Here is a 117,560-nt window from a genome sequence, read left to right on the forward strand (position 1 = left end):
TTGTACCACGAGATACCAACATTCCACTGACAGAAATTCCTTAAGCTTTGGCTAGGTACTAGGTACCGAAGCGTAACTTTTAGCGGAACTTATAGAAAATCATTATCCCCAAGATCACCACATTGACAGTGCAATATTAGATTTATCAAAAGCCTTTGATAGAACCTGGCGACATTCAATTCTTAAATAAATAATTATGTGGGATTTTGGAGGACACATTACAGAATATCTTCAAAGCTTGCTTCAGATGGCACATTTAAAGTTCTAATTGGAAGTCTATCTTCTTGCCTGCATGTCCAAGTGAATGGTGTTCTCCATTCTGTCTGTTCCAGGGAGCCATTTTCACCCCACTCTTTTTCTGATTAGTGTAGATTCTCTCTTTCACCCCTTACCTAGTGACATTAAATGTTTTATGATGGCTGATGATATTGTTCTTGTCTCTACATCTAACATTACTACTAATTCTATGAGAGAGATTTAATATAGTGCAAAAATGGTCACAGGTTGGGCAGGTTACTCAATTTTACACTCCAAATACAAAATTCTTCGCATCTGCAATATCAAAATTCATATTCAAACATACTTTAACTCAGTAATAACACATGTACCACCGAACAGTGAAAACAGCCCATACAAACACCTGGATTTAATTATGTTGTTAGTAAATTTGAATATTTTCTATTGAACAAGGCATATTCTATTTGGCCGTAAACATTTTTAAAATTTCACATGATTAGCTATATTTTAAAAGATCAACGCGTTTCTAACATTTTCCTTGTGCTTGATACAGTAAATTAGCTGTACTATATGTACATTACAATGTAAATTATATAGTACATTACAACATCAATTTAACAAAAAATCATAATAGAGTGAATTTATATTGTTATTTACATGTTGTAAGACCATGTAAAGACTAATATTTCTTTAAAATTAGTTGCAAAAAATTCATAAGCCAAATCAAACAACAAAAAAAAACAAAGTCATATTACTGTAAAAACGAACGAAGTTACTAAAATCAAAGTGGTAGCACTAGTATTGTGACTAGGTTGTGATAGGTCGTGCTTTACTTACGTTTAATCGTAGTCTTAAGTATTATCTACGAATATATTAATGTATAAATATTTACATCTATGAAAAAGCTTCAAAATAATGTTAACATTCCAGCTGTGATTTATACTTAATACTTATAAACCTATTCTTGAAAATTTGCTCAAGTTAATTGTTTACCGTCTTATAAATATGATTACAATTCTTATAACTCTTATAATTCAAAAGCCTACTATTTTAACTAACTTTGTTCTTTATTATGCCTTTCAACATAATAATATTAGAAGAAGTAATATGGTCAAATTAATTACAAAACATGATACTGTTAATTACAAAATATGATGTAACTTCTAAAGTTGCGAAAAAAGCATCTTGATTTTTGGACACAAGCTTTATAATAAGACATTCTTTAATGTATAATACTAGGGAACACATGAATATAATAAACTCTTTTATTTTTGCCACGTTGAAGACAATTTTTTTATATTTTAAGCTTTTTGTTGTAGTTATCCCCACTACTTCCATGAAATTAATTAATAATTAATAATTTAAGTAAATAAGGCATTTAATCATCAGTAAGGTTATTAATCTTCCTAAACTCTATCAACTTTCAAAATCAAAGCAGTATTTTTTGAAATATTGCAGTTGAAAGATGCTCCTTTCATTTGCCAAAATATATAGTTTTTTTTTTTCGTACAATCGACGGGGTTTAGAAGTCTAATTTTTTACCTTTCTTAGTGTGGTAGTAACTACTTTCAAGCAAAAATGCTCCCGGCATTGAAATCTAAAAATTAAAAAAAATATTTTCACCAAATAGCTCTTCTGCATCTTCCACTTCTACCAAAAGTACTCTTCTGCATCAAAATAGTTTCCCGGCAACGGGAAAACTTTCGATAAACAAACAGCACCACTCTACCGTACCGACTTCCGTTGTACTACTGGTGCTTTCTTTACAAGCCCTATAGCATCACATCTGTGTGATCCGACAATATAGTAGCAGTTGCAGGACGAATGATGGAGTAAAACATCAAGACCAATGCCCTTATTCATAAGACAACCGCCGATTTTACCACGCTGACACAACAAACTATCCCTTCAGCCTCCAAAATCATCTAAATTGGTAGTCCCGTCTGGTACAAATCAATTGAAACATCAAAAATCAGCTTCGGCTTGCAATAGTATCATCCTCAACACCATTTTATTGAAGGAAAAATACAACAATCACCAGCTGATCTACACCGACGGATCAGTACAAAACTGTTCCACTGGCTGTGGAATTTTCTTCACCATCGACAATAGTACCATCCAGCTACCACACCATATCTCAATCTTCACAGCAGAAGCAATAACTTTGATTTTTGGAGCTGATGATGGTCTACGCAGAGATAAATCAAACGTGATCTTCACTGACAGTGCATGTATTCGTCAGGCACTTGAATTTCGAACCACCTCAACATCCTCACACGAACATCCAACAGCTCAGCCATATGCCGAATTGACCCCATGTCATTTTGACTGGATTCCTGGCCAACGCAGGAAGTAATAATCTGGCTTGCTACTACAATACCCTTCCGCGCCATGACTTCAGTCAAAAACCATTATCGCCAATAGTTGGAACGGTTATTGGCTCTATCCTGAGCACCATTAAGACCACAACATCACCATAGAGAGATCATCGATCAAACCAAGACGCAGAGAGTGCTATCACGATTTCGGATCGGATACACCCGGCTCACTCATACCTTTTTATTGCAAAAGTCCAACCCACTACTATGTACTTTCTGTGGCGTTGATATCACCGTCAGTCACAGCTTAACCGAATGCCATGGACATACTGCACCACGCAACACCTGCAAACTGGATTCCAGCATCAACACTATGATTTCATCAGACAGCGATTACCAGCGATAACTTTTAAAATCTCATCCATATGACTAACCTTTATAAAGAACTAAAACCAAAACCAAATGTATACATAATAAAATCAACTGCATTAAGTTTACCGATATTAGCCGGTATATAGTAATTGAAAGCCACAAATGACATGCAAAGAAAAATGGTAAATTTTAAGATTTTTAGAATTAATATAATAATTTAAATAAGCGAATGAGGCCAATCGGCGCACAGTTTCAGTAAAAATAAATATATTTAAACCAAAACGTAGCGAAAAGTGATCGTAACTTGAGTGGATCCTCTGTATTGGAAAAAAAAATCAGCTAAAATATCAATGAAGCAGGAAGTTTGTAGAAGGGAGATTTTTGCACAATTGACAAAATTTAATTAACTAATATATACAGTCACTTTCCCAAACTCGACGAAGCGGGAACGATCGTAGTGATTGTTAATAATATTACTAAACAGAAACAACGTGTCCGGAAATTAATGCTCCTTTTCAACAAAATACACATTTTAGGATTATTGTTATTTTTTGTTGTATGATTGAAACAATTTCTATTCTATGTATTTTTATCATTTTATGCTTATGCTTGTCGGTCTCGTTGTACAGTTGTCAACTCGTACGAGAAAGGTAAGGTAATCTATGTACACCAGTATTTAACTCACGAATGAGAAACTTTTGGGTATCAGGTTGATTACTATATTCATCAAAATATATCAATTTAACGTTAACTTAGCGATGATTTTACATTAACTTCAATTGTCTCATATTATCGGTTATAACATTCCAAACATTTACGCTGTGCAGCTCAGTTACTTAAAATCCAAATTAGGCCTCGTGATAATTAAATCGATGCAATCACATACATGTCGACTTAACTGCTTACTCAAGAGTCTAGACAAAGAGTTTGTTCAACTTTTGAGCTTATATGAAAAACAGTGCCAGTTGCCGGTCATTTTAGTGCATTGTCCTTAAAAGGGGCTCATTTTTCAGGCACGGTCATAAAACATTGCTTAAAAATGCTATCAAATAGAAAAGAGCGCACATAGTGGACACATGTACGAACACAGCAGGCTCCTGTACAGTGGTCATGCCATGAACTGGTTTTATCCAACAAAAAATACTTTTTCGGACATTTTGGTCTCAAGAATGGGAGACGTTTTGACGCCGAATATTTTTAAAGTTGTGCCTGTCCGCAAATATGAGCACGCCGAATGGTTTAAAGTTGCTTGGTTCAGCATTTCACTGATAGCAACAAAGTTAAACAACGTTAATTCATTATTGGTGAAGTATATTATTAAATTATATTATAATACTAGCTATCCTTTGTTTTGGTGTTTTTGAAACTCGGAAAATAATGTTTAAATCATAAGATTTAAATCAGCTTTTAATTACTTCAAATATATAATTCAATTTTTCTGTCAACTTTATAGGTGTACTGGACTGATTTATAAATTACTGTTTGGCTCATATTATTGCCATGAACTGTTTTATTTGTACTGTTTTATATATTTAAAACTACATTTTTGTAGGTTTAGAAACTACCATCTAACCTACATTGTGATGTCAGGCGAATAAAACAACAGGCTAGTAGTTTTCGCATACATAAGATTACATCTCTTTCCAGGTTTACGTAAAACATGTGAGTTTTATTTAATTGCTGGCTTCATGCTTCGATCATTTTAAGTAGAAACCGTATCGAACGGAATAATTCAATTACTCGCGGTGTCAATATCACGATGGTACCTCATGACTCTTTGATTATTCTCTCTATATAAAGTGAGACAACACCTTCCAAACAGTTACACCAAACATTCCGAAAGAGTTTTTGCCACTATGAAGGCAACGATTGCACTATTAATCCTTGGAGCGTTGGTCCTGCTGGTAAGTTGGACTTTCCAATCTAGTTACATGTTAGTTTGATTAATGGTTGATCCTGAAAATCTTACTGGCCGGACTGCCTTTCATTGATGTTTTTTTGTATTTATTTTATTGTTCCTTGCCACACATCCATCCACAACAGGCGGCAGCGGAGAATAATGTCCAGCACAAGGAAAAGCGAGCAGCCAATAACCAGGCAAGTGCAATCGTGGAGAAAATTGCGGAAAAGGGCATGGTTTTTGCTGGTTCTGTCGTTGAAAAACTGAAAAATAGTGAAGGTCAGTTAATCACTTTTTTATTGATATTTCACTTACATTTTTATGCTACCGAATGTAAAACTGGCACCTCGTAAACAATTGATCAGTACATTGTATCATTTATTGTATTTCCATTTAACAAAATATTTTGCTAACTATCTATCGTGTTGCAGTGGCTCGAAAATTGCTAGGAAAAGTTCTAGGCGCAATGGGAACCCAAAGGGGAAAGCGCTCAATTCAAACCAATGCCACGGTCACAAACTACAATTCGGCCCATTACCAAAAGCTGGTACTACATCAAACTCTTGCTACCGACCCCAGCCCAAATAGAGTTTCATCCTGCCCAATCGCACAAAATGAGCTGAACTGGATTGAAACCATATTTATTGCTGTACAACTTGCACTGGGAGAGGTTAACAAAGTTATAAACGGCCAAAAAGTAGGGTTTACAGTACCCAAACCAACGCCATACAAGGTTCACAACTAAATAAAAATGAGTGGTTAAAAATTACTTGAAATTTTGCGAACAAATAAAACTTTATGCTATAAAACAACTCATGAGCAATATCTTTGAATTTATTTAGGAATGTCACAAGGAAGTTAAGCAATCCTTGAATTTTACATGACCGCTGCAGAAAAAGTGTGAGTCGATTGACAACATTTAAATCAATTTTGATAGAATGTCTCTGGTTGCACGATATATTTAAAAGAAATTGGTGACATTAGAGATAAAAAGATATGAAAATGTTGACAGCCTAAGAAGAGCCTGCCTTCTTCTATTTGGCGTAACGTTCTACAGCGGGCATGCTGGCCTGTACAGGATTTCGAGATTTATTCAGTACCTGTACGCTGATGCATAGTCAGTCCTTGCTACGGAGGAACGGTCCTTTCTAGACTTGAGCCCTCAACGGGCATTTTGTTGAGTTGTTCTTTTCAATTGGACTTTACCAGAACGATGGTACATAATTGTAAGACATGAAGAACAAAAGTTAGACTGTGTAAAGGGTGTCCTGGTGCTATCGGTGTTCCAAAATTAGACAACGTGGTTTAATAGAAGATTTTGCAATTGAGCTGTCCGATTTTGCAATATTGGTTTCCTTCTTTTATGCGTGGATTCTAAAAGCATTATCGTAACAATTAAAGATATACAAATCTTCTAATAATTTATATTTTCTACATGATTCTATATGTCTTTTTTAAGCGATACGGCAAAGCCGTTCCTTTCTGAATAAAAAAAAAATATGTTTAATTTTTATTAATATCTAATAGTTTTTGTTTTTGGAAGTTGAATTTTTAGAAGTTGTTTTTTTTATTTAGAGAGAACGATCTGGCAATAAATATTTCCTTTTCAAAAATACTCAAACGTTGTCGGTCTAGGCCTGCCTGTGCCACTAATGGACTTGGCTCGCAATTACTTTATTTATGTTATTATTATTATTATTATTAATATTATTATTATTATTCTATTATTTATATTATTATACTGTGTTCTACAGAACTCATTATACTATGTTTCAGATGCACTGGTCGTTTGATGACTTTCATAAAGAGAAAATATTAATACACAACAAATACATGAGTGTGGATTTTTTAAAGATCATATATGTCGTAAGAATCTAAAATAGCTCTTGCGATTATTATAGAGTTTCAATGATTTGATTCGATACGTTGGTCTTTCGTACACTGTAGGAATAATAACAAGCTTTAAATGAACCGTAATCGAAACCATTTTTATATTGTTAGATCAGACACGATACATTCATGCATCTCTAGGGATTCAAAAACAACAATCAGGCAAAACATAATTATGCACATTGGGAATTACATGATACGAGATTCAATATATCCATACCACGTTTCTTACGAAAACTGTAATGATGAAATGCACCTAACTAGCGTCTACCCATGCGACAGTCGCTACTAATGACGCAAGCATTTTACAGTGATACTTATTTATTAACAATATACTTGTTCTTCTTCTTTTTCTTCTTCTTCTTCTTCTTCTTCTTCTTTTTAGCCCCACATGAAAAATTGTATATTGCGAATTTGTTCCTATCCAGTTATATTTCAAACAGATTATAAGCCGTTGATTCTTTCAGTGTGTTTGTATCTTCTACATCTAATCTATTAGATATATATAATTTATACTAGACATTAAACATGTTTCTAATAACAAAGATCAGAACATATTTCCACCAGTTTTTATTCCCTCACATTCAATTTTTTCAGCATTAAGGAGTTTCTCTTATTCAGATTATAATTAATCGATTAAATATTTCATATACATTTTTATGCATCCTATAACCACAATTAAAATGAACTTGTAGCGACACATGCAACACAAAATTTATGCATAATGCTACAACTTATATTTTCCATTCATATTTTTGGCAGATGCTCCATTTGAACTTTTATTATCCACTGGGTATCACGTACACATTTGCAATCATACAAAAAGTGAGTGTAGTAAATAACTAACGCGGTTCTTAATTTAAAAATAAAGCACAACAACAACCACATGTACAACAAGCCAACGTGTTCTTTCACTTTGCTTCGTCGGTTCTGGATGTTAAATGTAAGTATGTGAAGGGCTACGTAAACACTATCACTAACTCGTGCCCGATATCCAACATCAGCTTGTCGCGCGAGTAGATGTGGTAACAAGCACTTTGAAACAGCTGTCCGAATATCTGGTATGCGTAGCTATCACACAAAAACATTATCAGTGTGCTATCGTCGACGTAACAGAACGACATAACTGTTCCTAGCATGCATCGTGTCGAGTCGAATGGTTTGCGCGATTTGCAGCCGAAGTCATTTGTGGTTTAGTGTTCACCGCATAAACAATACACGATCTACACAAAGTATTCAATTCACCATTTTTCCCGTTTCGTGATGGATGACAAACTCCTCAAAGCTCGTAAAGCGCGAATAAGATCTATCATTCGTTCGGCATTCAAATTTCTCTATCCGCTCAGATATTTGCTATTGATCGCTGCCACTGTGTTATTAGTTTTATTGCTTCGTCATAGAAAGCAGCAAATTTTGTTTGGGCATTTTGAGGAGCATTTTGCTGATGTGACACACAAAAGTCGCGAGTTTAAGAAAATTGATTACCACAACTACGAGCAAATTCAGAACGATTTGAATCGTGTTGGCCCAGGTGAGCAAGGCAAGCCGGCTACTCTCAGCCCAGAAGAAGCCACTAGCGAACTTCGGAAAGAGCTATACTACAAGAATGGCTTTAACGCTCTACTCAGCGATAAGATCAGCATTAATCGTTCGATAGCCGATTTAAGACATCCGAGGTAGGTAGTATCTTTGATTTCAACATTCCACGCTTATCAATGCAACAAGTTCAGCACTCAAGACCCATACCGACAAAAACTGTTTACGTGGACAATCGATCATTGGTACTTTAAACGTGTCATTTTGCTGCAAAAATACATTTTTCAACGGTTTTTTTTTTGTAACATAAAACACCATTCTATTTACTTCGATAGAGCTAACGATCGCACGAAGGCGAACAATTGATTTCATTCAAGTGCAGTACTACTTTCAATCGTGTTTATTCAAGTCCATGCAGTATTAGAAGACATCCCAGTTTTCCGAACAAACAACCTGTGTAATGTGTAAAAAAATTAAGAAATGAGTGTGTTATTAATATAAATGTAGAAGTAACCCCATTCAATTTAATATTTTAATTGTGCTCTAATAGAAGCTTTTGTTCATAGGATCAATCTAGTTGCATACAAAACATATAAAGAAATCACTTGAACTGTTAGATTGAATTCAATTGAATTAAAAAAAAAACTTCATTCTTTGATTTTACACGACTTTATTATTATTATTATTGTTAACGATTCCTAGCGGATAAAGAGACAGCCTAAAATTCTTTTAAATGTTTATAAACGTAGTATCAGATTGATCGTTTATTGATTGAGTGTCTAGGTTTAACCTATTCAAACATGCATAACTGCTGTAATATTGTATTATTCACAAAACCACAACAAAACACCTCGTAACGACGACCGTGGACTACATACAAACATGTATATATATAAATAAATAAGTAAATACGTAAGTGTTGATTACAGATGGTTTCATTGTAGGTAACAAATTTTATTATCGAATATTTTATTTTAGCTGTAAATTGAAATCTTACCGGAGTCACCTTCCAATCGCCAGTGTTGTGGTGCCTTTCTATGAAGAACACTGGAGTACCTTACTTAGAACTATATACAGCGTGCTTAACAGATCGCCGCCCCATCTACTGAAGGAAATTATTATCGTGGACGATGGTAGCACGAAGGAGTTCCTGCACAACAAACTCGAAGATTACGTTAAGCAAAACCTACCAAAGGTGAAGCTTGTTCGGCAGCCCGAACGTACCGGTTTGATCAAGGCACGGCTTGCCGGGGCGAAGATTGCTTCTGGCGATGTGCTTATCTTTCTCGACTCTCACACCGAAGCTGGATACAATTGGTTGCCCCCGCTGTTAGAACCAATTGCTGAAAACCCCAAAACATGCGTCTGCCCGTTGATCGACGTCATCGATGACCAAACGTTCGACGTACATCCTCAGGATGAAGGAGGCCGGGGACTATTTGACTGGACGTTTCATTATAAGCGCGTTGTGATCAAGAACGAAGACAGAATCTCACCGACGGAACCATTCCCAAGCCCCGTCATGGCTGGTGGGCTGTTCGCAATTGGAGCTGATTTCTTCTGGGAACTTGGTGGTTACGATGAGGAACTTGACATCTGGGGTGCGGAGCAGTATGAGATTAGTTTTAAAATATGGCAGTGTGGTGGCCGTATGCTTGATGCGCCCTGTTCTCGTTTCGGTCATATCTACAGAACGTATAGCCCATTTCCAAACTCTAGAAAATACGATTTTATCACAAGAAATCACAAGCGGGTCGCTGAAATATGGATGGATGAATACAAGCAATACATTTACGATCGTGATCCAGAACGCTATGCTAAAACAGATGCCGGAGACATGAGCAAGATGAAAACGATTCGGGAAAAGCTTATGTGCAAACCCTTCAAATGGTTTCTGCAGGAAGTGGCCCCAGAAATCATTGAGCTGTATCCTCCTGTTGAACCGGAACCATATGCTTCTGGGTCCATCCAAAGTGTGGCGGACTCTAGCCTGTGCATCGACACGATGCAAAGAGGTCGTGGTGAGCCTATTGGATTGTATCCTTGTTCCAATAGCTTGATTGAACCTACCAATCATAATCAGTATTTTGTACATAGCTGGCATCGTGATATCCAGCATAAATATGGTGAAGGCTGCTTCGATGTACCACAAAGTAAACCAGGTTCGCCGGTAACCATTTTTACGTGCCACATGCACCAAGGAAACCAATTTTTCCAATACGATCATGTAAGTTTGTTGGTTGGAAATAATTTACCTTGTAATTAATCCATAAAATATTTCATTGCAGAAAACTCAGCAAATCAAGCGAAACGGTGTGTGCATCGATAGTGATCCCCACGCTAAAGAAGTGTATGTGAATCCTTGTGACACGAGCAGTATCACACAGCGATGGAGGTTTGGCTCAATTAATTTGAAACTGTTAAAGCAATGGAAAACTTACGGGGCGAAATTTATGTGATAAATATAAAACAGTATTACCAATAAAATTTGTAAATTATTCTGTATGTCTCGTTTGATATATGTAGGCTTAAATAATTTCCTGCCGATGATTGGGCACACAATGCGACAACATTTCACAGCTTTTTATGCCATAATTATTATAATACATCGTTCTAGAACTACAATCATTTCATTAATGAATCATTTCTTTTATGTTACAGGTGTCATCGCATTAACTACTCAAAACAATTGCCACAGACAAGTATTATAGTACCATTTTTCGACGAACATTGGTCCACACTACTGCGTACCGTGTACAGTGTCTTACGCCAGACACCACCAGTTTTGCTTAAAGAAATTATTCTTGTTGACGATGGTAGTACGAAACCTTTTCTCAAACAGCCTCTGGACGATTACATTGCAAAACACCTTCATTCCTTGGTTCGCGTCATTCATCTGCCGCAACGCAACGGACTCATCACAGCGCGACTATCGGGAGCAAAAGTGGCCAAAGGAGAAGTGTTGCTGTTCCTGGATTCACATGTCGAAGTCGGTATCAACTGGCTACCACCGTTACTTGAACCTATCGCTGAAAGCTATCGAACCTGCGTATGTCCCTTCATAGATGTTATTAAAGACGATACATTTGAGTTCATAGCACAGGACGAAGGAGCCCGCGGTGCGTTCGACTGGAACATGTTGTACAAACGATTGCCGTTACGGCCGGAAGATAAGAAAGATCCAACCCAACCATTCCCAAGCCCTGTTATGGCCGGGGGGCTCTTTGCAATCAGTGCACGATTTTTCTGGGAGTTAGGAGGGTATGATGACATGCTCGAAATATGGGGTGCCGAACAGTATGAGCTAAGCTTTAAGATTTGGATGTGCGGTGGTCGCATGGTGGATGCCCCTTGCTCCAGAGTCGGGCATATTTATCGCAGCTATTCGCCGTTTCCTAGCGCGAAAACGTACGATTTTGTGGCTAAAAATCATAAACGAGTCGCCGAAGTATGGATGGATGAATATAAACAATATGTGTATGCTAAAAATCCTATCCGGTACGCCATAGATGCAGGAGATCTCTCAAAGATGAAACAATTGCGCAGAAAGCTGCATTGTAAGCCTTTTCGGTGGTTCATGCAGGAAGTCGTTCCTGATTTGGTTGATCACTACCCTCCAGTAGAACCGGACGATTTCGCCTCCGGTGCTATACAAAATGTAGCTTTTATGAACCTTTGCGTTGAGGAAAGTAATAGTTTAAACAGTGTCAATTTAGCATTATGTGTCACAAATAAGACAATGCCAGAGCGAACTGAACAGCACTTTCGATTCACGTGGCGCCGTGACATCAAAGCCATGGGATCGTCGAACTGTGTTGATGCTTCTAATCATTCAGTTGGCGCCGAATTGCAGTTATTTCAATGCCATAATCTCCAAGGCAATCAATTATTTCAGTATGACGTGGTAAGAACATTGTGCACACTGCTTGCACTTAAACAAAAACAATTTGCTTCGCTGATACTTATACCTAACAAAAAAAAACAATTTTCATTATGATAACCATATTCGCATTAACATTGTTATAAATCATTCCCACTGTGCAACGCTGCACTATTCTAATATTTTTACGTTTCTCACAAAACAGGACACACGACAAATCTATGCTGGAAAAGACAAAAGCTTTTGTTTTGATGCCGATGGGATGAATGGCAAGCTTATTCTTTATCGCTGCAACCGTAAACAAGAATCTCAACGATGGCGTATGGGTCAAATGAACGTAGAACGTCTTAGAAACTGGGCAAAGTATGGTGCCAAATTTCAAGTTTAAAATCCTTTATTTCCCTCTTGATTTTTGTATACATTCTATTATCTCCTTTGTATACATTTCTATTATTCTCTGACTCCTTTTAAACCCAATTAAACCTGTTCTGTTCAACTAAACCAACTGAAGTGATAAAAAAAATCTGCCGCGCCTAGCAAAACGAATCTGTTCGGCTAATTTAGGTCACATAAAATAGTAGATTAAATACATCGAGATTGGTTCAGTCCCAATAAAAAAATCAACCACCTAGTAACCCTCTCCCACTCGCTATCTAACCACTTTCATCATTCACAATTTTTCCCATCAGTACCCACCAGTTAATAATAGTCCCCAACACCAACGATTAACATATGCCACATGTTCACTCTTTCCCTGATTAAAGCTTCGATTCTGTAAGCCACTTAAAATCTTGCGGTTTGCGGTCCGCTTGCGGACTGATTGCAATATTGATAATATGTGGACGGTCTGTTGCCGTTAGTGCATCCTTGACAACAGCCTGCAGCTCTACAATGGTGCGTACGAAATTACCTTTCATGCCAAACATACTCATCATGTTTTCGTAACGTGTTTCATGCGTCAATGCTGATGCTGGAGTTCTAAATTTGAAAAAGAATTGGTTTAATATCTCTTTACTTCCTACATCTAATATAAGATATATACTGTTTACTGTAGATACTCACACTTGCGTCAAATCTCCTCCGGAACGCATATCATCATATGTTTGCTTATCAAATCCCGTGTATATTCCTCCGTTGTTCACTATTACTATCACTATTGGAAGCTGATAGCGTACCATCGTTTCAATTTCCATTCCTGAAAATCCGAAAGCAGAATCTCCTTCCACACAAATCACTTTCTTCTCTGGGCAATGATCCCTGCAGTAAAGAGCTGCAGCAATTGCAAAACCAGGTCCTACGCCCATTGTGCCAAAGGTACCAGCGTCCAGACGATGCCGGGCGAACTTGTTGTGCAAAAGGGTTCGGCCAATATCCATCGTGTTGGCACCCTCGCTAACTATGATGGCATCCTTGGGAATGTACTGCTGCAAATGATGAAATACTGCGTAGTAATTCAGAGGAGTTTCCACATTTAGTGCCATTGCATCGACTACTTTCCGGTTAGTCTCACACTTTGCCTTCAGATCCTTCCACCATGCATTTTCGTAACCAAAACGGAAATGATTTTTGGCAAGTGCGTCAATTAATTGCTCAGTAAAAGGTGTGATGTGTGATTGAATCGCTACTTTGCTCGGTACGCTATTATGCATTTCTTCTGCATTTACATCTACTTGAATAATTTTTACATCCGAACTATAACGCGGTGGTCTACCGAAATGCAATATCCAGTTCAAACGCGCGCCTAGCAATAGCACGACGTCGGCTTTCTGCAATGCTAAGGTACGAGCAGGTGCAATGCACTGTGGATCAAGATCTGGCACGACTCCTTTTCCCATGGGTGTGGGAAGGAAGGGAAGATTAGTTTGGTGTATTAATTGACGAACTTGTAGCTCTGAGCGCGCATATGCAGCCCCTTTCCCTACGATCACTAATGGACGCTTTGCGGTACATAGAAGATGTGCTGCTTCTGCAACAAGCTTTGGGTCTGGAAATGGTACTGGTGGAGGTGGGTGGGTGTACTGCACCGGTAACACTTCATCCATTATCTTTGCCGTTAACAGATTGCCGGGAAAATCTAGGTAAGAGGCGCCGGGTCTTCCATAACAGGCCAATCGTACGGCCTTTTCGACGTGCATCGGTATTAAGGCCACACTTGGTGGTCTTGCCGCATATTTACAGTATGGTCGACTCAATTCCACTTGAGGACACTCTTGGAATCCACCTATACCTTCGTGGTCTTGCGAGGTCGATCCCCCGATTACCAATAGAGGCCAACAGTTTACCTGCGCGTTCGCCATCCCACCAGTTACATGCAACAAACCAGGTCCGGATACAACAAGGCACACTCCCGGTTTACCGGTCAAATAACCAATAGCCTGCAAAGTAAATTTAACAGTTATTGAATCCTTTTTTTTATTCGGGTCCATCACATACTTGTGCCGCATAACATGCTGCCTGTTCGTTCCGCATTCCGATATATTTCAACCCTTCCGCCTGCATCGCCATTGACAGCTCCACAACTGGAATTCCGACAATCCCGAACACATATTCAATGCCCTAAATTGTCAAACAATTGTAAATCAATCAGAACATTTAATGCAAATTAATGCAAGTAAAGTAAATAAAAGTTAACAATTAGTGATACGGCCAACAAATCCGTTCTTACGAAAAAATAAAAACAAAACCAAAACCAAAAAAGTACAATTTATGACAGTGCCTTTAACAATTTTGTTGTCTACACACAAACGTAGCACATTTTACGTTATCAGAAAGATTAGCATGCATACCGTAAGGGAGCCGTTACTGTCCGATAACGGGTTTACGTTTCGTGCGGTATTATTGTACGATAGACTTACAATTTTAAATCATTCGTTCATTCTCTGGATATCGTAACTTACCTGTTCCCGTAGTGACTTAGCCAACACTGCGTTTCCGTCTAATTCCATTTCCTCGGAAAATTCAAAGCAAACTTTAAAATACTTCAAATATATTCTACACAATTTTTTGTAGAATTATTCAATCTTTCAATTCTTAAATGGTCTGCGTGCAAAGAGCTTTACCATACAACTGAAAGATTAAACCGGACAGTAATGAAGTAAAATAAGATCCCTTATCTGTTTTCCTGAGATTGACCTAGCCTCATACGGGCGGAGATATGACAAGGCGAATATTCAACCAACTACAGCTTTATTCGAAGCAGTACACAAATTATCACAAACCCAGCACCTCACACAAACGAACAGCAATTCGCTGTAGCCCTGTGTTTTTGTAGATTACCTAAAGGCGTAAATAACTAAAGACAAATTTCTTGTTTTGATTCCACCCCAACCAGCAGCTGTCAAATCGTTGCTAACTTCATAAAGAGCTAGATCAATGTGGCCAGATCATTTTGGCGGTTTTCGGTAGGAACACTAAAATTGTATCGGTAGTTTTCGGTAGGAGTTTCAGATGATTTCGGTAAGTTTACAGATCCGGGGGAGGAGGGGTGCTAATCTACCAAACCAAAGTTCCATACCACGAGAAAATACAGGCGGTCGTCAAGATGTTAATGGAAACCGAAAACGGTCGCAAAATACCGCGTATCTCGAATTTTCGTATTTCTGGATTTCGTTCCTCTCCCGTGAATTTCCGTTAAATGCCATCTAATCGCCTTGTAATCGCCGGCGAATTGAAGGCGATTAGCAGAGCATTTAGCAGTAATTAAATACCTTTTAAATATTTCCGTGAAAAATTTCGTTTTAAATTTGAAATTTGAATTTGCAACTGCTAAAATAAAAACTTACAAGCGCCTTCAACAATGCACTGCTGTAGTGATTCCCACAGATGAGTGTGAGATTCGATAGCACGATTTACGTGTTGCTTTTAACTCTGAGCTATTTCAATTTATTAACGATGGTCTACATTACCCAATCGCCACAGATTAGGCTTAAAAGACTGGAAAATCAAATATCCATAGAAAAAAATGGAAGCTCCATAGGTTTGCTCAATAGAAGGCGTATTATAACTCATCATTACATTGCTGTCCTTTTCTTGCAATGTGTTTCGACAAGCTTCATCTAATCATGACCTATATAGCCTTTTAACTTTCCAAGCAAAAATCCATAAGATTGGTCGGTCCTGTGATCAGGACCGCCTATATTTTCCTTCATCTTCTTCTTCTTCTTTGGCACAACAACCGCTGTCAGTCCAGGCCTGCCTATAACACTAGTGGGCTCGGCTTTCAGTGACTTATTGGTACCATAGCAGGATAGTCACTCCTACGTATGGGGACACGGTTTATTCGGGGCTTGAACCCATGACGGACATGTTGTTAAGTCGTACGAGTTGACGACTGTACCACCAGACCGGAAAAATTTCTCCGTCTAATAAGGCCTTAATTGATCGTCCACCATAAACTGCACATGTTTCTCAGCTTCATCGTTCTTTGCATGCCGAGGAGATTTCTCTCACCGAAAATGCTGTCATTCGCTGTCAAAGCATGCAGTCAGTCAAATTTAGAAACACTTCCATCTCCAAATCCGCTTGTAATTGGTTCGCGTACTACTTGTTGTGGTAAACCTATGGGTAAACCAATCATGTCACTGATAGCCATGCGCAGGCAAACTTTGCAATGAAAAGATCGATGCTTGTTAACACTGTGTCAGCGGTAGTGATGGGACATTTTTAACCACAAAGTAGGGACGAAACTAGTTGTTTTTAAAAACGGAACGGAACGGGTAGGTTTCGTACGTTAGGTTCACGGTCTATATCACGAGTATCGAATGCAAAGAGTGGCACAAAACTAACGTTTCCGTGTGCAATACTGGTTCCAACCGATCTTATCGCTCCAACCATTTTGACTGGACCTACCGTTCCTACCGAACCTGCTTAACGTTCAAAAATTTGTTTAAGGAACGTAACGAATACACTAGGTTCGCTTCCAATCGCGCATGATTTGTCAGTGGGTAATTATAAATTGCTACAGCTGCTATCACCGACGAGTTAGTTCTATCCAAATTTTGTTTTTATTAAAACATTATTTATCTTCCAAATCACATTTAAGTTTCTTCAATAATTAATTGCTTGTTAATTAATTATTATCTGCTTGTATTGCATAATATCTTAAAAATAACTATCTTTACTCGAATGCTAAATATGTGATATTCTATCATACAATATTCTCTTATTCAAACAAATTAGTAAATCAATACAAGTTACAATTATGGCACGTAATGAAATAGAATTTGATAAACTTATTTTTAAATGAAACTTTAAACCCTGATTTTTTCGTAAAAACTTTCTTTCGAAAATAAAGCATGGAAGGGTAGGAAGCTAGTGTTATTTTTTAAAAATCTCACTCCACGCTGTGCGATCATTCGATCGTCCTATGTGTGTATGACAACTCCACAGACTAGGTCCGTAGCCAGTTTTGCGAAGAAAAAAATAAACATTCGCTCACGGCGATATCGGTTAGCACATTCAGTGCCACAACGACAGCAACCAGCGAAGATCGCACACGTGAAAGCTTTTTCGCCAATATAACTGTCTGGTGGCAAATTTTCGCTATCAGTCTGTTTGTGATCAGCACGCTACATTGTACGATCGTTGCGATCCGTTAGTGAGGTTGTTAGAGTGACAATTGTGTTAACATTAAGTGTGCGTTTGAAGTGTTTCAGATTTTGTAGGGCAATAAGTTTTTTCCATAACTAATCATTCAGCAGCTTTGAGGTAATGTTATCTAAATAAACCTTTGTGAATCATTATGTTATTTATAAACCAAAATTAGTGAGCTTGTTTACCAAACATGATTACTGAACGATAAGATATTTCCTTCTGCAAACAAAAAAAATGGAAACATTATTTTCATACCGTACAATTTGTTTGTGATTTCTGCGTGAATAGTTTTTGAAGCAAAACATTTCAGTGTATATCACGTTCACCATTGTAGTTAAATTTACCGAACGATCACGATCGCGGAAAACACAAAGCTGGGAAAGCACTCTAAAAGTTGTTTGCAACGGTCAAAAGATTATCATCGACCATAGCTGCGATTATCTACTGCTACTGATTCACTCATCTTCCTGTTCGGGAGTCATTCAAGCTTGTGATACCGATAATTTAATTAGCAACTAGGGTGGTCTTCCGGCATACTACTAACATTCAGTCGCATTTGACCCATTCATTAAACAGAAAAGCTGTTATTTGCAACCTCATCACTCAGTATAAATAAACTCCCAGTCCTACATAGTTTACTAAATCATTCATTACAAACCAAACACACGTATTTACAATGTTTTTGCCTTGTCCGTTACAAATTTTTCGTAATAGTTTACAGTGTATGACAAATTTGCTTGATAAGTTGACTATTATATTAAACTGGCCTTCGTATTGTTGAACGTTTACTGTCTCGTTGTCCTTAACATGAATCTTTGGTTGATCACGGATGGTTTGGTACTCTGTGGTAATCTCGTTAGTGTCTATCTTTTATGACCATAATGCTGTTTGTTTATTCAGCTTTATGGAAATGTCTAGTAACGCAAGCCACATAGTGCACAGTGTAATCTTTGTATACTTGCACGTATTAATGTAGGTGACGAAATATGTGTTATCGTCGTTAAATACCCTAATTAAAAGTAAAATGGTTGTACATGATACAATAAGTTTGTGGTAATCGCTTGGCGTGAAATGTTGAAAATTAGTTATAACATTATACCAGTGTTCTTAATGAACGATACATTCACCACTTCATACTTTTGAGTGTCTACGGAACCATTCATCTGGTGCGTGAAACCATGAAGCCCATTGCTCCAAAGTAATTGCTACACACATGCTCGAATTACCACTCGTTATCATACGATTGTCGCATCGGGACCGTACGCATCTAAATAATCTGCTCTGCAATGCCACACACAATAACAAGGCTGTAATAAGGTTTTACCTAACCTGCAAGGTTAACATTGCAAAGATGCGTTGTGCCTACGGGTAACAGCAAAAACCTTCGTTTCTAATGACATTTTTACGCTTCTTTGCTAGCTTCCTGTATTACCTGTTCGCTTATCTACCCTGGCTACGATGGCATCGCTATATACCATTGCATTCAGCCTCGTAAATGTAGTAACAAAGCTTGTGCCCTACAGTAACGTCAAATTTTTGTTACCTTTGCCAGAAATCCAAGCCAACGGTTGGACCTGTTAGTAGGTAGCGTGCTTTTAGCTTCCTTCAGATGCAATGATGATCGTTTGATTGAGAAACAGTTTATTAGCATAGCCTAAGGAAAACAACATTCATCAAACGCAGACAACATGAAACCGCAAGGTGCTAAGTGTTGCTAATATTTCCTTGTCCTATGTTTTCTTTTTTTTACAGAAACTTCCACTACCTACGCCTTGTCACAGTAGAGTGCACCAGCCAAGTACTTTGCGACAATCTGCCAACATCTACTAGTTCATGCTATGATCGAGGCAACTGACCTCAACTGTGCGAATTGCCGGTAAAGCGTGAGGAGCCATGGGCAGCTGGTTCGGAACCGAACGCGCGTTCGTTTAATATCAATTCTAAACGCGTTTGAATTGAATGGTTCGCAAAATAAAATAATATAACGCACGTGATGGTGAATCTTCCGTCAGTTCATGGTTGAGAGAGGTATATAAACAGCGTTCAAGTGTGACACGTTCCGTGCGTGACTGATCAATCGTAGTTCGTTAAAAGTGTGAAAAAATTGTGTCAAACAAGTGAACGCATACATACAAAAAAAGGTGTAAATACTCTTTTTAGTAAAAAATTTAGCGTTAATCTTATTTTTTCAAACTTCAATCATCTGTAAAGCAACAACACCTTAAGCATGTACGGGCCGCTAATCCATTTCATTAAAGCGATAGGTAAGCTAAAATTATTTTTTTTATGTTTTAATTTATTATTATTTAAATTTTATATTTTAAACATATATTGAAACTGAAACAACATATTTTGCATTTTCGAATGCGTTATTAAACTATTCACGATACAATTTCCATATTCGTACTACATTCAGAACATTGACCATACAATTTATTGAATTATATAATTGTTTTGTTTGTAACTCCGTGGTGTACTATATCCAGGACAATTCTTCAAACTCTTTTATCATGTTCTTGCTTCGATGCTGAAAGTTCAGCGTGCTGCACTACGACATGGTCTGGGTTGTACGAACTGGCGGGAAACCATACGGAAAGGATTGGTTTCAAATATATATCACGATCCTTGGATTGGCTGACACTAGACTCGCGCACTAGTTTGAACGGAGTTGTTTCTTGCTCCGGAACAACAGACGGCAGTGTGGTTGGCACTTCTGTTGTTGTTAAAGCATCGACAACAACATCTTTTAATGGCACAGGCAGGTTAGATGCTTCCACCACAAACCCATCCACGTCATTTACCGTGTAGTTTACTTTCTGGGTTATGTTGTTGGCATCGATATAATGATAGGCACCGTATACCGTGCCATCTGCGTTCTTCAATTCCACCTTAGCCGATGATCCAGCATTGTAGCCATACGCGTACTGTCTGCAATCCTGCCCAAATACCAAATACTGGCTGCCAACTTCCGATAAGCTTGGCAATTCACACGGACCGGGTGCAGCGTGGACTAGCACCGCAAACGGTAGAAGAGTACCTAAAATCAAGTGCATGATGTACTGATTCAACTTATTGACTGATGCTATGAGTTGCTCAACACTCAACATTTATACTTTTGCTTAATGCTTAGTTTGGAAGAAATTATGGCCAATTGCATTCATTTGTCCCAATAACGAAACATAGCTTAAGCATTAACCGAACATTATCCCAAAGGCAACAGCTTATGATCGTTGTAAGTGATTAGAATAGGGTCAATCAACCGTGCCAACACAAATAGAAGTACAAACAAAGAATGCGCTGAATCGATAAAGCTTATTATTACTCTCATCATGGGAGAGCTCTTACATCAACAACGACAAGACTGTGTAAACTACGGTTACATTTTTCTACTAAGTTTAATTTAGTAATCATCTTATACTCGCATTCCTCTCATTTTGACTATTGTAAATCTTATTGAGTGCTGCAGTACATTTCTGCAACCAGTGCTTGCTTGACTTAAGTCACATTACATATCGTTCTTACGACATTCCAGACATCGCCAACTTTGGCTTCAGCTTCCTGTTTTCTTTAGCAAAACTAGCTCGCCGAAGCTCAAACTAGCCTTCACTTTAACTGGCTATTCAAACATACACATGCTATTCAAAGTTCGTGTTATTTCGATTTGAGCAATCAAATTGATAGCACACCAGTGACCGTAAACTTGTCATCCGGAGGCAATGATCGGCTAAACAAGCTTACGCAACGAAGAATCACTTATGTATACCGGTATGAATGTAGACACATACTTGCAACATCCCGTGAGACGCGCACGAGCCCGGTTTTATTTAGGCTTTGCGCGGCTTGAAAAATATCGACATTTTTTTAAGTGCGTGATAAACTTGTGCAGCAACAAAATTCAGGATGTATTTGTGTTTATTTAGTAAATACAGGTCGTATTGGTAATTCAAGTTGCAGTTGTATCGTTCTTTGAAATCAAATTATGGCAACAACACAGCTCATACAAAGAACGTGTTACGTTATATGATGCAGAAATAGTCGCATTTGGCATTTTAAGTTTACACTTCCATTCCCCAATAATGTGTCCGTATTACCAAACATCAAAACTAGTAATTAATTTTTATAAAAGTCCTCAAAAATATAAAAAAAGTATAATATAAAACTCATAGTACATTTAATTACGTTATAAAAAGCTATGCAGACATATTTTCACTATTTGTACAAGTATTGTATACAGTCAATACTTGTTATTTGTTACTATATCGTGTTTGCTGTTTTAAATCGTGACTGTTACTGATTGCTAGGGTTTTTTATAGTTGGCACGTGTATTGACACAAATTTATATCGCTTTAGATGAGGGAGAACAGTAGCTAAGGTTGCCATAACCATACAATACAACGAAATAAAGCCATTAAATGCACAAATCTCCTTCTCCACCATCCACATTCATAATCTCCAAAAGCTCGCTTTAAAGCACACAATTACGTATATTCTACCCCGATCATGATTTTGCATCATGCAGAAATCGTTAAAAAAAATCATGCTTATCTTTTAAATTAATCCATTCCGTGTATTTTCTTTTATAAATTCGCAGATCGCATACCGACCCGGTTCAACGTGTCTATTATGTTGTTTATGGCATGTCTCATCAGCTATATGTTACGAGTAAACATGTCTGTCAATATATTGGCAATGGTGCAGCCAATTCAAAGCAATATCAAACAATCTGCACCCTTGGACCATAACAACATATCTGATGGAACAACTAATCAAACAATGATCGAAAATTCAAAAGTCCCAGATGTAGGTGATTTCTTCATCTTGTATATGATTGCTACGAAATTTCATTATTCTCTACAAAGCGAGTGGTTGTTTGTGTGTGTATGTGTGTGATTTTATTCAATAACTTTTTCTTTCTCTATTATTTTAGTATGGTCCACGATATAATTGGAGCTCTCACGATCAAAGCATCATCTTGGGCGCCTATTTCTACGGTTATCTGATATCGTCGTTGCCGGCCGGTATTTTTGCGGAACGCTTTGGCGGACGTAATATGGTTGGACTGTCGTTGGCATTTAGCGCACTCCTAACCGCATTAACTCCCCTAGCCGCTGACAATGGCATGTGGGCCACTATTGCCAATCGCGTGGCGCTAGGAATTTTGGGTGTAAGTAAACATGGTTTCCATCTATCTGAATGCTCGATATTATTTCCAAACAAATATGGATCATAACTCTCTTTGGTGGCATCGATAGCAAATATATTTAACCAATTCAAATCGCAGCGGGTTTGATCAGCAATGCACAGCGACAATATAAGTGAAAGTAAAAATTACCTAACTAACTCAATATTATAGCATCAATGTTTTACATTTTTGTTTCAAATTTGATTGTTTAATTTTATCTCCATATATCAGTAGTTTTCAACCTTTTTGCAGCTTTACCCCCCATGTAGGGTGCATGTAGAATTGCATTCCCCCGTTACGAGTTCATGAGCGGGGGAGAGCGTGGTCATGCATGGCAACAGTTCAATATGCTCGCATTCACATGCATGTTTCTTTGTATGCGTTATTAGACAGCTATTCCAGAGTAAAGTGAATTGTGAATGTTTGTGAAAGTGAGATTGGCCCAAAGCGAAATTAGCTCCTATTTTTTTCTTGGCCTCAAGAGTTTACAGTGTTTAGTTCTAATCGCAGCTATATCAAATACGAGTAGAACAGCTGTGCTTGCATTGTTGCTATTTTTGCATTCACATAACTTTTACTTATGATCTGATTTTAATTTGTTTTGTTTTCATTGTAAATTATATTATATCAGGGCTTTTTGTATCCGGCATTACACAACCTCATCTCTAAATGGGCACCCCCAGACGAGAAGGGAAAGTTCGTATCGGCTCTCATGGGTGGAACATTTGGCACGGTTATCACGTGGCCCCTGGTCGGCGTTCTAATTGAGACGCTCGGATGGTCCTTTGCCTTCTACATTCCAGCAGTAATCTCTGCCATCGTAGCAGTCCTGTGGTACATTATTGTAGCCGACAGTCCATCAACCCATCCTCGCATAAAAGCGGAAGAGAAAGACTATATAGAAAAGTCACTCGGCGACACAATCTCGAAATCGAAGCTCTTACCACCAATTGCATCACTTGCTACATCGCCACCATTTTTGGCCTTGCTAGTGTTGCATTTTGGCAACCTGTGGGGCTTGTACTTCTTGATAACTGCAGCACCTAAATTTATGAGTGAGGTAAGCCCTCTAAACATCTACGGGTTTAGTAATTTGTTCACTGTCCTAATGATTTCTACATTCAACAGGTACTTGGATTTAAGCTTGCCAAAGCAGGATTCCTAGCGGCACTACCATATCTAGCAAGATCATTGGCCGCATTTTTATTCGGAACAGTGGGTGATTTGCTTCGTAAAAAATCGATTATGAGCGTCACTGCAATACGCAAGTCCTTCTGCTTATTCTGTAAGTATCTTATAACTTTAACGTTTATTGATCATTTCATAATAACAGAACAGTTACACTTTATTTTCGGACCAGTTGTTAAATCGTGCGAGTTGACGACTGTCTCACGCCGCTACAACACTATATACATAAATTGAAATATCAACAAAAAACAAATTAATGTTTCATATATCCATGATTATTAATTAGCAAATTTGGTTGATTACGCATATCATTTCATATCACCAAATACATCACATAGCTTGTTGTCTCGCTTTTGTCTGAAAGATATACTTTATCAACATCATTAGGTCATTCATAGCTCATTTACATTTTAAAATCCACGCCATCCTAGCCAACTTGTAAACGAACCATACGGCAAAAAAATACCATACTGTTGCCATGCCGTGTTACGATCGTGGTTTCGACCTGTCAATGAAAATGTTGTATGAGGTGAAGCACCTTGAACCAGTTCAGGTTCAAGTGCTTTTTCCAGAAAACTCCCTCAAACTGACGCTCGACAACAAGTTCAAGTTATTTTACAAACATTTCGGTTGTTTTGTATACAATAACAACGGAACGAGGCTGTAGAATTTCCATGCCATAATATAAGCTAACATTTGCACAAATGTACAATGTTTCTTGACATAGTTGATGTCTTGTTTTCCGGGAAAAAACCCATCGTTTTAATACTCATATAGTTCGTGCCGATGCATTTCGATCGGTATCTTAAGCAATACTTTCAAACAAATTCATATGCAGTGAGCTGCGGATATCGTTATGGAATAGTAAATTCATTCACCACTCATCTTTCCCCTTGCACTCATAATTGGTGCCAATTTTCGCAAGGAAATTGCCAACAGTGTATTCCAGTGTACAGCTTTTAGTTGCTTTGACGACCTATAAATAGCCCCATGTTTAGTGCAGCGATATAGGCGATCGATCGGTCATAGTGCGCCTTTCGCATACACCTCATTCGTACACTCCATCGTGCGTTTCTGACTGACTGAGCAACTACTGATTCCATTTTAATTGCAGCTCACATAATACCCGGCCTGTTTCTCGTTGGGCTAATCTACATTGGCTTCGATCCATACGTTTGTGTCGCCATCATTACACTCTCGCTCGGGTTTAACGGTGCATCTACGATGACCAATCTCCAAAACTCCCAGGACCTGGCGCCCAACTTTGCCGGAACGCTGTACGGTATCATTAACTTTGTCGGAACGTCTAGCGGCTTCATCTCGCCCATCCTCGTAGCTCACTTTACCGTTCAGCAGAGTACTATGGAAGAATGGCAATATGTTTTCATGATTGGTGCGGCAGCTTACATCGTTCCTGCGCTCATATTTATCGTCTTTGGTTCAGGACAGGTACAGAAGTGGAACGAACCGAAACAAACGCAAGCGAATGGAGAGTTCCAACACACCTAAGTTTACGACAAAACCTCCCGAAGCTACATTCCCACACAACTCTTTCACTTGCCACACTCTTCCCTTTCCTTCTTCTATCGAATCTCAGGACAATTTACTGTCGATAAATCGAACCCTACCGTCATACGGTAACACTCCCAACCATACTAACAAACGAAAAAAGTATTATTAGCTACGAAAGGCAAGCGGTGCTCATGAATTAAATTTAGCTATATGACTTATATTAGATTCATTTATATATGCATTCAAACCAGTCCCCCGAGTCTTGGTTATTTGTATATTTGTATCAAACGTATGTCAGTTATCTTATGCGTCGAGACATAATAACATAACAATACAAAAAATAGTTCAAAAACTTCGCATTTTTGCCGTCGTTTGAGAATCCCGTGATACTTTTGGTGAATCCCATCTTCTTTGTTCCAACCGAACTAAACTGGTTTAACATGGAATAATAGAATTAGGTCAATCTAATATATGGAGAAATTCACTTTCGTACAAAACAAAATTTAGAATTTACAAGTATCTCATGATAACAATATTTTTTTATGCAAATAAATTGTCCAATAAAGTATTTTACAAAAAAATACTGGGATAATTATTTATTTATTTTATGAAAATAATTTACGATCGTCTGCTGATTGCGTAACTTGTGTTTAAACAAAGTACAATAAAAAATATTCAAAGTGGCTCATTTGAGAAAAAAAAATCTTTAAAAATGCAAAATTGCTCTAAATTAATAAAAACGATTTGGAAATAACAACAGTAGAACATCCCATAGAAAATGTGTAGGCAAAATAAAAATGAAATACCTGTAAGAATGGTTCCGAGAAATAAAAAGGGCATCATAAATTAGGCCACCAAATATATAATTGAGAAAATTTTTAAAAGATAACTAACTTTTACAAAAAGTACCAAAACTCCTTAAAATAAGTCTAAATATGTCCAAATACGCTGACTCCTCCAACAATATCGGCAATTTGTTCAAAGTATCTGTCTACTCAGCGTAGAAACCTACATAGTCAAAAGAGTTTCTACACTTATTTGTGGCACCATGCAGACGGGTTTTCACTGCTATTCTTATTCTTGCTTCGGTGGAACGGTGTGAATGGCAGTCGAACCCTAGCTGACCATATACAGCACAGCGTGAACATTCAATTAAGCCTCGACTTTTTTAAAATATAACCACTGCAAATATTATGCTAAGTTAAGCCAAATTGTAGTTATTGGAAATACACAGAACAGTCAGAACAAATTTTAGCAAAGTTTTTAAAATTTAGGAATGGAACCGAAGCAGTTAAATTTGAAAAAGGAACGGAACGGAGCCGATTCGATTGATGTATGGGATATCTTTTCTTTATGTAAAATATAATATAATGTTATCTTGTTTTATTTCAAAAATTATGAAACATTCATATCAAAAAAAGAAAAAAGAGAGAGGTCTTAATCTATTGCGTAATTTTTGAGGTGGGGTTTAGTGATGGGCGTTTCGGAGCGCACCAACTGCTCTGTAGCCGGCTCGAGGAGCGGAGTCGTTGGAGTGGATCCGGCTTCGAAATTGTTTGAAGCCGGTCTGAGCCGGATCTGCCTTCGGAGCCGTTTTGCCCATCACTAGTGGGGTTTCTTCCACGTTACAGTTTGTTGCACTAACGGCAGAGGGGGTCGAAAATTTGAAAATTTTGCGTTACGCAATGAATGAATGGGCGCCTTACACATGAGACATTACATTCCATAGCATTATCTTTGTATCTGTCTTGTCTAATCAAATTCGTAATATTACCAAAGTTGTTTTACTTGGTTTTAAATTTTGTTTAAACTAATTTTTCATGGGTCATGGGTCATGGGACAATATTGTTTCCTCTTGAGTGCTTGATACACACTAGCTATTAGTACATGTGTGTACGCTTGTGATGCGCGGGTCGACCCGAACCTACCGACAATACAAATGCAACCCGGAACGCTACAGGTAGTAACTTTGGTTCCAGTAGGTTCAACAGCTCCTACTGCATATGAGCATATGATATCCCGGTCAGTGGATGCAACGAGTTCAATAGGTTCATACGAGGCCGGTTGGTTCATAAGACTTCAGTAGGTTTAGTAGGTTTGGTGTTATCATACTAGTTCGATAAGTGCATTCGAATTCAGTAGGCTGCGTGTTTAACAAACGGCGAATGTAATGAATAAAAAAGAAAAAAATCTATTTTAATCAAATTCGCCGTCTAGTATTCCCAACAAATAAAAAAAAATCAATTAAATTTATGGTTCTCCAATCCATATCCATTGGTATCCGTACATCGAATATAGTATCGATGGATGTGGATATTCCCATCAGGCACAAGTCTAATCCTAGAGTTTTGTTGTATTGCTCTGTGAGCGTGTCAACTTATCAAATGAAGGTAAATTATACATATATGTACAGTACGCCGTTAACGTTTACCAGTCATATCACTTTCGCTCTAATCAAGCAATACATCCGGTCTATTATATTTCCAGGCACCATTGTTGGAGTACTGTTTGTTATACTGTGAAAGCCACATGTTTCACACGAAAAGCACGTTTGAAACTTTTTTGGTAAAAAGTATTGCTACGTGACCAGAGCATTGATAACACGGAAGAAAATCATATCACTTTATGGTTTGTTTAGTGATTGTGAAACAATGCATGTTAGGAAGTGCAGCTTATTTCAAAGACGATGCAGGATGTTTAATATTTGGAAAACTATTTATTATCTACAGCTATCTTTACACATTACTTGCAAACGCTCACCTAAACAGACCGACACAATCACTGGATTGTTTAAGCAGCACGCAAGCTTTTTTCCGCAAACGTAGGAAGGTGACATAAACAGACTCTGGTAAGCAATTATAAACGTAAGAAAATCAGCGATGCAGCTATTTCGACAATCCTTCCGGTACACATTTTTTACTCATTTCGTTAAATATGTAACCGTGTGCGCAGCTGAACTTATTTTCATCACACATGGGCCTGCAATATAAACGTTAACAGAAAAGATTATTTGTATTTTGTTTGTTTGTAAAGTTGGTTGTACATCATAGCATATCTTAACCATGTATACTCACAAGCCACGTTTGCAAAGATAATATGAGCGTCGATCATGCGGATCGTGAAGGATTCCATCGCGAGGACAAATCTTCACTCCGAAAGGTGCAGATGGAACAATTGGTTGCGCTCCAACAGCTTGTGCTTGAATTTTTACTCCAGCAGTTTTGGCTCCCGGCACGCATGAATGCTCTGAGTATAACTGAGCATTCAGATGTTGCCCAGGCGTTGTACAAGGGCAATGTACAGGATGTACTACCTCTTTCGGAGCCTCGGCATTACCGGTCGCCATAATTTTGACACACTTTTCACACCCCTGGCAACATGTAGGTGGCTTCATTGTTGGTGGCATCATCGGGAAAAAGTGAATGACAGGTGGCGCCATTGTAGTTGTCGTCGTTGTAGTTGTAGTAGTTGTAGTTGTCGGTGCATTTCCTGTAGCGACTATTTTAATTCCTGACAACTTGCACGGACAGCATGCTCGGTGATGCTCGACTGGCGTAGAGGAGCAATGCGTACATGGCTTGGAAGTACCAAACCCTTTGCACCCAGTGCAGGCAGTGTGTCCCGTAGGATGATTATTGGTATGTTCTGAAAACAATTTGCATGCCCGTGAGTTGTCTACGGGAACATTTTCCGAGAACAGTTGTACAGTGGGCGATACGGGGTTTGGTTCGCTAAACACCATAGAAGGCGTATTGCTTGTAGATAATTGGGGAGGAGCCATATCTACACTCTGACCAACTTCCATTAAACCGTAAATCGTATCCATAAAATCTTCATGATACTCATCAGATCCTGAGTCTGTGGCACCATAAAACGCTTCAAACCCATCTGTAGAAAATTGATCATTCATTTCTCTGGTTAACGACGTCTTATTCATGCTGTAATTCAGCGGACCCGATTTGTGTTGAACATTGCTAGATGGAAAATACGTTCCAGTGCTTGGTTTGGAGGGCAATACTGTCTTTCCATATGGGTTCTCTTCTTCTACATAAACAACCAGTGGGTCTTTGCTGTTAACCTCACTGTATTGGTGGTAGTCTAGCTGTGATAGTGGCGTTAACGATGGTGAATCGTAATGGTAGATCTGTGAATCAGTAATCACTGAAGGCGGATGGTACTGTGAATTCATTGCCGCTACCACTATCGCTGTAAGAGGATACTGCCCATCTCCACATATATTGATCGGATCATCTTCATCGTAATAGAACACAGCCAACCCGCCAAGACCCTGCTGCACTACGAAACACACCTTTTCTTTAACGGACTTTTCATTTTCGTATGAGTACCAGGATAAATCACGGAATGCATAAGGGCTTCGAACATTGCTGTCCCAAATCTCTAGCGACCCACTGTACAGTTTCCGACAGATTTTATAGTACGGACGAATCTTTAGCTGCAGAGCTGGTGTACCCACCCGATACTCATTCTGAATGTACAGCTTGTACGTTAATGTCATTGTTTGAATTACAATGACAATTTTCCCGCAGCTCAGACCAGCCATCTTCCATCGATCCACGTGGTAATCCTGTAATAATAAGAATGTGCTTATACGTTGCAATTGATTTCAATGGTCAATAATAAGTTAATGCTCACAATGCTATTGGAAGACCCTGGACTGCATGAGTACAACGGTGCTATGAATGATGTTTTGCGTAGTTTTCTAAATTCCGTCGTACTCAAGATAACGTAATCTGCATACTTATCCAGTTTTTCCACCGGATAGTTCACCTCAATCACGGACGGTCGGCTAGGAACAGTCACCGTTAACACCAATCCATTCAGATCGCAAGCAAGTCTCAAATCCCTTAACAATCGGACGTACTGATCCTGTAAAGAAAAGTTCGTAAGCATACTGACGGAACCGATTTTGTAGTGTACTGCCATACCCTTTCCTGTGGTGCTGGATAGAGCCAGCCCAAATCGATTCCATGGAATCCATGAGCTAGTGTAAACTCGACCAAATTATTCACAAATGCAGCTCGCCGTTGATCATCACACGTTAGAAAAGCAAACAGCTCAGAAGGCACTACTGACCCCCCAAAGGACGCAATTATCTTCAGACCGGACTTCTTGATATTGATTCCTTTTGAAACGGAGAGAGAATGATTTTGAATGTCGTACTTTTACAGAACACTGTTATTATAATAAATGAAAAAAAAAACTCACTGTTATCGTGGAAAAATGGTAGCGGCACTCCATCAGGGCTTATTAAAATGTCTGTCACAATCAAATAACCACACTTCAAATGATCGACTTTCGTCATACCAAAGTTGCAACTTTTCACAGTAAGAAACAAAACCGGCGCCGTTTGAGCACTATTCACCCCAATGTCACCAAGAACCAAGCAGGCAGCTATTACGCCTGCCAATAGAGCTGAGCACGTAGAATATTGTTTCGCACCCATCATCGTTGTCTTGTTGCAGCACACCGAATAATTTCTATCGCACTGTCTGCAGTTACGCACCGTGCCGGCCAGTTGCACCGTGTAGGCCAAACCATGCGACTTCAAACTAAAATGTACACGCTGGATTGCAAGGGCTTTTATAAACCACAAGCTATCTCGCTGTGCGAAGGGTCAAACCTGAGTGTTTTAACTGCAAGCTTTTGCAGCGATGAAAGCCCGTATGACACTTTTCTCGACTTTTTTGTTTTGTTTTCAAACTGTCTGTCGTGTGTTGTATGCATGCAATGCGACGTGCAAAACGATACACACTGTTCTCACCCGTATAAAGAAAACAAACAACGTGCCTTGAACTGCGTGCGGAACGTGCAATTCGGATTTTTCGGACGATTCGCACCCGTTTCCTTGAAACCCCCAGGAGATCCCGTTTACTAGAAGGAAAGGTGCAAAGCTCTTCCGAAAACTACCGACCTTTTTTTGCTACTCTACTTCAATTACGCATAGAATGTGATGCACCTAAACATTTGTTTCTTCTGTATGAACTATACACCGATAACACTCCGGTAAATGGTGTACAGCGAAAACAAATGAAACGTCATATCTAGTTAACAATAATCGTTATAAGAGGTTTTGTACCGCTGAACAGATCAACCACTTTCCAACGTGGTTAACAATTATCATGTTGCTCTACCAACTAAAAAAAACTGCAGTTTACGCACGTCTTAATGTGGCATATTTGAGCGTATGTTTAATGTCGATAACACTCGTTGGAATTCCGTTGGTCGAGTTTTTGGGAGATAATTTTGGGCAAGCTATAACAACTCCGCAATATACTGTAGCAGCTTTGTGTTCAAATGTATATTTGATAACTTTTTCTATTCTACTGCAGTAAGCACTTTTTTACATATTTTTTAAACTTTATATGGTTCTTCATTTTTCTTCAATGCGTATGTACACTATTTGTTCTGGGTTGCAATTAGTGCTACCCAAGTTTAACCCATCTTGTTAATTTGTTAATTAGACTTCTATTCAGGGAAACATGTTATTCCTTGTTATACACCACGTACATGGTAAGCCAAATTTTCGTTTAACAACTGTTGCAATTTTATTTTAAAGTTTTATTGCAAACGTGCTTAGGTTCTATTTAACATTAATATTTACAATGAACAACGCAGAACTTCTATGTCAATCACAGCATCATTGTTTCCAATGATGTGGATGACATAGTTCGCAAACAAACTTAGGATATGGCTGCGTTTATCTAATGCCATTTAGTACAGGCAAACGCAACAAACCGAACAATGACGTTGACGAAGACGGACACTCTGAAATTACAACGCTAATTCGCTGGTGCAGAATCTGCCCAGCATCAGCAAATCTTCTGCTGCCAGCGAATTTATGTTCCAGTTTGTCTATTGCAGGACAAAACGAACATGACGGAGATGGGACGCGGTTCATTCGATGCAGCAGCTCTCCATGGCTGATCTTGCCGTTTACCAGCAAGAAGAGCGTGCTGCGTTGAAGGGACGATAAACAGGAGCGATGAATCAATTAAATGTTAATTTATTATGTTTCTATGTTGTTTATTGTAACAGTTTGTAACATTTTTCTTTAAATGATGAAAAAATGATTCCTTTTTTTCAAATTAAGCTATCTTAGCCGTTCTTGGCCTGCCTAAGCCATCAACGAGGTTAGATGGCCATACTCATAGAAGGATAGTCAGTGCAGCTCGCTCCCTACGGTGCTTAAATCTATGACGCATATGTTGGTTGTTAAGACGTGCGATTTGACGATCAAACCAATCCTGTGTAACTGTTGTTACCAAACTAAAATAATGGATAGCACAATCCAATCAGCACGTTCATATCTAATACATGCTTCACATTCAAAATGACGGTGCTTTGGAGATAGTTTTTGAGATTTAGTCTAATAATTCAATTATCAAGCACTCCCCAACCTTCTGATTGCAGCAAATTCATATTTTATTATAAATGTTCATTGGCATCAAGAATTAACGATCTGTTTCCGTTTGATATTTGAAAATGTTCTGATCTAATCTTTTTCCACAATATGTTTAGAAAGTTTTGGTGCCATATCCTAGTTTACAAACTGTTCTTCAGATCATTAAGTGCCTGTTACAATCTATCATCGAAGTACACACCTCATCTTCCACACGTCTGTCACGAACATCACAAGTTAAACTTATCCAGCGTAACAGAGGAGATTACAATTTAAAACGCCATTTATCCGGGCTCATTGGGACTTGACCTCACCGGGATACTCAGATTACAAGGACAATAGGTACAAGTGTCAACACAATACTAACTTACTTACTTATCACCTATTGTCAACACAATAAGTCCTTTAATTTTGACTATCATATCTGACCAGCACGGATATACGGACATCCGGATGAAAGGTAACCGCATAAACGGCGCTCCACTGTATAAGGATATTTAAAATATGTCACTATTATTTCGTTTTAGGCGATTTGCGGCAAACATGCGGAGAGATAGTTAAGAACAGTAAATGTATAAATTGTGCGAAATGTTTTTTTTCATTTTCGTAAATTTTTTCAAAATTTTAGGACTGTTATTACATGACTTATTAAAACAAAAAATTTAGGGTGGTACCATAAAAAATAAACACACGTCGAAAAATAGGTATTTTGTACTAACTAATGCACTAATGCAAAATTGTCCATTTAAAAATATATTTAAAAAAATATATTTTGGGAAGGTTTTACAGAAATATTTTTTTTTACGATTTTTAAAAGTGTTTTTATAACTTTTTTTAGATTTTATGAGTTTTATTAGGATAATATATGATATTTTTGATGATATTTTTTAAATAAAAAAAATAAAAATAAGTCTGTTTAATGATTTAATGATTGTTTTTGAAATTCAAACTAAAGTATGTAAAACGATTTTCAAAACATAATTAAAAATTGCCATGAGAGGCTTTTCAGTTTAGTGACTAACAGTCAAAAACTGATCCGATGAAACAAAAGCAACACAAAAACCTCAACAACGATTTTTTAACTCAAATCAAATGTTTCCTATTGTTGCACACCAGTAATGTAATCAAACCCTGATTTTTTTCCTCCCACCACCCACTCTACTATCGATGTTCTCTTCGACCGCTACAAAGACAACTTTTTTTCATGAATATTGTAAACGTTGATGAGGTTCTGATTTTTAGCATTCAATGCAATACCACTCACGGCATGTAATTATGTAATAATAAATAGAATTTTAGTTTGTTTCAATTCTAGATAGTATGTTAATGTTCCAGAGTCGGAAGGGCCCGCCTTTTCCCATCCTTTTACATTTTGTAACACAAATAAGAATGCCAAGACCGGGAGAAAGATTACCTTTACCAAGCTTTTTCGAACGTAAGCCGGCGTCGAAGCTTCAAGAAACCGCGCCATCTATTGGCCATTTTACACACCGTTACCGCTTTCGCAACAATACGTGGTATGTAAATTATAATGGATAAATCAGCTAAATTAAAAATTAATTAAAAAACGATACTTTTCAAGTGGAGTTCCTAAGAACAACGTAGAAGTGAGATTTTTTAAGACAAAATTCAAGTACCTCTTCTAAATAGTGAAATTTCAGAAATTGCATAACTTTCAGGAGCGTAGCATTTCACTTCGTAATCAGTCAAAACATATTTCATCCGCAATAACTACCGGTGCGTATCTGCCTCCTGATAACCTGAGGTCCTCGAATATAATTTTAAAACTAAACATAACTAATCAGTATTATTTAAGTATTTGTGTAACTAGAAGGTAGACAAATAAAAATGAATATAAATATGAATATGAATATAATGAGGTTTATAGGCTCAAATATTTTACGAAAGGAAATGAAAAATAGCTCTATTAGTTCATAGATCAATACAAAGAAATATTAAAATTTTAATTTATTTATATTATGAATCAAAGAAATGTTATCGTTGAGTTAATTGATCCAATACATCCGGCCAAGACCTGTCTCTGAACATCACTAGTAGACTTGGCTTTCAGTCAAAAAAAAAAAATTCAAAATTCAAAATTCCTACACATATGGGTGCATGGTCCATTCGGGGCTTGAACCCAAGACGGCAATGTCGTTAAGTCGTACGAGTCGTACCAGACCGGTCCAAGCAAGCTATCGTCTACGGGGCCAAATCGACTCAGTCCACCTACGGTTAAACACCCAATTAATTGTTAAAGTGACAATTAATACCCACTTAATTGATGGCTTGATTATTGTATATTTTAAATTCAGAATACTATAAGTTACACTTTACATTGCCCTCCACTCTCAAAAACTCTCGGATTCATAATTCAATAGAAGGAAAAAACTATTCCTATGCATATTTATGTATCCCAAAGCATAATGCCACGAGCTTTGAATTTTTTTTTTTTACTTTATAGTTGCCGATCGTAATGGTGAAATGGTCTCTACTGAGTCTAGATCTCAACCACATTAGATAATGGTGGGGTATTTGCCTTCTTGTTCTGTTAAATTTTTGATAAATTTCATACATTGTAGCTTCAACATCACATGTACAAGAGAAAAACCAAACATCGAGTAATGTTGAAAAACAAAACAATTTTCGGTATATAAAAATATAATTTATATACTTGAGCCAAGGCAACTTGAGCAATACACAAAATGATTCGCAAACCAACAGTTCGGATACATTCGCACACTATATCTAGAGATACTGGCGTAAAATCTTGTATTCACTAATACCCACGATAATGCAGTGATGGAAGATCTACAATATTCACTAGAACTTCAACTGAATAGCCTGTAAAAGCGATTCACCCTGGTTATTATTGAAACTTACGACGCACGAAACCGTTTGTTAGCGCATTCGGCAGAACGCTGAATTCACAACATGAGCTTTTTTCCAATCCAATTCCAATTGATATTCTCTCAATCGACTAGTAATACTCTCTTCTCTCTTTTTGCCGTATATATTCAGTGCGAACAGTGGGAAAATGTTCAATCAAGAAAGATGCCATTTTTTATATTTAGCATTACGTTGAACATTACGTTATAAAATATCACAAAGTTTACTTACAAAAACAGCATCAAAATTTATCTGGATCCGATTTGTGCCTATAGTTTTATGTAAAAATGTATAATTGCAAAAAAGGTATTAACTAAAAGTGGCATATTAATAATAGTAAAATCCCTAAGCGGTCACACTCAGTGAATAGGCCCAACTGCAGACTAAAGCTTTGATAAACAGATTTTCAACCGGAGAGATATTGTAAAAACCAAATTTTGCTTCCGAGCGAAGGTAAAAACTAAAACTAAACTAATCTGTCTAAAATATTTGACATACACAATAATATAATCGCTTCTAGCATTCCGTAGCAACGAGTTAAAATTTTCAAATAATTTTAACTTTTAAGTTAACTTTTAATAACGCTGCTCAGTGTACCATGTACATCACACCAGAGAGAAGAGAGAAGCGCGTATCAACAGTCGAACGAGAGAGTAGCAAATCATTGGAAAATGATCATGTTGCGGATTGCGATGCGTGCCTGATCAATTGCTCTACCGAACGCGCCAACAAACGGTTCCGTGCGTCGTACGTTTCAGTAATAACCAGGGTGAATCGCTTTTACACGCCATTCACAGTTGATTTCAAGTACATATTGTGGATCTTCGATCACTGCAAAACGGTGGGAAATAGTGAATACAATGCTTCTATGGTAGTGTCGCTTAATGTAGTGTGTGAATACACCCGGACTGTTGGATAAGTGAATTAGGAATCACTTCGTGTAAGCTCATAAAACCATGTTGTATTGTTTGTTTTTAACGTTTTTAATGTATTGTGTTTCGTCTTGTGAGATGTTCCCCAACAGTTATTTGTGTTCTTCTCTGCTATCTTCGCCTAAACATGAACAATATACGAAACCTTCAACTGAAATTTGCAAACGGTTAAGTTATATTATAGACATTCACTTAGAGATATCAGCGGTTGTTGACAACGTAACCAAAATGAATGGAGGTCAAGCTAACTGCCACGGGCTAGTGAAGCGAAAGGCCTTACCCTTTAAAAATTCTGCACCGGAACTGGAATTAAATGTCGACGTATTCACTGGTCATTAACAGCATGCCATTGAATACAATCTCAGACTGGAAACAACATTTTAGTACAGTGTATTTTTTAAATAAAATCTGCTACTACATTTGTTCTTCTAGAAAAAGTAAAAACAAATCATTAAACAAGATTGACCTCCATCGTCCAACGAACTTCAAGGATGAGGTTGCGTAAGTCTTTGCAGGATCCAGTTTTTTTAGTGACCATATATGCATGTTATGTTAGTTTAACCGGTTACATACGTCCATTGAACCTACATTGTTGCATTGGATAGTGCTGATAAAGATGATTGAATAAAATGTGATAATCTAAAAAAAATATCAGAGATAATAAATAAATGTGATATTTTAGAAGAATATCAGAGAGAAAAACATTGTAAAATAAAACAAATGCACGATACAGTCCTACCGATAACATGATATAAAAGCGCCCTGCCCTGTTTCAATGACCGTTTCTCCTTTTACTTAAGTACCATATTTAAGTACGCATATTTCCCAATTCTGTCATATTTGGAATGAGTTACTGATGGGCATTTCAACATATGAAACTACTTGTTGGTTTAAGGTGTGATGTATAATGATTAAACAAAACGTTCATAAATTTTGCCATCAAATTGTTGGTTCGTGAATCTTGGAAGGTGCTAATTACTAATTATATATGTATCGTACATTGTTATCATACCAGGTACATTAATTTCAGCACCGGCAGACTGTGAATCACAAAAATTTCTATCTCCTACAATCCTTTCGCCTTGACTACAGTGAGACATTTGAATATATACTACAATAAAAGTTACTGTACCGTTGTTGATACAAACCAGGCGCTGCATCCATGGGTAATCATAAAAAAGAACTCACAGCAATCCCCTTACGTTTTCATAAAATTATCCCAGAAAACAGCAGCCTATTGTATATTTTTTTAAAAATAATATTAGAATGGTTTCGGCCATATTGTATTGCTGAACAGTAATAGTACACGTCATTAGAATGTTATAACTCAGCATAAAATGCTACAACAATTAATACACCAGCAAGCACCAAATCGTGCAATAAATCGTGCTATGCATCGAAATCATGTCATTAGGTATCATATAAATCCATTTTTAGAGGAGAGATTTAATACAGCCTGTACAGATTTTTACAGTCCGGGCCCGAGTTACGTGGTTCACGACATAAGCGGATTCGATGATACACGCTTTCGCAGATCAATTGTCAAATCAATAAAAATTTGCTCCAACAATTGTAAAATTGTAAAAGCCAGAAATATCCTTTTTTCCTGCACGAATCGTGTTAAATAATTTATAAAATGTATAAAAATAGTAGCATAAACAAAGATAGCCATTCTTTAAATGTATTTTAGCTTAAAAACGTGATATTTGACTTACGCAGATATTCATGATAAGCGGGAACATCGGGGAACATCCAATGAAACATCGTATACGTTCACCGTATATCTCGGGAGCATACTGTACGCTAGAGGTTTCTACACTATACCATCGTTTATGTCGAACGTTGTTTGGTCATGCTTCATCCGTTAGTGGCTATGACAAATTTCACCGCAACTAACAATCAAATTTGAGCAATCACTTGATTGATCTATTCAATATTTTGCACTTAGTTATTAAATACGACAATGACATTAAAAATGGCAGTACATTGATATATTAATACTGCCAATGTTCAATATGTATTGGAAAATTGATCAACCTTTTTTTAAAACGCGCTGCATTCCACACTACGCTAAATTAACAGTTTTTAAAAGTTTCAGAATCGTTCTTACGATTATTAAATTTTTTGTTAACTACAATTATACATTATACGAGCTTATAAAATACTGATAAGAACTGTACAAACAATCATTGAAAAGCATCAAGTACCTGTCATTTGATGCATAAAATAAGAAGATACTGAAACGTATTTTTTTCTCTCGGCATTTTAACGCTCTGTAATCACTGCATTTAGTTATGCAATTTTGTGTTTTCTGTTGTGATTATGTATCTCTTTTTTTAAATATATTATGTATCAGGGACCAAAAATACGGCCAAACCCGTAAAAATGTTAATTTAAACAAATAAAAGATGCCAAATGAAAGGATATTCAATTATCCAACTTTTTACAACACATGCAATAATACTTCTTCTTTTATTTGGCGTTACGTCCTACGCGGACATGCCGGCCTATACAGGCTTTCGAGACTTAATTCATTACCACGTAGCCGGATAGTCAATCCTTGCTACGGGGGGACGGTCCATTCTGGGCTTGAACTCATGGCGGATCATTTTATTTAGTCGGTCGAGTTGAAGACTGTACCACGGGACCGCCCCAATAATGCAATAATAATATATTTCAAATAACATCACCGTGAATGCATCGCGAGCATTTGTTTATAGCGAATTGTATAAATTTAAATGTGAATTGGACATTGGCTTGTCAAGAGTTCTTTTGTCCCAAAATAAGCAAATTTACTAACAAGATAATAATAGTAATAATAATAATAATAATAATAAATAAATGAACATAAAATAAATAATGAATATAATGAAAGTAATAGTGATATAAATAAAAATAAAAAATAATGAATATAATAAAATTAATAGTAATATAAATATCAATAATAATAACATTCAATGTAATAATAATAATGATTACTATTATTCGTATAATAATAATAATAATAATAATAATAATAATAATAATAATAATAATAATAATAATAATAATAATAATAATAATAATAATAATTATAAAAATAATAATAATAATAATAATAATAATAATAATAATAATAATAATAATAATAATAATAATAATAATAATAATAATAATAATAATAATAATAATAATAATAATAATAATAATAATAATAATAACACTGTAAGTAGATTCCGAATCACCTTAACTAACATACTATGCAAACTCATAAAGAATAAAGAAAACTGGTGAATGAGATCCAAAGTGCCTAATCCCTGTTTGGCATTTGAATAGCACGATATACGTTGAATTCCCCAGCTGAGAAGTGACAAAATTCCGATAATAATAATAATTATAATAATAATGATTAAGACGAAGACGAAGCAGAAGAAGAAAACTGATTACAATGAGGAACACATCTTTACATCTGTTGATCACCTGTATAAACATCATCACGAATGCTATATTAACATTGCACTTCCCCTTTGCAGGAATGTATTGTAAAGTTTTTATTTTACACCTTTAATCACATTCAATCGAGGCGAACATGATACTTACTACCAATGTTTTCAAGGGTATGTACCATAAATACAGCATTATATTACATTTGACTAATAAATTCTCTTTTACTCTTTAATCCCGTTTGATGAAGGATCGTTCCCGAAACGAATGATAGTAACAGTAATGATATTTGTTGCATGTACGGCATCGTTCATGCTACGTGTGCATATGTCGATAAATCTTCTGGCAATGATACAACCAACCGTATCAAACAACAGTTTCATAATAACGAACAGTACAGTCGCGATCTCCTCAAATCAGGAACACTCCAATGAAACATTCACCAAAGATGATAATCATATCGTACCTACTCTAGCCGTGCCCGACTACGGTCCTCGTTACGATTGGAAACAAAACATACAAAGCCACATCCTTGGAGCCTACTTCTATGGCTACCTGTTGACTTCTCTTCCTGCTGGACCACTTGCAGAGCGATATGGTCCTCAGCGCTTGATTGGATATTCGTTCCTTCTCTGTGCGATTGTTACCGCATTGTTTCCTCTACTTGCCGCCATCGATGTGTGGTGTGTCATAGCTGGACGTTTTATGATTGGTTTCCTCAGCGGATTTGTGTATCCCACGCTGCACAACGTTATCTCGCGCTGGATTCCACCGAATGAGAAAAGCAAAGCTGTGGCTTGTATTGCAGGAGGAAGCACCTTTGGTACTGTCATTACATGGCCGTTTGCTGGCCTGCTAACAGAACACTTCGGTTGGGTTTACGCATTTTACGTTCCTGCTCTGTTGTCTGCCTTGGTTGGAGTTATTTGGTTTTGGCTGATTGCTGACTCGCCAAGCGATCATAAAACAATCACAAAGGAGGAACGAGATCTAATAGAAGCATCGTTTGGTAGTACAGTATCGAAAGCTAAGGCAAAGCCACCGCTGGGAAAAGTTGTCAAATCTATACCATTCGCAGCACTTGTTCTATCGCATTACAGTAGTTTTTGGGGGCTTAACTTTTTCGTTACACAGGCACCCAAGTTTATTAACGAAGTACTTGGCTTTAACCTAACCAACGCTGGATTCCTCTCAAGCTTACCCTATTTGGCACGCATGTTTTCGGGATTTTTCTTCGGAATCATAGGCGATGGTTTGCGACGGAATGAAACAATGACTGTCACTGCTCTACGAAAATCATTCATCGTGTTTTGTAAGTCATCTTAAACTGTTTACATTGATCATGACATTGATCATTACACTTAATCATGGCTTGTCTTTTACAGCACATTTCCTGCCAGGAGCATTCCTGATCGCACTTCCTTTTATCGCACAGAATCCAATCGTCACCGTGTCATGCATTATAGCTTGTCTCGGTTTTAACGGTGCTTCAACGATTACTAATTTAGTGAATGCACAGGATTTGGCACCGAACTTTGCTGCCACTTTGTATGGCATGATGAACTTTCTTGCAACGACGGCAGGTTTCCTAGCACCCATGACAGTAGCTTTCTTCACATCGGAAAAGGTAATACCTGCATTTACATACCTTGTTGTTCGTTTAGTAGATCATATTTATAATCTATATCTGTATTTTTAGAATACAATGGATGAATGGAAGTATGTGTTTCTGCTTACCGCTGGGTTTTACATCGTTTCCGGTATCTTTTTTATTGCATTTGGCTCTGGAAAAGTTCAGAAATGGAACGAAATTAAACAGCAACCAGCTGCAGTATCTGCAGAGCCTGAAGTCCTAAGTGTAAAGTTATAGACAAAACTTTGTTAATTACCCCTTTTTTGTGTAATATTATGTAATAATATATGATATTCAACTACGTTGCCTACCAAAAATCATAAGAATTGTGTTCATAATTCGTTTCATGTCATCACAATTGCAACAACATTTAGCAATAAAAAATGCTCAATTCAGTAAACATTCCATTTAGGTTTTATTTGAAATTCAACACACTTTAAGGAACAGCTAATGCAAGCAATGCAGTTTTCATCATTCTTCGGTGTCATGCACATTTCTATACCCTATAAAGCATCATTTTCTTTGCGCAACTTTTTCCCACCAGGCGAGCATATTCAAACAATATAGGCAATTCCTTGCCCACGACCGTCTGTAATGATAAACATTAAATGAAATACTCAACTGAAACACATAATTAAAGCACGTAAATTACCAGATACTGAGTATAAGTCATGCAGGATCTACCAAAAATTAGGAGCACATCGTTTACGTCCTGCTCGGTAGCTTTGTTTGTATCTTGCGCTGTAGGATCATCGTTAAGCCGGCTATACTTGCTGGCATCTAGCTTCGCTACAACTGTTCTATCAAGCAAATGCCATGTGTATGCTTCCGGACAAAGTAAATACGAAGGCTGCAGATTGCTTTTGTAACGCATCTTAGGACAAGAGTGAATATAGAACCCCATGTAATAGTTTGAAATGCTAGGATATTCTTTATAGAGCGAGCGTGTATACGCTAGTTCACTGGAAACCCGGGGAAGGTAGTGTTACAAGTTAGTTTGCATATGACACTTTGATAGTATGTTACCAAAACTTACCGCAATGATCCATAAGTACCAAGCGATAGAAATTTATATTCAGGATCGTAGAAGAAATACACCGAGCTTACGCAATTGGGTAGCACATCAATTACTCCAACAGCTATCAAACGATCGTCCAGCCAATACTGTTGATGAAAAGTCCCGAATCCTTGGAAAGGCTACGAATTAGAGAAGGGGGGGAGAGGTATATAATTTTACATCGTGTTTTAAATAATGTTGCTGTTTTCAGTATACAAAGGTACTGCTTTTACTGGTGCTGATTTAACAAGATAAATACTACTAAAACAGCTTATATTAAAGTAAATTGCTGCCACAGTGGTTTTTTTTAACAATCAGTGTTTAAAATTTTATTTTTAAGAGATGTTTTTTTTACGTAGTCTTACCCTGAAAGCATCTGTTCAGTTCAAATGGAACCATTTTGTTTTGAATTTAACTCACACAATCTTATCAAAGGCACCTTTCTAGATTAAACCAAACGTCAGTAGGAAGGGTCTATGACATTGATCTGCAAAGTACGGGTCGTTAATCTTTTTACTATCACGTGGCTTTTTGGCTCTTGCGTGGCACCCAACGCGTTTAATTTACAGATTTTGGGTCTTTTTCGAACAAAGTTTGCTGACCACTGGTCTCATATATAATACTATGATCATATATAATGCAACGTACATGTAGTAAAATAGTCAATGAAATGGAATGTTACCCTGTTCCTGTGAGATTAGGACTATAACCGAAATATAGGCTTGGCTAGACTATCCAATGAGCAAAATCGTAAGCGATTTTTGACACTCTTGCAAAAGACCAATAACGCGGTTTTTGCATCTGATAGCTAAGTAAGTATAACCATTCACGAAACTGTTACCAGGTGAAACTAATTGACTACGCATTTGAATATGCATACTAATTGAATACGCAAAAAAGAAAATAATATCACAAATCGAAGATCAAATTGCACGACTCTAACAAATATTAGCCGTTAAAGAATACTTTCACTTAATATTTATGACAACATAGACAGAAGGAATGTTAAATAACTGGTATTGTTAATGTTTTATATTTAACATGGAATCCATTAACAAAAAAAAACAAATGCATTTAGCATGAACGTGATTGACTACGTTTGGGCATCTCGACACAAAGTATAACCCATATTTACATTTTACAACAACGATCAATGAGAAGAGTTACAAGACTCGATGAATATACAGAGACATTAGAGACATTAGAAAGAAAAACAATATATACCCATTGAATGTTTGCAAAAGAATACCCCATTAAAAATAGAATTTAAAAGCAGTTCCGAAAACTTCCGTCTGTCCCTTAGCTACGCAATTTATACGTTTCCGAGGTATTCGTGTAGCTCAAATATCCGCGTAAATCAAGGAAATCCTTTACGTTCTTTTATAAATATAACAACGCACTGAAACTTTATGAATATTTGAAACTATGAACTATGACGAATTATTACGACAACGAGATCAGGGATAACCCCATTCCACATGGTATCTAATGTTATTCGATGGTTAAAATCTCGTTTCGATAAGAAATTACTAACTGTATATGTCTAATTTCTACAGCTGTCTTTTATTGAAGCTTGATCCTTAAAGCTTTGTTCTTAAAAAGTTAGAAAAAGTTAAAGTTAAAAGTTAAAAAGTCCTTAAAGCCATATATGTCAACCATGAAAAAGTTAGAAATAGAGCATATTAGGAAAACTATTTTTCTACAAACTGACACACGTCGGAAACAGACATGGATGTGCAGTATTACTGCTCGACTAAAAGTTTAGCATGTTATTTTCTTTTTTTTTTTGTTATTTCAAAGTGACGTAATAGTGGTCAAAGGCATAAACTGTCACTAATGAACGCAATATGCTCCTAGTCTAGTCATATTTAAGCCATATGGATTGTTTGCGGCACCTAAAATCTGACTTGTGGTTGTGATCCTATTTGGCAGAATAACTCTCAATATATTGTTCGATTACGATCCACATGGTGTTCATTATTGAAAACCAACATTATAAAACAGCATTATAAAACCAGATTCACATACAATCTAGAATAATTTAAAATCGCATTCGAAAATTTAGAAACAATGATGTAATGATGGAAAGCATCAAACATAGAGCATTGAATTACAAACAAAAGAGTGCAAATAAACCAAATAGTACCTTTAATGGCGATTTCACCAAAAAGTCCAGATAGTCTTCAATCGCACCGGGTGGGTCATTGTGAATGGCCGTCTGATACTTTTTATACAGATTAAAAGAAACATGCAAGCTCTCTTGGAATTTTGCTCCCGAAGTAAGAAGCGTCACGATCTATGCAACATTAGGCGATTGTTTTTCAAAGAAAAGAAGAAAACAAAACAAATATTCTAAATTAAAACACATCATACTACCACAAATTACCTTCAGGGGAGACTTTACAAGAAACCGCTTAAAGCGATCCATGCTCAATTTGGATGCTGGATCATTGTGGATGCTTTGTTGGTATAAACTATAAAGTTTAAATGTTGCGGCGGTAGCACCATCATTTGCATTTACTTGTTTTACCTGGAAATAATAAAAAAAATATTAAAAACAAATAAAAGTTAAGAAGTTAGAACTACCAACAGCTATTTCATACAACAAATCAATGAGCACTATTAAGATCATCAGCAAATGAAATAAGAGTAGCTCAACGATGACGTTGCACTTTATCTACTAATTTGTGCCTACCTTTAAACGATGCGCTGGACTGTCATTATCCTGCGGGGATTCAGAAAGAAACTCCTCTAAGGATTTTTCGGCACTTTTTCGGTTATTGGATTGCATCAGCTGTTCAATGTCTGGGCCAGATAGTCCTTTTTTCTGCAATTTTTCACGCTTGCGTTCAATGCGCCTTAGTTTTGCTTTCTTTGGCTGATTGCTTATGCTTGAATCGCTCGTATGCGTTGATGTATTTACCACCCCACTTAAGGGAGGGATAGGTAATGCGCTCGTTTTGTCATCAGCAGAAGGAGATCGCTTTTCGCTGTTAACGTGTGTAAGCGTATTCAACAGATCCGGATCCAGTACGCGCGGTTGCATGCTAGGAACTTCTGTATGCTCTTGATCACATGCACTCCCATCATGGGTAGCTATTTCGTCGATGTTCGATTGGGCATCCTGCTCGGACGTTTCCTTTAATCCGTCTCGCAAAAACTTGTTCATTCGTTTTATGATTTTTTTATGAGACTTGTTCAACCGAAAATTAATCGCATCACATTTTATTGTGTACGAGGGACAGCATGTTACGTCCATCATGGGTTTGTAACAGTAACATCCAGACCGGCGCCAACCCCGGTCAATAAGTTCCTGGTAGTCTTGACAACTAAGCTTATGAGCCCACATCCCTACGGAATAGATACATAGTAAATGCCAGTGAACTTCGTGTGCTGTTCCATGTAAGAGAACATGACTGTTTTACCGTAAGATGAGCACGAACTCGACTGCTTACAATATCCACACTGATACTTTGAATTTTCGCCATAGTATTCTACTACGGAATACGACATTTTTGTTGCTATTTTCCTCCTATTCCTTCTAGTTCATATATTCTTTGTGTATAAAGAAAACATCTGTTCTTTTCCAACAACACAAAAACGAAGGCGAAGATGACAAAAATTTACTGCTGGCTCAGTGAGCACAGCTGTCTGATTTCCATGTAACAGGAACGCATTGCTTCCTTTTCATTTGACCAAACCTATAGCCATTCGCTATAATTTGCTATCTTTTGGTAATGATGAATTTACTGCCATACACGCAAGGATTTCTATTTTCTTGCAACTTGCAACTATGAATAGCTTGTAAAAGCTTCAGAAAATCTCATTTCAATGACGCCGCTTCGTAACTAGGTATGCTGCCAACTCGCAAACAAACAGGATTTCACTACAGCGATAAAGAGTTTGTCACTACCGATTGCAAGTCTAAGTTAATACATTGTTCTTTAGTCTCCAAATGTACGCATCGAATATCAGGATTAACAACAACAACGTGAATTTATTTTTACAGCAGAAAGATCGCTGCAGAAAGGGAAGAAAGATGTTGAATAGAAAGGAATGGATCATATAGCACTTTTTGACAGCCCGCTGAACACATTCAATACCTCGCACATGACAATGTGTATAGGTGCAAGGCCACGGTAGCGATAAATTACGGAAAAAAATCCCAAGGACCAAGGAATTTTATTTCATAATTATCAAAACTACATTCATTTTTCCATTCATTAGATTTTAAGGCTCAACTTAGAACAGGCGGTCCCTGAGATACACGGCTAATGGAGACCGTTGCAAACCACCGCGTACCTCGTATTTCTGCGTAAGTCGGATCTCATGATTTTCAGTCAAAATAGCCACTGAATTAGTTAATTTATATAATTCTGACTGAATTTAACAGTAATATCGAATGTTAAAAATTATGTCAAAACGGAAATTAGATGGCATTTTACAATGGGTGTGTCAAATCAGTATAATTTTCTCAAAGAAGGTTCTGTCACCTTTCACATTTATTATTTAACCAATTTAAGAGGGCAACCGGATACCAGGGTATTTTTTCAACTTTCAACTGCAATAACTTTTGAATCATTGCTTTTATTGGCCTGAAATTTTCAGTAACTTCCCAAATTTTTATTTCCGATTTTTTTGTGCATAAATTTTAATTTTCAACCAGCTGTAAGTATTTTATTTTGACCTTTTTGACCACGTAAGTTGGCAACCAGCATACCCGGGTATTCCATACATTTTGTATGGAGAATGACGTTTCTCTTCTTCTTCTCTTTGTATTGTGCTATTTTTGAGTCAAATTCAAACGATTTAAAATTTCAAATATATCGTTAGTTTTATCATATAATACTCATAAAATCATAAAAAAAAACTTGATGAATAAATGGAATAGAAGAGAATTAAATAATAAACACGATTTCACAGATTCCGACTCTTCTCATATCTTGGGGAACACCTGTACCGATAAATAAACAATTGTCATCCATGCGATTAACATCGGTCTGATTGCAAATGATTAATAAAACGCACACATCAAATTAAGCAAACGCAGACCTGTCAAAGTAACGTCTTTTCGCCGGAAGTAGCGATGGTCCTTCATACTCTTGTTCGCTCGTTCCCTCTCTTTTCCGGTGTATCAGCCATTTGTAAGCAGGCACATTCTGCATCGCTGGACAAATTCGATTGAAAATGGTAATTGTCTCCGATTTTAAATGAATTGAAGTGTTTCAAAAGATTGTGAACTATTTTAAAACATACATATTTTGTTGGTTTGAGTTCTACGTCAACTAAATTTGTCTTTCCGAACGGTTGTTACCGATGTGGCAACGCTTGTTGACATGAATGCAACGATGTGTGAGGAAAGATAATCTTTTGTGAATTGTTGCTGTCTATGTAGAAACTCATGGTAATTTTGTTGTATCTTTTCAGTCGCTCGTGATTCCAGAGAAGTTCCAGCACATTCTCCGTGTGCTGAGCACCAACATCGACGGAAAGCGTACCGTACCGATTGCGCTGACTGCGATCAAGGGTGTCGGTCGCCGCTATGCCCACGTCGTCCTGAAGAAGGCCGATGTCGACCCTTTCAAACGTGCCGGCGAGTGTTCGGATGAGGAGGTAGAGAAGATTATCACGATCATCTCGAACCCGCGTCACTACAAAATCCCGGACTGGTTCCTCAACAGACAGAAGGACATCGTCGATGGAAAGTACATGCAACTGACCTCGTCGAACATCGACTCCAAGCTTCGTGAAGATCTGGAGCGACTGAAGCGAATTCACGCTCATCGCGGTATGCGCCACTACTGGGGTCTGCGTGTCCGTGGTCAGCACACGAAAACTACCGGTCGCCGCGGTCGTACCGTCGGTGTATCCAAGAAGAAGTAAGCAGCAACTAAGAGAACGATCGGTAATCTTCCGCTCATTCGCCGTGTTCGTTGTATAAGGCCGGTAAATTAAACAACTGTGGAGAGTGTCGGAATGTGTTGAAGGCGACGTTGTGATGTGTGCGATAAGAATTAAGAATCATTTGAGTGTCGGTGTGTCGATTCGTCGCGTATTACAGTGATGTGAGATGCATTTTGCTTTCCAATAAATGGTTCTTATCGAAAAGGTATTCTGGAGCGTGTCGCAGTGTTTTCATTATTGTTAGTGGTGCTCATTGTTCGTTCAAGAAGCGTATATGCGAAAGGATTTCAAAATATCCGAAAAATTGGCGCTCCAATCGGGACGAGCAAATGATTCTAGCCATCTCGACATTCGCATATCGCCTGATTTGGGATGAAAAGTCTCTCGAGTGAAAGGATACAATCATCAACGAAATAGAATATTAAACGAAAGTTCGTTTGTGTGTGTAGTTGTGGACTGTTTTATTGTTCATTTAGTAACTTGGTGTAATTTATGGGCAGTCTTGCCACAAAAACGAGTATTTACCTAATACTTCAACAATAATATCGTCAATCTCATTCTGATGAAATTGACTTCATTAATATATTCACGTTGTATTTATGTAAAGCGCTTTTTGAACTTCGCAAAACGTGTTTCATTTCAGCAACAGCTTTAGTTTCGTTTGAATAGTTGCGATAAATTTAACGCTCTTTGTTTACCTCTTAGCACTATATTCCATCTCAAGTAGCAACATTTTTATTTGCATTAGATTATATAGTAAATTGGTTTTATGAAGCGTCCACACGTACGATGGATTACGTTTATAGAGGGAAGAAACAGTTAGGATGTTTAATGGAGTATTATAGGTTTTAAGCACTGCACATCTTTTTGGTTCGTTTAAGATTTGTTTGCATTACACACCTCCCCTAAACCACTATCAGCCACAATTGAGATTAATTGGACCGAGATCGGCCTAAACACGCGGTCAAAATTGTTGAAATGGCTGAGATCCACTGGAAGCATTGGAGGGATTTAAAGGAATGTTTGGATTAGGCTAACTCTCGTCTTGCAAGATACTCGACTAAAACATAGGTTACATTACAGGCTGATAATCTTAGTCGGACTTTAGTATTTTAATAGTAATATTTTGCTTCTTTTGTGTAGTAAAACTCTGTCTAATAATTGACCATATGCACGAGTTCAAACACACGCTATCAATTGATTAGTAAATGTATGTAAGATAAGATAATAAGGCGTAAACGACACGAGACGTTTGAACTTCAAAAGCTGAACACGATTTGGAAAACCACACATAATGTACAGTTTTCTTTTTAATTTTTGAATCAGTACGTGCAATAGTGTTTGAAGAAATTAGAAGTATTTTTTACTACATGCAGAAATAGATTTAAAAGCAAATCACATAACATGAACACTTCCTATTCAACGGAACAAACCTCAAACAAGTGGGGAACAACCTTAAACCAAGCTACAATTCAGGGTTTCTTGTCCAATCTATGCGCAGCATAAATTATTGCTTAAAAGAAGTTTTTAACAAATTATCACACATTGCAAATCCGCCAAAAAAATTGTATTCCACATGCATGATTTTGTCTTTCCAGCACATATCCATAGCAGTGCACTACAATGGGAATGTGAAACAATAACATATTTTGACGGAGTTACAATGTGAGACGGATGTTTGCAAACATCTCGTATTTAATGAAATATGCTATCCACATTGGAAAGTGTTTTGGAAACCCTGTTAGAAACTTGCAATTATAGAATTCATATTCACTCTTATTCATATATCTCCACCGAGGCGTAGCCTATCATGTCGATTCTCGTTGCAAAGTAATCGTAAATGAGCTCTATTTTCACAAATTACATTGTGAAGCTTTTATCTCCATCTCTCTTCTCTTTCTATCTCTCTCTCTCTCTCTCTCTCTCTCTCTCTCTCTCTCTCTCTCTCTCTCTCTCTCTCTCTCTCTCTCTCTAACTTTCTCTCTATTCGTTCTTGCTAAATAAATCTAAACGCTTAATAAAGTGGCAATTTCAACAACAATCTTTCGGCTTCCCAAAGGAACATGGCAGCAACCTGCTCAATCGTCATCCAGCATCTCGAGGAATGCCTTTGGTACAAGCCCTTTGAGTAACCCTTGCTTTCCATTCATGTAATCGCTGTGTGGTGGATTGCATTCGCAAATAAATATAACCTAAAATGAAAAATTAAGAAATATTAACAATGTACTGCTATTCTGACCAACGCTACTGCACTGCCTTGCCTCGTTCGAAGATAGGTTCAGTTCGGTACCATCCTTGGCGTCATATGAGCATAGAACGCGAGCCCGCCGGTACCCCGAATTAGCGCCCAATTCGATGTTATTAACTCGTTCCGAAAGAGCATCCTCATCTTCGTATCCAGACACCGGTACATACGGTTGCGGGCCACCGAGACTAATTTTATGCGAATTAGTCGTTTATATGGTTATGTACATCAGTTAATCCGTAAACAAAAATCGTCCCACCAAAGCATGTATTCACCATAAGAGAAAAACAGAGAGGTAGAGGATAAGGACAAAAGACAGCTACACAAACATCCACAAACAGATAATCCAAATATAATGTAATGTGATCGATTTTTTAAAATTAATTTTGTTATGGAGACTTTGCAAGGATCACCAAACCGTGTATAAAACTAACGTAACCCCTTTTAAATATTAAATGGCCTATTCACAAAAGAACTTCTAAACCATATATGAAAAGAAGAATTATAATACCAAACAGTAAACGAGAGCAACCGAAAAAACACATAGCACGGATATAATTGTTTTTCGTGATGTTAAATCTTATATTCTACGTGTATGGCATAGTGATGTTTTTAGCTATTTCCATGTAAATCCCTCATTTGTTTATTCGTTCATTTCACATACATAAATTTAAAACATAACTTCATGCCTAGCTAATGAGAAAGTTTAACACTTGAATCGCCGATGCATACGGATTATTATAATCGATTTTATACAATCCTCTAATTTAATCACTTACTATAAAAGAAAAGTTTATCATAAAAGAGGATTTAACTGAAGAAAGAAATGATGATACAGGAATTGACCCAAAAATAGTAATTCGGAATCATTCCAATGATAACATAATTTTGCCACATAAATTTTGTACAACCTACCAGAGAGAAAATGGCAGAGAGAGCAAAGCATAGATCGCCGTGTAGTTTAGAGCAATTACTAAAGTACTGATTTGTATAATTCTTGGAGAGTATTACGAATTAATTTAAATAACATTCGGAAATCTATAGCACGGAAATGTCACTTGGATCACTGTTGGCTACAAGAGCCGCTATAATACTGTCTTCCACGATAGGAAATGCTGCAGGAGATATACTAAGAGGAGGCTGCCCGGATGTCATCGGGATTGCGGGATGTAATGTTATGGTCTGTTGGTAGTGTTGTGAGCTGTCTTGTGATTGAAATTTGCTTAAATAGGGCGGGCCACAGGTAAGATCTACATCTTCACTGTTTACTCTTAATCGTGGCGTTGGAGGACGCATGCTAGGCCAGTCGGACAGGTAGTAAAAGTTTTGAGTATTTCAGGTGTTACGTGTGATCCGATAATCGTGCAAAGTAGACAGAGGGAACAAGATAAGAAGAGAAAGAGATAGATAATAGAAGGATAATCGGAAAAAAAAACAATAAATGGTAGTAGGTGGCAATAATGTACGCATATGTGTAATTTTTTCGAATGCATACGCCTCTTTTTACATAAAAAATAAATCGAATCAATTCTTGGTGTTTACACGAATAGTTACTCAATATAACTTTTCAAACATTTTTCTAACCATATTGCACAATCTATCGATCAAGAGGGGAGTGTCATAAACGCAGGAAATATGATATTTGAAGCAAGCTCTTTGGGTAAACATCAATGCGTTTATAAAGCTTGCCGCACGAAAGATCGCAATGTAGGCAAAAACACAAAAAACAACATCATACATGTTATCATGGTTGTCGCTAAAGCATATTTTATCGGTACCCCATTCACTTACCTAACTAGCTCTCGTTGTAAGTCCGACATAATTTTATTGCATTGGCCGTAGTAACGGACTTGAGCTTCCACTAAGGAGTGCAGGTAGCGCAAATGGGTGGCTTGCGTCGTGCTAATTCCTTCTAGCAGCAATTTCGTTATTTCAGCCTGTCGGTCAAATTCAGATTGTGCCACTCGTAAATCTCTTTCGGCCTAAAAACAGAAAAAATAAATGTCATATTCATATTCAATATTTATAATGTACTCAATCATTAAATAAATTATAGTTGAACGGGAAAATAATCAATGGAAGCGCTACATCATTTCATTCTATCTACTTATTCTTGACACTGGACACTCTACAAGTCCTGTTACCTGTTCTAATGTCACCTCTGGCGATATTCCATCCTTCTGAATGTGTTAGCAATCAAAAAAAGTGGGAAGGTAGTTAACGACTTAAAATAATTAGCCTGTACGAATTATTCTTCTTTTGACTGTCCATCGCATGGTACGATATCAGAAAATTGGTATTATAAAGCAATTTTTCATCATATTGGAATATACCTTCAGATTCCCGCATATCATATCATTTGAAAATACTGATTGATTTAACAAATTTCTTACCGCTTGCTGGCCAATCATACTGCGCGCTTTACGGACCCGATTCTTGCATGCATCCAAATCCAAACTGTAAACAGACAAATTCCACACCGATCCAGTGTTTAAAATCTATTCTTTGTATGTGATGACCGTACATCTTTCTTACCGTTTACTCTCGAGCACACCTTTCTCTTTAGTGATAGTTTTCATTTCTCCTTCCAAGAATTTTTTCAGTGGCTGAATAAAACACATGCCAGCAGAACCGATGAAATCACGTTCACAAGAACCGAGCTTTTGCTCAGCCTGCCCCACTTTGATCAAAGCACTGCCGTACGGTCCGTCCTGTCCGAATTCTCCACCCCCTTCTATCATGTCCAATCCAAGGTATTCCAGATTACTCAAACGTTTAGGCTTCTGTTTTTCGATTTTCTCAAATATAAAGTCCTCCACTCGATTTGCCGGATTCGGTATAAGTGCTGCCTCCGTGTCACGCATGATTTTTTCCGTCCACAATTTAGCCGAGTCGGAACGTTCACTCAAATGCTCGAAACGGGCATCCATCTCTGTTTTTTCCGATGTCCCTAGCTTCTCTTCTGTAAGCTATAGCGGATGAAAAGGAACGGTCAGAATTTGTATTCGTTTTTGTTAAGGTCAGTGATTATTGATTTTCTCACCTGCACCACACGCGATAGTGTAGAGCCAGCCCCTTTTACAAACTTCTTCACATCAAAGTCCGGCATTTTGATATTCATATTAAGATCGGTATTCACACGTTACTGTGTACGGGATTTTAACTAGAGTACCACAAGTGTGTATAGAAATATTCCTTTAGGTATTCTGTCCGAACTAACGCCGATATAAACATAAAATATGAATATAACAACTTGTTTTCACAACAGATACAGCGAATGGTACGAAAGAATAGTTCGATTTTCCTTTGTTGTTCTGCAATGAAAAGTTGTGACATTTGTTATTGATTTTTACAACATATATAGAAGAAAGGTAGCCTAGTGGTAGTGATGGTCCAACGGCACATAAAACGATTTTTTAGCACACCCGTGGACACGCTCTGTAAGGCCGAAAACCCACGACGCGCGTTTCTGCGGTAGCGTGTTTGAATGACTTTTTTTTATTTCCATGCCAGGATTGCTTCGAGGATTTAGGGTCTAAATTTTTGAGGAAAAGTAAGTAATTATGGTTGAGTGTTTAGATTAGCACCATCGACCGTCATTCGATTTTCACATGCTTCTTTGCTGATAGAGTTGCATTGAATTTTAGTATTTAAATAATTGTATCGCAGTTCCAGCGATACATAAATTCGTGAAAGCTATCCCATATAACCAAGATACCGAAACGCCAATTTCTTGTACTAAAAATCCAGTTCCATCAAACAAAGCTAAAAAACTATCAGTTTGGTGGGTTAAGCCACACGGCCACAGAAGCAGCCAGTACAATGTTGTTGAAGTCAGTTATTATGCTCGGGCAATTTAATTGTAAAAGCATAGCGAAGGAATATGTGATATGCGGAGCAAAGTAAATACACGTGCGTTCGGTTCAGTTAACAAAAGCAAAGAGAGCAAACGCCACAGATTAAGCTTAAACGACTGGAAAATGAAAGCTCCATAGGTTCACTGGTTTGCTCAACAGATGGCGTATTCCCAACTGCCACAATTCCACTAAACGACCACTAAACGTGTTCTAAACGACCCAAGCTCTCTACCTAAACGGATTATAGAAAAACTTCGTTTAGCAGACGGTGAACGACTTCTAAAAATAGCAAAAAAAAGGTAGCGCCATCTGTTAGTGGGGTACCCAACCAGTGGAGCGCTTTCCCCGCTTCAGAACGGTGATACGATTGTTTATAAATACGAAACTACAATAGAAACCACCAGCACTGAAGCAAGTGAGATTTGAGTAATGGTCGTTGGTGTCGGTACCCACGTATCTGATCACACGACCATTCATATAGATTTTTGCTCAGAAAGTTAGAAGGCTTTATAGGTCATGATAAGATGAAGCTTGTCGAAACACGTTGCAAGAAAAGGAAAGCAATATAATCATGAGTTATAATTGTCGTAACCACAGCCCTTGTCATCGTTGCTTCTAAACATTTTCAATACTTTATTTGCAATTTTCTGGAATATTATTTATTGTGACTTTCCTTCACTACGTCTGTCCAAAAACTGATCGTCTTTTCGCGTTTCGTTTCCATCCTGCCGCTCTCACATGCGATCTCACCGAGTCGCTCCTCTCTTGAAATCGCGCTTCTCTGTTGATCTCTTCTCACCGTGTGGTATCTCACCGTGCAATCTCTAACGTTCGCTTTTCGGCAAGCTGCGAGTCTCTCAATTGTCGATAGGCTTCTCGTTCTATCGCTATTTCTCTCTTTATCTTTCCCTCTCGCGACCATTTCTATGCTACGCTTTAGTGCTAATAATTCTTTTATTTTAAATTTAAGTTCTAAATTCTTATTATTATTATTGTTGTTGTTACTATTGTTCTTATTATTCTTATTATTATTGTTATTATTATTATTATTATTACTATTATTCTCTACAATAATACCACCGACAAACCGACGTGACACTTCGAACAAAATGAGCTTCAAAAGTTGTCTCCTTATTTCAAATGAAAATACGTTAAACACTAGCGCCATCTCTATAATGATTCGCTTACTACACTGGCACAGAGAAGAAACTGCTAAACCCCCTTTTTGTTTTTCTTTGCAAATTCCAATGCGTATTGTTTTTTGTACTTCTCACATCTTCTGCATTGATTTGAAAACTTATAAAATGATTTTCCTGTGTGTTTTGTCCAATTATTCTCACAAAATCTTGCCTCACACTTCCTTCGCCATTTGTATTTAGAAAAGTTGTTTACATCGAAGCAGCAGTGAACAGAGCTTACTTTGACAGGAGTGTTCGCCTCACTGGTAAATGACAGTACTTTCGTGTGGGACACTTTTGTAACGCCAGTGTCACGTCGGTTTGTCAGTGATAATACGTCATCTATTGAGCAAACCAGTGAAGCTGTTGAGCTTTTTTTCTATATTCTACCCAAATAACCAAATCGGCCTTAACCCACTGTAAAGCCCCAAATAACCAAATCGGCCTTAACCCACTGTAAAGCCACTTCAAACCCACGTGGGTTTGTGGTGGTCGATTCAGTCGTTAACCCACCAAATTTTAGAACAATCGGAGCTGCCAGTTCCGATCCGATGTATTTATCTTGCCCACCCTGAACCCACCTTTTCCAAAAATGCTTTGAGGAAAAGTTTGGTCAAGGGTTGGCTAAGGTAAATATGCAGAACAGGATTTTAACTCTTCGATTGATTATATTCATTCACTTACATCACTGCACTTAAACTTCCGCAATATTATTAGTCTATAAACTGTGCACTGACCAGCGAAATGGATGAGTCCATTTGCAAGTAAACAAACACACGCATCCACATCTTACACAAATATGTTTCACAACAAATGAACTTAAACATTCAAGTTTTATTGCTTCCTTTGCACAATTAAACACATTTTTGGGTGATACATGTTGAGTAAATGAATTATCCGGCATAAAAAACTAACGTAAACAAACTTTGAAGTGACCACTTCTGTAGATGTGTGGTTTAACCCACCAAACCGACAGTTTTTTGGCTTTGTTCGATGCAACTGGATTTTTAGTACAGGAAATTGGTGGCGTTTTCGGTATCTTGGTTATTTGGCGCCACTTCAAACCCAAGTGGGTTAGTGAAGGTCGATTCAGTCGTTAACCCACCAAATTTTAGAACAATCGGAGCTGTCAGTTCCGATCATATGTATTGACCTTGCCCGCACTTGGCCCACCTTTTCCAAACATGTTGACGAGGAAAAGATGGATCAAGGGCAGGCTAGGGTCAATATGATTAACAGGATTTTAACACGTCGATTACTTTAACTCATTCACTTACATCACTGCATAACTTCGGCAATATTATTGATCTATAAACTGTGCACTGACCCGCGAAATGGATGAGTCCATTTGCAAGTAAACAAACACATACAAATATGTTTTACAACAAACGAAATTAGGCCCGCACGTTTAATCGCTTCCTTTGCATAATTCATCACATTTTGGGGTGATACATGTTGAGCAAAAAACTTACTTTAACAACATTGAAGTGGCCGCTTCTGTGGCCGTGTGGTTTAGGGCGGTGGCAACGCTCATCCGATGCGATTTTATAGAACGAGATTTAGATGGGATATGACAGATAACGTCGGACGTGCGATTTCGTCGTCCGGCGTTATCGGTCATATCCCATACAAAAATTTGATAGGCCGTCCGATAAAATCGCATCCGATGGAGCACAGACACGGGCCTTAACCCACCAAACTGACAGTGCTTTTGCTTTGTCTGATGCAACTGGATTTTTAGTACAGGAAAATGGTGGCGTTTTCGGTATCTTGGTTAGGCGGCGCTCTAGCAGCAATCGAACACGACATCCGACACGAACAAACCCAAATAATCATATGGAGGTGCACTGTCAGACACAAACAAACAAACAAGACAAACGTCGAGTCGAACATGTCAGTTGATTCTGTCTGTGATGTTCGATACCCACCTGTGCTGTGAGTACCTTGGCTGTCAAACGCTTCACAGCTACAGTAGATAGAATTCAATTCGGGACATTTTTAAGTTTGTTTACGTAGTTTGTCTCTTTTTCTTCTTAAAATTGCGTGCAAAATATTTAAAATAGCTATCAATAATTATGTTAAAGCTTTACAATCAATTATAACATCAAATATAAAGGATTGAAACGTATTAAACTGTAGTGTGTACATAATCCATGTGTATGCACTGTATGTGTTTTGGCATGGACGTTTGTTTACATTTTTCAATATTAAATTTGAATGATTTCTATGTTATTATACATGTGAATAACTAGTAAATTATGAGTTGAATGTTCCCCCTGTAGGTGGATATTCATTTAAACTATGAAAATGCTTCATTTTCGAGACGAAAAGAAAGGCGTATTGCAGTGCATTATGACAGGTCTATAAGACATCGAACAGCTGACAGAGCACCTATCGAACAGAGTCGTGTTTGTTTGTCTCGTTCGATTGGTCCCAGAGCGCCGCCTTATTTGGGTATTTTCTATTTTTGTCATATTTTGTTTACATACTGTTGTACTTATTTACATTGCACGCACTGTACAGGAATATACAAACCTTGGTCCAATCGTAATGACGTTCATTTGTTTACATTTTATTTTGTTCCGTAGGTCGGAAGCGTCGTAGGCAAACAAATTCTAAAATCTGCGGTGCATGTTTTGAACACAATCTTAACGTTGTAATTCTTTCACTTCAAATTATATGGTAAGCATAATATAATATAATCTCATAGCATACATAAAGCTTTTTTCGGTCCAACGGAATGATAAAAGTAAAGGAATCGGTAAATATGCTTCAAAAACCAAATGCGTTGGTTTACAGTTTTATTTGAATCATTTTTGTGATTTGAATTATCAGTACTAGCGTATCAAATGCGACCATCTAGTGGAGATTAGCTACTTTGCGGAGAATTCACTTGTAAAGGTTGCAAACTATGCCATTGAGTATGCTGCCGGAATTTTGCAGATACATATTTTCACTAAAATTCACCATTAGCTGCTTGCACTTGCCGTACGCAGAAAGGATAGAGCGAGGATATTCGTAGCCTAGACTATCTGGGTCCCATTTAATACGGATAATGTATATCACATCCGGAAAGAAGACAATTTGTTCGGTCAAGCTCAGTTGCAGGCTATCATTGAATGCAACATCACAGATAAGGTGTTCCTTATGATAGATCTTCTTCCGATCATTGCTATGTTTAGAAGAAATTTCAACAGTTAGTTTTTCTGTGTACGTCTCCTGTCGCACTTCCGATACTTTTAGCTGCGGAAGAAGCCGACTGTTCAGGCTTAACGATTTTATCACGATAAATCGGTTCGTACTAATATTGGCTTCGAAGTCCATCTCATCCCCGATAATCAGTGGACTAACTGCTTTATAATGGATGCGATGTACAGGTATCCAACCTGTATTGTCGCCTGCAATAGGTGTAAAGTTGGTAAAACTGCATCCAACAATCGTGTCTTTCAATGTATCGGGTAATTCAATATCTTGCAGAACTGTTTTCATACTATCACTGTTGATTTCTAACCGATTTTGTTCGCACTCCGTAATACACCAGGCACGTATCATACATATTATATTATCCTTAACTTCAAAGTTATCTTCCAGTATCAGATCGACACAATTTTTCGATAGATGATGGCTTCTTTCCAGGATGATGTTACTCAAGCTCATTCCCGATGAAAAAAAGTGTTTCAACACACACATACATGAGTATATAATATCGTCCAAGTTCATCCTGTACGCTATGTCTAATATTTTCAGCACGTTGTTTGGTTTGATGTTTTTTCCGAAGTAATTGACGCATTTTTCGTGCAAGCTATCAATCATGTACTTTTCTGCGCAATAATACAGTTCCAACAGCTCCTCAATGTTTTGTATGCCATCAAAATCGACTGCTCCAACGTAGATGTAATCCAGCATGCGCTCAAAAACTCTGGAATTGATATCCGCTATTTGTACCGTCTGCATTTCGGCGAGTGCCCCGTAGAACATGGCTTCGAAAACTGGGCTCGCGGCTGACAGGATAAGCTTGTGGCAATGATAAACATCTTCATCTACGCTGAATGAACAATCGACTAGGTGTTTCTTTTTCCGCATCTCGTTGAACCGTTGCCCAAAATCAGTGTGTTGATTTTCCAACACTCCCTGTACGGATGCAGCCTGTAGGAACGAGATATCAAAAACAAAATCATTACCTAACAAACACTCATTTGTGGTTCATGTTCAACTCCTCATAACATCCCGCATGGGCAACCATCAATTGAAACGATAAATTCAGTATGCATTGATATAAAGTAATCGCAAGGCTTTAACTAATCATTCCCACCGTAAAACTGAAGTGGTTGAAAATCCGTGCCCCGCGTTCATGTAGACAAAAGGATCAGCGAAGATTAAACACCATTTCTGATTGTTGTCAACCCTTGAGCAGTGTTGCAAGTAGAAGAACCTCTGAGCACAAGTAAATATTTGCTTTATTATGAGCTCGCCTTCAACTCTATTCCAAATTAAACCTTTTGCAGTCCCAAGATTTTTAGAAGAGTCAAATACCCTTAATGAATTAATCGACATAAAAGTAAGCAAGGGAAGATAATTGAGGCCCGTTGGGTCGGCCTGGGTCTAATTACTGAATGGGTTAAGATTGTTATAACTATTCGCAATAGTAACGTACTAGCTAGCTGGAATAATCTATTAATTTATGGACATTTTTTGTATTTTGCATTATAAATACAAATTAACAGGGAAAAATAATTTATATATATTTATTATTGCTTGCCGTTAGGTGAATAAAAACTTTAACAAACAAAAAAAAATGATTGTCAAACTGGGAACGGGTTCGCCCATTGGCTACGTCCAAATAATGGATAAGCGTAGAACATATGAACGTGTATAAGCGAAACAACGAAGAATAGCTTTGGCAGGTCAATGTCCAATGATACCTAAGCGTAATCTACTTCTTTTTCTTGCTGCAGAGCAGATCAGGTTTAGTCGGTGTGCAGGTATTCGAACTGCCGTGCCTCCCATGTGCACGCGACCATTTCCAGAAGGTGATACAGTTCTTTTTTTTCTGTACGCAAACCCATCATCATTTGTTGTTGAAGGCACATGTACCCAGCCATATGCAGCCGTTCTCGTTATGGAAGTTATGTATTCAATATCTGTATCCACGAGCGGTAGCCATAACCTTGCCTTGATACACAGCAAAAAGCAAACACAGACACGCTGTGTAACGTATTCACGCAATCATGGACGAAGCGAGAGGAACCAAAACCTGTACAACTTGAACTTGAACTCCATTCCATCCAACGCTGATGCTCTGCACGTTGCGATCATCGCTAGTTTGTTCATTGATCCGGCGTCGCTTTTCGACGGGGGGAGCTTTACAGCTTCAAGGAGCCTGTGCTGGTTGTTTTAATTTTTTTACTGAACGGAAAACGTCTAGGTTTATACTTGGCTTTGAAATGATTGTTCTTCGTTTTTTCTTAACTTATTCTATAGGTTTTGTTGTTGTCGTTGTGTGGCAAGGCTTACCTGGGAACACATGTTGTCACGATGTTCAAGATGCTAAATGAATGGAGACAGTAGAACCCTTTGCTTACAACTTAACACAAACTTTTCGTTACGGCCGACGCTTCAATCTCCACCGCCATGCAAGCAGCAGCTACGCAGACAGAACGAGAAAAATCAATTGTTGTTCACAAACTTGGATTATGTAAGATTGTTACACCGCCAATAAGAACCTTGCCTCGTTAACACACCGTAGCACACTTATGTTACGATTTATATATTATAGCCAAGCCATAGCTTGGAAAACACAAACACAGCTTTGTTTAAGAATGAATGACCGCTGATAAACTGGGATGGGTAATTGTGGTTGTCTGATTCGTTTCGATTCTTGTTTTGTGTACGATAGAAAAATGCGACTCGCGAAGATGTTACATAGGATTCGTTCAACTCAATGTTGAAAGATTAAACTGTAGCGGATAGCACGTAATAACACAATTTTTGTTTTGCACACATCAAATAATCGACGGAACTGTATCCTACCCACGGCAGCAAACCAGCACAGACGCTTTGCAGCGCCGGGGATGCAGTGAAAATGATTTTATGTTTCTGCTTTCTGCTTGTACCGCGCTGACGACGCAAATACGACGTCGGCGCACTCTGCTGCCACGGTTGTTGGGGCTACTCTAAACAGAAATAATTCTACAGCACGCGCGTTAGAACCGCTGTGTGTGTTGGTAGGATTGCCGATGGTTTGATAGAACGAAGCGATATACCCGTGCATCGAGCCTACGCACACTAATAAAACCGAACGCACGCATACGTATAAGAGAATAACAGTGTAAAAGATATGTAACAGAGGTGTTGTAATATTGGATTGGAATAGTGGCAAAGTTGTGGCAAAATGCGTAATCACCAGCTGGTGAGCAATAAACTACGAGAATATTATTTGTCTCGCTAGTTGATGGTATCAAATCTGAATACGAACTGTAGCTCTTGTTTTGATCATGTTGCTATTTGCCACACTACTACATCTGGCTGATGTTTACGTTTTCGTTGCTGACCTACAAAGAGATTCAGACCGAAAATATGTAAATGTGTGTATAAATATTAACAGTGCTACTAATAGCATCAGCTAAAGCCATACAATCAAGGCATCACAAACACTCAAATGTAAAATTAAGCTCGAATCGTTTCTGATGGTGCAATTTAAATTATCTTTATTTTGGTTGCGCGCGTTTAAACGTCACGTGTAACGTAGTATGTGTGAAATCAGTACTATTGTTATCAGCTGTTTCTGCGACTATGTTTGCATTTGTGGATGTTACATTGCATAGAAAAAAAGTAAACAATTAAACAGTAACAATGTGCGTTTTTCATGACATCAACGTCTATCGAAAGCTATTGCACGATTAACGAAATTGATGAATAAGACAACATGTGGATGCAACAAATAAGTACATATTGGGTACAAGTGTTGGTTTAAAATAATTGTTTTGTTAAATTAAGAATTTAATATTTTTTCAAGAGAACTTTGGAGCTGGGTTCACAAACGAACTCATTTACCTACAGTAAAGAGACGAAAGAGGTTCTCACCAGATCCAAAGCCTTTATAACACTTACATTTGTGTTATTTATTTTTATATTTATATTATTCAACAGCAACATTCATAAAATAGAAAATAGCTATTTTAGCTATTTAGATAATCGTCAAACAATATTGAACGCATATATCGACTTGAAAGTTGGCTTCTGCCAACAATACAAGAAACTGGACATTTATTACAACAAAATGAATATGTAATTCAAATAGCCAAAACGAATATAAAGAGGGATACCACGTGTGATTCAAGTTATGAATCTGTAGCGGTTTTTCTATTGGCCTTATAATTTACAACAGTAGAACGTCGATTATCCGGGACGAATTAACCGGCGGGCGGCTTAACTGTTCGAATAAATCTGACAGCTGTTCAATCGAGGCGAACTTTAGCAGCGATAGTCAAGTTAGTAAACACATTCATAATATTATATTATTTATAATATAATTTGTGCAGCTTTCTAGTGTCTAGTGATATTTTAGAGTTTCATTTTCTGTTCTTGAACAGTTGTTAAATCTATAGTTATTGATTGGAATACTATTCTACTAATGAATTGTTGATTAATTCAAAATGAATTGTTAGTAAAATCAGTGCAATTTATATTGTTTATATGAGTTTGACATATCTTCGATCATTATCTGTGGAAATCGCTTAACCATGCAACTGTCCGGTCCCGAGCTGCCCGGATAATCGACGTTCTACTTTATATGAAAACATCAAAGCATAAGGGTGGTTGCAACGTTTATCCGATGCGATTTTATCAGATGAAATTTATATGAAATTTGACAGATAACGTCAGGCGTGCGATTTCGTCGTACGACGGAATCACTTTTTTTATTCCGTTGGATCGTCGCATTCGATTTTATCTGTCAATGTAATTATGTGATTAATCCCTTAGGCCGCTGCCAGACACAACGCAAAACCTTTGTAACGAAAAAATTGACAGATGAAATATAACACATTGTAACGCTCCTTTTTTCCGTCGACCGATTTCGATCCACCCATCTGCGAGTGAAATCCTCACGAAATTGTGGTTTTGTAGTAGCAAAAATCCAATTAAAAAATGAAATTAAACAAATCAAACTCAAGTATTCATGTTATACGCATCAAAGAAAACTCTTATTGAGGAATTATTTAGGAAAATAAAACTCACTTTTTGTTTGTCTACAAAAATAAAGGTTACTTTTCGGTTGTCAAACTTTTTCATTACGGTGGTTTTTTCGGTGTCTCTGGCAGCGGCATTAAAATTATTCAAATAATCGCAATATGAACTGAAATAACGTTTGACAGCAGCGTCCGATAAAATTGCATTGGATAAGCGCTTCCACCAGCCTAATCTCCCAGAACCATTGATCTGGTGGGAGTATCGATTGTAGGGGAGTGGTCGGTGTATCGAGAATGTGAGTTTCGGTTAGGTGGAAAATATACCGTCAGGATTTTTTGAGCAGGTTTGAGTTATAGGAATTAAGAGTAACAATCAAAAGGAATACGCGATTTTTAACCAACCTGTAAGGCAGAGGTGCCCAACCTGTAATCTGTGGTACAAATAGACATGGACCGCAACAGTTTTGATTTTTAGAGGTTGGTTAGAAGATATATTGATAATAGTATTTTGCTAACAAATTTTTCACACATTATAAATTTGTTCTTCTTTTGCTTATCAACCGTTGTCAGACCCTGTATTACTAAGGCTTCATCCATCGATTACGTAACACTAAAATTGCAAATTTTCAACCTAGTCTCCCTTAAGGTGCTGTCAGACACACCGAAAACCCACCGTAACGAAACAGTTGGACAACCGAAAAGTAATGCTTGTTATTGTAAACAAACAAAAAGTGAGTTTTGTTGTTCTCAATTTGGTAGAGAATAGCATGAATAGTTAAGCTTGATTTGTGTTAAATTGATGTTTGGCATTGCAGCAATTTCGTTAGGATTTTGCCCGCCGACGCGTGGACCAAAATCGTAGCGTTACAATGCGTTAAGGATACTAACATAGTAGCAACGCAATCAGCAATGTAACCGTTTAGAACAGTTTTTAGCCTGTGTGTATGCAATCCACAACGCATTGTGTTCTACATTGATTGCATTGCTTCAAATTGGTTGCCCATCTAGAACGGGAGACCAATGCAACATTACAATATTTTCAATGAAATTGGTGTACATTTCAACGCGTATGAGTGTTTAAACGCGTCAATTTGGCAAGTAATGTGGATCCTGTACATTAACGAAAAAAAACTACTTTAATTGTTAAATTATCAATGCGTTCTGATCAGTTACATTGCTATCGATTGGACACAGATCGGAGAAGCGTTATCAAAATTACATACATTCAGGGGCTGCAATTCGGCGTTGCTGATTGCATTGCTGATTGCGTTGCTACCGTCTAAAGGGCCTTTTACATTTCATCTGTTGATTTTTTCGTTACGATGGTTTTTTGGTGTGTCTGGCAGCGGTATAACCGTTGTCTGAATGACCAAATTTACATCTTTATCTCTACGACCGGCATACCCGGGTATCCCATACATTTCGTACGGTAAGTTATATTGTTTCATATGAGCACTTCAATAACTTTGACTGCATTGAGAATTGAAAATATGATACAATACAGCGCCTATCACAACTATATGGACAGTCGTTTTTCGCGATTTCCGGAAAATCCATAGGAGACAGATAAAAACAGTTGTACGAGTTGTGCAGAATACTATTTCACATCTTCGTATAATTTTTAAAAAATTTTAAACACATTTTTACACGACTTATGACGAAAAATGTTATGGTCGTACCATAACTATAAAGACACTTTGAAAAACAGGTTTTATGTGCTAACTAACGCATTTAAAAATCCTTCAAAAATATAAATAACATGTTCTAGAAAGGTTTAAAAGAAATACAGTTTTGAACGATTTCAAAAAGTGTTTTTATTGCTTATTTTAAGGTTTTATAAGTTTTATAAGAGTAATTATCAAAACAAAACAATATAAAAAAAATTAACAAAAATACATTTTCGCCTGTAATAATTGTTTTGAAAATGCGAACCGAAGTATGTATAAAGATTTTCAAAAAATTATTTTGAAATTGCCATGAGAACCTTATCAATTTTGTGAACAACGGCTCAAAACTGATCCGATCAAACAAAAGCGGCATAAAAACCTCAACAACGATATTTTAGCAGAATCTAAATAACTGCTGTTGTTACATACATAGTTAAGGAACATAATGCTAGCCTGTTATATTTTTCCTCCCACCACCAACTTCACCATCGATAGTGTTGTGTACAGAAACAGTGCAGTGTAACCGATGCTCGATGCTGTCGTGGAACTGACAATTCGCGAGAGAGAGAGAGAGAGAGAGAGAGAGAGAGAGAGGGAGAGAGAGAGAGAGAGAGAAAGAGAGAGAGAGAGAGAGATAGAGATAGAGAGAGATAGAGAGAGAGAGTTGTAGAGAGTTAAGACGTTAAGACGTTAAGACCCAGAAATTGCGGCTTTGGAAGATTTCTTGTACTGAAGACTAATAAAAATGTTACTGTTTGTGCATTGAAAGGAATTATGGAAGCATTTATTATGTATACATCACATTGCGAACAAATTTAGCACTGTTACTAGGAATTTGGGTTTCATTTCTTATATATCCCTCAAACTACGATCAAACATCAGCAATGTCGATAAAATGGCTCAGATTTTTTGAAACGGATCGGGTTTGAGAGGAATTGGATTAGAATTAATCCTAGTATTAAACCTGGTTGATAATCGTGCTTCGCTTTGAATTGCATGCCGTCTTCTGTGAATCGTATGCCATAACGATGAGTACCGCTAGATTGATTGAATTGTTTCCCGCTACTGCGGTGATCTCCTGGATGCGCTGGTATGATAATCTGCTTAAATGCTGCTACTTTATTCCTCTTACTTAGTACTGAATTTTGCTTCAACAGAGCGTATAGGCTCATCAGCGTGATCATTCATAGTCATCATTTAGTGTCGTTGGTAAAGGAGCTTGTGACTCCTCAGTCGATGCCAGAATGTCATGGCTTGTGTCTTTACTTTGTTTACGCCTATCTTCTACCCAGTAGCGTAATGTGGCAAGATGTTCAAAGATCGCTGGGTGCTACATCTTAGCTGTATTCAGCACTTCGTACTATACTGTAGGAGGACTATAGGAGCTTGTGGACGTGCCATTACCGTCATATTCTGGTTAACCTAAGTACGACGAAGGAGTACTGTGACGTAGTAGGAAAGCTGTTCATGAGAGGTGACTGTCTCAGCTACTAATTCCGGTCGACATCCGGAATACTGGAAGAAGGTGCACCGATCTTGGAGGTGCTTGAGGGTGCCTAACAGTTGCCTTGTTCTTTTGTCAGCTGGTGGATACGGAAGCGTGGAGAGGCATTTTGGGCTTGCTAAGTTCTCAGCTATCGCGGATCGACCTATCGCTGCTGGTTGGTTTCTTCTTCTTTGGCACAACTACCGTTGTCGGTCAAGGCCTGACTGTCCCCCTGGTGAAGTGAGCTTGGCTTTCGTTGACTTATTGTTACCATATTAGGTTAGTCAGTCCTACGTATGGAAGCACGGTCTATTCGGGGCTTGAACCCATTTTTGTCAAGTCGTACGAGTTGGCGACTGTACCACCAGACCGGTCCTAAATCTAGGACTATATTAATGTAACGACCATGAAAATGTGCATACATTATCTTAAACTTATGTTTTATCAGAAAATGTACTAAATCTTTTAAGTTTTTATCTATTTTTATGTTTTTTCATGAAATAAATACATGGTTATTCTCGTGCAATTTTAAAATGTTCGGGTAAGACGGACACCTGATATGGGAAAGATAGATACCATGAAGGGTAACATGGACACCTTTAGAAAACGTTAGAAATTGAAGAGGTGTATAGTATTTTAATATATTTCATTGATTTCTACGTCCAGGTACGTACATAAACCAATTCTGGGCCAGTTGCAACGACGGTTCATTCAGTCGTTAAATTAGGAATTGTAAGCGCCGCTTCTAACACCTCGAAGAATGCAGAATCTAAAGCATTATTGAAATATCGGGCACTAACAGCTGACGTTGCACCAGCTTACAGAACAACAGTCTAAAACTTTCCTTTAGGAAATTATTCCGCGGAAAGTCCATGACAAAAGCATGTTTGAGGGACATGTTAGTAGGTGAAGCCATTTTTTCCATTTAAGATTGAACTTTTTGATACTTGTAATACCATAGAATCTCTCATCTATTCCTGAACGATTTGATATAAATGCTTTCACCTTTTGTTTATTAAAATTGTCCAATTAGTGACTATAGATATCAGGTTTCGTGAAGATCCTCGCCAGCGTCGAGCGAGTAATATAATAACGAATGGCTACTATTTTGATCAGTGTTTCATTTCTCGCTTATTTCAATATTTTCTCTAGTTGCTGGATGGTTTATATCTTCGAAATACCCGTATTTAAGATGTTTAATGAGTTCTGCAAAATAAAAAAAATTGGTGTCCTTCATTCCCTACGACATAGTGTCCGTCTTTCCCGCTTTAGTGTCAGGATGTTTAAACCACCAGCAAGCGAGATTATTTTTTGTTTCATTCTCTCTTATTTCGCCGGTTTTTTGCTAAATAATCACGACATCTCATCCATGTAATAAAATTTCCGAAAATATAAACAATCCAAGTTACATAGCTTAAGATTGGCAGTATTCAAATTAGATCCACAAGGATGAGCACGATTGAAAATTTATTTATATAACCAATTTTCTATATATTATGAAAAAAAATGTTCTCAAATGTGTTGTTTTGCTTGCAGTTTGAATTGTTGAATTATTCGAAAATTACCTTTTTCATGCATTTATAAGAAGTGTCCATCTTACCCGCAGTGTCCGTCTTTACCTACCTTCCTCTAGAGATAAGACATTTAAGATACCAACTTAATACTAATATTCCATTTTTTATTTCATTTTGTAGGTTTTTCCACACTAAAATATGCAATCTTCCCGCCTTCCTTATTTCGTAACTCTTTTCATAGCAGTCGTTTTGCAATATTTACCAAATGAAAAAAGTACCTCAAAAAGACCATTGGAAAATGTATGTGACTACGACCGTAACATACTTTGTCCGGAATGCGTCTCAAGTGGCTTGGAGTGTAATAAATTTGATGATTTATTTACACTGCAGGATGATAATGTATTCAACATTATCAATAACATTTTCAATTCACACACTACTAGAATTGGTACAATTGTTCAGGAAAATAAATTAGCAGTGATGAAACATTTAAACCGTGATAACACTATCGAAAAATTGTTACAAGAATACTGTGACGCTTATTCGCTGACAAAACAAAACTGCCGTTGGGCACAGCACGATGGAAGTGTAGATCGAGCAAAAGAATTTATTACGACATCAATCCTTGATAGTGCAAGGGTTGAAGGATGCATCTTTTGTCCAGCCACAAACAATCGGCAAAGTTTGCAACGTTTTCTAAGCTTATTCGACTCGACTGATAATGAGCTGTGGAATTTGCTTGCTGTACGCACAAATGTAGAGCCGCTGCTCATCAAACTGTTAACTGTTAATTATCACGATGAGCCGCCGTTATATGTTCCAAAACTTTTGCACACATTTGGCTTCTCCATTATTGAAACCTATGAAGGAAAAACGTTGGAACATTATTACGATTTCCCGTTCGTGACTCGTATGCGCATTGCTGCTGAGCTCATCAGGGCAGCATTTAAGTTCACGGAAGGAATACACGGATTTCGGTAAGTGCAATCATTAGCCAAACTCAAACGAATTGGAATGTACGGCAGGAAATTAATGTATGTTTGGTACCAGTGTTTTTTTAACAGATATAAATCCAGATAACGTGGTAGTAAATCTTAAAAACGATAACAAGCAAGTGTACGTATCCATCGTCGATTTAGATAATGTCATTTTACTGGATAGCTGGGCGGAAGTATTTCTTACAAAAAATACGCATCACGTGCACAGTAAAATCGAATGCAACGGATGCTTTGCTTACGTCCAGGAAGATGTTTGCCGCTATCAAAATAGTGATTTGAATTTGTTTGCCACATGTCAGGTAAGTGTAAAAGACCCTTTTACTGCCAGCTACATTTTCGCTTATTATATTAGTGAAAGATAAATAAAAAGTCAGAACAAATTGAGTGATAAATATGTATCTTATATTTTTATAAAACAATCCCTTCTTTATTTAATTGGAATTAACGCACGTGCAGCCGGTTCAATTAGGCGTTATCCATCAATTACGTAACGCAAAAATTGTAAAATTTGGACCCCCTCTCCCTCTAGTGTAACAAACTGTAATTTGGCCCCCTCTCCCCCAAATTACGTAACGTAATCTACGTAAATTGCGTAGATAGACCCCCCTGATATAGCTTAATTTATTCAACAAAATCTGTTTTTTAATGAGTTTTTTTACTTTATTCTGGGATAATCACAATCTTTTAAATTAACCAAACAAAAAATAACATTATATTTTATGTAACGGAAAGTTGTCCCATGCAGCAATCAAATTCAAAAAGATTCTGATAATCGTACGCTCAACATCACGGTTTGCAATGTACTTGCATCACCATTAAATATTGTATCATCATCAAATTGATTATTCTATTTCACATAACAAGTGATGTTTAATAAGTTACGCATGTTCTACAAATTACGAACAAAATCGGTAATGTTAGCAAGAGTTTCGGCTGCATTTTCGATGTATTTATAAAATTACGACGATCATTGGCGAAAACAAAGTGTGGTCGTCGCAGTAACGGAATGCAACGTTCGTGATCGTGCAACGATCTTGTGTTAAGTTTTTCCGCTATGAAGTCACCAAGAAGAATTCTCATTTTAACTCATTTGTTTTTGAAAAAAAAAAATCATAAATTTTATTTTGCTTTGCGTAACAAAAGTTAAACTCCTCCTCTCCTCCGTGTAACAAATCGTAACGTTTGACGACATCTCTCCCCCCCCCCCTATTAGCGTTACATAATTGATGGATGACGCCTTAGATACTTCTCATGTTTGCTAATTTTTATGTTCATGTAATTATATTCTATTTTCTATTACATTTTTCATCTGTTTCAATTTTGTTTAATCATCCTTCATTTTTCTCTTTGATGTTCTCCGCCGTGGGTTTACCATACCAAAGAAGACGAATCTATTATGCAATGAAAAAAAAAGATTCCGCTCGATAAAAAGATTAAAAAATCATAATTAAAATATGTTATTTTTTTCCAACACAGTACTTACATTATATATTTGTTTTATGAATATTCTTTCCCAAGTGATTACCGCAGGTAAAAGAGGCTTTAATCCCTAGAAAGTTTGTTTTTTCGCAAAATAGCTTTGATTCGAAAAATAGCTTTTTTATTACTGTAATTAAAACACTCACGTTGAAAGGTTTTGTCAGACTGGGCTATCGGTTGAGTGACACTGAGTGTACTGGTGGTAAAACATACGATTCATTTCACGATCCGACCCTGTGTCCGGTACAAGACAACCGGAATTCGATTCCGACCCGTGGGTGGTGCAGTGATTTCGGTTCGATCCGAAAGAGCAGCAGATGAAAGCAAGAAAGCATAGGCGATTCTGACCCGTTGGTGCAGTGCATTGGGGTTGGCCCTTGAATCTACTTTGGACTGACTCGACCCGAAAGGCTCGGCTGCACCAACGAGTCGGAATCGCGTTTGCATTCTTGAACACCTACTGAACCTACTAGCACTTTACCGGTCGACCCGAACGACTCCGGTACGCTTACGGAAGACTCTGACTCGCACCAACATATTGCGCATACCCAATGCTGCGTAAGCAACAATGAGTCCGACTAAGCGCACCCGTTGCACTCACTGATTCATATTGTCTTGCATCCGTCTCCGAGTGAAATGAATCGTATGTCAAACCTCTACTAGAGTATACCACTGGACTTCTAAGATTTGTCTCGTCACTTTCCAATGTAAACACCATTAAACGTAGCGTTTTGAGTCAATATAACATCTCGCAAGCGATGAATAATGCTGTTTACTTTGGAAAATGACTCGGAAACCCCAGTATAGGTTTCTAAGTTTACTGACTGCTAAGGTAAAACTGCAGGTGTCTCCGCATTGTCACGTTACTGTTAAATGTTGTACGAATAATCTATTTTTTATGCATCATTTTTTATTTCAGTTACTGCTAGAAAATTTAAATGGACACTATGCTAAAGGATTGCTTCATTACGATCGTGATGCTGAAGCATTCCCAGTGCTTGGTGAAGCTTCAAAGATGCTACAAAATCTTCTGTCAGAGTGTGTTTACTGTCAACCACCGGATTGCCAAAACAGATCGCACATTTTGAAAGATATGCTTCACATCATAGATCAAACAATAATTCAATCGTAGCCGCTACACTGTGCTGTTATTTTTTACACTTTCCTACATTAATGTTACATTTTCCTCTAACTTGCCGATCTGTACGTTCGTCTTCTTCCATAGCTTGTACTTTTTGTATATATTCGCGAAGTTCTTTTAGCTCACACATGGCCTTTTTTGTTAGTTGACCTTCTGGCGTCGTACGATGCTCAAATACTAACATACCTATAGCTTCCTTTAAAGCAGCTTCTGACAGTTTCAGGCGTTCCTGCAGTAAAATAAGCAATGTATACATATTTAGAAGAGAATATTGAAACATTACAATAAAAACCCGAACACCCGATCATACCAGCAGTTCAGGAGTTTTGATCTCTCCTATGTCGTGGTTGCGGCGTGATAAATCAACTAATGCTGCATGATATTCATACAAAGCAATCCCCGTTAATCTTGATACACCCGGATCCAGTACGCGTAATATTTGCAGCATCTCTTCGCATAGTTCTAGCTTGCGTTTCAAGGCTTGACGAGGTACGTTGTGTATATCATAAGACATGCACATGTTCCGTAGCTCACCAGCAAGGCTTTGCTTTGCTTCTAGTACAAGAGAATGGTGTGGATTGAGCGTTTTTGAATGTTTTCCTATTACTTTCTCCAGGTTACGACTATCAAGAGCTGAAAGTATAGAAAATATATTATTATATTGTAATTCGCAAATAGGTCAATATCTTCTGTAGCTCATACCACAGCTGGAAATATCGTCTCTGGCCTCGCACATGATCTGATTGACATACTCCCTAGGCAGTTGATGGCCACACGTAAGACATTCCCATTTTGGTCTGGTTGGATAGCGTACGATAGGATGGTATAGCAATAAAAGCATAGAAAACCATTGAAAGTAAGCAACTACGCAGGATATTCACAATTAACTTACGTTTCTGTATGGAAAACACATAACCCATCGTCACAGGCCGTACATTTTAGTGAGCTTAAATGGGTGCCCAATTCGGTTGGATCGCTGCAGCGTGCACAATTACATATAAAGTATTTTCCTTTTCTAAGATGCGTTTGTCTTTCAAATGTGCTCTACAAAACATGGAAAACAAAAGAAAAAGGGATGCTTTAGTTTCTGTTGCCGATGCCCATTATCCGATCCAACTTACAAATAATACCCGAGTGTAGTTATAATATAACAATTCTCCTGCTTTGATGCCGATGGACGAATATAATCGCAGCTTAGACATTCCGTCAACGGCAATCAATGTGTTCGTTTGGCAATTGTGTGTCATGAGTGATGTTTTCGGATACAGCCCTCGAGCTAAATTATTCATCTGCACTCCCTGGCTGTCCATATTTCCGCGTATCTCGAACGTATTTACATCCAAAATGCCACATATACGCTGCAGTAGCTCTCCCGTAACTGTGAGATCGTCGATCTGTTGGAAATCCTTTTCATTCAACATCGGCTCAACCACGTACTGATTGTGGATGTGCCAAATTTCTGTATCCCTGCGACTTTCGAAATGCGATTCCATGGCCATCATCTCGTTATACTTGTCTCGATCACTACGATACAGCAGGAGACAGCGAAGTGGAGTAATGATATTGAAGTGATCGAAGAGAAAATTTTTGTTCAATTTTGAGGCTTGTTCATAAAAACTGCACTCCACTGGATCGTGTCGCGAACAGTCGCGGCATAGCGGCCCCTTTAAACACACTCTAGCATATACAAGAACAATAAGACGTGTGGATTTAATATTAGCTTTTCTCTCTACACACACTGTGTAGTATGCTTACCTGCATGTTCTCGACGCAGGCCCAAGGCATCCCAGGCAGCTAATATCAGCATCCCAGTAGGGTCCTACAACGATTGGATCTTCGGCCAATATAAGCTCACCTGGTTTGATATCCCGATTGGCGACCAGAAACCTACGAACGAAAATCTACCCTAGAACATAAACATTTACATGTGTGAGAAAAAAAGCATTTACTTGCCTGCCTAACTGATCACTTTTTCGTATTTCGCATATGTCCTCAAAATTGTTCGCCATGCTTGCCCGTGAAACAAGAAATACGTATTTTCACCCAAAAAAAACAAAGGTATGTAATGCGGTTTTTTTGCTACACGCTGCGGTAAAAAATGTTTCGTTCATATGTTTCGTTGCTGTTACTATTGCTCTACGCTTCAGGCGTAATAAGAAAACGCAACAGTAGGCCGTGATCGCGATTCACACGTGCTGCGACTGCGCATATTGTATGTTCTACAACCCAGCAGGTATTTATAGCTGACAGAAGGCACAAACATGCTATGACAAGATAGCAACCGCATTTGTCTTAACGGTCTCAATGTGACGATCTTAAAATTACCTGTATTTAAATTAAACAAACTGATCGAATAATTTTACAAGTAAATCAATAAAATGCATTGAGATGCCGAAAACAACTACAATGCAAAACTGACCATTGTACCAGAAAGTCACAAGAATTATACTTAAGTGTTAATAACCAGTGGTGGAAGGCCAAAAATCGGCTACCGGCAGGTAACAATAGCAAATTAAAGACAAATCAACGGAAATAAACGGAAATTACAATGACAGTTCCGCAAAGATCTACCCAGATACTCAAATCATCAACAAAAGTAGCATAGGTTTTCAAATATATTAATTTTTTTTTATTCTATTCATTCTCTCTGTTTGCGTGCTAATTTGCTCAGAATTTCTCATTTGTCTTTTTATGGTTGCGCAAGTTAAGCTTCAATCGATTTTTTGTAACAATAAAATTAAAGCAGAATACGCCTTGTTTTATCCTGTCGCGCTTGGTACTTGCAGTATGTTAAAATCGTTTAACCGTTTGTTGTAAAATTTAGTTTTTAAAACGTTTATCTTCAAGGAACACGAATTTCTTAATCGGTTGAAGTAATCCGGCTTACGTAATTATTTAATAAAATGTTGTGTAATTGTGGAATTTTGGGTCTCATACTTTTTTGTTTGTTTCGTTTGTTTATGTTCATTATGCGCTTACATGGTTATTTTCTATTGTTGCTGTATTTTTGTTTGTTAACTTCCGCCAGAGCAGATGCCCAAAACCTATTGTTTAAATCCAGGGTTTATGTTTTGTATGTTATTTAGACATGAATAAACATAGATTACAGTTATATTGAGAGTGCTCTCCTTTCGGAACTTGCATAACAAAGCAAGAAGAAAGTAACTACAATGCAAGGAAAAAAAGAACAAACTTTAAAATTACAACCCTGTTTACACTCGCTAATGTCATAGAATTTAGCGTTTGGTTTTTCCTATTTTTTTAACATTAAACATGCACATTAGTTTTCTCTACGTATTAGTTTTAAAATTTAAGAGACATCATTTGGCAGGACACTCTTGGCAACCTTCGGTATGCGTCTATGGTTGTGGTCTAATTTCAATCAAATAGCTTCAAATCTTCGTGATTGTTAAATTTCGGTTCAATAAATGAATAATAATGATTCATACGGCAAATGGATTCGTCGCGTTTCGTAGTTTTCATAATATGTCTTCCAATTCCAAATTTCTGATCATGTCACAATAGTACACCAACCGGCAATGTTTTTTTGTTTGGAGATATGGCATACGTACTTTTAAGTGAAATATAACAATAGCTGTGTTTATTAGGACTTTTTCCATACTATTGGATTTTTCCTTTAAAAAAAAACATAAATTATCTCGGGTTTTTCAATTATGCATATTGTTTGCAGTTGCTAATGTTTCCAGTTTTACTTTAATTATTCAGTAAACATAATATTTGACGTGCTAAACATTGTTTCCTCAAATGATGTCATTTTCTTACAAAACTAGCATCCGATACAACAACTTTAACTAATCACCGGTTATGTTTACTCTGGTACATATTTTGTCATGAGATGTTCTTAACAAAAATGTGTGGTATAAGGTTTTAGTGCTTTTATGAATGTTTACATTTGAAAGGATGGATCGTATTGTTGAAAACATGTTTTTATTTTTATTTTATTTCTCACATTTACATACTGTTTTACAATCAGTGGGTTGCTAAACGCATACAATGCGACTATGAATGAACGGATTATACCATTCTTGGGTTGAAATAAATCAATTCACAAATATTATTTCGTTATTGACTAATTTTGTTTGCGCAATCGTTTTTCACTTTCAAATTGACCAATTGTGCCACTTGTAGCGGAGTAAAGACCACGTTCATGTTTATCACACATAAATAATCATATCGCGCTATGTTTGCCGGTTACAAACTATCAAAAATAATGTGCTTGGTAATAAAAAAAAGTTTATTCGAACGTTACGGTAGAAACTGATACAAATACAAAATATTAAATATTTTCGGTGGGTTTTTCTCACGATGTCCCACAATTTCCCAAAATATAAACTGGGAATATTCATATTTGCAGAAATCAATATATTAATTTCAACGCACGATCGACACACTGGGAGTTAATTTTTGAAAATTCTATTTCAACATTCATTGTCTTAGTGGAGTTTGCGACAAAGATAAGATGGAACTGAACTGAAATCTAGATGATAGTCACGATGTTTTTTTTCAGAATTTCATAAAAAGGAATAATTATTATTAATAATAATTACTAGGCGATCAATGAAATTAATCGAAAATTTAATGAATTAAAACCAAGATTTGCATGAATATTTAAAAAAAAAAACAATGAAAAGGCACAAATGAGATGTAAAATATCTGAAAATAGTAATTAAGATTATGAAACATAATAAGACTTGAGTTACGCTGTTTGTTACATTTATTGGTGCTAACAAACAGTTTGGAATATGTTTATTGATACTGTAAATAATTCAAATAGTAGAACCATTATAAAATGTGTGTCAAGCAGTCACGAATGTTGGGGATTGTTTGTACAATACATAATTTTGTGCTTCTGCATGTTAAAATATTTTTTTGCGATCTAAATCAATTTTAGAGAAACGTTAATCAATGCTATAGTTGCTCAAAATAATTGATAATTCTTTCGAAATGTAAATTGTAACATTTACAATTACACCAATTTTCAAATCAAATAAAAAATCAAATAATCAATGGAACAGTGCGATTTCAAAATTATGCTTACGTATTTGAAATTATGCTAACTTGAAGTTGGGACTTACACAGCCAACAAAAAAAATAGATGTGTTGATACTATAATTTAAAGTACAAAACCACAACTTATCGCTGCTGATTGTATGATTTGATGTTAAACCGATTGCGTTACAGAAAACAAAACAAAACATCTCCTTGAAGAAATACCACTTTCATTTAAAATAAAAAAAGTATGAACTATCATGCCATAAAAGAAGCCAATGAAGAAATACTTCCAATATATAATAACGGTCCCCACTATCTCGTCTGATTCAGTAAGCCTCGTATTGAATTGATGAGAAAAGAAAAAAAAACTTGTTGCGGTGAATCTATTATCATACCCTATTGTTTATAATTGTGTTGTCTTTACATAACTCTCGAAAACATCAAAAGTTACTCACTTCAATAGGCTAATTGAGTGTAGTGACAATTCTACAATATATTACGATAGGAGGCTAGTTGAAAAATTGTTCTCCTATCTCACATTACAAAACCACACATCATCACTAATTTCCGGTTTGTTTGTCCAACTGTTTGCTTCTAGTTGTTTTCGTATGCGTGTTTATTGTAGCGCTATGATTGGTATGTTTATTATAACTTTGTGATCTAGCTTTGTTTTGTACTCTTCGTATTTTTTTCATATGATAATTTGTGTTACTATCGTTACTAGAGCTATCATTTTTGCTATCAACGTTACTACTAAAGCTACTGCTATTGTTTTTGCTATCACTATTCTGAATCAAAGTTTCATTATTATTAGATTGGTGAATGGCTTTTGTGTTACTAAAAAACGGATTTTCAGAGGCGATGGGTAAGCTTGTTCCATTAGAACCAACGTCATGGTTTGTGCTAGAACAACTTTGCATTTCACTCATCTGATCCACTCCCTCTGCACTACTATACAATAATCCAACATTGCCGGACTTTTCAGTAGTACTAATTCCGCTTTTGTCCTTAAGTTGGTTTGTAGTCGATATAAGCAAATTTCCATCAGTTGATTGAGATGGCGTTACCAATGCATGCATTGCTGATGGCAACGATGATGATGAATATGACGCTGTAAGTGATGCGGATGCAAACGGAGGATTAAGACAAGCTAGTCCGTCTAGTTGGACTGGTTCATTACCGCAAGCACCATCACTATTGCTGCTATCTGTCCCCACAGTTATGCATTCTAATTTTCTCTTCAGCACTGGCTTTGTCAAGATTGCAGGAGGAGAATCGGCAGATTCTATTAGCACCGAAGAATCTCCGGCTAATTTAACCAATTGCAAATTGTGTTCTACTTTTTCCTTGCTGTGTCCGGAATCGTCCTTTTTCCTAGTTTCCTCTGTATTTGCGTTACGAGTAATTCCCATGGATAACAATTCAATGTCATACGGTACCGTACTTTGATTTCCCAGATTCTGTCCCAGATCATACGAAGACACAATTTGACCGTATGGACTGCAGATCGTTGTTGCTGGACTTTTAGAACGCCAATATTGTAGTTCTGTTTTACATTTATTCAATTCCTGTGGGTTTAAAAAACGATCAAATTAATTTCAAAGAGGAAAGTATTAAACGATTTCTACGCTCTAACATTCTAAATCCCAATGCAAATTCAATGAGAAGTGAAGTACTTTTTGAATGACTCACAAAGCAAGTAAAAACAAAGGGTTTGGATTTAGCTATAAATTATGTTTTAATATTGCTATACACATAATAGTTGTAGATTACAGTGTGTTAAGAATAGTTAAGATAACAGTAATTAATTGCTTTATTACGTCTTCAATATTGAATTGAAACAGAGACTCTATAAATACAACATTCATCTATAATACATTACCTGTAGAACAGTAGAAAATTTTCTAGATAGTTCATCATTCTTTTTATCCGTTTCATCAAGGCGATTAGCAAATTCAAGTGTCTGTTTTTGTTGCTCTGCCAAAAGCTTTTGTTGTTCCGTTATTGTTTTGGCCTGCTCGGTCGCCTTCCGTTTAAATGTTCGCAATTCACTACGTAAAACAGTTAGTTGATTATTGTACCTAGAATGACAAAATAATTTTACAATATCAGTTAAACTACAATTCTAGTTTCAATACGTTTGCAGTCTTACCGTTTCATGCCTTGCTTTATTTTACGTATGCCCTTACGCAGCACCATATTGCTTTGAGGGGGAGACGAAGAAGAAGAATGTGATGTATCGCGGGAAAGGATAGACGATGATGTTTCCAGGGCCGCAAATGACTTTGTACTGTTAGCTGAAATTTCGAATATAATGTTTAGATTTCCGATTTATACTGAATTAACAAAAACTTACTAAAATACGCAATATCAGGTAAATTAGGTTCTATATGTTCCTTGAAATATTCCATAGCCATTGTAGACAGATCAAATAACTCGTCGGTCACTTTGAAGGGTCGATCCAAGGACGGTGACGTGCGGATATAGTTTAACACTGAATATACCTCATCCAGGATCTATAATATTGCAAAAACGATTATGTTCAGTGTGATATTATACATAACAACATAAATGAAAGACATGATTAACTTACCCCTCCTGGAAAAAAACAGCAGTGTTTCCTTTCGATATGTTTGCCAAATGTCATCTGTAATAATGATAGGCGCATGTAACACGTCTCTAGGATATCACATTCACAAGCTAAAGGATGATTCCGGCGGGCAGATTCTCTGTAAAAAAGAATTTAAAATTTGTATTGCAGTGAAAGAAAACGAATCAATAACATTTACACCATTTTGTTCTTTTTTGAAAATCGTTAAAATATACATGGAGTATTATCTAATTCAGTGCTCTCCAACAGGACCACGGACCACTCTTGTTTGAAAATACATTTCCCACGGCCCAGCGCATATATATTTTTAGACTAAATTCAAAGCTTTTTGACAAAAATATGTTTTAATATTATTTTAGATATTTTTTGTAAATTTAATCAGGATTGTGAAAAAAATTTCAATATACGTGTTGTAATAAGCTTTACTTTAAAAAAAAAAATCTTTCGAGAACTACGCCTGTCCACACCACGGATTTGAGACCACTGATATAATTCAATAAGCATCCATGAATCCTGCGTATTATACACATCCCACAAAAATACTATGGCGACCCGATGAATTGGGACTCGGTGGCAGTCATAAGAAGGACGTTTGTGAGTGTTAGGCCTGGGTCTATGTACATGTTGCGGCAACATTCGTTCAATGGCAACATTTCCCGCCGAACTGCAGTGGGCCGTAATGACCCCCTTCTTCGTGCAATTCGTCGATTTAACTGTGTATATTCTATGTTTGATTTCAACCTTCCCTTATCCTCTTTCCGATCCCGCATCAGAACCCTCCATAATCCCGTGCTGCCTTAATTTTTAATTTTTAAATTTTAAATTCTAATTTTCTAAAAAAAAAATTATTCTCAAATTTTTGATAATTTGTGTTAATTTTTGTTAGGTTAGGAACATAGGTAATAAGTATTATTTAAGCATTTGTGTAACCAAAAGGTAGACAAATAAATATGATTATGAATATGAATATGAATATGAATATTTCTGGATTTTCCTATTTACAGTAGGTGACCGCTAACTGCATGTGTTTTAACTGGAGTGCTTTTTAACTGGAGGTTCGCTAACTGGATTGATTTTCAGTTAACGAACACTTAAACGTAAAAACATGAAACATCCGGAATCTCATGAAGAGAAATTTGTCGCAAATGTGCATTTTTCAAACAAATTTAGGGTCTTCTGCCTACGTTTGCTATTAATTTATGTTATTACACGAATTACTATACTTTATATCAACATAAATGAAAAAAAATTTGGTATGTTTATTCCAGTCAACGCCAATCAAAACAATCAATCCATAGAAACGTCACTCCAGTTAGAGAACATTGTTCGTTAACTGGAGCTTGTTTACCTCTCAGTTAGCGGTCACCTACTGTATTTAAAAAAACAGTGCACATATTCACTCACAAAAAAACATTTTAAAATTAAGTTTCAATTATTTTTTATCCGTTTTGGTGTACAAACAAGTCCAAAAATGTTCATGCAATGTACATGCAACAAACCGATTTGTTTCTCTTGCAACAAAAATGTTCCCGCAACATGAGTTTGACAGTTTGTCCATACGATTTGGCAACAAATGTTCCGGCAACATTTTCATAGACCCGGGCTTTAGGCATGTTGCTCCGTATTTTACGGTTTGTTCATATTGTCAGTGGATGCTCTCAAGTTCAGTACCACAAAATGCAACCTACTCTTTAACCAATTTTTCAGCATATCTGGCAATAGCTCCTACTGGTTAACAAAGACAGCTAGCCACAGATAGACCAAAATATGATACTCTGACCTTTCCATATATCTGGCCTTTCCAAGGCTGTTACATGCCAAGTTATGAATATCCGGAGAGGAGGAGGCTATATTATGGTGCGCATTCAGAGAAAAAGATGATTATGAGAATAATTTTCAACACGTTCCGTTACGCATGAGCTGGCTGTTTTTGTCATGGGAATTGTAAGTTAAGTGATAACGTTTTCCATTTTTCAGAGTTGGTCAATGTTCCATATCCATGCGTTAATTCTCCAAAAGTATAATTATAAAACTTCGTTACAAATGCACGATTGGTCTTCTCACCTGCGGGGCATTTTAGCTTTTACAGTTTGAAACCTTGAGTGCATCTGATTTTGTAGTTTTTGAAAAGTTGAGTTTAGTATAGAAGAGCACACTTTATTCATTTGACGAGATATCTGAAATTTAAAAATATATATCAGAATATAATAATTCAATAACGCTTCTACACCGCTAGACTAATGTTTATACTTTCAATATAACATTTGCGATGCGATACTTACCACCCTCATATGGGCAATTTTTTTATAGCCTACATAGGAAAATATGTGCCCCAATAGCTCAGTTGGCAGATCCATAAGGTTTATTTCTTGATGCAGATGTTCCTGCTGATCACTCATCACCATTCCCAAAGAGATGTCATCCGTTCTTAATACAAAATTACTTGAAACATTTCCAGATAACGCTGGTAGCGATCCACCGGGCGATGATGCAGAATGTAATCCAGTCGCTGTTTTAGTGCTGATAGATGACGAAATGGATACAACGTTCGAGGATGTGTAAGAAGACGTAGATGACGAAGTTGGTACGGCACGGCAAACGTTTAGATTTGCTTCTTCGGACGTAGCACCAGTCATCTGACGAGTCGACACCATTTTACAGTGTTGTCTGTCATTAAAAAGAAATTAAAGAACATGTTAGTTAAGAAAATTAGTTAAAATGGATTGCTATTAAATTTATAAATAAAACAGAATATATATTCTGACTAAAAAGACTGAATAAACATGACACTGTACTACTGTTTGCCGTTCCGGTTCGAACCTGGTAAAATAGTTTCAATAACAGAGCCAATTTGATTCTTTTTTTTTCAAATTTTCTCCGTTTCTATACCATCGCTCCGATCGGATTAAATTCTTCGGACCCGTTACTTTAACAGATTTGATCCGATCCGATCAGTTTCGTTTGGTATTCTTTTGTTCCGATGGTAAAAGTAAGGCTCAGCCCTCTACGTTACGCTAGCGTTACGCGTAACGTCTGTTTATCGCAAACCCAAGCAGCTTATTTGAACGCCTGTTTTTACTGCCGTGGGTGAGCAAATTGATAGATAATCATGCCTTAATATTGATTATCTTTACATGATAATTATAAAAGACATAATTTTTGAATAATTATATAAAAAGTACAGCAATCGCAAATAAACATAAAATTTATTGATAATTCATGAGTATAAAACAGTTATAATATTATTATTACGCTATTATTTTTAACAGCAATCAGAGTTGTAACTACTTGAAGAATTACTGTTATAACAATTTTAAACATAAAAAAGGATTAATAATAAAAAAAAGATTATTTTTTTACCCAGCTATTGGTAAAACAGGATTATGAAATGTATAAAAGTATTTATTAACCTCATTAATCGCTTAAAAACAGAACCATGAACCTAAACTAATTTCTATTCATAATGGCCGAAAACATATATTGAATAAGTAATAATTATATTTCATATATTTCATTTATTTATATTTTTTTTCAATATTTTATGTTTACACATATTGGAAATGTTACTCTAATTGAATGCTTTAAGGGTGTTTAAGAACGTCATACTTTCAGACAATTTTTCATAAACCATAGTGCAAAAATGACAAATATTAAATTAATATGCTGTTTGGGAATATTTTAAGAAATGTAACGCTTCTCCAATGTAACGTAGAGGGCTGAGCCTTATTTTTATCGAACTGTAAACAGCTATCTAGTGTTTAGCGATATTTTCGATCTTCATTTTTGTCCATGTACAGTTGTTAAACCTATAGCTATTAATTAAAATAAGTTACTACTAGTGATTTGTTAGTAAAACTAGTGATTTTTTTTAGTTTTATATGAAAATGTCATTTCTTGGTCCAAATCTGTGGAAGTCGATTAACTGGCAACCGTCCGGTTCCAACTTTCCCTGATAATCGACGTTTTACTGTATGCGTAAACACGGTTGTTGCCCCAAAGTAGAAGAAGCATAACAAACTAATATTGCAATGATTTAATAAACCAAACAGATGTCTGACCAAATATATACTAACAAATTTGGAAGAAATACACCCATCAGTGGATATGGTGTACACCTACATGGTGTACCAAGATTGACCTGGGTAAGTTTTGCATGTTTATTTCGTAATAACTTAGCGTGAAGATGTCGTCCACTTCAAAACTTGAATGCCTCAGAAAATTATCTTGAAAAACTTGAATGTGTTTTTTAATGAGTGAGTGGATAATTGTGTCATTTTCAATTGTTTTACGCACTTATTTTCCCTCAAATGTTGTATGGCAGTAAAATTGTATTGATATGTGTATACAACTTAACAACATGCCCGTTATGGGTTCAAGCCCCGAATGGACCATGCCCCCCCACCCTCTATACGTAGGACTGACTATACTGCTATTAATAATCAATAAGTCACTGATAGGTAAGCCCATTGCACTATGGGGTGGCCTCGAACAAACCGCGGTCATAAGTCATTTTTGTACTATTTACAATACAGCAATTATCCGCAGTACGCGATACTCGATATACGCGAATTCGCAGTACGCGATTGCTCTAAAATTGACAGCTCCATGTGTTTTTTGCAAATATTTTAATACTTTGAAATATTTTATGCTCTTTTTGAATTTCCTTAATGTTCTTTTTGCATTTTGCATTGAATTTGTGCAAAAGATACCTGTTTTACAACAAAAAACTTTAATGCAAAACTCTGTGGCGATATTTTTCAACCCTCGAACTGGTAGTGTTAACTATTTTTCCATACAAATCCGCTATACGCGAAAACTCGAGATACGCTATTGCGCTCGGTCCCGTACGATAGCGTATATTGGATAATGACTGTATATATCACATCGATTCTTGTCTAAAATGGTAAATTTACTTGTAAAACATTATTTTAGGCGTTGGAAATCCAGATGGCGCCAGTGTACAGCGTTTTTACAGGGATTTTCACATGTTAGAAATACTTTGGCACACAATATATAGACATTTGGCCCAATAACGAGAGTAAGCAAGGGGGTTATTGCTTCATACTCTTGAGAAAGTCTTTATATTGGGTGCCAAAGTCTTTCTAACGAGTGAAAACCGTGTATCGCTTTGCTGTACATAGCCACAGACACATATTTCAATCGATGACTACAATCGTCACCAACATAGTTTTATATTTGAGAATAATTGTATTGGGTTTAATAATAAAACATTCAAAATAACCAACACCAAATTTTAAAAATATAAACCAGATAATTTAAAATAAATTGGTATTATCTATTTTCTAAGTGCTCATAGTACCCTACATAAGACAATTCATTATGTAAAAAATAAAAGAAAATAATGATTTAGGCAACTAGTTGATCTTGGTCGGTATTTTTAAAGAAAATAAAATATTAGAAGTACCTGCTTTATTTTACATTAAAGCATAATTTTCCGAGATCTATTTGTAGTCTGTTCTCGAGATAATCCGCACTTTTGACAATCAAATTCATGAGGTAAACAGTGTTCGGTCAAAAGTAGTGAACTATGCTTAGAATCCCTAGTGCAATTTTCAGATCGACACTTGAGAAAGTCCTACATTCGTGTGACCGCTATGAACCCAATCTTAAACTATTAAAACAGTGGTTTTGATTAAAACCTTTTGCTGCTTTTACGTCCATGTAATGTGTATGTAGGAATTCATTCCTCACTCACAAGTTCAAGAGCGGGGGAGAGCGTGGCATCCCATGGTATTTAGCGAAAATTTTATTAAAATTTTCCCCTTAAAAAGTCAAAGTTCTCCTGGGGGAAGGGAATTCCCTACCGGTTGAAACCCGCTGCATTATACAAATAAAGGAAGCATTTTCTCGTGATATGGGGCTTTCGACACTAGATTTCAACAATTTACCAGAAAAGACACTTAATTGAATTAAATTTGAATTAAATTTAATTATTTTCAAACACTTGAAATTCATAAAATCCTGCTTGATTGTTCATAAACACAATGCAAATTTTTAAAACAATATAAACTAATAATTACTTAAATAAACAAATAAACCTAGTATCACACAATTTTATTATAACATGCTCGTCCTGGGTTTAAACCTTGTATGCCCCCTCCCCCCCCCCCCCTCGACACCATAGCACGAGCACCTATTACTCGTGTTATCAGAATATTCGTTCAAGGGTTTCTAAATTCATGTATTTATTTCTGTTCATGTTTTCTTGCTGCCTGACATACCGAACTATTGCGAGATGTCAATTAGAAAGTAACCCAACCAAACAATGCGGTCCGACTGTAATTTCCCATTTTAAGAATGCTTTCAATGCTTAGCAAAATTATCTATCGAGTGACATGAGTGGCTGTATTAAGCAGAGAAAATCAAAGGGTCGAAAATCAAAGGAACCTGCTGTACCATCAATTTCGTGAGCCACTGTATACACACATGTATGGTACAGCAATTATCCGATATACGCAATTGAATCGGATCACAGAGTATTTAGTTTTAATACGCGTCAGTGAGTATTTTAAAATACAAAATAAATTATTAAAATACAGCAACAATAGCACATGTTTTTAAATGTTACTCGTTAAAGTTGTGCACTGCTATCACTATGAGCAAGATTGTCTGTAGACGCTATTACGTATTGATTCACTATTCATGAAAAAAATTAAAAAAAACATAATAAGTGTCTGAAAATACACCCCAAGAACAGCAATTACTACAGCGATTGAAGAAAATAACAACGGTAATGGTGTATCAAGAGCCATTATAATTCGTTTGAATTTGTTTGTTATGAGAAATAAGAAAAACAATCACAGAGCTGAAGCAGTTTCGCTACGCTTTTTTCAACTGAGCAAGTGAAAAATATTTAATTTAAAATATAGCAGTAATAACAGTAAACAAAAGAAACAGACAAAATGAAGTAAAACCTGCGGACAACAAACACCACACACAGTTCTTCCTGTAGTTGAAATTTAGATGAGTTAGACTAGCACGAGCTATAACTAATTGTAAGAATTGTACGTTTTGTAAGAAACAGGCACAATCTAACTGGCTTGGTGTGTTGCAATTGATCGTTCTCTGCAACTAGTTTCCCTCTCTCCTCTAATGTGTAATTTCTCCTGGACATCTTATCCATTCCTTTGCAAAGTATGCCTTGCTGAATGAAGTGAGATACAATGCTGGGATATTTTTTTATTCCTAAAACGATGATCCAGTAATGCTACAAGCGTTCATTTCACAAAGTTTTCTTGAATTGTAAGACCACTTTGAAGAACACTTTAAAACGGAACAAAGTTCTATCGTTCCATCGCGTTAATATTGGTTGCGTTCAGTTGCTGCTAAATGCACCGAAGATAGTAGCACTTACTTTCAATTTGCACTGTATTTTCTTTAATAAGTTGCTCAAACAACAACTGAAGAATCCAACAAAAAACACATTGTTAATTCAGCAGTAATTGGAATGGACTTGGGCAAGATACCTATCGTTGGCGAGTGTGGGTAACACTTTTGGTACACGTACGATGAGCGTGTAAAGAATGCATGTAAAGGGGATAACTACAATTATTAATTCACTTCCGCATTTCGCAGATCGTTCTGTTAACATTAGACAAAAAAACTTTTCTATCTGTGAAACTATTACCAAACAAACAACCATTGCTTAACTTGACTATTGTATGGCTCTTTGTGGTCGTCACGGAAAATAAACGATAGCAAAACTTACAGCAAAGCGAACCTTGGCGATATCTGCTGCAAAGGGGCACCGTCCGGGAAGGAGTTGGTAATGATTTGGCAAACCCGTAGCTGGATTGGAAAACCGATGTACGGATGCCCAGCAATTGTAGCAATGAATTTTCCGGATTTCACGCACGGCGATTAGATCCACTGCAAATTGGTTGCCACACGTATGGAAAAATTGTCCCGATCCAAAATTTTGTTTCTTGTCTATTTCCCCGTTCAATCGCGTAAGAAAAAAAAAGAACTCAACAGTTTGACAGTTCCATCTGCCAAATACACTGAAGGCTGCAGAAATGAAAATGACATTCGATTCGACTGGCTTTCTCAGTTTGCTTTCAGTTTGAAATTTTTTAGCTAGCACATTTTTATTTCAATAAGTTTTGAAGTACTACAGTTTTATTGAAATTCCATTAGATTATGCAAAAGAGAAACTAATTCATTAGCCTTTTTCGCTGCTTGTCTTCTTGCGGATTTCTGTCGTTGATATGGATATTAACTTAACATCAAAATGTGTAGCATAATTCCATTTTTCTTATTATATTTTGATGTTTTATCCGAAAAAAGTACTTATTACGTTCCAGCGATATAATAGAAAACTTTTGAGCGTTGCTTTTGACTTGAGGTGACAGCAATGCTTCTCCAAGATTCAAACTGAAGTCTTTCAAAATCAATCAACCAATATGGAGTTTGAACACAAAAGTACACACGTCCCTCATTTTTATGCAAAATTTGTACGTTTCGCCACGCTAATTTTAAGTCAAAACGAAATGTAATTTATATTAACGTCCGAGTTTTATTAGGCCCAACATTGCGGCCAAATAACAAGGGGACAGTCCCGTGGTACAGTCGTCAACTCGTACGACTTAATAACATGCCCATTAATGGGTTCAAGCCTAGAATCGACCGTCCCCCCGTAGCAAGGATTGACTATTATCTGGCTGCGTGGTAAGGAATTAAGTCTCGAAACCCTGTATAAGCAGGGCATGTCCGCGTAGGACGTTACGCCAAATAAAAGAAGAAAAAAACAGATGAGTAGATATATTTTGTGTTACACATAATTTTATTTACTATAATTTCACATACGCAAGCATGCAAAGCGATCTTTACAACTCAAATTTACTTTAAGCTAAACTCTAATATGGTTTTGTTTCAATTAAAGACTAATCAAATGTTTCTCCCTTTGCTTATTAGTTTAACCTAGGTACCGCTGCATGAACGTTCCTACAACTCGCACGACAATGGCACTATCGCACATTCACTGTTGAAGGATATTTTTTTTTGTCTAAACTACTTCAATTTGTAAACTACTATTTTACACTGAGAGCCACTAGCGTGTTGTTTCCATGTTTTCTTTTCCGGCACGATTCAAAATCGTAGATAGAAAAAATAGAACGGGCAACACATATACGCTGTTGATGGTGGCTTTTAGTTTTGTTATTTTTATTAATATTGTTTATGGGACGTATTAAATGAGTTTATTTTATCATCATAATTTAATATAAGAAAATGTGTATTTGAAATAAGATAAAAAAATCTAGGAAACTCAAACAGTATTTTTGTATTACGATGGAATACGATTAGTTTTCCGTGTTGAAAGCAAATTCCTTAATCTCTAATAAACAGCGACCATATTCTTCCAAAATCATTAGTTCTGAGGTACGCATACTGCAGCCACGTTTCAAGCATTCGTCTGCTTGGGCTACCATGCACTGGACAGTAGCTTCTATCACGTCCATCGTCATAAAATTGTGAGGTTGCTTAGCCGGCGGTAATTGGGACAAATCTGCATCCAGAATGGATGATGACCGTTTCAGTCCAACGGAGTTCATGCTAGAATGTGCTACTCCTGTATCAGAATCAATTTTGTCAGGTACGATCAAAGAAACATGTCTGTGTCCATCATCAATTGATTTTCTCGATGCATCATTTGAGGAGTAGTAGTCATAATCCAAAGTAAATTGGTCGGTGTTGCGGCATCCTGTAGAAGGACGAAAAATTGGAAATATTGACAGCATTGAGTTTCCATGAAATATGAAATAGGTGACTTTGTAAAAGATGAAAAGACGGCGTACCAACACATTTACAATTGCTAGAGCAAGCAATTTTACCCTCGTAACACTCGCAGTAATTTTTTAAGCATCCAGACCGCTTACAATTGCACCCCTTTGTGTGTAGCCTTGTACCATCGTCTGTCGAGCCGATTGAACCAATCTTTGGCCTTGAGTATAAAAAGAGAGGATTTTTTAAAATAAATATTTACCGTATCAAGGGATAGAGAATGAACTTGTGCATACTTAAAGGCATTTGGATTGCGCTCCAGAGTTGAACGAATTGCTTTCTGTCGCTCGTTGTCATGATCAAACGTGTTGAAGCAATCTTTGCAGTTACAGTTGTAGCAATACTCGCCATTGGCAAAACAATCGCAATAAAGTTTTAAGCACTGCGACTTTGTGCAGTTGCATGGACGCTTTTTATATGCTTCGTCGGGAAATCCATACACAGTAGTCGTTGGTGCCCTCGGTGAATCCTTGGAAGTATCTGCTCCCTTTATGTTACTACCGCTCGAGCTCCCAGAATTATTCGAATTTGCTTTGACAGTTTCGATAACATATTGATCTTGTTTGCGCACATCCGCTTTTACAACGACCTTTTCAGGCGCAGCACCACCGTTTGACACTGCTAGTGGCTTCTGAGAGACAAGTTGAAGATTATCCTTGCTGTCCATGTGTTTACTATCTTCCTTCGATAGCACAATGCGTGCTGTTCCACTATTGCTGTCGGAGTTTAGGATAATTTTCCTGTTTGTTGATAGCACTGATGGTTTACCGAGACTTGACGTCGTTGGCATCGCCGCTAAATTTCCAGCACCATTCCGCACAACGAACGTTCTATTATTTTGCATTATAATTTTAGGTGAACCGGTTTGAATGGTGCCACTGATTCCTGTTGAGGAAACTGCAGTGCCTGTGGTAGCAGCGACAGAGCTGGAAGCGCTGTTGTGTATTTTGCTTGGTGATTTCAATACAATTTTCTGTACTGTGCCACCGCTAGTCGTTGGTCTCTGATTTAACAATCGTACATATTGTACCCCTTTGCCACCGGGTAAGGTGACCGCGTGTAATCCACTTGACGGAGCGATTATTTTTTTCGTCGCCGTATTTCCAACACCTGGCTTAAGAATAACTTTCTGTACGTCGGTTCCTCCAATGGTAACATTTTGCTTCGTTACACTCGACGTTCCTGCCAGTGCACCTGGTTGAGCTACAGCCGGTTTTGCCACACGTACCACTGTTCCTGATGTTAATGGCGTTGTTTGCGATGCCATTTTTATGGCACCACCAGCAATCGTTTTCATTGTGATTGTTTTTCCAACAGTCATCGTTTTCAATCCCGCTCCTGTCGATGCGGACATGTTTTGAGGCTGAATATGCATCACTCGTGCATTTGTATTCAGCACCACTCTGTTAGTTTGATTTGGCGGATTTGCCACAGGACTAGAGACAGAGATTACTTTCTTCGTCGGTCCTGATTTGTTAGACACGTTCACGATCATCGTACCGTCCGAATTCAACAACCGATAGGATGTAGTTGCCGCCGTTGAAGGTAGGGAGGGCCGTGCAGCGTTCAGTAATTTCATTGGCGCAGTCGTTGCAGTAGATGATTGTGGTACCATCATTACTTTGGAGGTAGATCGTTCTATCCCAGAGTTGTTGCCGACTTTTTGAAGCCCCGAAAGCGATACCACATGTTGAAATGTTTGCACTGTATTGCTGTTATCGGGCAATAGAGTCCGGCTTGGTTTTTCATCATCTTCGTAATTTTCGTATTCCTTTCAAATAGAAAAACAAACATGAAAATATCAGTTAGTATCAGATGGTGAAGTGATCTATAAAAATGAAAAATAAAACTTTTTTTCCGAAATTACTAACCTCATCAGTGGACACTTCGGGGTGATTAGTTTCTTCTACTAAATCTTCTAAATCAACATCCATAGTACCATGTTCCACCTCTTCCTGCTCGTCCTCCTGTTCCTCTGATGTATATTCCACCATGTCCTGCGAGTCAGCATAGGACTCGTCCTCGATGTCTCTTAAATCCTCCATATTCTGCAATGGTTAGACCACAAACTATATCAAAACAATAACAAAAAAAGACCATCATAATGTCAGTCGGCTATGGTGTCCATGTGCAAATTTATAATGGTGTAATCTTTGTTACAGTTTCCATGAAGGCAGGCAACCACACGTTTCAAATTGCAGAAGTGTGCCCCACACTTATGTTCTGTTTTTTTTTCTCGGACGGATGTAAATAGGAACATTTCGCCCAACATCCACACCAAGATCCATTTTGAATCTTTGAATTCAAATTCAAAACAAAAACAGCTTCTTTGCCCTGTGTCGTCGAAGCAGGGAGCTGTCCAAATGTATGATTGAAAGTTTACGGGTACCATTTTTGAGTGCGTCGTTGTGCGATTTTGCGATGGTGATTAAAATGATAATTTGTACTTACCATCAAATGAGAGATTGCTTAAAAACTGTAAATGTAGCACGGATTTCAATACACGCGGTAAGCTGTATCCACCATATATAAACCTGTATCCGTCAACTTTATCAATAGCACGTACCCGTGCAATGTTTTTCTCTACACTCGATTATGTAGTATCAATGTCCAAACTTACGCCAAACCTATTAATACACAACCATTTTTAAATGTGCACAATATCAACAACGTCAACTTATTGTAATAATGTGCATAATCATCACACGGAAGGAAATGTTTCGATTAAGAGCACTGCTGTTGCGCCTAGTCGGTTTTTCTTCGCGATTTCTCACCCAAAACGACGCGTATTTATTTACGAACGAATCGGTTTATTTCACGCACTATTCTGACACGTTCGATGATGTGCCGTGCTTAGTCCAAGTTACAGTTTACTCCTCTGGCTCAAAAGTGTGTTTATAATTCAATAGGCGAAATAATTTTTAAAAATAAATTTGTTTTCTCCGTTTTTATTCACTCTGTATAATTTTCTTCCGATGCTGTGTGTCGTGATGTCAAAATGCTCCGTCGAATTCGATCACTGGTTCGAGCACGACGCTGCTGCTGCCATCGAGCTGCCGTTGTCAAGATTGTTAGATGTGATGTAGTCCATATATGGCTATAGCCTCACCATTTTCTCGTAAAGCATTATTTGTTTCGCTTGTTTTTAATACAATTGTTGGGATAATTTAATACATGTTCAAATTTCCAAACCCCTCACCGTTACCATAAACAGATATTACTTGTAAATGTTTGCATTTTGCATTTGTAAACAGCCATTGTGATGTGGCTCTACAGTAGAGCTAAATTTATGAAGCAACGCTCATTTATTTTCTTTTTGTTATCTGTACAATCACATTTTAATGTTAACATATTAAAGACGCTCAACTTTCGATGTTTGTGTGTGTATGTTTTTTTACAATAGTCCTATTGTGATTAATTAAGTCCCGTCGAGTGCACATATTTTGGCTATGACAGGCGGAACAAACAAAAAATCGCTACTTGAAATACCAGGCAGAAAAGCAGCTCGAAAGCTCGAATTTTAAAATTAAACATGTATAAACCTTGAATTCAATATTCAATTTTGCGACCACAGCCCATAGTCTTCACTGTTCGAGCAGATCGACTTATTTAGACGGAAGTCGATCTAATATTCAAACCCCGTTTCTGAGAAAATTATGGTATGATATGTCGAACAGATTTGATTTTTTTTAGTTTTAATTAGAAGCTGCATTTGTGTCCACCTATTCTTGAAACACAAATACCCCAAACCACCGTATAATTCTCGAATGAATGTTCAATTTCAAGTGCATTCGATTTCTCATTTGTTTATTGCTTACCTCACATCTCCATCAAAATCTTCTTTTCTTTTGCGTAACGACCTACGCGGATATGCCGGCCTATATACATACAGGCTTTTGGAATTCAAAAGTACCACGCATCCGGATAGTCAGTCCAGCGAGGGAAGCTCCATGCGAGACTTTAACCCACGACGGGCATGATGTTAAGCCACACGAGATAACGAATGTACCACGGGATCACCCCCATCCTTTCTAACTTTGTGCTCAAATAATTGGACCAGTTAAAAAAATACATAAATATAGACTAAAATATACGATTTCCGAAAAACTTAGCTCAGCACGCATGCGCAAGTCAATTACCAATTAGATGTCAACATTGTTGCATCATTAGCAAAAAGTTTGCTCTGGTGTGAAGATCAACTTGGCCACACGTGGATAGGAAATTAGTAAATTGATTAAAGTGTAATACAGGCCATCCGTAAGATATGGAAGCTAATTGTGGATATTGTGGTGTTCCAGCGAAGTTAAAATGTGCTGGTTGCCAACAAGTGTATTATTGTAATCCTGATCATCAAAAGAAACATTGGAAAGCTAAACATAAGCATGAATGCGTAAAACCATATGAGGTGATTTATATTTTACGTTTGCTGTCCATATCAGAACAACAATATTTTCTCATTTCTCGATAACTAATATACACATTGCGACCAGCCACTTTGAGATACGAACGGTATTGATGGGAATCGTAAAAATCCGTTCCATCCATCTATGCAGCATGTGGCATTTTCTTAACTAAGTTTAAAAATAGAATGACCGGTTCTTTTAACCTAGTTCGTATGAATGTATTGCCATGTATATGAGAACCTTTAATAATGTGCATCATAGATATCCGGCAGTTGGGCTTCGCATTAAACGCGACAAGAAATGAATAGAAGTGAAATTTACAAATAATTTAAATTATTTCTTGCTACGTATGATGCTATTTTTAATAGCTACTGCCTACAAAATCCAAACCATTATTCGGTATTATTTGTCTAGATTGGTTACTGTAATAAATCTATATCCAATAAATGTTCAATATCGAAGCAGTTCCTTCGGAATAAAAAGAGAATCTAATCAACTGTTTCTATTTCATGTATGCTCTTCTCTTTCATTGAGTTTACAGTTGACTAAGAGTGATGAAATCGGACGACACTTTGTGGCGACCAAGACAATTGAAAAGGATACCATACTCTTTTCCGAGAATCCGCTAGTTATAGGCCCGAAATGGAATTTGGCTGACTACGAACAACGATCGACGGTAGTACCATGCGTTGGATGTTTTACGGACTGTCCGCTGGGCCAGTTCTACTGTGAATTTTGCCGCTGGCCAGCCTGCAAACCAGACTGTCCCGGATTAGGAAACTCCAACTTGCATGGGCTCGAGTGCGGTGTGTTACGTTTTGGTCGACCTCCAAAACCTGGGGATGATCCGGAAATGTTCTTCGATTATTATAGGTATGATGCATTATTGGTGCTGAAATGTTTGGCCCTACAAATTCGTAATGCAGACTTATTCGACCAGCTAATCAACCTTGAGAGTCATTACAATGCGCGTAAAAATTCCCGCTATTACGCGGATACTGACGAGCGTGTCGTTTCGTATCTGTTTCGAAATTTTCTCGATCCCCTGCAAAAGCTGGAGCGTAAAGAGGGCAAAGTTGTTCTCAAAATGTGCGATCGCAAAACGCTCCACATGATTGGAGGCATACTAGAAGTTAATGCCATGATTATTCCACTGTCAAATGGAAGAGAAATTTGTGGCCTATACCCGATGGGTTGCCTGCTCGAGCACAATTGTATGCCAAACTCCTTTTACACGTTTGATTGCTCTAAAGGAATGAAACTAACCTTCAAAGCTGGTAGGGACATACAAAAAGGTAAAATATAACACACTATCGTATGTTTTACGTGTTCAATAATTGGCTGTTGTTGTTGTTTACAGGTGAACATATAACCACTACCTATACCCATTCGCTATGGGGAACGCAGCTTCGCAGAGAGCATCTGAAAACGAACAAATACTTTGCTTGCAAATGCAGCCGGTGCTCTGATCCGACTGAATTTGGCACTTTCTTGAGTGCCTTGCGGTGCATGGGTATAGAGAATGAGCCATGCGGAGGCTTTCAACTGCCAATTAATCCACTTGCTGAGGACAGCGACTGGAAGTGCAACAGATGTCCGGTACAGATTACACACGATCAAGTTAACTTCCTGATGTCCAAGATAGGCGAGGAGGTAGATGACGTGATGAGTCGTAAGTCTTCTGTAAAAGAGTTTGAGAATCTAATCCATAAATTGCAAAACTTCCTGCATCCAAATCACTTTCATCTACAAACACTGAAACATTCATTGATCCAAATGTATGGACGCTTTCCCGGGCATCGTTTGAGCGAGCTTTCCGATGAGATACTACGCACAAAATTAAAAATGTGTCATGAAATGTTAACAATAATCGAAGTGCTCGATCCAGAATCTTTCCGATTAAGTCTATACGCCAGTGTGATTTTACTAGAACAACATGCAGCCCTCATTGAGCTACACAAGCGCCAAAATTCTCTCACTGCGTCTAATGTGAAGGATGCGCTCAGTGAAGCTTTGCAGAGTCTGGTACGTGCTAAAAATATTTTGCGGAACGAAATGGGAACATTGCAAGGTAAAAAATTAATGGAACAAATAGAGAGCGCTTTAGAAAATGTAAAGGCGCAACCTGGCACTAAATAAGCGTTTCTTTAAATTCATTTCTTTTTATAAAATCTTAAATACGACCCATTTCAATAAACGCGTTAAAATTCTATTATTACACGTTATTTTGGATTCGTTCTAATTTAATTATTAGTCCATTTTATTCATTTTCCTTCGTTACAAATATCGGTTCATTCAGTTTCGCCCACAACAATGCACTATTTTGCATTTATGCTATTATAAATGAGAAAGATTACTTGAATTGATTGATTTCCTGTCTACACTCTCATACATACAGTAGCGGAATAATATCCGTAACATGTTAGGTGAAAAATTAATGAAAAATGTACGGAATACATTTATGCTTTTGTTTTAAATATTGTCGATGGCGGTAAGTAATTCTTTTATAAAAACTCATCAGGTTCGCGAGGAGCATCTAGATCCCGATAATGAATTACTGGTCGGTAGTCAGGACCTCCCATCCTAAAACAAAAAGAAAAAAAATATAGTTGTTTGTGCTCATTAGAAAGAAATAGAGGAATATATGTTAGATTTGTGTTTGTGTGTGTGTGGGAGAGAGAGCGAGGAGGAAATGCCTTGAAGGTAATTAGGGGAAAAGTATTGCTTTAGTTGTATGAGAATCTAGTTGTATCTATCTGTATTCTAGTTGTATGAGTAACTTTATGTTAATCAGTTGTACTCTCAATACAGTACAACAAAGCAGAAAAGGTGGTGCGAATTGCCCTTCCTGTTTGATTTTTGTTCAATTTATCGCTTTTATATTTATTGCATGAATACCTTCTCACAGGAAGCCATGAGAATAAACACAAACAACAACAGTTTATTGTATGTTGGAAAGTATCGCTTGCTTACCTAGCGAATTCGGACCATATTACATGGGATCATCAAAAAGAGTCTTATTCAGCTGCAATGTATAATTAGTGTGTTGGATGTATTCTACACATAAATCATGTCTAGAAAAAGCTGTCATTGAAATTCGGCATATCCAAGTCACTATATGCTACGATCGGTCGTCGAGGGTCCGCTCCCGTGTCTCTGTGAGCAAGCCGCAAAATCAATGTCAACCACAAGAGCAGCGCAAAAAAGGTGGCAAGTTGGCCGTTGGTAGAAGGTTTTATGACCAATGGAACAATTGTCATTTTACGTATCGTAATCCAAAAAGAGGAAAAGAAAAAAAGAAAAAAAACGTATATGCACAATCAGTGATGATAGCGGAGAAGCTTAATTTTAAGATGTTTTTAAATGAAATTAGGATGTGCCGATGATACTCCCTAAGATTGAAAAAAACAAATGCAAAAAGCAATTTAAACTAACCTTCCTCCACGGCCAAATCCTGCTCGTCCACGAGGATTTGGGGCCATCATTGATGCGGCAGCGTATGAAGCATACATGGGTGCATAGCTATGGGACATTCCAAAGGGTTGGTTGCGATATCTATAAAAGGAGGACGTATTTTAGAAAGCCAGTGACAAATAACAATTAACATATGTTTACACTTCAAAACACTACTTACCCTCCTGCACCGACGCTTGCATTAGCAGTAGCCGATGTTGCACCCTCAGATCCAGGTTTCTTGGCATTACCTGGATGTTCTGGCAGCTGAGGTCGCTTTGAATCTTTGAGATAGTTGTTGAAGTATTCTACTTCCTTGCGCACTTCTTCTACCTTTTCCGCGTGTTTGTTGAAAATGTGTTTACGTACAAAATCTGGACCTTTGAATTTTTTCCCTGACAAAGGACATAACCACTTATCCTTCGCTAACTCCTGAGTGTTTGCGGTGATAAACTTTTCCACTTCCGCTTCGGCATCCTTTGCACCGAGCTTTTTCATATCGGTCTCGTCTATATCGACCATTCTGGTAAGGAAGGAAGCCATTTTACCTTCAAATGTGCGAATATATTCCTGAATTTCGTTGCTCATCACTTTGCTCTGTGAGGGTGGTCCACGAGCGTGAATAATTCCGCATCGATTAGGCATTTCGTCTTCGTACGGATATTCACAATGGTTGTAGAAATCGACCGAATGCACAATCCGCAAATACAAGATCAATCGATCGAGCACTTCTATCAACTGAGGATCGCGCTCAATTAACTCGCCCTCCGAAACCTTTTTGCTGTCTTCCGACAAACCTAGCAGCTCCTCTTCTTCTGCCGATGCTTCTTCGATCAAATAATCGGTAATGTTTTGCAGTACGGGATTTTTTGATTGCAAACCAAATGATTCTTCAGGTTGAACTTCTGAGCCATTTTTATCTCCAGCTTCTCCCGTGCCAGATGCAGCTGTCGGAGTTTCTTTCCACAATCCCCATTTGTCGTCCAGGTTGTGAGCTATCTTTGCACCGAGCTTAATATCACTGCGCACAACAGTTTTGTGACAGGTGATACCGTTTACCGGGCGCACTCGTCGACTTAGATCTTTGTTGACTATTGCGCCCAGTTCACAATCTCTTAGACGAATGTTGTTCAAGTTCCAACAAATTTCCTTGATGTTCACTTCGCGCTTGAACGTTACCCAACCTCGTCGGAACCAGCGACGTTCCAGCAGAGGATCTGCGATTGCTACGCGAAGAAATCCGTTGTAGCGACGACACATAGCCTCCACTTCCGCCTTCGTGATGGACGGAGCCAAATTTCGTAGGAAAATTGAACTCGTGCGATGCAGTGCTCGCGATCCACTATCTGCAGGATCTTTCGCCAAATCAATAGTTTCTGCTTTAGAATCGCCTTCCTGTTGTGATTTTTTATCACTATTCTCTTTGTTTACATCGTTTACGGGGTCGGAACTATTCTTGTCTTTCGTGGTTTCCTCAAACTCATTCTGTTCCTTGTTCTGGTCGGCATTATCATCTCTATCATCAGCCGTGTTTAGATCTTCCGCGTCGCATACGGGTTTGCCTTCATCTACTTCCTTATCTCGATTAATGTTATCCATCGTATCTGCCGAATCTGATTTTTTTTCCTCTTCTGGGATTCGCATATTTTCTTCATCTTCATTATCCTCTTTGTTCATACGCTCATCTTTTTCTTCCTCCGATTCACTCGAAGACGATGAAGACGATGATGATGAACTTGAACCAGAATCAGACCGACTTCGTTTCTTACGATCTTCAGATTCATGTTTGTGTGCTTCATGTTCCACTTCGGCAATTTCTTTCTCGCTTTTTTGTGCATCATTCGATTTGCTCTTGTCCCCATTTTCATTTCCATCGTCCATGGATTTGGATAGTTCCTCTTTGATTTTAGAATTGCCATTTCTTGCATCTTCTTCAGACTGTGGCACACTGAGCACATCTGTTTCTGTCTCTTGTTTAGAAGAATCTTCCTCCATTTTGACGGCTAATTCTTTAGCCGTTGCATCCACTTTCGATTCGGTTTTAACTTTTTCCTCGTTTAGTGTAGCGGGCGTTCGAGCAGCCGCTTCAACTACCGAAGGCTTTATATCCAGCACTTTTAAATCTTCTTCAGTGCCTCCCTCCAGTTTAATAACCACCGTATCAAGCAAACGAAGCAACGCGTCGGTATTGGAAGCATCGACAGAGACTTTTCCAATTTCTTTAGACTTGAGTAATTCTAAGAATACTTCACACCGACGCTGATGAGTAAACATAATCGTTAGTGTTATGAATTCCATCATACGGTACAAGAATAAAATTACCTTCAAAAATGACAGCTGTTCTTCCTTTCGCTTTTGCGATTCTTCTGGATGATATTTGATCTTAAACCTGTAAAAAGTCGTGATATAAACATATAAATATAAGCGCAATTCCAAGATCATCAATATACATAAAATATAGTTCCAGAATAGAAATGCATTTGTAGATATACTGTAAATGCAAATGCTATTATGTATAACGACAAAAATACCTAAATCTCAGCGAAAAACGTCATACCAAAAATATCCTAGTTGACGTATCTCACGCATGTATCTCATTTCAATATTCAAAAGTGAAAAAGAATAAATATATTGAAATTTAAGTGCTATCACCATAATGAGATTCGCGATATTTTGAACGAAACAATCAAAACACGCCCTGAACCGCAGTGGATACATATCAATGTTTTGTTTTTTTTTTCGCGAAATTTATTCAAGCAAGATGCTGATTGTGTTTATTTAATTATCGTTTGTAGAAATAGAAGATGCATAATAAAGCCAACTCTTCCTTATTTTTCTTCTTTTTAGTACGGGTTTCCAGCATTTCATTGCTGGGTGTGAGTTATTAATGAAGTAGCTGTTTGTTTCATACACATAATGTTAAAATAGTAAATACCTCTTTTCGTTCGAATTTGTTTTGCTTATATCATTTGTTTGCAGTTATCCACGTAGCAGTAGAATTATTGAACGCGTAGTTATTCGGCGTTATACATATATTGATTTCGAGATTTGCATTGTAATTCGCGGAGGTATGAAGCTAATGTAGTCAAAAAAGAACACCGGCATTGCTCGCCTGTGTTAGATCGCATATTTCGGAACCCTATATCATATCGAAAGCCATACTTTGACGAGTTTAAATCATTCGCGGCGGCGGAACAAACGTAATCTACTTGCTGAACTGATAACTAGAGCATTCGCACTTGCGATTTAGGTTGAAGGATGAAGACAACGATTACGCTGGTCGAAAGTTATGTGCAATACAAGCCACTGCATAGTTTCCCGAGATTGAGCATTACTTTGGATAGATTGCTGCATGCAATCCACAAAGAAGATTGTTAAATTATTGCTTCATTCAAGTAATGGCCAATTCCTTACAGAAAACTATGCATTGCATGCCTGATGCACTCACTATCGATGACCAATAATCAACGCTGTTAAGGAAAAAATATGATTAGAAATATATATATCCATGTATATATATACAAGTAAATATTACAAACATTTAATATTTAGCAGCACATAATTAACACATTAATGCAATTGACATTTTTCATCATGGTAAATCGTATGGAGCATAACACGCCGATTGTAAAAATGTATGAAGCAATCGAAGGTTACACTACCAATTGATCAAATATGAGACACCTGAAAGTATAGCATACCATTCTTCGTCCTTGTGTGCAACGAAAAATTCGTTCATCTGCTGTCGCCTAAACTCAAGTTTATACTCGTTGTACTTTGTTATTGCGTCAGAGTCGGAGATCGAATCATCCTGTGTGGCGAGGAACTGTTTCAACGTCATCATGCACGGCTGTGTTAGCATATCTCCTGATACTACCGGTTCCCTGCAATTTAATACACATTACTGTACACATTTTGCAACACTGGTCGAATTTGCACTATTACCTTTGATGTGTAGCATGTTGATGGCCATAAGGACCGACAGTTGGATGCATTCCAAAGTGATCATGTGCGTAACCGTACATTCCATAGCCGTCATGTGCTAAAAGATAATAGAAAATAACATCAAGAACAATTGCTCAAGTCAGTTGTGTCCGTCGAAACAAATCGTTTGATAGCACAAAATACTACACAGATCTAATGATATTAAATTGATAGGATTATCAATACATGGTTTGAATATTTGGTAAAGTAACTAGTGGGAAGGTTATTAGACGAATCTTCCTAGACTGTTGGTTAGATCCGTGCTGCCGTAACGATTGTGGATGATAATCGTTCCTTCATATGCCATGAGCATAATCATTTTTTTATCAGCTTTAATATTTTGATTTTTTTCTTCTATATATTAGCAAATATGCCTCACGATTCGCGAAATTTTAATTTTACCTCCAAATCTATGTCGACCTTCATCACCCCATGTATCGCCACGCATACGTTTTACCGTGGGCCCTTCTCGAGCTGGCGAATAACCCCTATCTCTAGGTGGAGGTCTGTAGTCCCGGTAATCCTGTCGGGGCCGAACACTAAAAAAAGGCAATTAGGTAATAATTGATTCTGTAACCAATGCGACAGTTTACTATACCGATCAGGCCAATCGTCTCTGCCCCTTGAACGATCTGGTCGGTCGGCACCGCGTCCGTAGCTATCTCCGCCACCACCAGCGCTGCGTTCGCCGCGAAACTTGTCACGACGTTTCCGGTCGTATTCATCATCTGAGTCTCCCATTTTGTTGAGATGATGTAGTTGTTACACCGAGTTGGCTTTCGCTGCAGCGAAATTGGGCGCAAATGCTGTAAAGATAGTATAGAAGGTTCAAGAACACAACACATAACCTCAAAAATAATGCATTACACCATGTATTTATAGTTCGCACACAAAGATAGACAATTGGCATTTTAATTTCATCTAAATCGTGTTTGCCAGATACGATAAAAAAACGTAAACATTATCAACAAAGACTGAGCATTTATAAATTCTGTTCAGTATATAGAATCAAATAGAAAGTGTATGTCAAACACAGCGTCGCTAAGTTGGGCTTCAACTCTCCATTTTTCCGACTCTACGGTTCAACATGTTAATCAAGGAAAAAACTTACACAAGGAATTCTTCACACCGTTGGTCGATTTTTTAAAACAAAAAAACGAGTTATACGCGGGCTTGGATAAAAAATTAATATTCCCAAAGTGAGTCAAAATTCACCGGCGTCACCACATACCACAAAATACACAGACAGATGGAATGACAGGGCATTGAAGCTGGTATTTTCCAAATAACAAAAAAAAACTCTTTTTGACCAAGATAAACAGGGTACGCGCTACCGTCTCTACAGGCAGAGTGACCAGAACTTAATATTTTTTTGTCTAACCGTGCAACCAGACATACTGAAACAATTTCATGCGGTAAGGCCCGTGTCTGTGCTCCATCGGATGCGATTTTATCGGAAGGCCTGTCAAAATTTTATATGGAATTTGACAGATAACGTCGGACGTGCGATTTCGTCGTACGACGGAATCAAAAAATTTTGATTTCGTCGGACGCTGCATCCGATTTTATCGGTCAAACTAAATGTGTGGTGTTTTGTAGGAACAATCTCAACTTAATTTTTCATAATCGTTATATTATTAAAATCATCCAAATAATCGCAATATTATACGAAAAAGCGTTTGACAGCACGTGCGATAAAATCGCATGCGATGGAGCACAGACACGGGCCTAAGTCCCGTCCAAGGTGTTATAAATGACAAGGTGAAGTTGTTCAGAGCAAAATGACATTTCTCGACTTGACACATCTCTACCTGGGGCTCCGGTATAAAAATCGGGGAGGGCTGGTGCGGGGTAATGAAATTTGTATGCAGAGAGTGACAGATGTCCCCCACAATGTCGCCCAGCAAAAGCGGTAAAAATCAACCTTCTAAATACATTATCCTTGGGCCCGTCCCAAGTGCCACAAATCCACTAAACGACCACTAAACGGCTTCTAAACGACTCAAGCACTCTACCTAAACGGAATATAGAAAGACTTCGTTTAGCAGACGGCAAACGACTCATGCATTCTAAAAATAGCAAAAAAGCTGGTGGCGCCATCTGTTTGTGGGATACCCAACCAGTTGAGCTTCCTCGCTTGGAGGAAAGCTTTCTCATTTCCTCTGTACTGTTGTATGGTTTCGCATTGAAGTTATGCATCGCTAGAACTAGAACGGCGATACGATTGTTTAAATACTAAACTCCAATGGAAACCACCAGCACTGAAGCAAGTGAGATTTGAGTAATGGTCGTTGGTGTTGATACTCACGTATCTGACGTATGATATAGATTTTTGCTCGAAAAGTTAGAAGGCTATATAGGTCATGATAAGATGAAACTTGTCGAAACACATTGCAAGAAAAGGATAGCAATATAATAATCAGTTTTAATAAGCCATCTATTGATCAAACCAATGAAGCTGTGGAGCTTTCTTTTTTTTCTATGGATATTCAATTTTCAGTCGTTTAAGCTTAATCTGTGGCGCTTGGGTATTCTTTAAAAATTATATTTGGGACTTTGCGAGTTCTTATTTAACATTAAAACATAGATTAAAGTGTGTTATTTTGTGTTATTCCGTGAATTTATTCTATAATTCATTGTGTTTTTGACATTTTTGATGATAAAAACTAAGAAATCATTTTTTTTAATTTTCACATTAATTCCTCATTATCTACGAGCCGCATGGACAATTAACGTGAGATTATAACTCTTACTCACATGATTTTAAATTTCGTGCATAAACAAATCATCAAATCTTTTGTTAATATATATCAATTTTTCGATCAAATCAATAGACACACAAAAATGCACATAATAACAAAGAAATCTGTTCTATTTGCTAAGCCTTGTGTGCGGAAACCAATGGTTAACGGTTCAAAAATGACGTAAAGTCCCTCAACTATGGCGACCCCCCAAAGGCCCTTATCCACCACCTGATATTTTTATTCCACCTTGGATTTTATCGGAAGGCCTGTCAAAATTTTATATGACATAAATTTTTGACAGATAACGTCGGACGTGCGATTTCGTCGTACGACGGAATCAAAATTTTTTGATTTTGTCGGACGCCGCATCCGATTTTATATGTCAAACTAAATGTGTGGAGTAGGAACAATCTCAACTAAATTTTTCACAATCGTTATATTATTAAAATCATCCAAATAATTGCAATACTATACGAAAAAGTGTTTGACGGCACGTGCGATATAATCGCATGCGATGAAGCACAGACACGGCCCTAAAGCGTAAAAAATAGCCAACATGGGTGAAAATTTTAATGTCTAACCGTTGAAATAGACATAGAGCGACAACGTCAGTTTGTTTATGAGCCAGACTTATTCAAAACTCAAATAAGTAAATATGAACACATTTTAACTTATTTTTTTGTTTTTAAACATTTTTAAGCATGTAGGTAGACTGACTCGAATTGAGCTACAGCAGAACGTCGATTATCCGGGCAGCTCGGGACCGAGCGGATGCCGGTTAATGGATTTTTACGGATAATGGTTCAAGAAATGACAAATTCATATAAAATTGTAAAATTAACTGGTTTTACTAAAAATTCACCTTAAATCAATCAATTGATCACTGATAGAATAGTTTTTAAATCAATAACAATAGATTTTTTTTTTATTTAATTGCTCGGCCACGTTGGGTTACAGCAATAGTGCTTACTGACTATAGTATACAATTATTCACGAAGGAGTAGGAAGGAGTTTATGGTACGGAAAAGGAGCGAAGCCGGGATCGGTAGACAGGATAGGAGAGGACAGCAGGAAGGGAAGGCGGAAGTGATTACATTAGTAAACGCTGCTACAGCTTGATTTATGTCATCATCAGTAAAGCTCCAATCGGTACCGGCTAAAATATGATGAAGCTTTTGGTAGTCCAGTTTCCTAAAATTGAACATACGAGCCGTAGGTATTCGTTGAGAGGATGCAGGGCGAGAGTGCGTAAGGAGCACACTTGTCTCAAGAGCAGGATGATGATTGTCTAGCGCGACGAGTGGAACAGGTGAAGCTATGACGGGGGAGCAGCGCTCCAAGAAGGCATAGCATTGGCAGCATTGGCAAATAGAAGGTCCAATTGACTTCCGCGTATATTTTTTATGCCAGATAATTGCGGCAAACCGTTTACCGACATTCCATCAAGCAGAGAAACATTTTCACGAGATACACCAGTAGGAATGAAGTGATTAACGCACGATGCAAACACATCCATATCAAGCTCAGATAGACAGAGAGGCGTAACTCGTCTAGTTTTGTGCGCAATCCTCATACTTTTTGATAGTAGATGTTTAGTTGATCGATCGAAGGGATGAGAGAGCGAGATGCGCCGGGAGTGCTCTCGCTGCAAGTTATTAACGGCGAAAGAGAGTCGGACGGATTATGTGTATTAGATGCAGGGTTAGCTTCCATCAATTCGGGTAAAGTCGGTAGTTCATGAGAATCTTCAGCCGGATCAGCCGGTTTACGCTTGCTGAATGTACTGCGTATAAGGCAAGCTCATAGGGCCATGATCTGGCGAAATAGTGAAATCAGCGTTTCGCAGTTGTGTCGTGTGGTTGATAGAAGGTGGCGAGGAAGGATGATCCGATTCACGATTAATAGGCGCAGAAGGTGCAAGGGATGCTGCAGTAGTGGGTCGCCAAACATTGACGGAGCGGGGATTTAGGTCGATGAACTCCTTAAAAGAGATCCCGCGAGGCCAGGTTGAAGCAGCCAAAGCAACAGCCCGGTGCGAATCCGGTACACCAATTTTAAAAGATACGTAGGAGAGCGTAGAAAGATCCCGGTCGCGTCGTACAAGGCTATATACCAAGATGTCGTCTGTCCCTATGTTAGAACAGGCCATTTCGCGGATCGCTTCAATCGGAGTATCAGGAGCAATACGGGAGATAAAGACCCAAGTACGGGGTGGGCGTTCAGGAACGGTCGTAATATTATTGCAGGACAACCCTGTGCCCGATGAAAGCATAGCGCGTGTAACGGTATTGGTAGGCGATGGGTCGGGAGAGCGATCCAACAATCGACGGTTAGAAGGATTCTCACCAACAGCTTGATGAGTGAGCTTAGAGGCCGCAACTGGAATCGTGGTCGTTGAGTGCGTAGCAGGAATCGCAGAATGGTGAGCACTCGATGTAGTGGTATGCGTGGCAAGATGAGAGTTGAGCTTGTTCATTAGTGAGTTGAAGGAAGTGAGAAACTCACGGTGCATGAGATCAAGCTCCTTGATGCCATGCTTAACTTCATCAAGCGTTGTGAGTAGTGGAGCCTGTGAGTAGTTGCGTTCCATTGAGTGAGAAGCAGTAAGTGAGACGATGAAATCTTTCACGGAACGAATTGACGATGCTGATTCCTGTTTCATCAAAGCTATTTCGTTTCTAAAACAATCCAGTGAAGAGGAAAGTTCAAGTCGCAAGCCAGCTGATGCCGCCTGCACAGAACGTGAGGAATCGCGGAAATCGGACTGCAACGATTCCAACAGGTAGGCAGCGTCACGAGAAAGGCCGTGCGAGAAGCGTAAAGGGTCAACGGCCCGCAAACGCTGAGCACAATCCGCGCAAGCCCAGAATAAATTTTGTGACTTCTTAAAATCACGCAGGAGCGGGGTTGAAAGTCCAATGCACTTATCGTGGTAATAGTGTTCACAAAGACCGAAGCACGGAATTGGATCGTTGCTAATAGCACCTTCACATTTCTTACAGATCACAGACGCCATCGCAAAATAGACCAAAGTTCGACTGAACAGTGAGTGATCACAACAACCGCAGGCGGATTGCAATGTTTATATGTTGAACCGTACAATTCACAGGTGCCGCACAAATTTGTGTTACGTGAACGCGCGAGTGTAAATTAACCGAACTAAAACAATTCAAGCCTTAATCAACAAGAAAATCGCGGTAAAAAAATCAACTTGGAAATAGGAGAGTGAGAGAGCACAACCAGCCGCTTTGAGTGACAAGTGACAAATGGGATTTAACAATTGTTTTTCATCAAAAATTAAATTAAAAAATATCACTAGACTCTAGATAGCTCCACAACACATGTTTTTACAAAGCTGATCATCGCAGAAAATGTTCGCCACGATTGGCCAACTGTCAAATTCATGCGCACGGTTAAGCCGCCCGCCGGTTAATCCGTCCCCGGATAATCGACGTTCTACTGTACTTTGTTCTACACAGAGAGAATTTTGATAGCGTTTTTTTACGCTATCATACAATGCCGTCTCTATTGAACCGTTGGCATGTTTAAATGCTAAACCACAATGGGAACCACCGGTACACAAGTAAGTGAGAATTGAGTATCGGTCGATAATGTTGATACCCACGCATCTGATCACAGGATCACTCTTATAGATTTTTGCTTGAAAAGTTAGAAGGGGATATATATCAACTTTAGATGAAGCTTTTCGAAACACACTGCAAGAAAAGGGCAACTGACAACAGTTATAAAACGCCATCTATTGAGCAAATCAGCCAAGCTATGGAGCTTTCTTTTTTTCTATGGCTACAGGCAGAATTCAATAGTTGACGATTAAACGGGTTTTAAACGGTTCAAGCTCTTAACCTAAAAGGAATATAAATCCAAAAATACATGAAGCGCGTTTCTGCAGGCGCGTGCAAACGCGTATAACAGTTCCGCAAAGATTCCCAGCATGAGCATCTCTGCGTTTCCGCAGTAGCACGTTCGAATGACATTTCATTTTTATGGCTAGATTGTTATGGCCAAAAATACACGACGCGAGGTTTCCTCGAAACCGCGATCAAACTCGTATAACTCGGTAGTCAATCCAGTATATCAATCAAACGTCATTCGATCTCGCTATCGAGGAAACTCAGAAATGCTCGTGGTGGGTATCTCTGCTGAATGGCGAGCGAGATTGCAGGCAGATATGAAAACTGAACTGTTCTACTGTTATACGAGGCTACCGCGGCCGAGGAAACCTCGCGTCGTGTATTTTCGGCCTAACATAACGATTTACTGGTTTGAAAATCGGTATTCGACATGCTCGTTTCCGATTTGCTCTGGAGAGGTTTTTTTATGTCAAATTTTATGCAGCGATTTTAATTTATTGCTTCTTTATTGACTTAACAACTGTTGTCCGTCGAATATTAATCGGAATATTACTCATCGTACACCAACACATAGGAAATTGAATTACCCAGCTATTGAGACTATAAAACAAGCTTTATTAGTTATTATTTTGAATTAAATGCGTTTTTATCATTCCCCGCTCACCATTATTTTTCACCGCGAACAAAGCGTGAAATTCTGAGTGGAGCGAAATGCATGTCATATTATTGAAGCGGTTCAAGTTTACCGTTTCAATCGGGCGAAAAATTTATTTATTTTTTAGAAATTTAAATTTATTTATTTAAAAATGTTCTGTCTTTTCGGAAAATTATTTCACCGTGAAAAATGTCAACGGATTAAATCCATATAGTTAAACGATAAGTTGCTTACATTATTTTGAAACAAATCAATATAATGTGAATAATACAATTTAAATATATTTTTAATGATATACTACTATAAAATTTTACATTATTATTTAACATTTTTTTCATTCAATTAATTAATAAATTAATAATTAAATAATATTTATCTGCTATTATATTGCATAAGTTCATTAATACATTTTTGAATGATGAAACATTAATTAAATGGAAATTAATTTAAATGATCCTCCAGAGTCCTCCATATGGATGATATGGTCCTAACGGGTCTTGTTTGAATTTCTGTATTGTTTTTTTATTTAAGCTTTAATTTCTCGCCGAAAGAGCGACTAAATTCGCCAGATTTTAATGTAAAAATAACTTGTCAACGTTTCACTAGGCGATTTCACGTTCACTTCGTCTGTAAAGCGGCCTTTAAGACGTGACTTTTCTTTCGCCTACATCAGCAGTTGGCAAACTTTGCGACCGAAAGAGCCAAATTCTACAAAAATATTGGAAGGGTTTCACGTGAAGAGTCAAATTTATAAACCAAGAGCATAATTGTGTGATATTTCTATGAAATATATGAACGTTCAGGCACCGCTATTTCGAAATCAATGAGCAGCATGTGGCTCGCGAGCCGTACTTTGCCGATCGCTGACCTACACTATTAATTGTTGAGAAAATTCTTTCCACTGGAGCAGTGCTACCAGGAAGACAAATTCAATGATGTACATTGGAATATAATGAGGTTAATCCATTCCAGTGATTCTCTCGTTATACGAAAAACTCGTAAAGCGGGAGGCTTTTTTCTATACAAATTGTAAAAAATTGTTCGAACACCACAAATACGCTGGTATAAATGACATACACGCATCTTCAAATATTAATAATGTATTTATAATACTAGTTATTGAGATATATTTTTAGTTCAGTATTTCATTGGCATTATCATTGATTCATTTGCTTGATTTTTGATCGCTTGTTTAGTATTTTTTTTTCTTTGAAAAACTCATTTCAAAATGATTTTTTATTAGTTTTTGTCTGTACCTAATAGATTTGTTTCCTAAAATATGCCAATTTCACAACTTTAAACAAAATAATTATTTGTAAATATTTTGCAGCACAACTATGATCATTAAGGATTGTTATAAATCTATTGGCATCAAATCTAACGAAACTCCTCCAAGTGGAAGAAATTGGGAGGAGAAACTCTCGCCTACATGAACAAGGATATTAAGAAAATAAGCGTGCAAAAAACACTCGTTAACATCACACTATCGCACTCGACACACTTTTGAGAATGGCACGTTTTCTTCATAGTTTTATAAGAAATGATTAATATCGAATCTCTCTTTTGCCAAACTAAAAATCAAAAGTAAAGAAATGCTCAATCGAAACCGATCGTGATCTTAATTTCACATCGGCTCCGATGAACTTACCAGAAACACAAATGGTATTGCTCGTTATGCGAGATTTTATTCGTTGAAGGAGGTAATTGTTGAGCATTTAGATTTACTCGGTTTGCAAAAAACTGTTTACAAGGGGTGCTCGTTATGAAGGATACCTCTGTAAATGAATAATGTCATTCTAGTAGCAAGGCATTCTAGTGACATAATTTTGATTTCCTTAAAAACGTGCACCCAACGTTTTACTACTGGAATTAATTCCTTGTTTAGTTTAGTTTAGCGTTTATTAATCGATAAAGTATAAAACCCTCTCGAGTAAAGTTTTGTTTACAATATACATTAGATAACGAAAAGAACATTTATATATTGTTATTGTTGGACGCGATGGACACTTAAACGTGAAGTCAGTTCTGCTATCGTCATTCCAGGCTCATAGAGATCGACAGCTGAATTTAGTAGACGGCACATACAAAGAAAGGTGTTTATGGGCGAGAGCCAATGGTTGTTCGGATTTCAGCGACTGCCAGCATTGCCCGGCGACGGAGTATTCTGGCAGGAACATAGAGGTGAATCATCGAAAGCAGCTCGGGACAGTCGATGGATGTGAGAAATGCCAGCGTGCTCAACACGTTCGGCGAGGGGCGGGATCCCAAGCAGCAAACACCTAGTCCTGTAGTCGAGATGACGGGCGAAGCGTGTGTTCCAATTCTAATACGCTTAACAATAATTTGTTTTACCAACGTCGATTGATCAAACAACTGATATTCCTCAAATTTAACTATTGTAGGTAACTTACAAGGCTTTAAAGTCCAATAAACAAATGTTCTTCTCTCTTAATAGAGAACATTTGGAAAACACACGTTTGTTCAATCGAATCGTTTGACGTTTGTTTTTTTGAAGTCGACAATTATTTAAATCATGTGGAGAGTGTAAAAAACGGGATGACGGATCAACAAGTCGTAGACAATAGTGTTTTCTAAATCGGCGCATTGTATTAAGCATGTGTACAGTAGTGATGGGTAGCCGGAATCGCACCCACGGCTCGGAATCGCTTCCGAGCAATGCTACTCCGGCTCCGATTCCGAAAAATTCAAACCGTCGATTCCGCCCGGAGCCGTCGGAGCCGTCCGGAGCCGTCGGAGCCGTCCGGAGTCCGTCCGGAGCCGTCCGGAGCCGTCGGAGCCGTGCGGAGCCGTCCGGAGCCGCTAGTCGGCAGCCGGAGCCGTCGGAGCCGTCGGAGTCGTCGGAGCCGTCCGGAGTCGTCGGAGCCGTCGGAGCCGTCCGGAGCCGTCGGAGCCGTCCGGAGCAGTCGGAGCCGTCCGGAGCCGTCCGGAGCCGTCGGAGCCGTCCGGAGCCGTCGGAGCCGTCCGGAGCCGTCCGGAGCCGCTAGTCGGCAGCTGGAGCCGTCGGAGCCGTCGGAACCGTCCGGAGCCGTCGGAGCCGTCCGGAGCCGTCCGGAGCCGTCGGAGCCGTCCGGAGCCGTCCGGAGCCGTCCGGAGCCGCTAGTCGGCAGCCGGAGCCGTCGGAGCCGTCGGAGCCGTCGGAGCCGTCCGGAGCCGTCGAAGTCGTTGTAATAGTCGAAAGTCTTCTGAAGCGCATTAATTCCCCGATATCAGCGATGATTTCATTTTAAAAAAACAGCTTACGAGTAAAAAAATAGTCGTCTTCATTTATTGCTCTGAAGTTTTTTTGTATTTTTTTTAAACAATAAAGTCAAAAACAATTGTTTGCTCCGTATATACAGGGAAAAACTATGAATCAAACTATTATTGATCTTTATTTTCATAAAAGATGGACGGATGATTGATAGTTATATTCTTTGTCTTGTCCATGTGCCATCATGTTATTCGGTAAAAAACAAGTGCGGCCTAAACCATACACGTTAATCAATGTAAACAACCGTGCAAAACTGCCATAATTACACTCGTCTGCCTCGTTCGTATTTTATCAAACCCACCTCCCGTCATAGTTCTATTGCTCCTTGACCTCCTAATTTGATTCATTTTTTTTCCTATGTATATATACGTAGCCGGTCTCGTAGTACAGTCGTCAACTCGTACGACTTAACAACATGCCCGTCATGGGTTCAATCCCCAAATAGACCGCGCCGCCATACGTGGGACTGACTATCCTGCTATGGGGGGGAATCAATTAGTCACTGAACGCCAAGCCCACAAGTGGGTACAGGCAGGCCTTGACCGACATGAGCTGTTGAGCCAAAGAAGAAGAAGATATATACGGAGCAAACAATTATTTTTGGCTTTATTTTTGAAAAAAAAAACACACAAAAAAACTTCATATCAATAAATGAAGAAGACTCTTTTTTTACTCGTAAGCTGTTTTTTACAATAAAATTATCACTAATATCGGGAAATTAATGCGCTTCAGAATGCTTCCGACTATTACAACTACTCCGACGGCTCCGACGGCTCCGGACGGCTCCAACGGCTCCAACGGCTCCGACGGCTCCGCCGGTTCCGGACGGCTCCGGCTGGCTCCGGACGGCTCCGACGGCTCCAACGGCTCCAACGGCTCCAACGGCTCCGACGGCTCCGACGGCTCCGACGGCTCCGGACGGCTCCGACGGCTCCGGACGGCTCCGGCTGCCGACTAGCGGCTCCGGACGGCTCCGGACGGCTCCGGACGGCTCCGGACGGCTCCGGACGGCTCCGGACGGCTCCGGACGGCTCCGGACGGCTCCGGACGGCTCCGACGGCTCCGGACGGCTCCGACGGCTCCGGACGGCTCCGGCTGCCGACTAGCGGCTCCGGACGGCTCCGGACGGCTCCGGACGGCTCCGGACGGCTCCGACGGCTCCGGACGGCTCCGACGGCTCCGGACGGCTCCGACGGCTCCGACGGCTCCGACGGCTCCGACCGGCTCCGGCTGCCGACTAGCGGCTCCGGACGGCTCCGAACGGCTCCGGACGGCTCCGAGGTCGGAGTTTCGCACCTACCTTCCGGAATCGCTTCCAATTTTGGCGGAGTCATCCGGAAGCGATTCCGGATTTTTGTTGAATTTACCCATCACTAGTGTACAGATGTGTGTTGGACTGTGAAACCCTGTGTCGATAATGCTCTTCTGATTCTCAATGTAGGGGAAAGCGGGGCAAAATGGGCATGTGGGGCAAAATGGGCACCCTCTATTTAAGCATTATTTGACTACAAAGATACTTTCCAATGCTCAAAATGTATTCATTAGAGTGTTCTATGAACACCATGTAAGTTTCATAACCCTTACATAACAAATAACTAAGAAAAATGCAAAATAAGGTTTAGCAGCATATTGATGTAATTTTTGCCACTTCGAAAATAAGCTTAAACGTGTGTCACAGGGATGCGTTGAAGTTTTTAATGATATATTTTTAAAGATATGATATTTCTTTACAATTTGTCTGAAGCAATCAAGGCGATTGAATTCGTATTTTTACTAATATAACAAAAAATACAAAAATGCTACACGTGGGGCAAAATCGGCAGTTACTCTTGGGGCAAAATGGGCAGATGCTTTTGACATACGGCGCTTGGTGAGGCTATGGTGTTGTATTTGTCGCCTCAATAATGATAACAGGCACAGCTTCAAAACATTCGATTTTGTAGATTTAAACGTGTAAAAACTGTTATAATTTTGATAACATATTTTTGGAAGAATTTTAAGGGCTTTTCTGACCAGCAAATCAAAAGAAAGAACGAAAAATACATTTCACGAAACGTGCGCAAAAGCATAGACCATTACCTAAGCGCAGTTGTTGTGGCCCATATTGCCCCAGTGTTTTGACGTTTCACAGTTTGTTTACATATGCCCATTTTGCCCCAGGGCTATGCCCATTTTACCCCGTGTGTCAAAATAGCTTCTCGTAAAACATCAACTTTTATTTTACATTATTTTATTGTTTTTAAGTTGTTTTCATTCTATGTGGCAATTTTAATCCATAGATAAATGGTGGAGGCATACAATAATGAAAGAAAAATTGTGTTTTGTGGCATATTCAAAGGAATATTCAGTAAACTGCTTAACATGCCCATTTTGCCCCGCTTTCCCCTACTCTAATCACCGACAAACCGACGTGACACTGGCGTTACAAAAGTGTCCCACACGAAAGTACTGTCATTTACCAGTGAGGCGATCACTTCTGTCAAAGTAAACTCTGTTCACTGCTGCTTCGATGTAAACAACTTTTCCAAATACAAATTGCAAAGGAAGTGTGAGGCAAGATTTTGTGAGAATTATTGGATACAACACCCAGGAAAATCATTTTATAAGTTTACAAATCAATGCAAAAGATGTGAGAAGTACATAAAACAATAAGTATTGGAATTTGCGAAGAAAAACAAACAGGGGATTTAGCAGTTTCGTCTCTGTGTCAGTGTAGTAAGCGAATCGTTATAGAGATGGCGCTAGTGTTTAACGTATTTTCATTTGAAATAAGGAGGCAACTTCTGAAGCTCATTTTGTTCGAAGTGTCACGTTGGTTTGTCGGTGCTTTAATGGCTTTTTGTAGACATGTTCGACAAGTGTATGACAATTTAATTTTAATCGAACTAGCCCAGAACATAAAAAACGGGACAAAACGATATTTTTACGGATTCGTCGGGACATAAAATTTCCGGTAAAAAATGGGACTGTCCCTTTAAAGGCAGTACGTCTTGTCGGCCTATCCAGTAACTAACATTGTTTATACTCAACGAGATGAGTATTTGAGAACAAAAATGAATACTTACAAACAATTAAAATTGTTGTTGATGACTACTAATTTTACAAACTGTTGCTTTTTACAACGATTGTCAAAGATCTTGTTCATAAGGAACCAGTTATCAATAGGTCTGACAATACATAGGGTACCCAAAATACAAAATTAATGGGGACCAAAAACGGCTGCATAATTCCGCGTGTCTTGAGTGTCCGCGTAAGTCTAATTTCACGGTTTCCAGCCAAGTGAAGTGATATATTTTAGTCGGTGTATTAATTATTGCATATAATTTTGACTCAAGACAACAATGTTATAACTTCTTGGAGCAATTATAACATTTAACCATAAGGAAAATTATTTTGCATTTATCAATTTACACGGCAAATCAGTACAATTCGCTCAAAGAACTGTCAATCTGGTATCTCGGAGACTACCTGTATTCGGGATTCCGGACTAGTGATAGGAAAAATGAAGTTTTTGTCGGAATCGTTCTCGGAAAGTCGTTTTGGAAAGTTTTCTGGAATCGATTCCCGATAGTAGGTCCGGAATCAGTTTCCGAAATCGATACCGGAATCGACTCTGGAAGGTGCTCTGGAATCGGAATCGGCTCCGGAATCAGAATCGGCTCTGGAGTCAACTCTGGAATTGGCTCCGAAATCAACTCCAGAATTGGCTCCGGAATCGGCACCGGAATCGAATCAGGATTCGGAATCGATTCCAACATCGGAATCAGATGCGGAATTGATTGAAATCGGGTACCGAACGAGTTCAGTTCCTGATGGGGCCGGTTTAAACGGCGCTCCGATGTATTTGGTAGAGAGCCTCACGCATGACAAGTTTTTCGTATAACGAGTGTGTTACTGGAACGAAATAAATTCGTTATGTTAGGGTCCACTGTAATTATTTCCAATACTTTACACCGATACTACACGATATACAGAGTAGGTGAGCGTAAGTTCGTTCACCTCGACCGGGCTGAGACACGCTACGTTTCTATAGATTTTTTTGTTTTCTGAATAAAAAAAAAAACAAGTTTTAATTTATATTTTAGATCAGCTTCGACCTAGAGTTTCCGAGATTTTGCGTTATTGCACATCACCGCTGATATTGAGATGATGGTTTAGGTAGTTCCGCTAGCTACGTAAACAATATGTTCGGGAGTTCAACCTCCCTGCCTTCTAAGCTGCGTCTACGATGCTCCATCCGGCTTAAAATATAATACACTAATGCTAACAACCGATTGTCTAACTAACATTTCGGTGTATTTACACAAGGGGGGAACACCCTGATACAAAATTCACGTCCTTTTTTAATTCGCGATGTAGATCCAATCAATATTAATTTCTTCTATAAATCATTGCAACCATTGAGCATAGAAAAATGTTGCAAGATATTTTAGGTTACTTTCTACTTTTCCATTTGGATGGATTTTTTTTAGCAATATTGTAAATGATACATGTGATAAGTAAGACGATCAACAATAGCAAAATACCGATTTCGAAAAATGGATTCTGATTAAACGCAAAAAAGTCAATGCAGAAATAGAAAAAAAAGTCAATGCAGAAATAAGATATAGATATAGTTTTATAGACACAAAAACTACCTTACTATATTTTCCAAAAAAACCCGATTAAACATTATTGTTGACACAAAAATAATCACATTTTCAACAAATGTACTTCGAAAGCAAAACTACTAGCATTCATGACACACAAAGTTGTGCGTGATTCATTTCACATTCGGTAATGAACTTTTGTTGGATTGATTGATTATCAAATTGTGTGTGTAGTGAAATAAGTCTAAACACATCAAGTCCATTTATTCTAGTTTGAAATTAATTGTATGAACTGAAAATAGAGCGTTAGTTCAATAATAAGCTTATCTCAGTAGTGCATCGCAAGCAATACGGTGATTGAATTATTGACTGAAAACTTCAGCAATCAATCAATCCATCAAACTCTTACAATAATGAAAAGCTTGGTAAGGCTCCTTACTTCCATCCTAGCACACACACTGTTGAAGGTCATTATGCCGGAAGTACAATGAATGTATGGGGAAGAGGTAAACAAGCTATAGGATTTTGTGTGGCACTAAGGCGAC

The 117,560-nt window shown here is 37.8% G+C and overlaps 17 protein-coding genes across 36 annotated transcripts; 7 read left to right on the forward strand and 10 right to left on the reverse strand.

Annotated features, from left to right (window-relative positions):
* Positions 1-4,560: 4,560 nt before the first annotated feature.
* On the forward strand, positions 4,561-5,639 carry LOC133393982 (uncharacterized). Its single transcript, XM_061661711.1, has 3 exons — positions 4,561-4,831; positions 4,971-5,106; positions 5,259-5,639. The coding sequence occupies exons 1-3, from the start codon at positions 4,784-4,786 to the stop codon at positions 5,570-5,572; spliced, it is 498 nt and encodes a 165-aa protein (XP_061517695.1). The 5' UTR covers positions 4,561-4,783; the 3' UTR covers positions 5,573-5,639.
* Positions 5,640-7,869: 2,230 nt separating this feature from the next.
* Positions 7,870-12,846, forward strand: LOC1272676 (N-acetylgalactosaminyltransferase 6). 2 transcript variants are annotated; one of them, XM_061661688.1, is made up of 3 exons: positions 7,870-8,393; positions 10,915-12,157; positions 12,339-12,846. In XM_061661688.1, exons 1-3 carry the CDS (start codon positions 7,981-7,983, stop codon positions 12,519-12,521), a joined length of 1,839 nt encoding a protein of 612 aa, XP_061517672.1. In that variant the 5' UTR covers positions 7,870-7,980; the 3' UTR covers positions 12,522-12,846. The 2 variants fall into 2 exon arrangements, with proteins under 2 accessions (XP_061517672.1, XP_061517673.1); XM_061661689.1 differs by lacking the exons at positions 10,915-12,157; positions 12,339-12,846 and adding exons at positions 9,232-10,480; positions 10,542-10,758 and having other exon boundaries at positions 7,871-8,393.
* Positions 12,510-15,505, reverse strand: LOC1272675 (2-hydroxyacyl-CoA lyase 1). Of its 2 annotated transcripts, XM_061661690.1 has the most exons (5): positions 15,410-15,478; positions 15,031-15,199; positions 14,567-14,689; positions 13,196-14,508; positions 12,510-13,111 (listed from the first exon to the last, which is right to left on the reverse strand). In XM_061661690.1, the coding sequence occupies exons 2-5, from the start codon at positions 15,076-15,078 to the stop codon at positions 12,892-12,894; spliced, it is 1,704 nt and encodes a 567-aa protein (XP_061517674.1). In that variant the 5' UTR covers positions 15,079-15,199; positions 15,410-15,478; the 3' UTR covers positions 12,510-12,891. The 2 variants fall into 2 exon arrangements, with proteins under 2 accessions (XP_061517674.1, XP_311576.4); XM_311576.4 differs by having other exon boundaries at positions 15,031-15,505.
* Positions 15,506-17,598: 2,093 nt separating this feature from the next.
* On the forward strand, positions 17,599-27,002 carry LOC1272674 (sialin). 2 transcript variants are annotated; one of them, XM_061661708.1, is made up of 7 exons: positions 17,599-17,839; positions 19,478-19,989; positions 22,317-22,525; positions 22,653-22,889; positions 23,539-23,967; positions 24,036-24,192; positions 25,210-27,002. In XM_061661708.1, the coding sequence occupies exons 2-7, from the start codon at positions 19,953-19,955 to the stop codon at positions 25,602-25,604; spliced, it is 1,464 nt and encodes a 487-aa protein (XP_061517692.1). In that variant the 5' UTR covers positions 17,599-17,839; positions 19,478-19,952; the 3' UTR covers positions 25,605-27,002. The 2 variants fall into 2 exon arrangements, with proteins under 2 accessions (XP_061517692.1, XP_061517691.1); XM_061661707.1 differs by lacking the exon at positions 17,599-17,839 and adding an exon at positions 18,372-19,309.
* LOC5667953 (uncharacterized) lies at positions 20,137-20,816 on the reverse strand. The gene has a single exon (XM_061661710.1). It carries the CDS (start codon positions 20,776-20,778, stop codon positions 20,221-20,223), a length of 558 nt encoding a protein of 185 aa, XP_061517694.1. The 5' UTR covers positions 20,779-20,816; the 3' UTR covers positions 20,137-20,220.
* Positions 27,003-27,435: 433 nt separating the features above from the next.
* On the reverse strand, positions 27,436-33,823 carry LOC5667853 (uncharacterized). Its single transcript, XM_061661687.1, has 5 exons — positions 30,834-33,823; positions 30,554-30,750; positions 30,261-30,494; positions 28,682-30,192; positions 27,436-28,586 (listed from the first exon to the last, which is right to left on the reverse strand). The coding sequence occupies exons 1-5, from the start codon at positions 31,072-31,074 to the stop codon at positions 28,493-28,495; spliced, it is 2,277 nt and encodes a 758-aa protein (XP_061517671.1). The 5' UTR covers positions 31,075-33,823; the 3' UTR covers positions 27,436-28,492.
* A 2,805-nt stretch (positions 33,824-36,628) lies between these two features.
* On the forward strand, positions 36,629-42,286 carry LOC4577825 (putative inorganic phosphate cotransporter). Of its 4 annotated transcripts, none has more exons than XM_001230814.3 (5): positions 36,629-36,856; positions 40,361-40,444; positions 40,522-41,583; positions 41,657-41,898; positions 41,971-42,286. In XM_001230814.3, the coding sequence occupies exons 2-5, from the start codon at positions 40,417-40,419 to the stop codon at positions 42,139-42,141; spliced, it is 1,503 nt and encodes a 500-aa protein (XP_001230815.3). In that variant the 5' UTR covers positions 36,629-36,856; positions 40,361-40,416; the 3' UTR covers positions 42,142-42,286. The 4 variants fall into 4 exon arrangements, with proteins under 4 accessions (XP_001230815.3, XP_061517689.1, XP_061517688.1 ...); XM_061661705.1 differs by having other exon boundaries at positions 41,406-41,583; XM_061661704.1 differs by having other exon boundaries at positions 36,739-36,757.
* A 9-nt stretch (positions 42,287-42,295) lies between these two features.
* LOC1272670 (arginyl-tRNA--protein transferase 1) lies at positions 42,296-47,062 on the reverse strand. 4 transcript variants are annotated; one of them, XM_061661691.1, is made up of 7 exons: positions 46,387-47,057; positions 45,657-46,312; positions 45,366-45,491; positions 45,108-45,257; positions 42,941-43,101; positions 42,557-42,866; positions 42,296-42,493 (listed from the first exon to the last, which is right to left on the reverse strand). In XM_061661691.1, the coding sequence occupies exons 1-7, from the start codon at positions 46,472-46,474 to the stop codon at positions 42,401-42,403; spliced, it is 1,584 nt and encodes a 527-aa protein (XP_061517675.1). In that variant the 5' UTR covers positions 46,475-47,057; the 3' UTR covers positions 42,296-42,400. The 4 variants fall into 4 exon arrangements, with proteins under 4 accessions (XP_061517675.1, XP_061517676.1, XP_061517677.1 ...); XM_061661692.1 differs by lacking the exon at positions 45,366-45,491 and having other exon boundaries at positions 46,387-47,062; XM_061661693.1 differs by lacking the exon at positions 45,108-45,257 and having other exon boundaries at positions 45,348-45,491.
* A 930-nt stretch (positions 47,063-47,992) lies between these two features.
* On the forward strand, positions 47,993-49,073 carry LOC1272669 (small ribosomal subunit protein uS13). Its single transcript, XM_311570.5, has 2 exons — positions 47,993-48,151; positions 48,389-49,073. Exons 1-2 carry the CDS (start codon positions 48,149-48,151, stop codon positions 48,842-48,844), a joined length of 459 nt encoding a protein of 152 aa, XP_311570.5. The 5' UTR covers positions 47,993-48,148; the 3' UTR covers positions 48,845-49,073.
* Positions 49,074-49,301: 228 nt separating this feature from the next.
* Positions 49,302-57,676, reverse strand: LOC1272668 (endophilin-B1). Of its 5 annotated transcripts, none has more exons than XM_061658001.1 (7): positions 57,618-57,676; positions 54,154-54,424; positions 53,646-54,079; positions 53,504-53,567; positions 52,902-53,092; positions 51,127-51,298; positions 49,302-51,057 (listed from the first exon to the last, which is right to left on the reverse strand). In XM_061658001.1, exons 2-7 carry the CDS (start codon positions 54,229-54,231, stop codon positions 50,944-50,946), a joined length of 1,053 nt encoding a protein of 350 aa, XP_061513985.1. In that variant the 5' UTR covers positions 54,232-54,424; positions 57,618-57,676; the 3' UTR covers positions 49,302-50,943. The 5 variants fall into 5 exon arrangements, 4 of the variants coding, with proteins under 4 accessions (XP_061513985.1, XP_061513982.1, XP_061513986.1 ...); XM_061657998.1 differs by lacking the exon at positions 57,618-57,676 and adding an exon at positions 53,255-53,290; XR_009766111.1 differs by lacking the exons at positions 49,302-51,057; positions 57,618-57,676 and adding exons at positions 52,026-52,407; positions 53,255-53,290 and having other exon boundaries at positions 51,159-51,298.
* A 637-nt stretch (positions 57,677-58,313) lies between these two features.
* LOC5668067 (uncharacterized) lies at positions 58,314-72,923 on the forward strand. Its single transcript, XM_061657997.1, has 4 exons — positions 58,314-58,827; positions 69,182-69,978; positions 70,052-70,298; positions 72,398-72,923. The coding sequence occupies exons 2-4, from the start codon at positions 69,200-69,202 to the stop codon at positions 72,608-72,610; spliced, it is 1,239 nt and encodes a 412-aa protein (XP_061513981.1). The 5' UTR covers positions 58,314-58,827; positions 69,182-69,199; the 3' UTR covers positions 72,611-72,923.
* On the reverse strand, positions 58,912-62,907 carry LOC133393346 (BTB/POZ domain-containing protein 9). 3 transcript variants are annotated; one of them, XM_061657994.1, is made up of 3 exons: positions 61,874-62,907; positions 61,660-61,789; positions 58,912-60,291 (listed from the first exon to the last, which is right to left on the reverse strand). In XM_061657994.1, exons 2-3 carry the CDS (start codon positions 61,669-61,671, stop codon positions 59,035-59,037), a joined length of 1,269 nt encoding a protein of 422 aa, XP_061513978.1. In that variant the 5' UTR covers positions 61,672-61,789; positions 61,874-62,907; the 3' UTR covers positions 58,912-59,034. The 3 variants fall into 3 exon arrangements, with proteins under 3 accessions (XP_061513978.1, XP_061513980.1, XP_061513979.1); XM_061657996.1 differs by having other exon boundaries at positions 62,176-62,573; XM_061657995.1 differs by having other exon boundaries at positions 61,869-62,544.
* LOC1272665 (SET domain-containing protein SmydA-8) lies at positions 71,557-75,073 on the reverse strand. Its single transcript, XM_559081.4, has 7 exons — positions 74,573-75,073; positions 74,375-74,506; positions 73,741-74,296; positions 73,512-73,663; positions 73,322-73,416; positions 72,930-73,252; positions 71,557-72,848 (listed from the first exon to the last, which is right to left on the reverse strand). The coding sequence occupies exons 1-7, from the start codon at positions 74,626-74,628 to the stop codon at positions 72,627-72,629; spliced, it is 1,536 nt and encodes a 511-aa protein (XP_559081.4). The 5' UTR covers positions 74,629-75,073; the 3' UTR covers positions 71,557-72,626.
* Positions 75,074-75,221: 148 nt separating this feature from the next.
* Positions 75,222-88,254, reverse strand: LOC1272664 (F-box only protein 28). 3 transcript variants are annotated; one of them, XM_061657990.1, is made up of 8 exons: positions 87,973-88,254; positions 82,526-82,910; positions 82,308-82,420; positions 80,226-80,361; positions 79,989-80,148; positions 79,785-79,929; positions 79,515-79,713; positions 75,222-79,200 (listed from the first exon to the last, which is right to left on the reverse strand). In XM_061657990.1, exons 2-8 carry the CDS (start codon positions 82,895-82,897, stop codon positions 78,193-78,195), a joined length of 2,133 nt encoding a protein of 710 aa, XP_061513974.1. In that variant the 5' UTR covers positions 82,898-82,910; positions 87,973-88,254; the 3' UTR covers positions 75,222-78,192. The 3 variants fall into 3 exon arrangements, with proteins under 3 accessions (XP_061513974.1, XP_061513975.1, XP_061513976.1); XM_061657991.1 differs by having other exon boundaries at positions 87,985-88,230; XM_061657992.1 differs by lacking the exon at positions 75,222-79,200 and having other exon boundaries at positions 79,346-79,713.
* Positions 88,255-89,025: 771 nt separating this feature from the next.
* Positions 89,026-93,082, reverse strand: LOC3291076 (protein lin-54 homolog). Of its 2 annotated transcripts, none has more exons than XM_061657989.1 (5): positions 92,496-93,082; positions 91,916-92,113; positions 90,281-91,815; positions 90,059-90,204; positions 89,026-89,964 (listed from the first exon to the last, which is right to left on the reverse strand). In XM_061657989.1, the coding sequence occupies exons 2-5, from the start codon at positions 92,087-92,089 to the stop codon at positions 89,564-89,566; spliced, it is 2,256 nt and encodes a 751-aa protein (XP_061513973.1). In that variant the 5' UTR covers positions 92,090-92,113; positions 92,496-93,082; the 3' UTR covers positions 89,026-89,563. The 2 variants fall into 2 exon arrangements, with proteins under 2 accessions (XP_061513973.1, XP_061513972.1); XM_061657988.1 differs by having other exon boundaries at positions 91,916-92,092; positions 92,496-93,081.
* A 969-nt stretch (positions 93,083-94,051) lies between these two features.
* On the forward strand, positions 94,052-96,672 carry LOC1272663 (SET domain-containing protein SmydA-8). Its single transcript, XM_311564.6, has 3 exons — positions 94,052-94,449; positions 94,989-95,742; positions 95,808-96,672. Exons 1-3 carry the CDS (start codon positions 94,309-94,311, stop codon positions 96,584-96,586), a joined length of 1,674 nt encoding a protein of 557 aa, XP_311564.5. The 5' UTR covers positions 94,052-94,308; the 3' UTR covers positions 96,587-96,672.
* Positions 96,673-103,298, reverse strand: LOC1272662 (serrate RNA effector molecule homolog). 2 transcript variants are annotated; one of them, XM_559074.4, is made up of 9 exons: positions 102,996-103,298; positions 102,483-102,690; positions 102,287-102,423; positions 101,846-101,942; positions 101,602-101,784; positions 100,223-100,289; positions 98,082-100,159; positions 97,883-98,002; positions 96,673-97,030 (listed from the first exon to the last, which is right to left on the reverse strand). In XM_559074.4, the coding sequence occupies exons 2-9, from the start codon at positions 102,623-102,625 to the stop codon at positions 96,952-96,954; spliced, it is 2,904 nt and encodes a 967-aa protein (XP_559074.4). In that variant the 5' UTR covers positions 102,626-102,690; positions 102,996-103,298; the 3' UTR covers positions 96,673-96,951. The 2 variants fall into 2 exon arrangements, with proteins under 2 accessions (XP_559074.4, XP_061513971.1); XM_061657987.1 differs by lacking the exon at positions 96,673-97,030 and adding an exon at positions 97,474-97,603 and having other exon boundaries at positions 102,998-103,159.
* Positions 103,299-117,560: the final 14,262 nt, after the last annotated feature.

This window comes from Anopheles gambiae, chromosome 3 (genome assembly GCF_943734735.2).
Source record: "Anopheles gambiae chromosome 3, idAnoGambNW_F1_1, whole genome shotgun sequence".
NCBI lineage: Eukaryota > Metazoa > Arthropoda > Insecta > Diptera > Culicidae > Anopheles > Anopheles gambiae.

What these genes read in the sequence shown, in the direction of transcription:
- LOC133393982 (XM_061661711.1), top strand. Translation starts at nt 4,784, where the DNA reads ATGAAGGCAACGATTGCACTATTAATCCTTGGAGCGTTGGTCCTGCTG. An exon ending in TTGGAGCGTTGGTCCTGCTG is followed by an intron (nt 4,832 to 4,970) that starts GTAAGTTGGACT and finishes CATCCACAACAG; the next exon opens with GCGGCAGCGGAGAATAATGT. An exon ending in AAAACTGAAAAATAGTGAAG is followed by an intron (nt 5,107 to 5,258) that starts GTCAGTTAATCA and finishes ATCGTGTTGCAG; the next exon opens with TGGCTCGAAAATTGCTAGGA.
- LOC1272676 (XM_061661688.1), top strand. Translation starts at nt 7,981, where the DNA reads ATGGATGACAAACTCCTCAAAGCTCGTAAAGCGCGAATAAGATCTATC. An exon ending in GCCGATTTAAGACATCCGAG is followed by an intron (nt 8,394 to 10,914) that starts GTAGGTAGTATC and finishes TTTATGTTACAG; the next exon opens with GTGTCATCGCATTAACTACT. An exon ending in AATTATTTCAGTATGACGTG is followed by an intron (nt 12,158 to 12,338) that starts GTAAGAACATTG and finishes CTCACAAAACAG; the next exon opens with GACACACGACAAATCTATGC.
- LOC1272675 (XM_311576.4), bottom strand. Translation starts at nt 15,078, where the DNA reads ATGGAATTAGACGGAAACGCAGTGTTGGCTAAGTCACTACGGGAACAG. An exon ending in CTAAGTCACTACGGGAACAG is followed by an intron (nt 14,690 to 15,030) that starts GTAAGTTACGAT and finishes TTGACAATTTAG; the next exon opens with GGCATTGAATATGTGTTCGG. An exon ending in CAGCATGTTATGCGGCACAA is followed by an intron (nt 14,509 to 14,566) that starts GTATGTGATGGA and finishes TTTACTTTGCAG; the next exon opens with GCTATTGGTTATTTGACCGG.
- LOC1272674 (XM_061661708.1), top strand. Translation starts at nt 19,953, where the DNA reads ATGTACGGGCCGCTAATCCATTTCATTAAAGCGATAG. An exon ending in AAAATTCAAAAGTCCCAGAT is followed by an intron (nt 22,526 to 22,652) that starts GTAGGTGATTTC and finishes CTATTATTTTAG; the next exon opens with TATGGTCCACGATATAATTG. An exon ending in TGGCGCTAGGAATTTTGGGT is followed by an intron (nt 22,890 to 23,538) that starts GTAAGTAAACAT and finishes ATATTATATCAG; the next exon opens with GGCTTTTTGTATCCGGCATT.
- LOC5667953 (XM_061661710.1), bottom strand. Translation starts at nt 20,778, where the DNA reads ATGCACTTGATTTTAGGTACTCTTCTACCGTTTGCGGTGCTAGTCCAC.
- LOC5667853 (XM_061661687.1), bottom strand. Translation starts at nt 31,074, where the DNA reads ATGATGGGTGCGAAACAATATTCTACGTGCTCAGCTCTATTGGCAGGC. An exon ending in CAGGGTCTTCCAATAGCATT is followed by an intron (nt 30,193 to 30,260) that starts GTGAGCATTAAC and finishes TTATTATTACAG; the next exon opens with GATTACCACGTGGATCGATG. An exon ending in TATCTTTGCAAACGTGGCTT is followed by an intron (nt 28,587 to 28,681) that starts GTGAGTATACAT and finishes TTTATATTGCAG; the next exon opens with GCCCATGTGTGATGAAAATA.
- LOC4577825 (XM_001230814.3), top strand. Translation starts at nt 40,417, where the DNA reads ATGATACTTACTACCAATGTTTTCAAGG. An exon ending in TACTACCAATGTTTTCAAGG is followed by an intron (nt 40,445 to 40,521) that starts GTATGTACCATA and finishes CGTTTGATGAAG; the next exon opens with GATCGTTCCCGAAACGAATG. An exon ending in AAAATCATTCATCGTGTTTT is followed by an intron (nt 41,584 to 41,656) that starts GTAAGTCATCTT and finishes TGTCTTTTACAG; the next exon opens with CACATTTCCTGCCAGGAGCA.
- LOC1272670 (XM_061661691.1), bottom strand. Translation starts at nt 46,474, where the DNA reads ATGTCGTATTCCGTAGTAGAATACTATGGCGAAAATTCAAAGTATCAG. An exon ending in GTCCAGCGCATCGTTTAAAG is followed by an intron (nt 45,492 to 45,656) that starts GTAGGCACAAAT and finishes TATTATTTCCAG; the next exon opens with GTAAAACAAGTAAATGCAAA. An exon ending in TGGTGAAATCGCCATTAAAG is followed by an intron (nt 43,102 to 45,107) that starts GTACTATTTGGT and finishes TCTAATTCGTAG; the next exon opens with CCTTTCCAAGGATTCGGGAC.
- LOC1272668 (XM_061657998.1), bottom strand. Translation starts at nt 54,231, where the DNA reads ATGAATATCAAAATGCCGGACTTTGATGTGAAGAAGTTTGTAAAAGGG. An exon ending in CACTATCGCGTGTGGTGCAG is followed by an intron (nt 54,080 to 54,153) that starts GTGAGAAAATCA and finishes CATCCGCTATAG; the next exon opens with CTTACAGAAGAGAAGCTAGG. An exon ending in GTATGATTGGCCAGCAAGCG is followed by an intron (nt 53,291 to 53,503) that starts GTAAGAAATTTG and finishes TAACACATTCAG; the next exon opens with AAGGATGGAATATCGCCAGA.
- LOC5668067 (XM_061657997.1), top strand. Translation starts at nt 69,200, where the DNA reads ATGCAATCTTCCCGCCTTCCTTATTTCGTAACTCTTTTCATAGCAGTC. An exon ending in GAAGGAATACACGGATTTCG is followed by an intron (nt 69,979 to 70,051) that starts GTAAGTGCAATC and finishes GTTTGGTACCAG; the next exon opens with TGTTTTTTTAACAGATATAA. An exon ending in ATTTGTTTGCCACATGTCAG is followed by an intron (nt 70,299 to 72,397) that starts GTAAGTGTAAAA and finishes TTTTTATTTCAG; the next exon opens with TTACTGCTAGAAAATTTAAA.
- LOC1272665 (XM_559081.4), bottom strand. Translation starts at nt 74,628, where the DNA reads ATGGCGAACAATTTTGAGGACATATGCGAAATACGAAAAAGTGATCAG. An exon ending in ACTACACTCGGGTATTATTT is followed by an intron (nt 73,664 to 73,740) that starts GTAAGTTGGATC and finishes CATGTTTTGTAG; the next exon opens with AGCACATTTGAAAGACAAAC. An exon ending in TCAAAACTCCTGAACTGCTG is followed by an intron (nt 72,849 to 72,929) that starts GTATGATCGGGT and finishes ATTTTACTGCAG; the next exon opens with GAACGCCTGAAACTGTCAGA.
- LOC1272664 (XM_061657990.1), bottom strand. Translation starts at nt 82,897, where the DNA reads ATGGTGTCGACTCGTCAGATGACTGGTGCTACGTCCGAAGAAGCAAAT. An exon ending in AAATTGCCCATATGAGGGTG is followed by an intron (nt 82,421 to 82,525) that starts GTAAGTATCGCA and finishes TTTAAATTTCAG; the next exon opens with ATATCTCGTCAAATGAATAA. An exon ending in AAAGCTAAAATGCCCCGCAG is followed by an intron (nt 80,362 to 82,307) that starts GTGAGAAGACCA and finishes TCTTTTTTACAG; the next exon opens with AGAATCTGCCCGCCGGAATC.
- LOC3291076 (XM_061657988.1), bottom strand. An exon ending in CCGAAGTGTCCACTGATGAG is followed by an intron (nt 91,816 to 91,915) that starts GTTAGTAATTTC and finishes TCTATTTGAAAG; the next exon opens with GAATACGAAAATTACGAAGA. An exon ending in CGCAATCCAAATGCCTTTAA is followed by an intron (nt 90,205 to 90,280) that starts GTATGCACAAGT and finishes TTTATACTCAAG; the next exon opens with GCCAAAGATTGGTTCAATCG.
- LOC1272663 (XM_311564.6), top strand. Translation starts at nt 94,309, where the DNA reads ATGGAAGCTAATTGTGGATATTGTGGTGTTCCAGCGAAGTTAAAATGT. An exon ending in AATGCGTAAAACCATATGAG is followed by an intron (nt 94,450 to 94,988) that starts GTGATTTATATT and finishes TTGAGTTTACAG; the next exon opens with TTGACTAAGAGTGATGAAAT. An exon ending in TGGTAGGGACATACAAAAAG is followed by an intron (nt 95,743 to 95,807) that starts GTAAAATATAAC and finishes TGTTGTTTACAG; the next exon opens with GTGAACATATAACCACTACC.
- LOC1272662 (XM_061657987.1), bottom strand. Translation starts at nt 102,625, where the DNA reads ATGGGAGACTCAGATGATGAATACGACCGGAAACGTCGTGACAAGTTT. An exon ending in AGAGACGATTGGCCTGATCG is followed by an intron (nt 102,424 to 102,482) that starts GTATAGTAAACT and finishes GCCTTTTTTTAG; the next exon opens with TGTTCGGCCCCGACAGGATT. An exon ending in CAACATGCTACACATCAAAG is followed by an intron (nt 101,785 to 101,845) that starts GTAATAGTGCAA and finishes ATTAAATTGCAG; the next exon opens with GGAACCGGTAGTATCAGGAG.